Genomic DNA, 142,448 nt, shown 5'->3' on the forward strand with positions numbered 1-142,448 from the left:
CTCCCATGGTTTAAAAAAAAAAAAAGTCAGTTGGGAAGGCTTAAAATGGAAACTTTGATAGCATTAGTGCAAGCAAGTTATTTCAATGGAGATATGGAGGCAACAAAAAGAATTGTTTTTAAAAGGTTTGAGAATGGTTGCCTCCTGGCCGATGCAGGGGTGGGGTACAGGGTAGGAAGCTGGGTGTGTTGTAATAAAATAATGGTCTGTCTGTTCAGTCGTACATAGACCTCCTCCTGTTTGCCTCATTGTGTTCCCACCACAAGGCATGAACCACTACTGCTCATCCATACTGCCCAAGTGAGAAAAGAGGCCCCAGGACTCAGAAACTCCACAGCTAGGCTAGCAAAGACCTGTTCTATCATTCATCCCTCACGATCTCTACCTCCATAGACGGCTCTCACCAGCTCGTTATTTTTCTTTTCAGTTAGTTCTCAGAGGAGGAAGGTCAGGTTTCTCTCTGAAAGTCTTCCTCCAGCCCTGCTGACTCCAAGACATAAGTCTTCCAGCGATTTAATTCGATCCAGATGGAAGGCTCCACTTGGCTCTTGAACATGCATTTGGGGAGTGTTGAGATTTGCAGATAAGCCTTGGAATGAGGGAGGGAAGCAAGGGTGGCAGAGTCCATAGACCCAGGATGGGAGAGTCCCACAGGGACAAGTCTGGACCTAATGGAGCAGCCTCCTCCACCGCTGTCAGGACTGTGGCCAGGATTTGGTCCTCAGACCACCAACCCGGCAGCTTAGCATCCTTGGAAGTGTGCACACTCCACCCATTCCCTGGTCACAAACTGCCAAATGCCTGATGGATGGACGGGGCTTGGGTGACCACATGCAGACTTCTCTTTGAGGAGTTCCGTCTGGCAAGTGAGACGGTAAGTTGGATAGACAGATGGACAACTGAATACTGACAATACAGTGCCACCACAAATCAACATACATCCGAAGCAGGGACAAAGACTGGAGGGAGGATGAAGAGAGACATATAGTCTTGGAGAAGTTAACTTCAGGCTACATCATTTAAAAAAAATGGGTGGCCAGGTTAGGGAAAGGAGTTGTGAGGGACCCACTGGGCAGAGAGAATAGCAGTTGCCAATAGAATGCCCTGTGTCAGTGAGTCTCAGGAGGGGGAGAGGGGCTCGTAGGGCTGTGTGGGTCATCACCTGGTCCTTCCTACTCCAAATGTTGTGCCCTCAGTCTCCCAACCTCGGTTTCTTCGTCTGTTTAAGAGAGACAGTGATCACTAGTAAACCTAAACAACAAGACGGTGCTGTACACTGTATTTTCTTTGTTGTATATGTATGTGCTGAAGGTGTGTGGCGGTCAAAGGTTGACACCGTAGGATCTCCCAGAATCAATTTCCACATTTATATGTTGAGCCAGGATGTCTCACTTGTCTTATCAGAGCTGGATAAGTCAGCTAGTCCACCGAATCAGCTTGTTTAGGGGATTTCTCCATCTCTGCTTCCTGAGCACTGGGAATAAGGCAGGCTGCCTGGCACCTGACTGGGTGCTGGAGATCCCGACTCCAGTTCTTGTAGTCATCTCCCAGTTTCTACATTGCATTTTCTTTTAAATTTTTTATTGTATTTATTTACTTGAAAGAGGGCATCAGATCCCCTCGATGGACCTGCAGGAGATCACAAGCCACCTGATACGGGTGTTGGGAACCAAATTCAGATCCTCTGGAAGAGCAGGAAGCACTCTGAATTGCTGAGCCATCTTTTCAGTCCCCTCCCACCATTGTATTATCTGAAACCAAGAAATGGTCTATGTTTTCATGATGACAAATACATTTCTTGAGTCAAAGCTCCCTCTCCTTGGTTCACTTCTGCTGGGTGACTTATTTTGACCCTTGTATTTTTGTTTATTTGGGAAGTTAGCCTCTATAAATCTAAGTAGAATGCTTACAGATTCAGTTCATCAGGACCTGGGGTGCAGGTCCTATTTGTGAGCATGTGGAGGGCAAAAGCTGACATACAGACCTCTTCCTCAGTAGTTTCTACACCTTGTATTCCGAGGCAGGATCTCTCACTGAACTTGGAGTTGGACATTTCTTTTTTGTTTGGTTGGTTTTGTTGTTGTTGTTGTTGTTGTTGTTGTTGTTGTTTCGAGACAGGGTTTCTCTGTGTAGCTCTGGCTGTCCTGGAACTCACTCTATAGACCAGGCTGGCCTCAAACTCAGAAATCCACCTGCCTCTGCCTCCCAAGTGCTGGGATTAAAGGCGTGCGCCATCACTGTCCGGCTGGAGTTGGCCACTTCAAACATACTGGCTGGCCAAGGAGCTGAGATCACCCAGTGCTGGGAGGGCACAGACACACATCATCATGACTGGTTTCTATGGCGATGGAGAGCTGACTCAAGGTCTTGTGCCTGGGCAACAAGCACTTTACCCACGGAGCTGTCTCCTCAGCTGGATCCAGCCCTTGATTCACCAACTTCGGGAAATGAACATGAGAATTTAATTCATATAAGTGCCTTGCTTTTCTCCTCTTTGTTCAGTCTCATGTTCTGCTCATGTATCTGTCTCTTCTCCTCTATCAGCTGTATTTGGACATCTCAACAATATGCTTGTATTTCTGTTTCCTTTTTTAAAAAGTATCATCTCTTGTCAGTGTCTCAACAATCACTAATGGGAATTAGGCTATTAATGGGAACTAATGGGAATTAGGCTATTAATTCCTCTGACTTTTTTGTTTCCTTTTGTTTTTGTTTTTAAGTTTTATCTATTTAGCCAGGCAGTAATAGCAAATGCCTTTAATCCCAGCACTTGGGAGGCAAAGACAGTTTTCTGAGTTCTAGGCCAGCCTGGTCTACAGAACAATACAGAGCAAGTTCCAGGATAGCCAGGGCTACACACAGAAACATTGTCTCAAACAAACAAACAAACAAACAAAAAACAAACCGCCGGGTGGTGGTGGCGCACGCCTTTAATCCCAGCACTTGGGAGGCAGAGGCAGGAGAATTTCTGAGTTCCAGGCCAGCCTGGTCTACAGAGTGAGTTCCAGGATAGCCAGGACTACACAGAGAAACCCTGTCTCGAAAAAAAACAAAAAACAAAAGAAAACCCCCCAAAACAAAACAAAACAAAACAAAAAAAAGAAACAAAGACAACAAAACAAAGATTCGTTTGTTTATTATTTATTCACTTACTTTTGTGTGTGTATGTGTGTAGGTGTATGTGTGCATATGTGTGTAAATGTATGTGTGCTCATGTATGTGTGTGAAGAAGCCAAAAGGTAGCATGAGCTGGCCTCCTTTATCATTCATTGGCTGTTAATTTGAAACAGTCCCTTCCTGAATCTCAGGCTTGTGTGTCTCTCCCTAAACCCTGGGCTTGTGTTTCTGCTAGGCAGGAGGCCAGCAAACCCCAGCAATCCTCTGATCTTCTCCCAACTTGGAGCTGAGATTACAGGCATGAACAAGATGTTCCACTTGCGACATAAGTGCTGGGACCCAAACTCTAGTCCTCGTAGCTATACAAGTGCTTAACCATAAAGCTACATAGTCTTATATTTTTCTTATCTCTATGGATTATTTTATTTGTTATAACTATATTTTTATGTTTGAATATCCCATTAGCTATACACTTAGCTGTTACATTCATAAGGTTGTTAACATTTACATTTCATTCTTTAATCATCACTAAGAAAACTAACCATCTATACTTGTCTATATGTTGCTTCAAAATATTGAACACAGTTGGTAGCATGGTGCTGCACACTTGTAATCACGGTACTTGGAAAGCTGAAGCAGGAGGGTGGTAAGTTTGAGGTCAGCCTTTACTACACAGCAAGACTTTGTCACACACAAAATTAATGGCAATATTTGCATTCTTATTATTATGTAAATGTTGTTTGTTTATTATGTTATTGACACAAATGTTATAGTTACTTTTTTGTTTGTTTGTTTTTCGAGACAGGGTTTCTCTGTGTAGCCCTGGCTGTCCTGGAACTCACTCTGTAGACCAGGCTGGCCTTAAACTCAGAAATCCACCTGCCTCTTCCTCCTAAGTGCTGGGATTAAAGGCATGCGCCACCACTGCCGGGCTCGTTACATTTTCTTTATTACTTTTCTTGTACTTTATAAGATAAAGTTCCACTTTCTCCTTCAGCTCATCTCTTTTGGTTGTTGGTTGGTTTTTCATTTGTTTGTTTGTTTGTTTTTCAAGAACCGTTTCACACGGTTTCTCTGTGTAGTCTTGGCTATCCTGGAACTCACTCCGTATATCAGACTGGCCTCAAACTCACACAGCTCCACCTGCTTCTGCCTCCCCAGTGCTGGGGTCAAGGGGTGCGCCACCACCGCCCGGCTCATCTAGTTTCTTAAGGATAAGAAAAAAGCTCTGCATTACAGAACTCCACTTTTGTGGAAACATTTTTGTCTGTTTTCTTCAGAGCTGTATGGGCTCAGTCTCCCATCTTAAATTTGTAATCCAAATAATTTTTCATCCCCCAAGACTATTTTGAACTCAGTCATACCAAAAGATCTGACTAAATGTCAAGCACATTATACTTAAAATTATCGTTTTCATTTTAATTTAAATATGGTAACTCTCCATACTGATGACTATCCAAGTTCTGTCTTAAACACTTGTCTCCTGTAGTTAAGCATCTCTGAACCCCGAAATATCTTTTCTATGCCCTCTCCCCACTGGTTCTCTTTAAAGTCTTAGAAGGGCAAGCTGCTCGCTGCACATGGCCTTAAAGACATGAAAACGACGTCAGACTCATCTTCTGCACAGAGGGTCGTCCTCATTCTTCCCACTGTGGAGATGGCCGTCCATCACCATCCGGATGACACTGCTTGAAGGCAATGCCTACAGATGCCCAAAGGTTCCAGGCTGTCCAACCTAGAGCAGGCCATGTATGGGAGTAGCCTGAGGTTCCTCTGAGCTCTTGCAGGCACCTGCACACACACACACACACACACACACACACACACACACACACACACATACACGGGGGGGGGGGAGGAGAGAAAGAGAGAGAGGCTTTCAAAAATAAAATATCAGTCTTCATATAACACAAAATGTTTAGAGAAGTCCAGAACTAGCGATCAGCCTTGCAGTGTGGTTACGACATGGTCCTGGGTGAACCTGTACCACAGCAGGTATATACATATCCCAATCCCCAGGCCCTGGCCCAAGGCTGCAAGCTGTGTGATAAGGTTTTCACTTGCTTATGCAGATTTTTTTTAAATGATGACAATATAATAAACTTTGCATGGTTAAATTTATTAGTTTCCTTTTTTCATAATTTCTATTGCTTTTACATATTTTAATAATTAAATAAAAACGTTTGCCATTACTTTTTGTCTTGAAAATCATTTGACTCAGTGACAGATGCTCCCACTCAAAAGATCCAAGAGCCACGCTTCGGGAAACCTGGAGCACAGATGATATATTAAGGAATACATTAGCAAGCCAACGTTTTAGAATGTGGGCCAGAGGTAAGATTTTCAGGGTAAAGCACAGACCCCGTGACCTGAATTTGATTCTTGGATTTCATGGTGGAAGGAGAGAACCAACTCCCAAAAGTTGTCCTCTGACCTCCACAGAGCGTGCTCACACTCACACATACATCACATTCACACGCACGCGCACACACACACACCACACACACAATAATAGTAATAATAATAATAAAAGTGAATTTTAAAAAAAAATTTAAAATAAACTGTCAGGATCCTATCGTGCACTTCATCTGGGCCAGATGTGCAGTGTGTTTACAGGCTAACCTGGTCTATTTTCTATTTCTATAAAGGAACACCAAACAAGTTAATTTATAAAGTATAACAATTTGTTTGACTAGCATTTTGGAGGCTGGGGAGCCCCGAGTATAGTATTAGAATCTGGTGGGGGGCTTGTGAATAGCCCCAGCATGGCAGGGTGCATCATGGTGAGACAGCTCCCATGCTGGCTTCAGCTGGCTTCATTTTGACATATAAACTTGAAAGCCATCCTGAGGCCTCCCCCTCATGAGCTCAGCTAACCCTCATTACTTGCTAAATGTTCCATCTCCAAACACCATGAGCATGTGACCGAGGCTTGAGTTTCTGACACCTGAACTTTCAAAGGACACATCCTAACCCTTGGAACCATGTGCTGGCTGAGGGTTAAGTGGAAATGCAGGTAGTCCCTGACTAGCTCTAGCAGGTTTCAGTTCCCCTGCAAGTTCAAGAGTGAGCCCTGCAGTTCAACTCTTGGCCCAGGGCAGCAACAAGTAAACCTGTATTCTACTCTGCCTTAGATAGTGCCGATGGATGAAATGGGGGTGGGAGTCACCTGCTGGGGATTGAGCTACAGAGTGGGCTGGATTCTTGGGAGTTAGAATGAGCCATGTCCTTTTGCTCCCCCGAGGACCTCTTTGGAGACCTGGGGTTTTTGCTGCACAGAGAACAAAGATCCGAGAGATCAGGCCCCTTAACTGTGATGCCTGGAACTAGAACATCAAAAATCACCAAAAGTGGCATATAAAGGAAGGTTGTCTGATGCTGGAGTCCCAAGAAGACCCATGTTAGATGGGCTACTGAGGTCTGGGATGCCTTTCTGAGGGAGCTGAGGGTGCCGGAGGCTGATGATGGGGGACCCTGAGGAGATCCCTGAGGTCAGACCTAAAGGTGGTCACTAGTGTCTCTCTTCACTTCATGAGGCATAAGGTGTTAACATGATAAAATAGCGTTGCTTGTCAAATAATTTGGGCAAATGTTAGGCTTAAGTGTGTGATGCTGGCTTCTTTACTGCAAGGTTTTTAACAGGATGATGAGAGCCACAGACAGCTAGAAATCATCTGTTTTCCCAAATGACAGACCCTTTGCTTGCCGTACATATGAGAAAAGGGTGGAAAGGTACCAAGGACTGAGAGCATGGACAACCTTGAATCTGGGGTTGCCAGGCTCAGGAGACACACAAACTCTGAGTATTAAATACTCAGATACTCAGATATATTAAATACGCAGATTCCTTTGCAAGAGCCCACACCCTGGGAGGTAAGGCATTCAAATGGAACAGAAGCGGAAGCCACAGTTGCAACAGCACTTTTGGACAGGAGCCTCCTGGAAGACTGAGAGAGCTGAGCTGAGCCCAAAACCCTGCCACCCCCTGCGGCTCAAACCGACCTAGGGGAGAGAAGCCTGAAACCAGCATCTGCCTATCGAGGTAGCCCCAGCACAGTTGCTGGTCCTCCCCTACTGTTGAAAACCGGTACTGCAGACCAGTCTCACCGACCAGCTGCGACTGGAGAGCCCTCTCTCTCCTTAAGTCCCACCCTTCCTATGTGCTTCTGTGGCCCCAATTTTTTTTGGCCCACACCACATCTCTTGATATTTCCCAAATGGACCTATTCAAATTTATGGCAAGGATTTTGGTATGGACAGTTTTATATCAGAAATTAAAGAGGCTACATTTGCAAGCAGAAAAATCTGCCAAGTGACAAGAAGCAAATTGTAGTGACGTTTTAGATAGGAGTGGGGAGGGGAAACCTTCCATCCGAATCTGCCACAGATATAGCAGCTGGCTGCACACAAAACTCTTACATAAAGGCTCCATTTATATGGGGAAAAAACCCCAGAGGTATATATTGGATCAATGACAGTCAGGGAAAACCTGAAGATCAGCTAAACAAGGTAGCTGCTTTGCAGGTGTCTAGAACACAGAAGGGGAAGAACATCTGGGGATAGAGGTGGGTAAGAGATCAGGAGCTTCATAGAGAAGGTCCCAACCTCACCAGCCCATGAGGCAGTAGTATGGAAAAATTAGTGTTCTTGGCCAGAACACAGATTTCTCCTTGCCTTGCCCTGGCTGCTGACTAATGTCTCAGGGATGTGAGATGCTGCGGAAAGGATGCTGCCAAGGATTCTGGGAGGAACAGGGTGACAGGATCTGGGGTAGAAATAGAAACAACAAAAAGCACAATGAATTTGAGGAGGGTTTGCCAGGTGTGGGGAACAGTACAGACATTTTTTTACATATATAGTATCTCATTTAGTCTCCACAGCAATCTACTGGATCTCTCACTCCCACATTATAGAGGAGAGGTGAGAGCCAAGAGCTGGTAAGTAGCCTGCACATAACAATGACTATTAAGAAAGAACAGGGAGTGGGTATAACTACTTCTGACTGTAAAGCCTCATCCTAACTGGCCGCAGTGACTGTGAAGAAACTTCGGGTACCTTCCTGTAATGCACCGACCAGCCATGGCCTACAAGCTGCAGCTGACAGATGCTGCTTTCCAGGAAGATTATACTGAAATGTGCCTCCCCCACATCCTTCCCTGTTGCCCCCTTGGCTCTACAGTAGCCATTGTTGTTGTCCATGAGACATTCCCATCTGCTTCTGAGCAGTGGCAGGGTAGGGTCTGTATGTGTGTGCTCATGTTCCACATCAAGTTAGGACTTCCCTGGCTGTGGTTTTGGTAAGTGATAATGTGGTTTCGGCATGACCGGGAGGTGGTGAGCTCTTTAATGAGGCCAAGTTGAAAGTCCCCTTGGGGTCTGTGGTGGCCAGAATGAAAATGGTCCCCATATACTCATGGGGAGTGGTATTATTGGACATGTGGCATTGTTGGGGTTGGTGTGGCCTTCTTGGAGGAAGTGTGTCACTGGGGGTGGGGGGCCTTGAGATTTCAGAAGCTCAAGAGCCAGGTCCAGTGTCACTCTCTCTTCTTGCTGCCTGCCAATCCAGATGTAGAATTCACAGCTCCTTCTCCAGCACCACGTCTACCTGTGTGCTGCGATGCTTCCCACCATGATGACAATGGACTAAACTTCTGAAACTATAAGCCAGTCCCAATTAAATGTTCTCCTTTATAAGAGTGGGTGTGGTCATGGTGTCTCTTCACAGCAATGGGAACCTTAACTAAGCTAGGGTATGGCCTTGAAGAGTATCAGGACCCTGGTCCTTTCTTCCAGCTAAGAAGGGATGAATAACACGCTCCTCTCCAACATACCTCTGCCATGGCACAACCTCGACCTAGGCCCCAATGCAATGATGCTAACCAACCATAAGCCAAAATAAAACTATTCTCTAAGTTGGTTATATCGGATGTTTTTCCAGTGAATAAAAGCCGGCTAATACACGGTGTGACTTCCTTTGGCCAGTAAAAACTAGGCAGAAGTTTTAAAAGCCAATGTGCAGTTTTAGCTCTGCCAAAATTCAGGGAAGACTTCTTAGATGAAGCTTGATTTGGCCTGAATCCATAAGCTAGCAGGATGCACAGCATCCCACCCCCACCCCTACCCTACTCCCTGTGCTGACCTGTTTTGAATGAGTAGCAGTAACAGGAAACAAAGAGTTATGGGAACCAATGAGATGTGAGGATTGCTTGTTATTGCAGCAAAACCTAGCCTATCCTGGCTGAACTGGGTCACCATGCTGGTCAGTCTGTACCAGGCCAGAAACAATCCATCCTCCTCAAAGACTTCTCTAAACCAAATTGCCTCTATTTTCTCAGCTAAGCTTCCTACTTCTTAACTTCCCAACTGATCTATTCTCCCAGATCCACTGGGCAGGTCATCCAGCCACCTTTGCAAAGCCTCTTGCCTCAGCATGCCACTCCAGAGATGTACCAAAAGTTCTCAGTCAGCAAACAGGGCAACCTGCTACTGCCTTCTCATTCTTTGGATTCCAAACAGGCTTCAAGATTCAGAGGCAGACTACTTTTAACCTAGGTTTTTATCCTGACACTTCCACTGGGTTACTATAGGCAAGTTCCTTAACCCCTCTGATCCTGTCTTCTAAGTTAGGGCAAAAAATGATGGTAACCTTGAGACAATTTTCAGAATGAAGTAAAGTACACACAGTGCCCCTGTGTCTGGTGAGCTACACAAGTGTTGTTGCTCTTCCTTTCCTCCCCATCCAAGCTCCTTAAGGCTCATAAGCTAGGGGAACGTAAGGCCTTTCTGGAATGAGGCCAGACAGTTCCAGTGCCTTTGCTGGATTCTCTTAGTCCTAAGATCTAAGACACAGCTGTCTCTGCCCCCTTCGCCTCCATGGACCTGGGAGATAGGGAAGCAGACTACAGATGTCCAGGGCCCCGGGAAAGCTGCTGAGCTAATCCTGGGGCTGCTGGGGAGGCTGGACCAGAGCTCAGCAGGCTTTCTCCTGCCTGTGGCTGGGCTCAGATTTCCCAGGCCCTCAGCTCAGGAACAGCTGTTGGCTTCCCCTCCCAAAGCCCTAACCCCCCACCCAACTTTCTTCTGTGCCTCCAACAAGAGTGTCAGAGGTTGCGGGGGGGGGGGGGGGGGGGGCGACCCAGGCAGGGGTCTGGAAAGAATCCAGAGTCTGTAGCCACTCAACCCAAGTCATTGTGAAGCCTGGGGTCTCAGATACCTGGGCTTCCACAGGCCTTTCAGGCTGCAGGCTTCTCTAGATGCTAGTCACTTGGTCAAAAAACCTTGGGCCCAGCTTTACTTTGAGGCATTCTGACAACTCCATGCTCCCTGGACTGGCTGTGCCTCCCAGTAAAGCTTCTACCCAGCATGGTAGAGCAAGACCTGGCTCTGGGGTGGAAGCCTCTTGGCGTAAGCAGAACCCCACCTGTAAGCTTTCTCAGATTCGTCTGGCCCACAGACTCCAAGGGTCCCTTTGGTCTGTCTCCTAAGGGACTGGCATCTGACTGTCCTTTCCTTGTTCCTAGCAGACTCAACCCCAGAGGTGTGTGTGAGTGTGTGTGTGTGTGTGTGTGTGTGTGTGTGTGTGTGTACATACACACGTGTGTGCATGCATGTATAATGTATGTGTTTGTGTGTGTGTGTGTATGAGTGTGTGTGCATGTGTGTATGAGTGCCTGTACCCACATGTGCGTACACATATGTGCACACTACTGTGTCCTGAATGCCAGTGACAGGAAAAACTTATTTTATTCTCTTCTTAACCACCTTGTTTCCCCATTTGACAAATGAGAACCTGATAAGCCAAAAGACAAGTGGAAAAACTTGATTTATACAGGGAATTGGGACAAATTTTACTCAAAGCCAAGATGGGAACATCACCTAGGTGACTTTTGAACCTGTATTGTGTTATTTCTCCACTCACCAACTGCTCAGAAGCAGGTGGGCAGCTGTGCAATTCCCACCTGAACACTGAGCCCAGTGTGCACCAGAGCCGTAAGCCCCTTTAGGAGAGAGAGAGAGAGAGAGAGAGAGAGAGAGAGAGAGAGAGAGAGAGAGAGAGAGAGAGAATAGAGAGGGACGATGTGAATAGGATACCTAGTACCAGGACATCTACCCATTGCCCTAGCTTTCCTCTGCTTTGGATAAACAAGTTTCCACATACAACATAAAACTGTGGTTATCTGGCTTCTCTCACCAAAGAGGATGATCCCAAGGTCCACTTAGTTACATCGTGTGTCCATACCATTTTCCTTTTTAGGAGTATAAAACCATTATGCATACAGACCACATCATTCCAAAAAAGGATTTTTTTGCATTTATTTATTTATTTATTTATTTATTTACTGGGGGTGAGGTTTGCATGCCATAACCTATGTATAGAGGTCAGAAGAAAATGTGTGGGAGTTGGTTCTCTCCTTCCTCCGCGGGGGTCCCAGGAATCAAACTCAGGTTGCCAGCCTGAGTGGCAAGCAACTTTACCCTCTGAGCCATTTCACTAGTCCCAGGCCACATCTTGTTCCTGTGCTCACACTGATAAACATTAGGGTGGTCCCCATTTTGAGGTGGAAGACTACGAATCTAGAATATATTGTTGCTCAGCCCTTGAACAGAGTCCTCTAATCAAAAAGTGTCAGCCTCTGATGGGACCTGTGCAGGCAGCTGCCATGGCTGCCGTGATGTTTACTGAAGCAGCTGTTTGGCCGTAGTCTTGAAGAGTCTCTAAGCTGTCTTTTATTCTGCCTCCAAGGCTCAGGACAGAAGCAAAGGAAAGGGGAAGGTGGGGGAGGGTAAGCTCCACCAGAAGCTTCTGGAAGCTTCTGATTGATGGTAGACTCTGAGGGTGAGCAAAATCAGCTGGACAGGCTTGTCTAGATGGGGAAACTGAGTCCCAAGGAACAGCAGTGGTTCGTACAATAGGCAGCTGAGTTGGGGAATCAAACTCTGGTACTCTGGTTCCAGCATGGATTCTCTTCTTCCTGAAATCAACATGGGCCTGGGGTCAGTTCCAAGTGGCTGTATGGCTCCTTGGTGGCCTCATCAACCCTTCTACAGGAAATGGACTTCCATCAGATACATGGGGAGTGTGGGGGAAGGGCTGGTGCTGGCCCTGGGCCCTGGGTTCCACCTGGGTGCCAACAGCCGCTTCTGCAGGTCTTTCTGCCTTTTTCTCTTCACCTATAAAATGCTCACCTATGTCTCCCCCACAGACATGAGATCATGCCTGCGAACGGGGCTGCCAGGCTGTGAAACTCTAAGCTGAAGGGAAATGAGCACATCGATCCTTTTGGCTCCTTGAGCCCAATCAGATGACTCCAGCTCTTTCCCTCTCCTGAAAAGAAAGTTGTTCTGTCCCAAGGGGCGTTTACCTCCACCCGCTCTGGGCCTGGCCTAGGCCCCTTTGGCCAGCAATACACTTGAGCCAAATCCTGGCTCTCAACCTCGCCTGAGGAAAGGGCTGCACCTGATCTGCATTAATCTGTTCTGGCCTTGCCAGACTTGTACTAAACTAAGTGCATCCCTGGCCAGCAGCTCTGTCCCCACAAACTGTGCATTCTTCCATCCTGTGTCCCTCCTCCCCACAGCTGTGGCTTCCCATCAGGCAGAGGAAAGTTGACAGCACCTCCCATGCTCAGTCACCCGGTACCTTCCCTGGCTCTGGCTGATCTTTAGGCAGTAGGGAAAGACAGGGAATATGAAAGAGCCTGTGGGGAATCTGCTGGTAAGTGGCCCCTGTCCTTGCATGCAGTGTTTAGTCCCTTCTAAACGCCAATCACTCTTCTAGGCATATGGAGAAGCAGAAAAACTCCTGGAGTTTGCACTCTGGTAAGAATAGAGAAAGGTGGCATCTGCAGAGAGGTGAGTCCTACAGAATGCTAGCTGGGGGTAAGAGAGAAAAGGGAGTTAGTAAGGCGGCTCAGTGGGTAATGCCAGTGGTAGCCAAACCCGGCTATACTTGTTCTATCCCCAGATCCCACAAGGTGGCTGGGAAAAGCTGACTCCCAGGAGTTCTCTGACCTCCACATGCATGGCACTCTCCTACAAACACACACACACACACACACACACACACACACACACACGTGAATAATTTTCTAAAAACAGGCTGAGGCTATAGCTGAGTGGTGAAGGCTTTTTGAGCATGTGTGAGGCTGTGGTCTCAACGTCAGTAAAAAAAACTAATCTCTGTAGAACAGTGTGGGGCCCCAGGAGTGGGCAGAGAGGAAGCAGTGGCATTGGAACAGGAAGAGGCGGGTCCAGACAGGCATCCGTGAAAGAATGACAGCTGGGGAAATCTCCAGAGCTCCTCACCCAAGGATTCTTAGAGCATCGGTACTAAGTATTCCTTTCTGCTCCTCCAGAAGCTAGAGAGACTGCCAAGCTTGGCAGGACTCCCCAGAGGCAGGCCAAGAGATAGTGCCCTTCCTTCTTGCGTGGGAAGAGGCTTTTCTATGGGTGGAAGTTCTGTTGAGGTTCGGGGATGCTGGTGTGGCTTTGAAGGGGTCAGCAGCTAGAAACGAAGCAATGTGAAGTCCACATCCAAGCCAATCACTTGGGCCTCCTCTATAGCCAAATACCCCAGTTGGTAAATTGAAACAGGCCTCAGCCAGAAATAGAAGCAACCCAAGGGAGGGTTCATATTTGCCTCACCTGGGGAATATGATATTTGCTTCGTGGAGGAGCTCGGGCCACAAGAGTGGCTAGAGACATAGATTTCCATCCTGTCTCCCTCAATCCCAGACCTGTACACACAGACACACACACACACACAGACACACACACACACAGACACACACTCATGCAGTTCACAAACACTATCCTATACAGTCTCACTCACCTGTCACTCATCCACCACCCACACCAGAACACCCCCCTCATGACTCTGAAAGATTCCTAGGCATACAGATGAGTCACCTCTCTCTCTCTCTCTCTCTCTCTCTCTCTCTCTCACACACACACACACACACACTTACAATATATACTACACAGACTTATTGCACATCCACATCTTATTGCACATCCACATATATCTATCATGTCCCAGGAGCTTACCCATGACAAAGCAGCAGTCTACCAAATCTGGCTGAGCTCTCCAGAACCTTCTTTGTTGCCCCATTGGGTTGGGTGAGTCTTCATACAAGGTACCTTCCTGGCAGCAAGTTTGTTCTTTGTTCCTGGAGAGGAAGAAGGAAAAACATTAGGATTTTTTAAGAATTAAAGAATCTTTCTTCCTATCTATCCTGCATAACAATCAAGATACTTTCATGTTACCCTTAACAAAGAAACTGTGGTTTTGGAGTGTTTGCTACTTCTAGAAGACAAAGATCTAAAAGTGTATTATAGGATAGGCATGGTGATGGCACGGCCTTTAATCCAGCTCTCAGGAGGCAGAGACAGGCAGATCTTTGTGACTTTGAGGCCAGCCTGGTCTCCGGTCTACAGAGTGAGTTCCAGGACAACCAGGGCTACACAAAGAAACCTTGTCTCAACAACAATAAAGAATACACACACACACACACACACACACACACACACACACACACACACACACACACACACTAACAAGAACAGATTAAGCAGATAAGACATAGTTCCAACAGAGATCTTCACATAACAATGTGATCAAACAAAAGAAGTGCTTTGAGACAAGGATGAGTATTGTGCCATCCGGCCTACAGATATTTTTAATGTAGGTGGTGTTTTGCTTGCAAGTATGTGTGAGCACCCCATGCATGCAGTATCCATGGAAGCGAGAAGAGGGAGCCAGATTCCCTGGAACTGGAGTTGCAGATAGCAAAGCCCCATCCTTTGGAAGAGCAGCCCGTGCTGTTAGTGGCTGAGCTGCTTCTCTAGCCCCTTTCGACGTAAATTGTTTTTAAATCTTTCTACATAATCCACTTTCTAGAGTAGTTCAGGCTGAGGTAGTCATGCAGAGCTCAGGGGAAACCAGAACCAGAAGGTCCTTCACCTTGTGTCCAATGCCACACCAATGGGTACTCTATCCATCCACCCAGTAAAGAAACATTCTCTGCACTGTGTAAATCAAGAGACTGGTTAGGCTGCTGTAACAAAGTTGCACTGCAGGCTCAGCTGACTAGCCTACAAGCCCTAGGGATCCACGGGCTTCTGTCTCTGAAGCACTGAATTTACAAGTGTGTACTCCACACCCAGCCTTTCACACAGGTTCTGGAGACTGAAATCAGATCCTCAAGTTTAAAAAGCAAATACTTTACCTACTAAGCTATTTCTTTAGCCCCTGAAGGAGGTGTGTGTGTGTGTGTGTGTGTGTGTGTGTGTGTGTGTTTGTATGTGCAGGAGTGTGCAGCCATGCCTGTGAGTAGACTAGAGGTGTGCAGACTAAAGGTCTACCATGTGGGTGCTGAGAATGAAACCTGGAACCCCTAAGAGAGCGGCCAATGATCCTAGTCATTGATCCATCTCTCCAGTCCTTTCTTGCCTCTCCCTCTCTCTCTTCTTCTCCCTCTCCCTCTCCCATTCTTCTTCTCTCTTTCTCTTAGACAGGGTATCAGGGTACCTATGTTTCCTGGGATATCTGACAACTTCCTATGTAAGATGCCCTTGAATTGACAGAGACCTACCTGTTTCTGACTCTTAGGTTAGGTGCTTGTATTAAAGGCAAAATTTACTTATTTTTAATTATGTCTATGTCTGTGTGCATTTGAGTGCACATGCCTATGGAGGTCAGAAGAAGGCATCAGATACCCTGGAACTAGCATTATAGATAGTTGTGATCTACCTAATATGTGGTTGCTGGAGACTAAATCCCCCTGGTCCTCTAGAAGAGCAGTCAGTGTTCTTAACCTCTGAGCCCTTGTTCTAATCCCTCCACCTTATTTTCTTGAAACAGGATCTTTTCACTAAGCCTACTGCAGCCAGTTTGGTTAATCTGCCTAGCCATTGACCCCTCTGGAAGCCCCCCATTTACACATGCCCATCACCTGGCAATGTCTGGTTTTAATATGGGAGATGAGGCCATGAATCCAGGTCTTCATGCTTATGTTACAAGCATTGTTGTACTCCCTCAACCATCTCCCAGTTCTGGGATTATTTGTAAATTCAGTTCCAGATTGTTGACTGTTATGGTACAGAACCCCTTCATTTTAAATATAAATACAGGGACAGAAGGAACACCTAAGAACCAAGTTTTATGCTAAGGGAAGTATAGTTGATGGAAATAAATAAAAACACACATTCACACACACATGTACAGGCACACATATGCGCACACGCATGAGTGTGTGTGCACGCACATACACACACATGTGTGCTGTATGTATTAATGCCATTCTTGCATTGAGTTTGCTGTCAGTGAAGCAGACCTGGAAAGAAGGGTTATGAAATGCAAAGAGCCCTGCAATTGCTGAGTCATGTTGGCCTGGAAAAACTCAAGGTTAAATAACTCAGCTGCATGGCCCTGTCTCACAGGGAGGGCCCCAGCTGTCCTGGAACAGAGTTCTACTCTCCCCCTCAGAGAGCTCAGTCGAAATATCTAAGGGAAGAACTTGCTCACTGATAGTGAACATTCAAGAGAAGCACAACACCTGTCAAGAGATATTGCAGGGGCTGGAGAGACGCCTCAGCAGCCAGGGGTACACTGAGGCCAGGCACAGGAGCATGGGCAGGTCAGAGGCAGGTGGGTCTGTAGGACTTCACGGGCAGTCTGGAGTTTCAAGGCAGTCCAGAAGTGGTACCTAGGAGGGAAATTAATATGTTCTCTATTTGGAGGCCTACAATCCTAGCAGATAAAAACCACTAAATATGAGACTGGAGAGACAGCTCAGCCCTTAAAAGCACTGCTGCTCTCACAGAGTACCCAAATTTGGTTCCCAGTACTTACACAGCAGCTTACAACTGTCTGTAACCCCAAATCCAAGGGAACTCCACCCTCTTCTCACCTCTGTGGGCACTGCACCCATGTGTTACACGGATTTACATACAGGCTAAACATCCATGCACATGAAATAAAAATAAATATTTTTTAATTGCTAAGTACATATAAAGTACAGTAAATGAATAAAAAGTACACAGGAAGTTTCTCAGTTGTTCATAATTAGGAAAGTAATTATTGTCAATGTCAGACTTAGCTGTGAGTGATGTTTGGAGAGTTCCCGCAGAATGTAGATCTGAAAAACCATTAGGTATCAATATGCTGGGAGGCTCTATTGATGTTCTTGAACTTGTGGGTGGATGAGGTAGAGGGAATCCTTAATCCTCTTACTTCAGATTTGAAGAGCAGGGAGAACATGTCATTTAAAATCTTGAGTAGAGGACAAGAAGAAATACTCAAGGAGTGACCTCCAGTGAGGGGCCAATGAGATAGCTCCAAGGGTAAAGACTATTTATTTCAATGCAACTCCAATGATCTGATCAATTCCTGGATCCTATTTAGATCCACAAAAATTGTCCTCTGTTTCCACACATGTGTGGTAGCACATGCCTGTGTCCCAACTTACATACAAACATCACACACTGACAATTGCATAATAATAATACATTTTAAAATTAAAATGTTTAAGTGTATCTTAGTGTCTCTTTGCCTTTAACTTCTCTCTCTGCTGTTAAAATTGATTAAAGTCATCACTGCTATTTATTTAGATTTTTTTTTTTTTTTTTTTTTTTTTTTTTTTTTTTTTTTTTTTTTTTACTTTTCTTGGAGTGAGAAGATAGAGATGGCCTCTTCAGAAAACTCATAGATCTAACAGCCTTTTCAAGATTGCTTGTGGTGGTCTGAATGAGATGTTTCCCCACAGTCCCCGGCATTTGAACACTTGGTCCCCAGTTGGTGCTGTTGGGACAGGTTTAGGAGGTGTGGCCTTGCTGGAAGAAGTGAGTCCCCTGGAGCAGGCTTTGAGAGTTTTAAGATGCACACCATCTTAGTTTGCTCTCTTTGCTTTATGCTTGTAATTCAGGATGTGAACTTCAGCTTCCAGCCTCCAAGCCTGCCTTTGCTGCCATGCTCCTGCCCTACCTTATGGACTCTGATCCCTCTGGAGCAGTACCCCCCCCCCCCAAAAAAAAAAAACCATTTCTTCTATAAAGTGCCTTGGTCATGGTGTTTCATCCCAGCAGGAGAAAAGTAACTAGTATACTCTTGAACCTGGATAAAGACAAAACAAAGCATTGACTAAATTCAAAAGGATTCTGCTTCAACCATAATAAAGTAACAGGAGGCAGAATGACCCTGTGGCGTTGGCAAAATGTATGATACACATAGGTAAGAGGTGGCACAGGACCATGTTCCCTGAGAGGATGCTGGTTGAGGTATCTCAGAAGCTTCCCTGCTCCTTTATTGAGAGGCCACTCTGGACCATGATGAGAGCAAGGATCTGGGCAGAACACAGTGATCCTGCAAAGGGAATGACCAAAGAGTTGAAAAATAAATTAAGATCATACTGGGATTCATAACTATGTTGTCTTCTTGGAACATTTGTGAAATTTCAGCCCTGGACATACAGTTTAAACAACAAATATTTAATTTGGCCTTAGAGAATGAGCCTTGGGGGGAGGAAATTAAAATTAATCCATCATTACCAGAGCCGTGAGCACTGAAAAAAGTTATCAGTGAGAAAGGCTGGGGATGTAGGGGTATGGCTCAGATGGTCGAGCACTTGTCTATCATTCTTGAAGCCCTGTACTACATAAACTGGGTATGGTAGTGCATCCTGTTATAACAACACTCAGGAGGTAGATGCAGGAGGATCAGCAGTTCAAGGACATCTTCAGCTACACAGAGAGCTTGAGACCAGCCTGGGCTATATGAGACTCTGAATCAAAAATGAGAGAAGGGGGGTGGGCAGGAAGATCCTGGGGCTGAGAGCTGGAACTTAGTGGTAGGATAGTGAAGCATTCTGAAATTCTGCATGCATGTCCTCCTGAAGCATTTGCTATACCAGCTGTGTTCACACAGGAGGGGGAGAATAAAAAATTAAAGTGTGAGCATTGAAAGGCTGAACAAAAAAACTATCCTGGCAGTCAGAGCTCAGAGTCCACCTGTGTTAGTCGCCTTTCGTTGCTGTGACAAAAAGCCATCACCAAAAACAAGTTAAGAAAGTTTATTTTGGCTTATGGTTCCAAGGGCTGTGTGTCCATTTGGTAGAGGGGAACAGGAAGTGGATAGATCACATCCTAACACACACAGGAAGCAGAGAGATTGAGAACTGGGAGTGGGGTGGGACTATCAGTGAGGGACTTCCTCCAGCAAGGCTCTGTGTCCTAAAGGCTCCATAACCTTCAAACAGAGTCACCAACCAGGGATGAAGTACTCAAATACATGAGCCTATGGGGAGCCATTTCTCAGTTAGCAGGCTACCACCTAAGAAGAGAATTCCTGAAAACTACTTCAGACATATATCTGAAAATATAAAATGGTTTCATGGTGTGAGACGCTAAACAGTGATAGCAAGGTTGGAGGCAGAGACAGACAGATCCCTGGAAGCTCGGATCAGCCAGTCTAGCTGACCCACATGGTAAATTTCCAGGACAATGAAAAACCCTGTCTCAAACAAAATTTGGAAAGTAGGCAAGGACTAATGTGCCCTTCCCCCAGGTTTGAGCAGGCCTGAAAGACCTTATTTACTGCAGTAGACCAAATAATAGGACCTAAGTGTAGCTACCTACCTTGGCTGCATGTACAGCCTGCTACAGGAACTGAGAGGAATAGACTGCCCTCTGAGCTTGCCTTGAGACTTCTCCGGCAGTGACCAAGGATGGGTTTCCTCCACTCATCTCCGGCTGAATCAAGAAGGGGGTGGGGCTTTCCCTTTAAATTGAGAGCTGAACATTAAAACTTCAAGCCTTGATCAGATACTTGTCTTGGCTACATCTTTTCTCACCCTCCATCCCTCTTTCATTCCCAGCCCTCCTTTCAGGTGAACCCAGTTATCCGTGGTTGCAGGCAGCTACAGACTAACACCAAGGCTGCCCTCTTGCTCCCACCCTCCACACATGTGATGTGCAAGCACACACCAGAACTCATGTCTGCACCATACAAACATGTGTGCACACACAAACATATTCTTAAAAGTGTGACATAGGGGCCTATAATTAAAGAGAAAATGGGCTGAAGATGTAGCTCCGTTAGTAGAGTGCTTGCCTAATATGTACAAAGCTCTGGGTCCAACCTCCAAAGGCTCACTGCCAGCTAGCCTAGTCAGCAAGTCCCAGGTCCCATAGAGAGGATCTGTCTGAAACAATAGGTGGGTAGCCTCTGAAGAATAACATTCCTGTAAAATTCTCTCTCTCTCTCTCTCTCTCTCTCTCTCTCTCTCTCTCTCTCTCTCTCAACTAAAATAACAAAAAATTTAGAAAGGTCGTGGGCTGAAAAATCAAAACAAATCCTCTCCAGGAGATGTAGCTTAGGGCAGAGTACTTGTCTAGAATGTTTGAGGTCAAAAACAAAACAAAACAAAACAAAACAAAAAAAACCTGAGCGTTTTCTTATGAAAAGAACCAGGTAAGTAAGTTACTTTACCGTCCAACTAAAATGGTATAGTATAGTAATTAAAGCCATATGGCTTAGCAATTAGATAACGATCAACAAATTAAATAATAGCACAAAATGAAGAGTTCAGAGATAATTTGTGTTAGCTTTCTGTTACTGTAACGAAATACCCCAGACAATTGACCTACATAGAGGAATTTTGTTTTGTTTTTTCTTTTCTTTTTTTCTCTTTCTTTCTTTCTTTCTTTCTTTCTTTCTTTCTTTCTTTCTTTCTTTCTTTCGTGTGTGTGTGTGTGTGTGTGTGTGTGTGTGTGTGTGTGTCAGGGTTTTTCTGTTCCCTGGCTGTCCTGGAACTCCATTTGCAGACCAGACTGGCTGGGAACTCACAGAGATCTGCCTGTCTCTGTCTCCTGAGTGCTGGGATTAAAGGTGTGCACCACCCCAGTCAGCTGGAAATGGTTCTTTTGGCTCACAATTTTAAGTTTCAGTCTACAGTTTGTTGGTCTGTTTTCTTTGGATCTATGATAAGGTAAAACACCACAACAACACATGCATATGATGGAGCAACTTGTTCACCTCATGACAACCAGGAATCAGAGAGAAAAGAAGAGGTTGGGGTCTGGGTATCCCCTTTAGGAACATGTTCCTATGATCCAACTTCTTCTGGTAGGTTCTATAGGTTAAAAATTCCCTTGCCTCCCAAGAGTGCAAAGTTCTTCACAAACCTTCCACAAATGGGCCTTTGAGGGCTTTTCAGTATTCAAATGATAGCTCAGGTCCTCCTTACTATGAAAATTTCATGCATGACTGAACTGGAATCACCAACCTTCAAGGAAATGATGGGCTAGTCGAAAGATACCAAGGAAGGGGCAGGAGTGTGGCTCAGAGGTAGAGCACTTACCCAGCATGCACAGGGCCCTGCAGTAGAAGCCGTACTTCCAGTTTTGAGTCTCAGCCTTTCCCAGAGCTTGTGGTACCTCCTGTAAGACTGGGCAACAGCAAGCCTCAGGTCCAGGTCTCACACAAACACAAAGAGAAACACAGATACTGTATTGTGCAATGAGTTGCAGTATTTTCTGAATACGAGCATTCTAAGCATTGCACAAGATGTCCAATACATTACCATAAGTTAGGTTTTGTGTTCAATGGTTAAACAAAATAGCCTTCCTAGTTGCAGGCTGATGTGAGTGCTATGAGAATGTCTGAGGTCACCTGTGCTTGGTGTTCAGTGCAAGGGCATTCAATAAGTCCCATGTCTTACATTTTTTTTTTTTAAATATAAATTTGTTAACCAGGCAGTGATCGTGCATGCCTTTAATCCCAGGACACAGGAGACAGAGGCAGGTGGACTTCTGAGTTTAAGGCCAGGCTGGTCTACAGGGTGAGTTCCAGGATTACATAGGTTATATGCAGGGTTATATACAGAAAACCTGTCTCAAAAATAAACAAGTAGATAGATATTTGTTTTATTTTGAAATATGTTTTATTTTAATTGTGTGTGCGCGCATGCACACATGCATGTAGAAATTGGATACTCTATCTGGAACTGGAGCAGTGGTCTGTTGTGAACTGACTGACATGATTGTTGGGATCAAACTCAAATTCAGGTCCTTTGCAAAAGCATTACATACTCTTAACTGATGAGCCAACTCTCCAGCCCTAGATTTGTCTTATTTTAAGTACATGAGCACTTTGTCTGCATGTCTATAAGTGCATCACATGCCTGCAGTTTCTGGGACGGTCAAAGGAACCCTGAGACTGGAGGTGCAGATGCTCTTAGGCAATGAGCTGTGTCCCCCTCCCTCACAGATGCACTTTTACTCAGATAGCATTAGACCCCACTTAACTCTTCTGGTGTGATGCAACCCCGTCATACATGGAGGAACAGCTGTTTGAGAAATTGAAAAGGCAAGCTACAGAAAGAAAAAATTTTAATACACACACAGAAATGATAGAAGGTGTGTGTGGAATATATATTTTAATGTCTTCTGCATTAGTGGGAAAGACAAAACAATAGAAAACAGACCAAATATAAACAAAATTTTCCAGACGGAATTCAAAATACTAAGAAAGGAATAAAAACATGTTGGCGAATTTGTTAAAAATAAATGCTTCCCAACCCGGGTGACGGTGGTGCATGCTTTTAATCCTGGCACTCTGGAGGCAGAGGAAGATGGATCTCTGAGTTTAAGGCCAGCCTGGTCTACAGAGTGAGTCTCAGAACAGCCCCAAAATGATAGAGAGAGAGAGAGAGAGAGAGAGAGAGAGAGAGAGAGAGAGAGAGAGAGACGCAGACAGAGACAAGAGGGAGAGGGAGAGACAGACAAGAGGGAAAGATAAGAGGAAGAGGAAGAGACAAGAGGGAGAGGGAAAGACAAAGACAAGAGGGAGAGAGACAGAGATGAGACAGGGAGGGGAGGAAAAGAGAGAGAGGAGAACTGGGACAAGCGATGCTGGTCAGCTGGAGCAGAGAAATTACCTAAATTTAAACAAGACATGAACAGTGCAAATGCCGCTTCATGGAAAGTGACCAGAAGAGGGCAGCATTTAGCTTTCCCGGCTCCCAACTCCTCCCCATTGCAGGCTTCAGAGAAGTGCCTGCTTCAGGTTGTTGTGACTTCTGGAGCTTCACAGAGCGCTCTGTTCCTCTGCCGCTGCTGAAAACACTAAATAAACGTGTGAAGATGCCCCAGTTCTAGACAGAGGGTCTTAGTGTTGCAGAACATGGGGGTCAGCCTGTGCCCTAAGCCAGGTTCTGCCACCTGCTCTTAATAATAAACCAATTAAAAGAGCCCAATTAGGGGATGGCAAGACTGAGGTAGTTAAAACATGCACCTCCCTTGCAGAGGGTCAGAGTTCGTCCTCAGCACCTATATCAGACAACTCATAGCCGCCTGGCCTGTATCTCCGGTTCCAAGGGGATCCAGTGCCTCTGACCTCTGTGGATATTAGCCACACTGTAAATATACACACAGGCAGTAATAAAGATTTTAAAATCCAAACTAATAGTGAGAAGCAGAAAAATGCTTAATGAGTACCAAGAGAAGAGGGACACAGAGATCCAGCACCATCCCTAACCCAGTCCATCTTCCACCCTGGAGATGTGCATAACTCGTTAGTCCAGCCAAGGCGTGGTTCAGGCCACCCTTGTCCCATCATTGGTCAGGATTCAGTCTCATCCTGTAAGGTGGTCTAACAAATTACAATTCCTTTCCAACACAAGTATGGGATTCCTGTGAAAACTGCCATTTGTTTGCATCCACAGTTTCAATGGTCTGATAGATTGAGTTTGGATTATCTTCATTCCTGGAGAGCCCATTACACTAGAAAATGTGGAGTCTCTCAGGAGCTCTGTGATACAGTGAGCAGAAACCCTCAGTTCATGGACCCGAGACGGAACAGCAAGAAGACAAAGGCATGCTGAAAGAGCAAGGTCAGGTTTTCTGATCAAAATGTAGTGTACTCTCTCAGTCGTGGTGGTGTCTTTAGTGTCAGCACTCCAGGGGCAGAGGTAGTGAAGACCCCCATACTCAAGAGACCCTTCCTCAAGTCTCAGGAAATCATGACCACCCAAAGATCACAAGAAACCATACCTGGATGCAATCAGCAGAGGCTTTATTAGGGAAGTTGGCCAGCCAAGGTCAAACCATGAGCTCTCTCAAGAGCAGAGTTTGACCTCGAGTGGAGTGCTAAGGGGTCTTTTAAAGAGGAAAACCACAAACCAGGGGAGTGAGGAGGGGGTGAGGGGTTACCATGGATACATAACATAAGAATAGTGAAACATTCCAGAGAAACCCACCCTGAAAGCCATGGAAATTACTCAGTACAATCATTTTTCTCAAAAATGTGGTTTTACCATGTCATTGTGTCCCACCCTGTCATTTACCAACTATTTCAGATTAACTATCTTCACTTCTTCTGGCTATAGCCCCACCTAGGTGGCTTGCATCTTTATCTGTGGTCAGGAATGTGTCTTTCTGCCTTGGGCCTCTCCCACCCATAGGTGGGCCTACTGCCTGAGGCTTGAGGAATGTAATCCATAATGTCCTTCACTCAGAATGTGTCCTGGGGTAGTGAAGGCCTGAAATCTTAATTTCAGTTCTGGGACCTGCATTTTTCTGCCCAGGTCTAAGGGCAAAGAAAAAGTCTACATATATTTTATAAAATGGTCTTTATAATTTTTCATTCTACAGTAGTAGGCAGATCTCCAAGGTCAGCCTGGACTACAAAGCCAGTTGTAGGACAGCTGGCCTTACACAGAGAAACCAGCCTTCAAAGCAAATGAGAAAGAAAGAAAAGAAATGTAGTGTACTTTCTGCTTTACCATCAAATCTCAAAAGTTAAATCTACCTAGAAGGGATTTTCAGTTCATACACTGTCTTAGTTACTGTCCTACCGCTTTCACAATCAAGGCAACACTTACAAAAGAAAGCATTTAACTGGGGGCTTGCTTACAGTCTGTGATCGTCATGGCGTCATGGCGGGAAGCAGACAGGCCTGACATTGGGATCTTGATCTGCAGGCAGCAGGTGACAAGCAGAGAAAGAGTGTTTGGGCCTGGAATGGGCTTTTGAAACCTCAAAGCCCCTCCCCCAACCCACCCCAGTAAACCCATTTTCCAGCAGCTCCTAATCCTTTCTAAATAGTCTACTAACAAGGAACCAAACATTGAAATATGTGACCCTATAGGCATCAGTCTCGTCCAACCCACCACGTATGTAGCAAGCAGACCTAAAAGCTAAAGAAAATACAAACTGCTACAGTTAGAATAATCAGGAACAGCCTAGAAAAGGGTACCAGGGCTCCATAGGAACAGGCTGCACCATTTGCTGGGTCAGGGTGTGAAAGAAACTGTGGGGTCAGAGAAGGGTTCCTGGGAGAGAACTCCCCTCCCCCTTCCAAATAGCTTTGATGTGGAAAATACAAAGGCACCGTGGTGTAAATGGATCTGCAGCAATATAGACTGGGTGGAATTCTTTCTCACCTCTCCCTCTAGCCCCCAAGCCTATGACAGACATCATTAATCAATTGTAGAACTCTTACCCATTAGCTCAGCCTGTCTGGAATCCATCTCATTGTGCACCATGCAAAAAGGAGGCGCAGGAGGACCCTGTACCCTCTTCTCACAGTGCATTATCTCCCTGGTGGTCATAATTGCATACTTTGTGCCCAGAGCTGTGTTAAGTGTTTTCCATTCAACCCACTTTCCAGTAAGTTCCCAAATGTTGGGCATTGGTCTGGCTTCACAATTAAGATATATTGAGGCTGAGAAGGTGTTAGGATCCTCACAGTGGCAGAACAAAATCTAACAGCGAACTTGTCCACAGCCCAGGCTCCAGATAAGCTGTTTGGGGAAGGCAGGGAAGACTGGCTTAAACCTAGAGACAGTAGTAGGTCCAGTCTGCAGTGTAGTCAGAAGAGTAGAGGTCACTGAAGATCTTTTGTTTCTTTGTTTCTTTCAGGTCATGTCACCTGGTTGATAGTGGGATCACAAAAGGTAAGCCCTTCTGTTACACAGTACCTACTGAAGAAATAAAACCATTCAAGAGGTCTGAATACATCAAATTATACAGAGTTTTTATTCATCCAAGGTAGGGCAGTCCCAGGCAGAGTAGCAGGAAGCCGCCCAGCCTCCAATTGGTTCAAGTTTTAAAGGCAAACCTTCTCTTGTGATGTATCTAGAAAGACAGCTGTGGACATTTGTACCAAGCGGTCCTTGTTTTCAGAAGCAGAGAGACTGCGGGTAAGTGGCCAGGCAGTTCTTATGATCTGGAGGCCAGGGACACATTGTATAGGAATTCATGGCTAGTCTACATGACCAGTGAATTTATGGCTGGTCTAGATGACCAGAGACCAGTTTATCCATGATAGTTTTAGCACTTGAAGTATTCTTGAGAAAAGTATGGTTCAGTAACCTACCACACTTCTGTATAAACTGACAGCAAGACCACTCCATGGTAGGGTTAAAGGGGAAGGACATTTATTGTATATATGAGGGAAAGAACAGCCCAGGGCATCTAGAAGAGTCCAGAGCAAAGAAAGAGTAGACTGAACATGGCCAGCAGATTGAACCTGACCAGGAGAAAGGCAGGAGCAAAATTGGGGGAGGGGCATTGAGAGAGTAAGAGCACAGGAGAGCAAGAGAGCGAGAGGTGTGCGTAGGCAGACAGAGAGAGAGGGAGACAAAGCAAGGGAGACAAAGAGAGGGAGAAGGGACAGAAAGGGGCAATAGATGAAATAGCAGTGGTATAAGGAGAATGGGGGAGGCGGGTCCTGAACTGCAGGGAGTTGAGGGGAGGGGAAGAGGGGAGAAGAGCTGGGATGTTAGCGTAGACTTTGAAATATGTCACAGGTACTGTGATACTGAAGGAGCCTGGAGGCCAGCCCAAGCTTTGATATGCTTAATAGACACCGCAGTTAGCTATCTGTCCCTTCTGCCTTTTGGGATGTAGGGAAATGGAGTTTTCTCTGGACCTGACTTCCCAGCTTTTGTTGATGAAAACAGAGGCAACGTTATCTCTTTTCTAACTGCTTCTCAGCTGAAGTCAGGATGTGCTTGTCAGGGCTCAGGAAGGCTGGAATGCCAACTGTGGTGGCTTGACTGGGAATGACCCCCATAGCCTCATGTGTTTGAATGTTTGGCCCATAGGGAACAGCGCTATTAGAAGGTGTGGACTAGTTGGAGTAGGTGTGGCCTTGTTGGAGGAAGTGTGTTACTGTGGAAACAGGCTTTGTGGTTTCATAAGCTCAAGGTAGGCCCAGTGTGTTTCTGAACTAAGTGTGATGTTTTTCTTCTCGCAGTGACTCGACTGAGTTCAAGACAGAAAGGTATGGCGGCAAAGCGTGGGTTTGCCTGGTGTGCACCACAAAGGCCATGGGGGTTTTGAAGCAGAGGGCAGGCACTTTAGTGACCTGCCAGAAGGAAATTAGTGAGCTGGGTGGAGACGTCTCAGGGGCCCTGGGCTCGAGGGTCTATTGAGATGAGAACACCCCGCTGGGGCCATGTGGCCTGCAGGTGCTGGGCATAGCTTGGGAACTGCCGATCAATTTTTGTTTTTGTTTTTTTTTGTTGTTGTTGTTGTTTGTTTGTTTTTTTTTGTTTTGTTTTTTTTTGTTTTTCGAGACAGGGTTTCTCTGTGTAGCTCTGGTTGTCCTGGAACTCACTCTGTAGACCAGGCTGGCCTCGAACTCAGAAATCCCCCTGCCTCTGCCTCCCAAGTGCTGGGATTAAAGGCGTGCGCCACCACCACCCGGCTGCCGATCAATTTTTAATACTTCCTGCAACAGTCTCATAAACTCACGCTAGGCCCAGTGTGGCATACAGTTGCTTCTGCTGCCTGCAGATCAACTCTGTAGAACTCTTAGCTCCTTCTCCAGCACCACGTCTGCCTGCATGCCATCATGTTTCCTGCCATGACTAAATTTCTGAAACTGTAAGCCAGCCCCAATTAAATGTTTTCCTTTACAAGAGTTGCTCTGGTCATGGTGTTTTTTTCTCAACAATAAAAACCCAAACTAAGACACTGGCCAAAAGCTCTTCGTGGGGGAAGGGAGCCAGGCAATAGCAGGGGACAGCTTCAATTCCAGGTTCTGAAGGTCCACCTAAGTCCAGGGAAAGTGTGGGCTGCTTTGCAGAGTGGAGAATGCTGATCCAAAGCAGGGTTCAAGGGTAAAGGGAGAAGCAGGAGTAAGTAGGTAAGGGTAGGAGACCGAAGAAGTTTCACCAAAAGCATCTGGTTTGCCGACCATTGGGCAATTTCATCAATTCTTCCCTGAAAGGACGGAAAGAGACAGGGGACAATCGTTATTGGAGAATGTGTAAATCAGTGGGATAGGGATGTGAGAGCTAGGGACTCGGAGAAGACCAAGACGAGAATTCTGTAAAACAGTTGGCTGCTGGAGGCTATAGAGTCCTTTCAACTCTGTGAGTCTTTATACTGTCTTCCACCTGGCCAGACTGCTCTACATAGTAACTTCTTTGAGGAAGAAGCAAGCGCCTGCCCTTTCAGCAGTGAGCAAGTTGAGGACCCTTTGATTTTGTAGGCCAGAGCTGGTTTGGGGGAAATTGTAGAGTCAAGATTGATTACTGGGGGCAGTCACTGAAAAGCAAGTTATTTTAAGTAAAGCAATCCTTTTAAAAAGTGTAAATTTTTTAGTTAGTAAATAGCAGCATGATAGCTTGAGTTTGTGTTTACATTGAAACCTGTCTTGTGCGTTTAAACCTTTCTGAGTCTGCCTTTCTCAACAGGAGACCTGGCTCTAGAAACAGACTCTAGAGACAGACTCTAGAAAAGGCAAGGCCTGATTTTTATCTATGAAATGGACTGATCTGCAGCCTCGTGGGAGGAGCTGGCTAAAGTTGGCAGATTGCTGCTAAACAAATGGCCATTGTGTCAATTAAAATGGCAGAGACCTTCTGATACCTGAGTTACCCCAGGTGACTGTATGGTAATCTTGATAGCTTTGTTGGGCTCAGAGACTCCAGGGTGGCTTCAGACTTTGCCTGCAAAGCCCAGATGATCCAAGAACTTGATAGACTTTGCCTTGGAGAGGCAAAGAGGGCACTTGATTCTTCTGCAGTGTCCTGCTTATCCACAGCTCAAGCAGGGTGGTGGTGAAAGACAGTTCTTCATCCAGTGATCAGCTTTGCAACATTTTAAGCAAGTCCCCGAGGATTTAGTTTGTGCCTGGTCATTGGCTTTGGAGCAGACTTTAGGGGTGCTGCTAGGACATTTTAATTGACACAAAGGCAACTTGGTTTATACTTCCTGCTTTAATGTATCCTTCCTAGATCTCTGATGGTGTTGATAGCATTTTTGTCTAGCAGGAGTTTTTCATTAAACACTTTCAATGCCATATCCTACAAAGTCCTCTGGGGGGGGGGTATTGAGGGCCACCATCTATCTGCTCTATTAAGATTACCTGATTTTAAACAAACCTCACTTGTTTTCAGTGACTTGCTTTAGACATAACCATGACAGGATATACAGGAGGTTAAAGGGTTTCCCTGTAAATGAACTACATTTGCACTTAACATGACTACAAGCATTGTTCTGAGAACATTAAGTGAATTTATCGCTTATAAGGTGACTGACCGTTAACTTGCATGTCTTAATTAACTTTAACAATTTACTATAAGTTAGTAGCTTTTTATAAGATTTAGGATTTTAGTTTTATCCTTGTTAAGTTTGAGCCTTAAACTTTTGAACTGAAGATCTAATCAAATTCTCTAGCATCAAAATGAAATTTTAAACCATAAATAACCAGAGAACTTTACTTTTCTGATTCTTTCATAGTATAACATTACAGAATATCATCTGTTGTATGACTTCATTTATCCAAGTAGCAAAAGGTCAGCAAAGTTTAGCATACAGAGAGGCTGGACCTATATCTTTAAGTCAGTTTCTTCCACACTGAATAGGCCTTAGGAATTTACAAACCTATTTATCAAACAAACCTTATTCATCAAACATATGTTGATAATAAGTGTTGTTTTATAAAAAGGAGAGCCATGATATGTTTTGTAGAGCCAGGTATGGTGGTGGGAGGGGTTCTTCAGTGGGCCCATGCTGAGGCACCCCTTCCCCCTGAGGTACCAGCTGTAACAGTGGGTATAGTATAGAATAAAGTTTATTTAGGGTATGGGAAGGGGAGTTGAGACATGAGAGAGAGAGAGAGAGAGAGAGAGAGAGAGAGAGAGAGAGAGAGAGAGAGAGAGAAGGGGTCAGCCAGAAACACATGGATAGATATAGAGAGGGAAAGGGGGAAGGGGAGTGAGGAAAAAAAGGTCAGGGAGAAAAGAGAGAGAGGAGGGGACAAACAGGCCCTTTTATCAGAAGCTAACTGTTGGGCAGAGCCTAGAAAGAATGCTAACATAAGTCCTATTTTTATAAGCAAGAGTTGACTCCAAGTTACATACAAACATGCTTTAGCAAATTAAGATTACTATGTATAGATTTTTTTAAACTATCAACTTTTTTTGTTACAAAAGTTTTTTTAAAAAATTATTTATTCTTGTTTTTTTTTTTTTTCACATTGGTGTTTTGCTTGCATGTATGCCAAAGTGAGGGTGTTGAAAGGTATAAAAAAACTTATGAAAATAAACGAAAGGTATAGAAAACTTATGAAAAATACTAGTTCCACCAAGAAAGCAGAACTAAAAGCAAGATTTTTAGGCCTTCATTGCCCTGGGATACATTGTACATTCTGGGAGGGGTACATTATCCCTGAGTCAGAGGACACTTGCTGGATTAACATTCAGGAGAGGAAGGGAGGGCCTGATTAACATTCCTCAGACCTCAGGGAAAAGAACCCACCTGTGGGTGGGGCAGGCCCAAAGCACAGATGGTTGGACAAGGTTATATTCTTACAAAAGATGAGTGTACAAGATGTTTCCGAATGACTCTGACTAAGTTATGGTGTAGAGTGAAAAATTATAAAGACCATTTTATGAAATATGTAGACTTTTTCTTTGCCCTTAGACCTGGGCAGAAAAATGCAGGTCCCAGAACTCGGAACTGAATGTAAGATTTTCACTACCCCAGGACACATTCCAGGTGGAGGACATTATCCCCTGAATCAAGCCTCAGGCAGTAGGCCCACCTATGGGTGGGAGAGGCCCAAGGCAGGAAGGCATTCCTGACCACAGATAAAAGATGCAAGCCACCTAGGTGGGGCTATAGCAGGAAGAAGTGAAGATAGTTAATCTGAAGTAGTTGGTAAATGGCAGGATAGGACACAATGACATGATAAAAACCACATTTTTGAGAAAAATACAGGGTGATTTCCACATGACACTAACCATTCAGGGTGGGTTTCTCTGGAATGTTTCACTATTCTTATGTTATGTATTTTTGGCAATCCCTCACCCCATCCCCACTCCCCTGGTTTGTGGTTTTTCCCTTTAAAACCCTCCACGGACTGGATGTTGGGGTCGAACCCCACTCCTGCGTGAGTGCGAGTGTGTGGTGAGACCACTGGCTGCCAGGTTTCTTCCCTAATAAACCTCTGCTGATTGCATCCAGGTATGGTTTTTTGTGATCTTTGGGTGGTCGTGATCTCCTGAGACTTGAGGAAGGGTCTCCTGAGTATGGGGGTCTTCAATGGGTTGGGACTTTTTTGGGGGGACTTTTCATTATTTTTATGTTATGTTTCCTTAGTTACCCCCTCACCCCCCTTGGTTTATGGTTTTCCTCTATATAAGATCTCTTCTCACCAGGCTGAACTGTCAATTCCTCTGCTCCTGCGTGGGTTATGAATTGACCATCAGCTGGTTGATCCCAAAATATACCTCTTGCTGATTGCATCTAGATCGGTGTCTTGTGAATTATTGGGTGTCCATGACATCTGGAGACTTGAGTAAGGGATTCCTCTCTTGGGGATCTTTCAGTGTCAGAACCCCTGAAACTGGAGTTACAGACAGTTTTGAGTTGCCATGTAGGTGCTGGGAATTGAACCCAGGTCCTCTGGAAGAGCATCCAGTACTTTTAACTACTGAACCATCTCTTTGCCCACCTTGTTATGTAGAGTGAAAAATTATAAAGATCATTTTATGAAATATATACAGGCTTTTTCTTTACCCTAGACCTGAGGAAAAAAAATGCAAGTTCCAGAAAGCGGAACTGGATGTAAGATTTCAGGTCTTCACTGCCCCCGGGACACATTCCGGGTGGAGGACATTATCCCTGAATCAGAGGATGCTGGATTAACATTCCTCAAGCCTCAGGGTGGGGGAAGGCCCAAAGCAAGAAGACACATTCCTGACCACAGAAAAAGATACAAGTCATCTAGGTGAGGCTATGGCCGGATCAAGTGAGAAATAGTTAACCTGAAATAGTTGGTAATGACAGGGTAGGGCACAGTGACATGGTAAAACTACACTCTTGAGAAGAATGAATGTACAGAGTGATTTTCACATGGCTCTAAATCATTTGGGGTGGGTTCTTCTGAAATGTTCCACTATTTTTATGTTATGTATCCTTGACAACCCCTCACCCCACTTCCCACTCCCCTGGTTTATGGTCTACCCCTTTAAAAACCCTCCTCAGACTGACTGACTTTGTCAAACTCTATTCCTGCTTGAGTGTGCAGTTTGACCGCTGGCTGCCAGCTCGCTTCCCCTAATAAACCTCTGCTGATTGCATCCAGGTACGGTGTCTTGGAATTTGTGGGTGGCTGCGAATTCCCAAGACTTGAATAAAGGTCTCCCGAGTTTGGGGGTCTTCAGTTACAAGCTTTAAGCAATCTTTTTGTTAGAAATGTTACAGATTTTTAAACCACACCCAATGAATTTACACAATTCTTTTTACAAATTTGAGAAGAACTTTATACTTTGGCTGAAGTTTTAGAGACTTAAGGGTGGGGAATATTTAAAGAGTACTGAATAAGCCCCACAAGAGGAGTAAGAGATATTGGGGATAATTTACTTTGTAGCTGTTTTAAAGCACATAGTGCCTTTCCTGGGCTGTTCTGCTTTTTTCTCCTTCTCCCTGTCACAGAGTCAGGTGGCCTGCTTGTCCCAGAACAGAGATTTTGAAAGAAACTTTTAAACACACCGGTATGGGTCTGGAGAGAGAGGGTCACAAGTCAACTCCATAGTCAGCTATTTTTTATGGAGTAGAACAGCATAAAACAATTTTTAAAATATTACCCATATCCAAAAGATGTTTGAATCTCTGTAAGACTAAATCCAGTGATTAGAAGGAACTAGAACAAGCAGAGAGCAAGGAAGGCTCAGACCTAAAAAGGGGAGACAAAGGAGATTCAGACATGAGAGTGGAGAGCAGAGAAAGTCGAAAGAAAAAGATTTGGGGATCATTTATTTGTACAGTGGCAGAAGTTGTTACAATCTGTGAGAACTTGGAAATTAAGCATGTTATCTTTGGCCTTTGGAGCTGTACTGAGGCTGTAAGGCCCCCAGGAAGGGAGGACCTCACCCAAGCCTCAGGAAATTTCGGCCACCCATTAACTCACAAGACACCGAACTTGATGTAATCAGCAAGAGGTATATTTTAATCAGTGTACTGAGGTCAAGACCTGTAGCCCACGAAGGGGCAGTGGGGTCTGACCCTGGGGCTTTGGAGACAGAGAGAATTTAAAGCCAAAAACCACAACTCAGGGGGGAAACCACAACCCAGGAGGAGTAAAGGAGGGCTATTGGAGAGCACCTGTGAAAAGTCCCAGCCCATTATTCAGTTTGTGACAGGGTACAAGGAAGAGTCATCATGGGGAACATTCTGTATAGGCTATTCTCTAAGAGCCCGTACGCAATCAGCCATCTATCTTGTGGTCAGCCAAGTTCCTGAAACACAGAGCTCACGACCAAGCTGACCTGCACTCTTGCTAGCCTGCTAGGAGATTTTGAAAATTTTTAACTATTTCAAGGCCAAGCCTTTTGTTGTAAGACAATAGGATCTCAAGTCTTGGGAGGAATAGATTAGAGAAGATGGGTGAGAAGTGTGCTGACTGGGAAGGGGTTCATGGCTGTAGAGACTGGAGTCAGCTGAGAGACAGCACAAGCCGGAGAGAAGATGGGGTAAGAGAGGCTAAGAAACTTGTCACAAGCTGGAGCTCCACCAGAGGGAGGATTTCCCTATCTAAGAGCCCCTCTGTCTCTAAGATATTGGAAGCACATATTTATCTTAGAGCAGGAAGCTCCTAGTGGGAAATGAGGAGTTTAGGGAAAGGGGCACAAACAGGGACTCCATCAGAGAGAGGATTCTAGCAAGCTCCAGAAGGGAGCTGAGAGCATGTGGGGAGGGAGGGCAACGATGGAAGAGAGAAGGGTAAGTGTTTTTGTGACAAGAATTTCAATCCAGGGCATCCTCAAGCAGATAAGAGAAACTTGCCAGAGAGAAATGCCCCAAATCACAAAGGAGAGACATCTCTTTCCAGTAGGATGTCAGAAGCTGCCTGATGTACCCGTGTGATTTTGTAGCTGTAGTGGCATCTAAGAGCCAGAGCAGGTGGCTCTGAGGTGACACCTAAGTAAGAGAAGAGAGGCAGAGCATCTCCACAGGGTGGTCATGCAGGGTGTATAGAGTCATGTAAGAGGAGAGCAGTTTGTGAGTGTAACTCAGTTGAGTCAGTTTGGTGTAGTTCAGAGTGGAGTGTTGGGGGGTGGGAGGTGTGGGGTCTGGGGTTGTGTTAATAATGAGGACAGGACCACCAGAGTCAGAAACAAACCAGAAGCAACTTTATTCCCCTGGAGAAGCACTTCTAGCTAGCTAGGGAGACTGTCCGGATGGGAGTTGAAGCCTCAACCTTGAAAGGAGGAATCAGGTTCTTCTTAAAGCATAAAACCACAAGCCGATGTTCATGGGGTGGTAAAGAAGGAATTCATGAATTGAGGATTAGTCCTTGAGTAACAGCCTGTTCTGGATGTGACTTTTTATGATAGCAGGATGTTTGTACAGGCTCAAGGCTATTTTAACAAGGCAGCAGTCTTATCTCAACTTTTATGGGGCTAACACAGGCCAGGTGGTTTTACTGAAGCTTAAAAGAATGTAGGGCTAGAGGGTATGCAGTAAAATAGGGGCAGCAGACCAATGGTTGGAATTACTTTGTGCTCTTTGGGAGTACTGCTAAGTTCCATTCAGTCATTGTAGTGGAGTTGAGTTCATTTGTGAGTTTGTACAGTTCCGTATGGTCACCAGAGGCAGTTTTACAAAGATAGGTTTCAGGTGAAGATAAAATGAGCCAGAGAATGAGAAGAAGCCAGAAGATTAGAACAGATTGCTAGAGTTAGTTTGAAGCCAAGCAGAGCAACTCAGTCAGAAGCCTAAAGAAGCCATTTTGAGTCAGTCAGCTTGGAGAAGAGTTTGGGCCAAAACAGCTGAGTTGAACCAGCCAGTCAGAGTTCAGAAAGAGCTAGATAGTGTGAGCTTATTCAGCAGTAAGCCTCTGAGATGACAATCTGCAAAAGGAAAAAAAAAGCTACTTTTACAGTATTGCATCTTGGTTGAAGTTGTGGGCTATGAAGAAAAACAGAAGCTATAGAGGGAACCACACGAGGATGTAGGGAATGTAAGTCTGGGAGATAAGGGATGACAGATAGTCCTGATTTTCCTGTAATGATAGATACAAACAGGAATAAAGGTCCTAATGCCATGAGTTCTAAAATCAGTGGTGATGAGGTGGCAGCCTGGAGTCATGGCTGGGCAGTTTAGAGCCCTTGCTTCTCTTGTAGAGGATCCCAAGTTTGGATCCCAGCCATATTGGGTGTCTTGTGACCTCTTGTAATTTCAGTAACAAAGGATAGGGTACTCTCTTTTAGAGATTCCATGAGCACCCACACTCACATGTGTACATCTCTAAATCTCTCTCTCTCTCTCTCTCTCTCTCTCTCTTTCTCTCTCTCTCTCTCACACACACACACACACTACATAAATAAAATAGTTAAAAATAAGAAAGCCAGTGATGATGTGAAGGAGTGGTGTGATGGGAGGAGAGCCTTGCCAAGAACACATGACACTCCACAGGCCTCTTCTCTGTCAACCGTGATGAGACTAAGGTTGGGCCAGTCTTAGAAACACCCAGCCCCTGGGCCCCTCTCCTTATGTGATACATGTGAGATGGAGGCTGAATGTACCCTTATTCTTGAATCATTCGTTTGATGAACACTTGAGGGACTCACCAGCATTCCTCAGGAGTCTCCAAGCACTGCCAGTATCCAACCACTGTGTCCTTACCAGAGACGTGATCCTTTGCACATGACCTCGCACCTTTCCTGCGCTCATGGCCCCAGTGGCCATGACCACTTGGCTAGCGACTGCAGAACTGCTTAGTCCAGGTACCCCAGCACCTTTCTTTGCCTCTTAGGTGTTTCAGTGATGCTGTGCTCCAGCCTGGGGAAGGAGGCCCCATTTCAGGGCTCTCTTTACTGGGACGATCACCTTCAGGTGTAGGACAGTCCTATAGGGGTGTCTGTACAGAATACATGTAGACTTTTGTCGGAATCCAATCATTCGTAGGGCTCAGCAGGTAAAGGTGTCTGTTGCTAAGCCTGACAGCCTGAGCTCAATTCTGAGAATTTACATACTAGAAGGATTACTGGATTCCTGTAAGTTATAGTCTGACCTTCAGGCACAAACTGTGTTTGCCGCCTACACACACACACACACACACACACACACACACACACACACAAAATACATTAAAACGAAAGTTAGAATTTCTATGATATTGCTTCTCTCATCATTGGACCTAAACTGAAAGAAACAAAACAAAAAATCTTGTGGATCACAGATATTAAGAGCCACTTTGCCTAGTCCTGTAAGGCCCCCACGAATGGAGGACCTCACCCAAGCCTCGGGAATTCGCGGCCACCCATTAACTACAAGACACCAAACTTGATTTAATCAGCGAGAGGCATATTTTAATCAGTATACTGAGGTCAAGACCTGTAGCACACGCAGGGGCAGTGGGGTCTGACCCCGGGACTTTGGAAACAGAGAGAATTTAAAGCCCAAAACCACAACTCGGAGGGGGAACCACAACCCAGGAGAAATGGGGGGGGGGGGCTATTGGAGAGCACCTGTGGAAAGTCTCAGCCCATTATTCAGTTTGTGACAGGGCACAAGGAACAGACTATTCTCTAAGAGCCTATACATAATCAGCCAAGTTCCTGCTATCCAGGATGTACGGGCATGCTGAGAACTCCCAACTCAAACTCTCCTGGTATCCAGGGTACACAACTCAAACTCTCCTGGTATCCAGGGTGCACGGGCCTCCCAACTCAAACTCTCTTGGTATCCATAGCACTCAGTCACACTGACCTAAGCTCCCAGTTCTGAACTCTTATCTTACTTATTTTGTTAAAAGATTTTTAACTCTTTCAGTCCCAGGTAAAATATGAAACCACTCAGCTCATTGTCTAGTAAGGTAACAATTGATGACTATAAGCAGTTATGTTGCTGCTGCAGGCTGGAGATAAAGACCAAGGGGTTCTTCTGAGGTATGGCTCTGTTCATTAATAGAGCTGGGTTGACTTAGGACTATCAGAGTGGAGTGGAGCATCTTTGAGAGAGATGTTGTGTTGGCTTGAGAGGTTAGGGTCTCAGACACTCAGCAACCACTAAAGCCACCCAATACCTGTGGTTTGGGTTCTTGTCTCCGTATAAACTAAGGACATGAGCACTTCAATGTATGGTTGAGGGGAAAGATTTTATTGCAGGTATGAGAGAATGTACAGCCACAGGTATCTGGAGGAGTCCAGAGCAGGGAGAGAAAGGAGTAAATTGACCATGGCCAACAGACTGGAATAGAGCATGAGAGGTAGTGGGGGAGCGAGAGAGGAAGACAAAGGGGATGTAGGCAAAGGAGACTGAGAAAGAGAGGGGGAGGGAGGGAAGGAAAACAGAGGAGAGAGAGAGAGAGAGAGAGAGAGAGAGAGAGAGAGAGAGAGAGAGAGAGAGAATGGCTCAAATGTCAAAGGTTATATAAAGGTTATATGAGACTGAGAAGCTGGGATAGCGAAGCCTAGGAGCTGGAGAGGTTTAGGGTAGAGGCTGGTGAGAAGAGCTAAGAAGAGCAAAGCCAGGATGCCAGAGAGAACTCTGTTACAGGTATTTGTGATGCTAAGAGTGCCTGCTGGGCCAGCTTGCGCTTTGGCATGCTAATAGACAAAACAGATAGCCATTTGTTTCAGGTGTTTGTTTGTTTGTTCGTTTGTTTGTTTTAACCTGACAGTCTCTCAGATTTGAAGGACTTGGAGTCACAGACTGCAGGGGCTAATTTTTTGAAAGAAGTATTTTATTATAGAGGTTTAAGGGGAAGAGAAAACAGAATGAGTATCTCTCCAGCTACTGGAGCTCTGGGGAGTGGGGTGTCATCAAGCTGCTAGTCTGGGGTTGTTAAGGATTTATGGAAGAACGGGGGGGGGGGGGGGGATGTGAACAGGGTGATGATCTGGCCAGCTCAGTTTTCCCAGCCAGGTGTCTGGGTGCCTCCTTTCACTCTTTGGAGTGTGTGGTCTTGTACAGGGAGCCTTTAGAACAGTGGTTCTCAACCTCTGGGCTGCCACCCCTTTGGGGGTCCCATATCAGATATCCTGCATATCAGGATATTTACCTTATAACAGTAGCCAAATTACAGTTATGAAGTAGTAACAAACTTAGTTTTATGTTGGGGTGGCCAGCATACATATTAAAGGGTCACAGCATTAGCGAGGTTGAGAACAGATGTTAGACCTGTTACACAGAGGAATTTATTTCAGAGAGGAAACAGGAACCTGATCCCTTGACTGGAATTGCTGTTCTTCAGGTAATCTTTGCCTTTCGGGGACATTTTCTAGTTCCTGTTCTCATTAGCTTCAAAAAAGGTAGCAGCTAGAGATGCTATCGACACAGGTGTGTTTGAGTTCGTAGGAGCAGCTCTGTTCTGCAGATGAAGATGAAGAAGATACAAGAGTTTTGCAGCTGAATTTAAGGGAGTTAGAATCTGAGTGTAGCCAAACTCATACCTTTTTTTCTTCAATAATTTATTTACTTTTATTCACTTTACATACCGATTGCAGCAGCCCCCCTCCCAGTCCCACCCTTACAAATCTCTCCTTTCATCACCACCTCTGCTTCTCTGAGGAGAAGGGGGAACACCCCACCCTAGTTCCAGCAGGACTAGGCTCATCCTTTCTTGTTGAGGCCCAAACAGGTAGGAGAAGAGGATCTAAAGGCAGCTAACAGTCAGAGACAGTCCCCACTCCAGTAGCTAGAGGACCTGTTGGACCTAAAGATCCAAAAGCAGGGGATGCGCTCCCCCAGAAACACTCATGGATGATTCGCTGCAATAACATGAGGTTTATTAATGATAAGATGACAACCAGTATACTGGGGTTCCCCTGTATGCAGACAAGAGGAACCCAGAACTAAAGTTAAAGGCAGCTTAAATACCATTTTTACAGAGTTCACAAAGACAGTTAATTATTTTTTTAGACAGTAACCATAAAAATTTTTAAACAGCTGTTTCCAGGCCCAGTTTCTGTTCCCATGCCCCGTTTCTAAGTAAGTCAAATTTGTACCTTATCTTTTACAACAAAGAGGGTCAGCTTAAGTGGCTTCTGTTTACCCAGGTTTACTGTGTTAAAGGCCCATCTCTCTAATAAACTCCTATCTTGGGTCTTTCTTCCTGGAATGTTTGAGTCTGAAATGTGCTTCTCCCGGCGTGTGTCCCTGGGGGAAGTTAATGTTTGAGTTTAAAACAGAAATTGGAGCTTCTTTTTAATCTTAAGTTTCTACAGACCCACATGAAGCTCAAGCAGCACATCTGCTTCAAATGTGTAGAGGTCCTAGCTCCAGCCCCTGCATGCTCCTGTTTTGGTGGTTCAGTCTCTGTGAGCCCCATAGGCCCAGGTTAGATGACCTACAGACTTCTTGTGGTGTCCTTGACCCCTATCTCCCACTCCTCCTCAAGACACCCCAAGCTCTGCCTGATGTTTGGCTGTGGGTCTCGGCATCTGCACCCGTCCACTGCTGCATGAAGCCACACGGGTAACAGTTATGCTAGGCTCCTGTCTGCAAGCGTAGCTGAGCAGGTGCTCTGCCACGGGAGTCACATGCCCAGCCCTCAGAGCCAGACTCTCTGCCACCATGGTGTTTCTAGCCAGAAACCGTCGATGGTTGCAGCAATCTCTGCAGGAAGACTCTGTGGAACTGTTCTACATGAAAAGCAGTTTTTGGTTCTGTTGTACAGATAACAACTAAAATTTCACTCACAGCCACTCAGACCCAGAGTTTAACAATAGACCCTCTGACTCTAGAATCCACTTACATTTTTTTATACTTTAAGTTCCTTGACTCACATAATACTCATAAACTTTAGGGTGAGACCGTGCCTAGACCTGGGGACCAGGAGTGAAACAATTGGAAACACAGTATCTGATTCATCCCCCACCCCAGGCCCTGATGCTCCCAATGATGTGGTGGTCCATGTGTGTTAACAGGAGCAGGAACTGGTCAAAGAAAGGAACAAGGGAGAAGGCCATGCTTGTCTCCAAGACTCTGGTGTCAACCTGGTTCTGCTGCCATAACAAAATGCCTGAGGCTAGGTGCCTCACAAAGAAAAGAGGTTTATTTAGCTCACAGCTTTGGAGCTGAGAATTCAAGGAACATGTCTTTATCTCCAGCAAGAACCTCCTGCCTTCATGACTAGGTTAGGTAAATAGCATCGCTGTGGGAATACAAGAGAGAATGAGAGATTACACAATGAGACAAGAAGCCAAAGACAGAAAAGCTCCTGTCTTGTCCTTTTGTAACAATTCACGACCTCAGGAACTGACAGAGATCCCATGAGAAGGGCATCGGTTTTTTCAGATGGCAGTATCTATACCACGAGACAATACGCCACATGAGGCTCCTCCTCTTAAAGGTTCCACCTTCTGCATCATGGAGGACTGACCTTCAGTCTCCTGTGCAAGACTGGTTTGTAGGATCTGCTTGTCTCCAACTCTGACCCTCAGAGGAGATTCCCCAGATCTCTACGTCTGCAGCTAAGCCTTTAGAACAGTATTTCTCAATCTGTGGATTGTGACCCCTTTGTGGGGGGCCACATATCAGACATTTACAACATAATTCATAACAATAGCAAAATTATAGTTATGAAGTAGCAACGAGATGATTTTATGGGTGGGGTCACCACAACATAAGAAACTGTCTTAAAGGATTGCAGCATTAGGAACATTGATAACCACTGCTGTAGAGCATCTTGCCAATGACGCGTACCCAGGTCTGTACTCCCAACTGTCAAGACCTGAATGGTTAGTCTCATCATTTCCAGTTAACTCTTCTGTAGCTGATGGGGAGAAAGAAATAGGACCCATTACAGGGTGCTGCGCATTTGAAGGCTGCCTGCTCCATCTGCAGAGATGAAAAAGCGTATTCTTCTGGAGTCTTGTAGAGGGTTCTTATCCTCAGCAGCACCCCTCCAACAGAGAGGTGCTGGGTTTTTGTTGTTGTTGTTTGTTTGTTTGTTTAACGTTCCTCCACATGGGTTGAGAGCTGCCAACCAAAGCGCAAAGTGTTAAAGTAATTCCTCAAGGACTCGATAGGGGGCAGGCAAGGACAGAACTGCCTTACAGAGCTCGGCTGTTCTGACCCGCAGTGCTCTGAAGGCACTTATTCACTGAAAGTTTTTCTTAGCCGGCTTTGCAGAGGCACCGCGTGCCTGTGAGGCCGAGATTCTCTTTAGAGTGCTACTTTCCACTGCCAATTACAGGATGAGTCATACTTTAAAAATAAGCTGAGGTGAGACTTCACTTAGACCCAGGAAAACTCAAGCATCAGGGAGAGCATGTAGCTGCGAGAAGGTCAAGGACGCTCTCACAGGCAGAGCAGGGCTTCTCTGCAGGAGGAACTTTGAGAGTCCTTCAGCACAAGACTAACCGGCCATCGTTACATTAGCAATACAAATCCCCTTGGAAAATTGTGCTCCACACGCCATGGCAGATCCTCCTGGTTAAACTGGCTGGGAAAGTCATATATAAAGTAACACACAGGATGATTTATTTACTGTTTGTTATAATGTGCTTTCTGGGAGGAGTGGGGAGGGATGGCTCAGTGGTCCAGGATGATGGTTGCTCTTTCAGAGGTCCTGAGTTCAATTCCCAGCACACACATAGTGCTGGCTCACAAGTTTATAACTGTAGTCCTGTAGTCCCATGGAATCTGATGCTGTCTTTTGGTGTGCACATGTGCATGCAGACGAAACACCCATAGACATAAAGTACACACCTAAATCTTTTTTTTTTTTTTTTTTTTTTTTTTTTGGTTTTTCGAGACAGGGTTTCTCTGTGTAGCCCCGGCTGTCCTGGAACTCACTCTGTAGACCAGGCTGGCCTTGAATCCTAAATCTTTTTAAAGAATCTACTTTCTGGGCTGGAGAGGTAGCTCAGTGGTTAAGAGCACTGTCTGCTCTTCCAGAGGACCTAAGTTCAATTCCCAGCAACCACATGATGGCTCACAACCATCTGTAATGGGATCTAATGCCCTCTTCTGGTGTGTCAGAAGACAGTGATAGTGTACTTACACACATAAAAAAAATAAAATAAAAAATAACAAAAAAGAAGAAGAAGAATCTGCTCTCTATAAACCTAAAAGCTGAAGACAACCCAGAGAGAAGAGAAGAGACAGTGCTGAGAGTGAGGGATGGAGACAGGACACAGTTGAATTGGGGAGGACATGTGCTGAGGAGGCTTTTCTGACAGTGTTTAAGAGTCTTCAGTTTTCTCAGGATGCTCACATGGTTCGTTTCTTTCCCTTGTTTCTTCTTCCTCCCTCTCTTCTAATACTGGGGATTGAATCCAGAACCTTGCACATGCTGAGTTCTCTTACTGAGCTACATCCCAGCTCCTTGGTTTTATTTTGTAGATACAGGGCCTCATTATACAGGTCCAAGTTAGCCTTGGGCTTGCTTTGTAACATGGGTTGGCCTCAAATTCTCGGTCCTCCTGTCTCATCCTTTCCCGTGCTGGGATTACAGATGTGTGGTACTACATCTTGCAAACATTTTCTGTTTTAACTGAAAATACATGCTTTTTTCCCTTACATTTTAAAAAGAATCTCAACATAGCTCATGGTGGCCTCAAACTCTTGCTCTTCCTACCTCACCTTCTTAATTGTTGGTATTACAGGCATACGCCACCCATTGTGATTTTTATCATGAAGATTTTGATGATAGCTGTCAGTGTTGGTATTATTTCTATACAGTTTTATGCATCAGCTATAATATCTCAAGACATTGATGTTTTCCTTCTCAGTTTGTAATCTTGTACTTACTGCATGTTCTTACTGTTGTGTTGGGTCAAGGTCTTTGTTATCTTTGTGGATATGTTTTATACTGAGTTATTATTAAGTTTAATCTTTCTTAGTGAGTGTAGGACATCAGAAAAAGTAGGTCAGATAAACCAAGATTCACTCAAGATAGCGATACAGAATAGCTCTTTTCTCTAATTGAAACCTTTTCTCCTAAATGCCAGGTAAGACTCAGGAAGTAACTTTAATTTACAAGCTCAAAAAGTAAAAGAAACTGAGAAGTCTCAGGAAAGTCCTGAAATTACAAGATTCACACTTGCCCCCTTTCCAAGCTTCTATAACCAGTAACAATTGCAGAGGTAAAGGAGACTCTCTGGCCGGCCCTGCTCCAGCTTTTATGAGCCTTTGTGGTGATACTGCTTGTCTTTGAGTCATTTTTGGAAGTAACCCCTCACCCACACTCTGGTAGGTAACCCCATATCAACTCACTGCTTCACCAAGCTAGACTTGGATGGGATAATTTCTTTAATTTGTCATTGGTACCCCATCTGGGATGACCATTATTTATTAGTTCATATATCCCCAGGAAAAGTTACTGAACAGGAAGAAGGATAAGACTCCATTTTATACACAAGCATGCTTCTGTTCACAGTACTTTTGTTTTGTTTTGTTTTGTTTTGTTTTGTTTTGTTTTGTTTTTCGAGACAGGGTTTCTCTGTGTAGCCCTGGTTGTCCTGGAACTCACTCTGTAGACCAGGCTGGCCTCGAACTCAGAAATCCACCTGCCTCTGCCTCCCAAGTGCTGGGATTAAAGGTGTGCGCCACCACCGCCCAGCCACAGTACTTTTATAATTTGTGGCTTACCATGGAGAAATTCTAATAAGATGTATTTGCTGAAGTTGCTTTTAAAAAGTATTTATATTTACTTGGCAAAATTGTAGATACTTTTTTGCTGAGCACAATCCCTATAGGGGAGAATTTCCATTTTAAATGGTATGGACGAGACATGGTGTCTCATGCTTACGATTCTATACACAGGTTGGTGGGAAGAGTTTCTGTATTAGTTCCTGGTTCCATGTGTGTCAAACCTGTTCCTCCTCTATGCAGACACGATCCTGAGTACGGGTGCTGGAACACAGTTGCTGCTGAGATCCCATCTCTGAATCTGTGGCTGAGTCAGAAGAGCATTCCTGGGAATCAGTCCTACACAGGCGGGGATATGTAGCAGCTACCTTCGTTTCCTATCTCTGGCCAGATCTCCTATGAATACTTCAATGTGAGAGGCATGAGAAATGAGTCTCAGAGGAAGCTGGGGTGGGAGATCCAGCCACCTAAACCACTTCAACATAAGATAGTTGGTTTTTTTTGTTTGTTTGTTTGTTTGTTTGTTTTTTTAATTCTGCAGTAAAGTAAGACAAGGCTTAAATATGGCTGAGCCTTTCCCTCTATAATCTTGTAAAGTATTCATCCAGGAAGGGATCCTGCAACCTTCTAGATAAATTTATCCTTATCGATAGGTCCTGAGAAGTGATTCTGGTAAGGAAACTCCAGTTGCTATCAAATTGCTGGCTGGAATGACATGTGGGAAGTGGTATACCCCAAAGATTCAGAACCTGGGAGGAAAGGCATGTTTGTGGGGGAGAGGGCAACTTTGTTTTCTGATGTAACAAATTAGATTCTGTCAGGGTCCCATGTAGACCAGGCTAGCCTCAAAGATGTTATGTAATTAGGATGACTTTGAACTTCTGACTCTCCTTCCCAAGTGTTTTAAGTGTGTGTCACTATGCCTGGCTTATGGAGATCTGGAGATTGAACAAGGGCTTTGTACAACAGGAAAACATTCTGTCTACTGAGCTGCAGAACCAGCTCCAAGAATTTATTTATCCCTGGTTGTCCTGGAACTCACTCTGTAGACCAGGCTGGCCTCGAACTCAGAAATCCACCTGCCTCTGCCTCCCAAGTGCTGGGATTAAAGGTGTGCGCCTTTCATTTAGTCAAGATTTATTTCAGGGCCCAAGAACATCTAGACTAATCAAAACAGAAGCAGTGCAATTTCTTATTGTCAGATCCAAAGAAAACTCCAATTCCCTAAACTCCAATTATCCAGAAATAAGTGCAATCTCAACTTTAGGTGGATTTCTGGTGGTTGGACACAAGCCTCGTTGCTCGGAAACCTGTGAAACTGCTTTCCCTCTCCCAAAAGGAGTCATTTTTCCCTGCCCCTGGCAGAAAGGACATGTGGCTACCTGTGGTGCCTATTATTAGCACACCAAAGCCCATGCTGGCTCCCTCAGTATCGCTAGTATCTGTTATTCATTTCAGAGTCCACATAGCATCCCAGCCCTTCCCATCCCCTACCCTAACCCTACCCTAAACTCCCCCCTCCAGCTCACTGGCTACCTTCTTCTTATAACCCTGCTATTTTTCTATTTTTGCTATGTTTCCCATCTCTCTCCCTTCCCTCCATCTCTCCCTCCCCTCTTTCTCTGCTCTGCTCCTGTTTCTCTCAGCATGTTTTCTTCATTCTTTACCCTCTGTTAGTCTCCCCTTTCTCACAGATGGCCTGGCCATGTCTACTCTGCTCCCTATGTTTAGTCTAGACTTTCTCCCTCTGCTCCGCCCTCTTCCAGATGTCTCTAACTATTCTCTCTCTCTCTCTCTCTCTCTCTCTCTCTCTCTCTCTCTCTCTCTCTCTCAGCTATAATAAAAATCTTTGCCTTACCTATACCATAGAGTGACCACGTCACTAGTTTATACACTTATAATGCATAAACACATAATATAAACTTTTGAAAGTGCAGACAGTTGGGCAAGTGAGATTGCCCAGCAGGTGAAGGAAGGTACTTGCTACCAAAAATAATGACTTGAGTTTAAACCCTGGGACTCAAGTGGTGGAGAGAAAAAAAACTAGTAGTTCTCTGACCTGCACATGAGTGCACACATATGCTAACACACACATGATAAGCAGATAAATGTAATTTAAAAAGTTAAATACAGATCATTAAGGAAGCCTTAAACAACAGTGTATGTATTTTCCAAAAGTAATGGCTATTGAACAAAACACCAATTAAGGTAAAATATTAATGAACTTTCTGATATGGATAGCCTCATTAGTGGCTGTTTACACTAAACAAACACAATTCTGTTTTTACAAAATGTTTTTAGCCTTGCTCCATAAAGCCATTTATAATTGAGGCTTCTTTCTTTCAAATATGTGAATTCTAACATTAGCAACTATATCTTTAGGGCCAGTGAGATGGCTCAGAGGATAAAGGATACTTGTGTCTGATGCCCTGGACCCCAGCCTTGCACTGGCTCTTAGAATGCCAGATCAGAGGAAGCCTAGTGGTGGGGACAAAGGGTGGTTGAAGATTTTAGGCAAGAGCTCTCTACAGGTCAGGACGAAAAAACTCTAGCATGTGATAATTCACAGGGCTATGACTATGAGTTCTAGGTGAGCATAGGGTAGCTTTCACATAGAAGGCAAGAAATAAACCCAAATATTGTGTGCTTGTTCTTGGGTAAAGGGGGTCCTGCGGCTGCCCCGCCTGAGGTTAAATACCTTTTGCAGGCAGGAGAGTCTAGGAAGGAAAGCTTAATTGGCTAAGACCTTCTGGCCTTTAAGTACCTCATTCATATGGAGATCTGTCTGGAGCTATGTGGCCTGTGGTCACCCGTGGAAGGGCTAGGGGTGTTGCCCTACTTGACTAAAGGACACAAATCTATGGAGGGCTGCTGCCTAGTGTCAGGAGTCTAAGTGTCTGAGGGCATGGTGAAATGCCTGCCATCCCTTAGGGTCACCTGGGGTCCCTCAGGGTCACCTGGGGTCACCAGGGTTTTCAGCCTGTGCTCAACCAGAAACCAGGCTGCCTCTCAGGGGCCTACCGCTTGTTACCAATATGAACTGATTAAATGAACTACCTAAAGAACTACTGTACTCAGATGGATTCTTAAAACCTTATGAAAAGTGATGTTCTCTCCAAGAAGCAGCTGAGACAGCAGCGCTGGGAGACGAGAGGATATAATCTGGGCACACACTGCTCTTGGGTAGCAGTAGACGTGGGAAATATCAGTCTACCTTCCGAGAAATTAATGGGTGGAACAGGAAGCAAGAGAAAATAGCAGATGAAAGGCCTAAAGAGCCTGCCTAGCAGCTCAGAGAGTGATTTACAAGTGGAGCTTTGCGTGTCCTCTAAAGCTACATTCATAAAAACTGGAACAGCCAAAAATAAGGCCACCGAGGAAGACAGCCTTCTAAAGGGAGTGCATTTTCTTATCTCCACGTATTAAAGGGAGAAGTAAATGACAAGAAGAACTGATTTCTTAAAAAAAAAAAAAAAGACATAAGTTTTAAAATAAAAATTGGAAATGTTCCTGTAACCCATAGATTAAGGATAAAATTCTAACAATGTCCCCAAGTATTTATTTATAACTGAGGAGTGATAAAAGTACCTGGTATTTAAACTTGGCAAGAAGCTAAAGCAGGATTTAGAGGGAGATTTATAATGAACACATTTACTAGAAAACAGCCAAGACTGTGAAAACATCCCTTCTCTATGTTGAGCTCTACAACCCAGACCATCAGTGTGAACCTAAGGGAAGCAACCACAAAGATAAAAGCAGGAGTCACAGTGAAAAGCTACTTCAGAAAAAAAATTAACATGGTCAAAATAACTAAAAGCTGATGCATGTGCACCGTAGGCGTGTGCTTTGTGTGGAGGTCAGAGGTCAGCATCAGGAGTCATCCTCAGTCACTTCCTACCTCATTGCTGGAGACAAGGTCTCTCTCACTGAGCCTGGAGCTCACTGACTGGCCAACTGGCCAGTGAGCCTCAGGAATCCTGTCTGTCCTCAGCTTCTCTGTGGACACAACTGTGATGCTTTGTCCAACTTTTTTCACCCCCAAGACAGGGTCTCTCTGTGTAGCCCTGGCTGTCCTGGAACTCATTCTGTAGACCAGGCTGGTCTTGAACTCAGAGATCGACCTGCCTCTGCCTCCTGAGTGCTGGGATTAAAGACTTGTACTCCCACCCACCCTCCCCCACCACCTCTGGTGTTGTGTCCAACTTGATGTGGGTGCTGGTGAGGAGGCTCAGAAGGCTTTCTGGATACATATCACCTTCTCTTTGGGGTTTTTCTTGAAGATCTTGATTACAAGTGGCATCTTATGATGTATCTATTTCTCCGTTAGACAGACTAGTCCTAAAGATGTAGGAGTTCCCCTCCTCTCCACTGACAATTCCTGTGCAGTCTAGACTGTTTCCTCACTGAAATCACCAGTTTGCTCAGGTCACTTTGCAGAGTGCAGGGAGAGTAGCCAAGAGCCAACATACCCAGCCATGGGAACTCTTGGGTGATAGCCTTGGGTCATGAGGATTGAGTCAGGGTGTACTGGGCAATAGCACCTAGCTATAAAGAACAACTTAGCTACAGCCTGACTGTTTCAATCCACCTGAAAAAAATATCTATATCTATATCTATATCTATATCTATATCTATATCTATATCTATATCTCCAGGTATCAAGAACAACACACCCTGCTTCTAGTCAAACCTTAAAAGAATAGCTGTGATTTCCTGTCAGCTACCTTTGTGTGTGTGTGTGTGTGTGTGTGTGTGTGTGTGTGTGTACAGAAAGGTTGAGGCCGCTCATTGTTCTAATACAGTGGTCTTAGCCTGTTGAAATCAAATCTGTCTTCTTCTCTGCCTTGTCTGTCTTTGTTTCTTTCTTTTTCTTTCCTTTTCTTTCTTTGTTTTGTTTTGTTATTCCAGACAGGGTTTTTCTGTGCAACAGCCCTAGCTGTCCTGGAGCTCACTCTGTAGACTAGGCTAACCTTGAACTCACAGAGACCCACCTGCTCTGCCTCCCAAGTGCTGAGTTTAAAGAGGTGTGCCAGCTCTACCTCGTTTTTCTTACAGGAACTTGCAATGTTACCTGGGTCCTGGGCCCCCAAACCCTGGGAAAGTCTCCTCAACTGTACTCAACTATTATGTATCGAATAGCTTGGTGTAAGAAAGCAAATAGATAATACCAGGCTATTCCTGAGCGCTATGGCAGGACCTTTATAAGACATTTTACTTTCTCGTGTGCCTGTACCATCCCTGAGCACAGGGAAGCTGAATCATCCTATAAAAGAAGTCTTTGTAGGCAAGAAAGTCAAAGCCAGCAGTATGCATCTGTAGGGGTTTGAATAAAAATGTATCCCCCATAGACTCACATTTGAATGCTTAGGGAGTGACATTAGGAGACATGGTCTTATTAAAGGCAGTGTGTCACTGGGGGTGGCATTTGGGGTTTCAAATGCCCAAGTTAAGCCCAAAGGTACTCTCTCTCTTCCTGCTGCCTTGGATCCAGTTGTAGAACTCTCAAATTTCCTCTCTACCATGTCTGCCTACATGCCACCATCTTTGTGCCAAGACAATATTGGACTAAACCCTTAAAACAGTAAGGCAGCCCCAATTACATGTTTTTCTTTATTAAGAGTTGGCATAGGCCAGGCGGTGGTGGCGCACGCCTTTAATCCCAGCACTTGGGAGGCAGAGGCAGGCAGATTTCTAAGTTCGAGGCCAGCTACACAGAGAAACCCTGTCTTGAAAAAACAAACAAACAAACAAACAAACAAAACCAACAACAACAAAAAAAAGAGTTGCCATAGATATGGTGTCTCTTCACAGCAATAAAACCTCAACTAAGACACCATTACTAGTAAATGTCAGAATGAAATTCAAACACCAACTTTCAGAACTTTCCCTTCATCCAGTGTTGCCTGCGTGGCTCCTGCCACTACCCTTGGGGGTGGGCTCTGTGAGCTCTTTGTAGCACCAGCTTAGCCCTTAGCACCTCAGTGACTGTTGGGATCCAACACATTTGTTGAAATAAAAGGTTGAGGCTGGAAATACAGCTTAGTTTGTAGAGTGCTCAACTCAGCGTGCGAGAAGACCCAGGTATGGTGCTCACACCCTTAACTTCAGCACTTGGGAGACAGAGAAAGGAGATTGGGGAATTTGAGGTCTTCCTCACCTGTGTTGATGGAAAGGCCATGGCTCTCTTCTAAGAAATAAGAAATAGTTTATTCTGAAGCCATTTTGAGTGACCGTAATTTAGGAACAGAGATTAGGGTACCCCGAGTTCCATGTTCCAACACGGAGGCAATTTCATGAAGCTTGTATAGGTTTACAGAACCAAGAAAGTCATAGATCAAGACAAGTTTAAAATACACCAGAGAGGCACTGATATACCAGCTAGCCTCCATCTTAAGCTTGAAAGCAATCTTATAGTAAAGAGAAACTAGGCTTGTTCCTGTTTATAGTTAAATCTCTGTTTCTCAAGGACTTGGCTATGCCCTGCCTGTAACCTTAACTACAAATGGTTCCATACTGCCTGCTCCTGGAAACAGCAACCATGCCTTCTTTTCAAAGTTATGACCACATGTTGTTACGATTATCTTGCTATCATGTCTTTGTTTCAGGAGGTTGTTGTGACCAACTTGTTATGTTTATGCTCTTCTTCTGCAACCCTGCCTCTTTGCCTGCCAAATCCCCCATTGGGACCCCCCACCCCTGAGCTATAAAAGTCCTTATCTTCCCCATATCCAAGGCTGACCTCTTGAACCCCAACTTAGAGGGAGGTGGCAGTGTACAAGAATAATAATTTTAAAAACCCCTTGCTTTAATTAATTGCTTGTTTTAATTAATTTGGCCATAATGACCTGGATAGGTGGTCTTTCCTACATCTTTGAGATTAACAGAAGGACAACAAATAGTGAGTTAGTCCATAGGCCCAAGATGTTTTCTGATGACATTCTTAGCTCTTGCAATGGTGGAAGCTAGCTAGTGTCCTGAGAAGGTGAGTCTCTAAGGTTTTTATTATTATCACAAGATGTTAGCTCTACATTAATAGCTTCTAAGAGGTTTTTATTTATTAGCATCAAGTGTTAGTTCACATCCAGAGTGGGGCAAGGAATGACCGTTCTGAAAGTCTGAGATAAAGTAATTAGGTTCTGGACCCTAAATTTTCCACAGTACTGAAACATTAGTCTCTGCAGACACAAAAACTCCTTCTAGGCATGTATTTGTTTGTTTTTATTGTTGTTACTGTTCTTTACAACCAGTTTCTTTTCAGGAATTTCTGTTCACATCTGCCTAAATAGTTCCATGCCAGTCATTGATACCTGAGACTCTCGTCTTTAAAAAAAAAAAAAAAGATTAATATTATAAAGGACTGCTTATTTCTCATTCTTCTGTTAAATAGCTCTGAGGCAGAAAGGCTTGTGTCACAGTGAGGAGTCTCACCCTAAACTAGTGGTCCTCATCCTTTCTAATGCTGTGACCCTTTAATACAGTTCCTCATGTGGTGGTGACCTCAACCATAAAATTATTTTTGTTGCTATGTCACAACAGTAATTTTGCTTCTGTTATGAATCGTAATGCAAATATCTGATATGCAGATCATCCTAAGCTACCTCTGTGAAAGTCATTTGACCCTGAGGAGTTTCCACACACAGGTTGAGAAACACGCCCCTAAATGATTTATTTTTACATGCCATGTTCCAAGAAATATTGGCTCCACTTCAGAGATAAGTGGGCCATCAGAAGTCTGCACTATTATGCTGTCTTAGGAGGACCAGCTCTGTGCAGGAATGGGACAGAGGAGTTGGGTCCCAGCCAGATGACCTTCCTTGGAGAATCCCCCTGTCCCAGAGACAGTGCTGGCTGACAGTATCTCCCTGGAGTCCAGAAAGGCTTGGAGCTGGTTTGGTGGCAGACTTCACGTGAGTCCCACGTTTCCACAAATGCCTGTTTTTTTCTGCCCACCCCCCCCCCTTTTTTTTTTTTTTTGTTCAGGGGAAGTTTTCAAGGTGATGTTTTGTGTTAAGTTTCAAACCCTGGACAAATAGCACAGGTGCCTACTTAACATATCAAAGCTGTGTGGCCGGCATACCTTGTCCTCTACCCTGAACTCTCCAGGCCACTGTGCTGGGCTGCTTTTCTCTACATAGTATAACGATGTTAGTTACCTCTCCCCCCTCCCCTTTTTTGTATCTTTAGCTTCCTAGCTGCTGCACCTGGTTATCCTCTCCCCTTTCCCCTCCCCACTCTCCTCACAAGGCTCTGAGTCATGACTGCTCTGGAGTCTCTCAGATGTGTCTATCTCTATGTCTTCTCTTTCTCTACAGTAAATCTTCTCCTCCACCATACTTAGGAGTAATCATGACCCTTTCCTTATCATTTATTTACATTCACTTTGAAATCTTAAGTTTCCCGCTTGTGATGACAGTCCTAGAGAGTCACCCATCTGCATGGCAGTAGCCAGGCAGTCCTGCTCACTCCTACTGGCATGTAGACCTCTTGGTGCAAGACAGACCACACCTGCCAACCCCTGCCAACCAGGCTCCTTTGGGCTCTTCCGGTTCACTGGGCTCCTGAAATGCAAATGGCTCATTTGCAAATCAAAAGTGGGCCATGAAAAAAGTGTACACCAGGTGGGAGCTAGGTAGTAAGAACAGGGATCCCTAAGGGGCAAGGGGGGTGGGGGGGAGATCCTATGCAGTCCTTAGGAAGAACCTGGTTGATTCTGGGTTGCCAATTGAAAGAATATTCCGAGATAAAGTCAGGAAGCAAAAACAAAAACAAACAATAAACAAACAAAAAATCTACAATCCTATTTTATAAACAAACATGTTTGCTTAAGTATACTAATCAATGCGCATGTAGAAGTGTGTTGGACATTGGGAAGGAGGCGCCTAAACGTGAGTTGAGGAGAGTAAGAATCTTACTTTTTACTTTTCAATGCTATGCAATCATATTTACTATACTACCTTTTTAAAACAAATAAACAACATGGGTTTTCTCCTGTTATTAACATATTAGTATTTTTGCTACAATGAATGAACCAATATTGATGCAGTGCTATTAAAATCTATATACGGTTCAGTTGTCATTGTTTTTTAACTTAGTGTTCTTTTTCTAGGATCCCATCCGAGATGTCACATTACTTAGTTTTCATTATCTCTATGTGACAGTTTCTCAGGCTTCCCTTGTTTTGACGACCTTCAGAGTTTTGGACAGTCCTGAATTCCTCAATTGGGGCTTGTCTGATATTTTTTGCACGATTACTATGGAGTCATGTGACATCGGGAGGAAGACACAACACGACAGGAGATCAATATAAATCACCACTGCTGGTGTTGGCCCTGATCACCGGCTGAGGTGGTAATTTTTTCCATTGTGAAGTTTCCTCCTTCCGTACTCAGTAACCGTTTTAAGTTTTCTTCGCTGTCAGACTCCTGAAAAAAAAAAACAACAACAACAACAAAAAAAAACACCCGAGAGAATTTCCCCTCATCCTGTAATCTAGAGCAGCTCTGCTCCACTGGGAAAGCTCCGTGCTTCTTACAGAGTCACCACAGGAGCGCAGCACTCACCTGTGGGCGTGGTCCCAGACACCCCGCCCCCAGAGAGGCACCGCCCCCTTCGTGTGGCTCCGCCCCGGGGCGACTAAGGCAGCCGCGCCCGGAGAGTTTTCCGCCCTGCGGGCTCCTCCTCCGACGGTGCGCAGACTCTCGCCAGTCGGGATCCCGGAAAGCGGGAGTGGAAAGGAGCTGCTATCCGAGCTCAGTGTCCTGGTCCCTGGTGCCAGGTGCGTGAGGGTCCCGGCGGGCGGCCAGCGCATGTGGGGTATTTGCGCGTGGCGAGGGGTGCAATGTTCCCCTGAGAACAAGGCCCGGATTTGATCGGGGTCAGGGCTGGTGAGCCTGGGGTCCCAGGGTGTGCGAACTTGGGGGGTGGCTGAAGTCTCCTTATCTCAGTGCGCTTCCGGGAGAAGCTTGAGTGGAGCCCAGCCGGGCGAGAAGGTTGTCTTTGGGAACTTTGATCCGGAACTGCAGGGCGCGGGTTCCTGGACCTGCCACCTTGGGTTTATATAAGGCAGGCTCCCAAGCGGTCCAGAGAATGTGCGATTGTGCCAGATGCCGTGTTGCCTGCTTTCTTTACGGCTTATCCAGCTCCGATCCCTCTGCCCCTGTCCCCGATTCTGGTTCCAGAATCCTAAAGAACTCTTGCTTGAGGTTGGTTCCCCGACGTTCCGTGGGCTCAGGCCAGGCTCCCAAAAGTGTACAAGGTGGCAAACAAATCTGGGGGAGAATAGCTAAACTCAAGCTGGACACATTCTCTCTGGAGATTTCTCTCCCCGCCCTCTAATCAGTAGTTGTCCAGGGAGATTGGGTTTCTCGGACCCTACACCTAGTGTGTCAGCCTACCCGTCCCATCCGTTCCCGTTCCCAGGACACAACTAACTTACTCCCTGCTCTCCCCCGCTGACACCATAAGGCTTGCCCAGAGGCTGCCTTATTGGGGAAAGAAAGCTACAAATGCGGCCTTGGATTGGGCTGTTCTCAAGTGTAAACTTTGTAGATGGCAGTGTGTGTGTGTCATTGTCGAAAGGATGACTCTTCCTGGAGCTGGAGCCTTTCAGGGAAGGGCCAGGTGTCTTGCTCACCCTCAGCTTGCTCCCATTACACTCCTTCATTATTTCCTTGCTTCAATCAGTTGTTGGGAATTCCAGGAGGATTAGCCAGGGCTGTTCCCTCAAGGCTTTGTCTGTGCTTGGTATTCTCTAGCTGGGGAAGCCAGGTGAGCTCACCCCGCCTCTGTTGCTCTAACACAGGTGCCCATTTTGGATTTCTCCATCCCTTCCTGATACCTCTTTAATTTCTGCACCTTGATTTTTCGCCTTCATTAAATGAGAATAGTTATAATGCCTATTTCATAGACTCATTGTGAGGATTCTGTGAGCTGATCTTTTGTTTTTGTTTTTTGTTGTTGTTGTTAGTTAATTTTGGGGGTTTTGTTTGTTTTTAAAACAAGGTCTACCTATTTAGCATTGGCTGGCCTGGAACTTGCTTTGTAGACCAGTCTAGTCTCAAACTCTGATCTCAGACCCATAAGACCCTCCTGAGTGCTGGCATTAAAAGTTAGTGTCACTCTCCCAGCAAGTTAATATATTTAAAAAAGCATTTATATTATTTTTTAAATTAAGTGTATATGTATTCAGATCCCCTGGAGCTGGAGTTACAAGTTGTGAGCTTCCTGAGTCGGAACCCTGGTCCTCAGCAAGAGCCGTATTCACTCTTATCCACTGAGATATCTTTCCAGTCCTATGAGTTAATTTATTTTCACTTTTTTGTTTGTTTGGTTTGTGTGTTTGTGTAGTCCTGGCTGTGGAACTCACTCTATGTAGATAGACTCTATTGGCCTCAAACTCTAAGATCTGACTGCTTATGCCTCCTGAGCGCTGAGATCAAAGGTGTACCCCACTACACCTGGCTTATTTTCACAATTTTTAAACAAATTTCATTTTGTATTTATAAGTGTATTTTTTAGCAGCTCTGCCATGCTCAGGTCCTGAGCAGTTTGAACCAGTGGCAACTGATGCATGCCATACCTGTGCATCCTGGGTGGATGGAAGATGTTCAGGTTAGGTAGAAACGCACGAGGCAAGGCCTGGCATACGAGTAATCAAATGCAACAGCTGGTGGATAATACAGTGTTAGCAAGAGCACAGGGGGCAGCCGGCTTGAACTGCCCTGTCCCAGCACACACCTCTCTGCTCTCTTTCCTGTTTTGTCCATTGCTTACCTACAAGCCATCCTGGTGTTCTGCTCCCTGGTAGGAGGGCAGACATGCCGTCCTTAACCTCTTTGTCATTGGCCCAGTTCTCCAGACAGGAGAAGGATTTGTATGATCATGTATCTAGTCTTTATGCCTTTGGAGGGTGGAGACTTTCTCAATCTTTCTAAGTGCCCATGTGGGTCCTTTTTTTTTTTCTTTCTTTGTAGCTCTGTTGACCTAGAACTCTCTCTATAGACCAGGCTGGCCTTGAACTCAAAACGATGAGTGGGATTGCATGCTTTGTTTCCTGAAGGCCTGAGATGATCTCTTCTCCCCTCCCTAGATGCTTTTTTCCCTCTTGAGCCCCAAACAGTTTCTAGCATTTGGTCCTGTGGGGTTGGGAGGGTCTGGGTGTGGCTATTCTTCCCAGGCACAGCCAAGAGAACACACTGCAGCTTCTATTGCTCTGCTCGATACCCACTGAGCCGATTCCTTCCAGAGCATCAGGAATTTGTGTGGTGCCTATAAAGGACAGCTCTAAGAATAACGGAATCTGGTTTTCTTTGTGGGAGTTAGTATTTGTAAGAACAGTTGTTGAACTCTGTTTGGAATGGAACCATCTAAGAAGAACTTCTAAAACTGGTTGGCCTACTTCTAAAACTGGTTGGCCTACATCGGGCATGTTGACCACAACTCATGAAAGGTCCCAGGGTCACTTGGCTGGTTGTCATAGGGGACAAGAGCAGCTATGCAGTGAAATGGTCAGTCCACACTGATAGGAGAAAGAATGGAGTTCCAAGGGGCTGGAGAGATGGCTCAGTGGTTAGGAGTACTCACTGTTCTTCTGAAGGTCCTGAGTTCAATTCCCAGCACCCACATGGCAACTCACACCTGTCTGGTGCCACTTTCTGGTGTACAAATGTACATGCAGACAAAGTACTTACACATAAAATACATAAATAAATAACCCTTAAAAAAAGAATAGAGTGACCGCAGCTGAACAGTTAGGGGACAGGGGCTGGAGAGTTGGTTCAGTGGTTAAGAGCAGGTATCAGTTACTTTTCTGCTGCTGTGACAAAACACCATGGCCAAGGTGACTTATAAAAGAAAGCGTTTGAAAGGGCTTATGCTTTCAGAGGATTAGAGTCCATAATGGTGGAGCAAAGTCACACAGCAGCAAAAACAGCTGAGAGCTCACATCTTGACTCAAGTAGGAGGCAGAGAAAACTAACTATGGGTCTTTGAACCCTCAAAGCCTGCCTCTTGTGACACTTCACCAGCAAGGCCACACACCAAATCCGTCCCAGTAGCCACCAACTAGGAGCCAGCTGTTCAAACTTATGAGCTTGTGAGGACTTGGTCTCTGCTCAAACCACCACAGAGCAGCACTTGTTGCTCGTGCAGAGTATCCAGGTTTGATTCCAGCACCTACATGGTCCCTCACAACCATCTATAGCATCCAGGGGAGCTGATGTCTCTTCTGGTCTTGGAGGGCAACGGTCATGTGAGTGTGTACATAGGTAAATGTAGGCAGAGTACCCATAAAGTAATAAAAAAAAAAAACTAGAAGATTAGAGGACAGTTTTCATCTTCCGGCTAATCTGAGACAAGCCGTGTTGCCATACAGTCCCAGTTTTCTGGATGATAAGTGGTTGTCTTTGACAGAGAACCAGATGACTATGTTTGTGGAAGGGTTTTGAGATTTTCAAGGGAACAGTGACGATCTTGATGTTGTGGGTGTGTTACTAAGGAAGCCGGAAGCTTAAGGTGGAGCATACCATGGTGGAGGCTGGCTCTGTGATTATTAGTGTTAGCCTTTTGGGGATTGTGCTCCTGAAGTTTCCACTGTCTTAGTAAAGAAGACAGTTGAAGGACTCGGGGACCAGAGCCCTTCAGTGGAGGCAGGCTTGCAAGAGGGTGAAAATTCCAAGTGAGGGAGAGAAGAAACTGGACATTGCTTACAGGGAGAGCATGAAGCCTGGTGTTCAAACCATCTTTGGGGGAAGAGGGTGTGTAACAGGGCAGAGCCAGTGTTAGTGAAGGAGAGCTTCCACCACAAAGGGCACAGGTATTTTTAGTAGTTAGGTGATGGGGCATGTTTCTGTTGAAATCTTTAGTGACTGCCCACTGCTTGTCCAGCCAGTTCTGTATGGACGAAAGGAGCCCTCATGTTCCCGGGGATGATATCACGGGTTGTCCCCTCTTTGAATTCTTAGTCTTGTCAGTAAGAGAATTTAGGGAAGAACTTGGAAGGATGGTCAAGGACAGTTTTGTTAGAGTTGGAAAGAAGAACGCAGGCAAACAGTGAATCACAGTAGTTGCCAAGAGGAAGGAGATGGAGAAGAGGAAGAGAGAAGGCATGCATGCCTTTAAGCAGGCGGGTTCAAGCCTTGTGGTGGCCATATCCTTAATCCCACACTCCAGAGGCTGAGGCAGGTGATCACTGTGAGTTCAAGGTGAGCCTGGTCTACAGAGTGAGTTCCAGGACAGCCAGGGCTACACAGGAAAACCCTGTCTGGAAACAAATGAAACAAAAAGAAAGAGAGAAGAGGAGAAGGGAGAGGAAAGGGTGAGGCAGCCAGAGTATCTGGAAGAGCATGCCCAGGCTTTGTTAGTGTCTGAAAGGAATGGAGATGGGGAGAACAGGGAAGGCAGTGTTTTCCTAAGTGATGCAGAAGCGTAGGCAGTCCCAGTGCTTGCTGCATGATGGAGCTCATGGGACTGCACAGGGGTAAGGGTATCACTCCACTAAGGGGACTCCTCCTGTCTCCTAGTCATGACTTTAGGTGAGTTAACCTTCTGGAGGCATGGTCTCTTGGTCAGGTGACTGACAGGCCTGGCTCATGTAAGTCTCAGAGAAGAGCCTGTAGTATGCAGGGATCTAATCTCTGGAGCAGATCAAAATGTCATGTGTCTGTCTAGAGCGAGAAGTAGCTTCCATGTTTTGACCTGGGCGAGAGAGCTTTTCCCTGACAGGCTTCCCCCAGAGCCCCGAGAGCCATCTGCAGTGGCCTCCAGCCTACCAGAACCTACCATGAGACTGAATGAGGACCCAGTTTGGAAGATAGAGAAGGTCATGAACTTTGTTTACCCTCATGTTCATTTCAGGAGTCATTGGAGACTAAGTGGGAGTGGAGGCCGGTAGGACTGAGGAATTGTCTGGGCTAGACAGGCAATTTTGTCTAGGTTGTATTTATATTTGAAGTCGGGGGCATGGTGATGGTAAAGAACTCCCTGGAATCGCTGAGTAAAGGAAAGTGAGCAGCAGAAGAGATGATAGGTAGATGGGTAGACAGACAGATAGATGATAGGTAGATGATAGATAAATGATAGACAGATGATAGATAAATAGATAGATGATAGATAGGTAGATAGATAGATAGATAGATAGATAGATAGATAGATAGATGATAGATAATAGATGACAAACTGACAGGAGATAGTCACAGAGGCCAGGGTCGTCTTGCTACAATAGACTGGAGGAGTCTGCACAGCATTGTTGCAACAGCCAGAGAGGGGAAGAAACAACTAGAACAAACCTCAGGAGAGCAACTGAAAGGAGGAGAGACTGAGAGAGAGCACCGGCTCCCGCACCCCCTCCCCACCTGAGGAGAGTAGGTGCTGGACGGCCACAGCCCCTGTACCTCATCCTGCAGCTTCTATGTATGGCCTGTTTATTGCGACAGTAACCAACTGGGTTACTGTTGCTCCAGGTCAGCAGCTGTGGAATGTTCTCAGTGCATAATTACCATAATTTATTCAGTCTTTTTCTCACTTGCGGGTAATGAGTTCTTTTCCTGTTTTTATTGACTTAAAGCAGTGTTGGAGCAAAGAAACTATCTCCTTGGAATGCTCCAGAATGTATTTACTTAGGAGGTGTTGACATTTTTAATGCTTTTAAGTTTTCTAGATCAAGAAATAGGATTCTAGTTGCTTTCAGTAGTGTGTGTGTGTGTGTGCGTGTGTATTCAGGGGGCATTATTTTTTAACTTTTATCCATTCCTTCTCACTTCTAGTTCATTTTGTTGCTCTCCATAGCCAGCCCCATCCTTTGGATATAATGGTAGAGAATGGGTTTCCATACTGTCTTAGTTACTGTTTATTGCTATGAATGTTTAATTGGAACTGCCTTACAGTATAGAGGTTTAACCCATTATTATCATGGCAGGAAGCACCTCGGCAGGCAGGCAGACATGGTGCTGGAGAAGGAGCCCTGAGTTCTGGATCCACGGGCATCAGGAAGAGGACATACTGGGGCTTGGCTTGAGTTTATGAAACTTCAAAGCCCACCCCCAGTGACTCACTTCTTCCAGCATGGCCACACCTCCTAATAGGCCTAATAGGCCACAACTCCCTGTGGGCCTATGGGGACCATTTTTATTTAAATGAACACACACCCACGTTTCCACCTTACAGTTCTGGTTACTGTAAATCAGCTCTGATCTAGGGACTATTTATGTTAGACGTCCTTAAAACAGACCACACCAGACCAAACAGTTCCAAGTGGGGTTTATTTAGGAGATAGGGGGAAAGATGGGGTGGGGAGAGAAGAAGAAGAAGATGGAAGAAGAGAAGGAAGAAGAGAGAAGAAGAGAGAGAGGTCAGGGGGTTCTGCTTGTTTTATATGAGCGGTGACGTAGCCTCTCCCAGGTAAAGGTGAGGTAGCCAGGTGGATTCTGGGAATATATGGTGGTTGCCTTGGCAATAATGTGTGGGTCGCCTAGATGTGATGTCACTGGGTTCGGAGCCTGATACCAACAATTTAGGAAAGCCGTCCTGAATTTCCAAGTTGGTAGCATCATGGAGAGGCTGACTGCTTCAGGTTGGGGCCTGGGTTTAGAGAACTGTGATTGCAAAAGACAGCAAATGTCTCTTCTCAGACTGCATAAAGTCCATGTGGCTGACCACATAGTGTTAAAGTGTACCTTCAAATTCAACGGGACCTTTTCTTGTCACTGAGAGACGTATCAGCTTACTGATAAAATGTGAAATGGATTGTGGTGGCATGGAGCAGTAATCGTAGTGTTCTGGAGGCTGAGGCAGGAGGTTCATGAGTTCAGGACTAACATGGACTGTATATGAAGTTTAAGACATGGACTGTATATGAAGTTTAAGGCCAGCCTAGGTTTTATAGTAAGTCCTTACTAAAAAAAAAAAAAAAAAGAAGCACCAGACCAAATAATTCTCATTGTAATTTTATCTAAGTCAAGTTCCATTCGTCCTTGGCGATGGTTCTGGCTTTTACAAACTTGGCTTTAATGTTTCGAGTTAACAGGTTTTTCAGGCCTACTTTGTGAATTGTATTGTGTGATCTTTGGTGTTCAAGTCTGTATTATTTATGTTTTAGAAATAACTAAGAGGTGGGATAATATCTTTTCTTACAGTCCTAAAATTAATAAAAATACATTTTACAAAGCAGCAGGACCCAGACATTTAGAGGTAATGTCCTCTGACAGACTTTAAGCTATGCCCCTGTGCCATTCAATCTAGACACAGGTGGAACAGTTTGTAATAGGGTCTTGCTTCTCAGCCTGATGACCGTGAGCGTCCCTCCCCCAGTGTCCCAGTGTTCCTTGTCTTTATGACAGCCTGCTTTTGGAAAGAGTAGATAAAATGAGACTTACCTGGAAACTCTAGGGACTTAGGGCTCTTAGTCTGTTTCTGATGGTATAACAAAATATCTGAAGCTAGGTAGCAAAAAAGAGAAGTTGATTCAGCTCAGTGTTCTGGCAGCTTTTGCTATATTACAGTATAGCAGACTAGGAGGAGAAGGAAGAAAGGATGAGGCCACTGGTGTTATAATAACCAGTTTCCACATCTCAGCCCGCTTCCTAGGGTCCTGTCATTTCTCAGTGCCATTGCACAAAGCGTCAGTCTTCCACCAAGTGGGCCTTTAGGGGACAAACCACAGCAGACCTGTACCAGCACCACAGCAGGAAATCCTCCCCACCCCCAACACACACACACACACACATACTCACACACACACACACACACACACTCATATACTCATACTTACACACACACACACACACACACACACACACACACACACAGCTTGGGCCCCCTTCCTATGTGTCCAGGGATGTGTGGCCAGCTCTGACTTTCCTGGGCACGTTTCCTTTCTCATTTGAGGCAACAAGATGGGTTTCCTCTGTCCTTCCAGAAATGCCAGTGCAGTTAATATATGAGTTTAGAGGCACCAATGGGCAAACGTCTGCTGTGGAGTCTGTGTTCTTTTCCTTCCCTGGACTGCACTGGACTGGAGCCTGGTTTACTTGCCCTTACTGAGCTTAGACATTTTCTGAGGCCTGTGTTGTCAGATAGAGACAAATAACTGAACAGACAGCTAGAAAAGTTCTTGGTTTCCTGGGCTAGGATTATGAAAAAGTCCTCAATGTGTGTGTGTGTGTGTGTGTGTGTGTGTGTGTGTGTGTGTGTGTGTGTGTGGTGTATCTGTGCCATGCACATGTAGAGATTTAAAGGATGACATCAGATAATTGTTCTCTGTCACTCTACTTTGTCTTTTGAGACAGTGTCTCTCACCGCCTCTAGAACTTGCCCGTGTGGTTCGATTGAGTGGCCAGCAAGCCCGAGTGATCCTACAGTCTCCACAACTCTCCCAAGTGCTGGGTAGTTGGCATGTCCCACCACACCTGGCATTTTACATGGGTGCTGAGGATTTGAACTCAGGTCCTCATGCTTGCAAAGCAAAGCACGTTATCTGTTGAAATATTTCAACCATCAGCAACACATTTTTAATATTAATATTCTATGTCTCATGTTTACTTACTTTGTATGTCTTTGTCTTACTGTGAATTCTAAATGATTTATGCTTAGAAAATTCTTCTAATCATCTTGTGTTCTGGATTTGGAGAGAAAGGGAGTGGCCGGAGGCTGTGCCCGCTACAGTCCTCTCTGGAGGCTTCTGTCTTTGATAGAGGGAGTCACACTCTTCCTGCTGGGGCTGGTTGTAATTTGATTCTATGTTGTCCTTGCTCTCTGTTACTCTTGGAGGTTGTTTTCTTTCCCTTCTTGTTTCTTGCTAGATCTGTTCAGTGTCTCATCACTCCTCTGCCCCTGCTGTTTTGATTCAGGCCTATTCCATTATCAAGGAGGACTTATCTCTGCCTCTCCCTTCAGACATCAGAGGCTAGATTTTTACCACGGGGTAGTCCAGGCACCAGGCTCCTAACATTAATCACTTCAGGCATTTTCCAAGGCTGTGGTTTTTACACTTGGACATGTGTAAGGCTTGCTGAAACACAGTTCTAGACCCCAGGTGCTGACCAGGGCATGTGCCTGTGTGTCTGTATATCTGTGTATGCCTATATGTCTGAGGGTTTTAATTCTGGCAGATGGCCGGATGTGCTAATGTATCCAGTCACAAGGTCACATTTAGGTGATGCTGTCTCTGTGCTTCCTTCACCCTTGTGGTCCAGATCAGCCTAGTGCAGTCCTCACTGGCAGGCACTGCTGAGCTGATGGAAAAGCTGGAAACACGGCTTTGGGGCTTGCTGGGTATAGTGAGTGTTCTGTTTCTAAAAGCAAGGCAGGACAGATGGTTCAGGGGTAACAGTCAGAAGGTGTGGGAACACTACCCACTTCTCTCCTTAGTTCAAAATTAAGATGTTTCTCCTCTTGCCATTGGCTGAGCTGGCACTACACAGGTTAGGGAGTGGGAACTGAGCCATATGTTGCAGCAGCCAGAAGCCATCAGGTCATATAGCAGGGCAGCTCTGTCCCTGGGGTTTGGGGAACATGCTGGCAGGCCTTTACTCCTTCGTCCTCTTCTTAGAGGCCTAGCTTGTTAGCTCATACTGTGATCTGCACCCTCAGGTCTTCTTCCAGCCCCCATGTGACCGGGTGGCTTCCAAGACCCAACTTTGGGATGGAGAATCCTTGCTGTGTCACCTTTTCTGAGATTGCTTTCTTTAACCCTAAATATGATGTGTAGGACACTTGTCATGGCAACAGCCCTGTAGAGGGGTGAGCTGAGGCTGATGGTCACTGGGGGTCCTCACATTCACGAGGGATGAGATTTTCGGTTGCTTACTCTACTCCTCTACTGTCACTCTTAGCTCCCTGGAACAGATGACACTCTGCATATGACTCAGTTTGCGTGGGAGTTGTTGGGAAGGTCGCCATCAGCACCTCAGTTTGGTTTCCTCAGGTTGACCTTGACATCTCTCAACTTTACCTCCAGCCTGGTTTGAATGTGATAGAGCCCAGATTTCACAGTTCCAGCTCGGGCTGAGATACACTGAACAAGAAGTCAGGAGATACGGTTTCAGGCCTTGTCCTGTCTGCAGCTAGCCTTGAGAACTCAGACCGGTCTCGCCTGCTCTCTGGGCTGTGGCGCCTACCAAATAAAATAAGCCACTGACTCAAATGGTCTCAGTGATGCATATTCTGGAGCAACCCAAATGCCACTGGGGATTGGCTTTTTATTTCTAAGAAGGTTCTTTCAGGTTTGTTCCCTCAGGCTCGACTCCTTGGTGAGGCCCTAGTGATTGCCGTGTCTACTCTCCTGCCAGCTTTGCCCAGAATTTCTCTAGGTTGGGCTGCCCGGAGACAGTCTTGGATGGTAGCGTCTGCCACACAGCCTCGAGAATGATTGATGTCAGCTCTGCTATTTTTAATTCCTGGTATGTGGGTGGGGAGCCAAATGAGGGACGCCTCCACCTTCAGTGGGCTTTTTGTGTAGTGCCTGAGAAAATGGAGTCAGGGTTGGTGAATGCTGCCCCAGGGCTCCCTGGCTTGTGTCAATGGCACCCATGACCCACAGAGGGGAGGTTAGTCCCCCATGATCACAGGGTATGGGACTGTAGACCTGGGAGAGTCAGGATGTTCGTACATCTTCTTACATCATTTAGAGCCCTGTTTGGGATGGGAGAAAGGAGGGAATCTTCTAGATGGGTACTGCTTGTCCCCCAAATTCCTGGAGTCTACCTCCTGACAGGCTATCAGGGCAGGAGTCAGCCAGGGTGAGGACAGATGAGTCAGGAACTTGTGGTCCTAGCAGGATGCAGTTGTGTTGACTATCCCAGTGCCAACTCTGCTTGCTGGGCTGTGGGAAGCAGCAAGGAGGAGAGGCTATCTGATGGTCTGTAGCACCCATCATCTTCCTGGGAGGCCCAGTGCAAGCGATCCTGGCACAGCCCCTTGACCTCTGAGCATTGTTCCCTGGTGTACAAAATGGGAGTGGTAGCGTGGTATGCACCCGTGAGACTGTTGGGGAAGTTGATGAACTGTTTAGTGAGGAAATGCCTATCCTAGGAACTAGAAGAAAGGTGTGGACACAGAGAGAGCATGCTAGGTTGAGTGCTGGGAAAGTTCCAGAAAAAGCTATTTTTGTGAGTGGGAAGGATATCCATGAAAGGGGTAGGACCTCATGTGTGGCCTCAGGGAAGTTGTCTGACCAGTTGTCTAAGATGGAAATTGCCAAACTTGGTTGAATGAGGGACATAACATTTCTGGCTTCTTCCTGTTGCATGCATTCCTGAGAGGGGTCCTTTGGACCTCGTCTTTTTGCTGTTTCTCAGTGGTTCACTGTAACCCCAAGTCCAGAATGCCAGCCATAGAGGGCCAGGACCTGACCGAAAATCTTATTCCTGGTTGATCTGTGTATTCTTCAGGGATTTCCTTTCAGTTTCTGGCAGGGTGACTGGCCTTTGCACTACAAAAAAAACCCAACTGCTAAGGGATATTTCAGCCCCAAGGCTTCTAGGCAGGGCTGAACATTGGTGTTTTCCACATGTGAAGGCACTGAACTTCCAGAGCGGATGAATGGCTGATGAGTACTGGACTGTGATATTGGATCAGGGGCCCTGCAGCCTGTAGGCCTTGATCTGAGCTTCCTGCCCTCTGTCCCTTGCTGGGGTAAGAGGGTGTAGAGGTGCCTTCCAGAGGAGAGAGAGGGCTTCTGAGAGCTTAAGAGAGGGCCCAGCCCTCCTGTTCTATTTCTGAAAAGGTTTAAGTCCTAGATTTCCTCTGCACCCCCTCTGTTTCTCCGAGGAAGTAACTTTGCGCCCAGAACCTTCCTGATGGTTGCTACAATACTTTAACAAAGCCCGTGCTTCCTGGAGAGGTGGGGGTTGAGGAACCCCAGGGAGTCTGGGTCTACCTGGGTAGACTGGAGAGTTTCCTCACACTCTGGTGTAGCCCCAAGAATTGCACTCCACTCTCTCAGGCTTTACCCCACCCCAACAAGGGAAGTATTGCTCTGAAGTATTGCTGTGTGTGTTTTCTGGACACAAGTGCCCTTGTGTCCAGCCCCCTGTTATGGGGAGTCTAGCCCTAATGGGCCATCCTCTTCCAGTGCAGTAGGGCAGAAGCAGGTGTTACTAATCCCTGCTTTCACCTCCATGGGCCCTAGTGGGCTCTGGGCAAGTTCTGGAAGCCGTATCGCTTGATAACATTGGCATAAAGTAAGGTGTTTTATGTTCTTTCCTTAAGCAGGCTTCTACAATCCTGTAGGCTTTATGCTCCACAAACTTCTGTCTATACCTGTAGAAACTCAGGGACTGGAGAGAGAGATGGTGTGTGTGTGTGTGTGTGTGTGTGTGTGTGTGTGTGTGTGTGTGTGTGTGTGTTACAAATGGTGTTTGAGCTTTTAGCTAAGAATTGTGTTTATCTTTCAGAGAGTAGTTGAATACTGTAGCTCGACTGTGTTGATAACATTTCATCTTTAGTTAGGTATCAGGGTTCCTGCCCTATCCCTATGTTGCACTTTATGTAGCTGTGTTATAAAACACATAGTTTACTGAATGAGAAAACTCAACCCTGTTGGTCTGAAGGGCTTATAATGAAACCAGACGTCACACCTCCTCTTTGTCTGTCTCCGTACGGGCAGCTGTCTGTTCTTAATATCTCTATTTAAGTGATAGGTTTGCAGTTCTGTTTGTTAATTTATCAATTGGGACATTGTTTGCTGACATGCTGCTTGGGTAGATATGGAATCAATACATGTCAGTATTTAATTCTTGCAAAACAGTGACTGTAGTAAGTACTGCTCACTCCTGCCCCAGGCGACCCCGGTGGTTACACACAGGGCTACCAGGCGACTTCCTGTTCTGTGGTGAGTCATCCCTCCCTTGGCCTTGAGTTCTTCCGTACAGATTGCTCTGAGCTGGACAAGTTGTTCCCCAAGTCTGTCACTCAGTTGTCATCTTGGGACTTCCTTTTACAGATCTGTGTTAGATTCTCATTGCTTTTGGGGAAGGATGCTTTGTGGCCTTTTTAAAGTCGTTGTGGAAAAGTCCGTGGTATCTGCTTGATGGGTGGGTGATTTACCGGCCTTAGGAATGAAAAGCTGAAAACAGTTTCTTCTGAGAAAGTTGAAGGGAGGAGCTATTGTCTTCTTGTTTCCAGCAGGAGTCAAGGAGTCCAGTGTCCTGCCATTTTCCCCTGAAAAACCTTGGTTCCTTTCTTTTTCTCAAAGCTTATAGTATTGTCTCTCTGCCTCTGAGTTGGCAAGTATTGGGTGGGTGAACTTTGCTTATGGTGTCTTTTCAGGCATCGGCTTGCCAGTAGGTGGTCCTTTCAGCTTATGCTCTCTGCTCAGGTGTTAGTGTTATATCATCATCATCATCATCGAGTGTGTACTGTGGGTGTGTGTGGTATATTACCATGTATGTGTCTATGTGTGTGTACAGAAGCCAGAAGAGGATACTGAGTGTCCTTCTCCATCACTCTTTTCCTGTTCCCTTGAGGAATCCCCAGGGATCTGCCTGCTTCCGCCTCCCAGTACTCAAATTCTAAGCATATTCCACCATGTCTGGCTTTCAGTGTTAGTGCTGGGCATTAAACCCTGGTCTGCATGTTTATGCATAAGCACTCTGTTGACTAAACGTCCCTCTAGCTGCTGTTTGTTTGCTTGCTTATATTTTCACATAAGATCTCTTGTAGCAAAGGTTGGCCTCAGCCTCATTACTGACCTAGGTCCTTGACCTCCAGATCCCCTCACCTCTGCTACTGAGTGCTGGGATTGCAGGCATGGCTCACAACCCCAACTTTTTATGGCTCTCTTTTTTTTCCTCTGGATTTTTTTTTTTTCTTGGCTCAGTTCTCTAACCTTTGTGTTGTCTGGTTTTGTATTTTTGTTGTTGTTGTTGTTTTTTTGGGGTCTCTTTACACACACATTTCATTTGCAACTGATCTATTGAACTTTGATATTTTTCTTTTTTTGTTTTGTTTTTTGTTTGTTTGTTTGTTTTTCGAGACAGGGTTTCTCTGTGTAGCTCTGGCTGTCCTGGAACTCACTCTGTAGACCAGGCTGGCCTCGAACTCAGAAATCCACCTGCCTCTGCCTCTGCCTCCCAAGTGTTGGGATTAAAGGCGTTCACCACCACTCCCTGGCCAATATTTTTCTTTAATATCATCCCTTTTCAGTTTCTAAGACAATTCACTGCTTCCTAATGGCTCCATGTGTACAGTGTTTTCTGTTTTGCTTTATGAATAGATTTCCTCTGTGTCTCTGAGCTTATTAATTGTATTTCCTCCGATACTTCTCATGGATGGCTCTCTCCCTTCGGAGTCTTCTCTTGGTCTCTTTTGTTCTTATTGGAGATCTTGTTCAGTGTGTTGTGATCCTGGGTTGTCTGTTTACACAAACAGTGGTGGGTCCTTGGGCGTGACTCAAGATGTCAGGCCAGGCTCTGTACCACTTCTCAGTCATCCTTTTGTCTTGCTGGTCTTCTGTACCACATCTACCTTTGGCTTAGGCATTGGGCCTACCTAGAACCCTTACTGTTTTAGAGGCTTTGATAAAGGAAGCATCCCTCATGAGCCAGGAACCTGTACTGATGCCACGCCCTTTTCTTCATAGTACTTGGTAAGGAGGCAAGAGGTCCAGGGCTGGTCCCTTGCTGTGTCATGGTGGCAAGCCACTTCCTCCTCCCTGGTTGTCAGTTTCTCCATACTGAGTGGAAAGAAGAGGAGGTGTGTTGTGGGGGGGGGGGGGGGAGTAAACCGACTCACCTCCTAGGGCTACCCTTGGCTTGCCAGCTGGGCAGCATGCTCTGTTATCTGCATGCATAAATCAGGTGTTTAGCTTCCCTCCCCATTGGTGACTGCATGTGTTGCCTGGCTACAGAGAACCCAGCTCTTATTGTGGTGACTCACAGTGACCATGGTGACTGTGTTGCCCTATAATACAAGTGAGCAAGCCTTATCTGAACTCCTTCTTCAGGGCAGGAGGAGCGCCCTTTGGTTTTTATTGTAGAAATGATTTGTTGTGGTGTCAGGAATTTGGTGCTTCTCTTGTCAAAGAGGCTGGGTGGGCTGTATGGACTGGTGGCAGACCTCAGCCAAGAAGGGGTCTGGGGGAGGGGAGAGGTGGCTACTGTATAGGTTAGTCTGCTATTCCTGTTCTTGCAGACAGACTTAGTCTATGTTTTGTGGTAGTCTACATGACATGGCGTTTACTATATTTACTAATTTTAGTGTGAAGTTCAGTAGCACTGAACATTCGCTTTGTGTGCAGCTGTCACCACGATCCATTTCCAGAACTTTCTCAGAAGCCCAAGCTTACTATCCCCATTTAACACATCTCCCTTTCTCTCTTGCCCCAGCCGCTGAGCCAGCTAAGTCTTTCTGTCTTAGAGTAAATCAGGCGGCACTTACCTTTCTGTGACTGCCTTGTTTCACTTAGCGTGTCGGGTTCATCTGTGCCCTAGTGCATGTCAGAATGTCCTGTTTTCAGAGTGCCTGGCTGATTTTCTTTATCTGTTCCCCTACAACACTCGAGTTGTCCCCTCCTTTGGACTTGTGGGTAGTGATGCAGGCTGAGAGAGGTCTTGCTTTTGTCTGCCGGATTCTGTGGCAGCTCTATGTTCGGTTGGTTTTGAGGAGCCTTTACTGTGTTTACAGTAGCTGGCCCTATTACCTTGTGCCTTGTTTGGCAGTTTGATCTCACAGTCCAGGGTTGTGCCTTAACTGGGGGTGATCTGTTTGCTTGGTGTCTCTGGTGCTGGTGGCCATCCTGTTCTTTGTGGCCCATTCCTCTGCGGGTGGGCCATTGTTTGCTTCACTCGTGTTCCATTGTTGGGGGCCGACTTTTAGCAGAAAGCGGCTATCAGCTTTGCAGCCATCTTGAGCCATATACCCTGACATGAGACTTGGATTACAATAGCCTACAACAGCTGAGCACATGCTGATAATCTTGTTTTAGATACCTTGGGTGCATGAGATTAAAGGTGTGTGAGATTAAAGGTGTGTGACTTAAGAGAGTGACTTAGAAGTGTAGAGATCAGATTTAGAGACAAGACCTAAGGGCATGATTATAGGTGTGACTTAGAGGCATGGCTTAGAAGTGAGACATATAAAAGGCAGAGGCAGACGGGAGAATCAGACACTTTAGAGAGAACAACTTGGAGTTAGTTATTACACATTAGGCACTTGGCACTTGGAAGAAGAAACTTGGAACTTGGAGGCACTAGGGACTAGGAACTCAAGACTTGGGACTTGGACTAAGAAGAGAGACTGAAGAATAAATGGGATTGAAACATACTCTGTCTGGTCTCCATTCTTCGAGTTCGTCCTCTCTCTCTTACTGAACCCCGACCCTCGGACCGGAGCAGCAGCTTGGGCTGGGATACAGTGGCCGCCAAACTCGGGGCAGCCAGGGCCTCAACATTTTGCTCGGGCCGCGACATTTTTTTGGCCGCCCAAACGTGGGGCTAGTGAGGTTCTCAACATTTTTTGAGACATTTTTTTTTTTTTTGAGAGGGGAAGAGTCTTTACTTGTAAGGGTGCCTGCCTGCGGTTGGATTGGTTTTACCTGGGTAATCCAGAATTGTACCGTGCTCATCTAGTGTGTAATCTCAATCGCATTGGACTGGCTCGTTTGCCATTTTCAGGTTCTGGAGCATTGGGGCTGAAGACTGTATCTAGGATAGCTTTGGATAACGGCTTTGTGTCAGGCTTTGGAGTGCTCTTTCCTCCCACTCCTTTGATTGACCAGTGGTGTCCTACTGTCCTTTGATCCCCGATGGCCAATCAGCCCTCCCAGCAGCCTATGGGTCAGCTCCTGGTAGTCAGGTGCACACAGCAGTTTGATGAGCTGGAGAGTTTTAATCCTCTGTTCCTAGTCTGTCTGTCATAGCCTGTCTTCTGTGGCCATGGGACTGAGTTGGCCTCAGCCTACAGCTTGACTCCTACTGGAGCGAGGGATCAAGCGGAGTTTCCCATGGTCCTATCCCTCTTGAGTTATTGGAAGGATGGCGTGGCACAGAGGCAGTAAAGGGGGCATGGCAGGACTTAGTGTATAGAGCATCTCAAGCCCAAGGGGATTTGGGAGAAACCTAGTTGGGCTTTTCCAGGGCTGGAGAGATCAGACACCTTGCGGGGCCCTCAGATATTGCTGTTGGTCTACAATGCTGAGCCCATGACTAGCTGGTCCCTTTGACTGTGCTCTGTAGATAGTCCTAGTAGATACTGTTTCAGACCTGAGGTAACCGAAAGTAGGGAATGGTGACACCAAAGAACAGACCTGCACTCCCATAATCCAAACTGTACTCAAACACAACCTAATCTCTCCTCCCCTCCCCCCAGTAAGGCCAGAAACAAGTGTCGATCTGCCCACTGGAGTTCAAAGTAGTTGAGGCTGCGATGCTGGGGTCAGAACTCTGGTCCTGATGCTCTTAACTACTTGAGCCGTCCTTCCAGCTTTGCACATGTGTTTCTTTACGATTGCCTCTGTCTGGACTGCTGTAGTGGAGTACTGTGACCGAGAGAGGCTTAGACAGCAGATGTGTGTTGCTCACAGTTCTAGAAGTTGGAAAGCTCACATCAAGTGTCAGTGTCTGCTAAGGGACCGCTCTCTCTGTTTCTGAGAGCTCTACTATTGTGATCTAGCCACCACAGTGCCCTGCTTTCTAATTGCTTCTCCCTGGGGCTCGGGATTATAATGGGGTTCATCTGAAAGACAGGTGCCTTCTGCTGCTGCCTGGGGCAATCAGCTAAAGAGACCGGAAGGACAGCTTCAGAGGTTCCTGCCTGGGCTGCCGCTTTGTGCTTGTGGTGAGGTTGCACTGCGGTGGTGTGGGGTTGCAGCAGGCTTACACCTGTCCTAAGACCTGCCAGCAGTCTCCCATCCCCCCATAGGTTCCACTGACTATCAGTAATGGCCCAGGAGCTTGGGACTCAGCTTCCTACACGTGGGCCTTTGGGGGCCTTTCTAGACCCATGTGATAGCATTGCCCTTGCTAGCCTCTGCCTTTCAAAGTGTCCCAACCTCATCCCCCCTCCTTTGCCCTGCCAAGTCACTCACCACCCACCCCCACCCCCACAGTTCTCACTTATCAAGTGCCCCGGGAGCCTCTAGGACCTCCCTAACTCAGTTTGCTGTTTTATATTGGGATAACCCGATGGATCAAAGGTAAAATGAGAACATGAGAGCATACTTGGTAGGAGACTATTACTAATCCTGTTTAATAGAGGTGTCGAACTGAGGCACAAAAAGGTTAGATCACCTGCCCAGGGCCACCCAGCTATTGGGAACCCAGCTTGGATTTGAACTTGAGCAGTCTGCCTTCAAAGTTGTGTTCATCCAACTGTCCTACATTGCCATTGAGAACATGGGGCTTAGCTGGGTGTGGTGGCACACGCCTGTAGTCCCAGCACTTGGGAGGCAGAGGCGGATGGATCTCTGTGAGTTTGAGACCAGCCTGGCTGGTCTACAAAGTGAGTTTCAGGGCAGCTAGAACTACACAGAGAAGCCCTTTATTTAAAAAAAAAAAAAAAAATACAACAAACAAACAAGACAAAAAAGAAAAAAGGAGCTTGCTTGGTGGTCACTGGATATAGAAACCAGAGGTGTGTACCGATTCCTAACTCCATGCTATTCTGTCACCTGAGCGTAAAGCTCAGACTCTGAGATGCTGTTCCCGGGGTCAGTAGCTTCTGCCAACAAGTACAGTGTAGTGGTGAAAGTCCTGGGATTCAAAGCCAGAAGGCCAGGGTTTGAGTCCTGCCTCCACCATTCACTGGCTGTGCCTACCCCGTGTCTCATGCTGTTCAAAGGCTATTGGTTCTAGGATTGTGTTAGGGTTGTTGTTGATAAATGGTGACAATTGGCTTGGCCTAATAATAGAGGTGATTTGAGGACAGAGAGAAAGAAAGAGGAATACATACACTTAAAAGTTGATGGTACTTAGAGACATGAAAAATTACCCAGGAAATAGTTTATAGTGCCTGGAGTTTTCTTAAACAAGCAAGCAGGTCAGTGGATAGGCCTAGAGCAACAGTTCTCAGCCTTCCTAATGCTGTGATCCTTTGATATAGTTCTTCAAATTGTAGTGATCTCTCAACTATAAAATTATTTTTGTTGCTACTTAATAACTATAATTTTGCTACTGTTATGAATCATAATCTAAACATCTGACATGCAGGATGTATTTTCATTATTATGAAATGACCCAAAGGGGTCATGACCTACAGGTTGAGAACCGCTGGTCTAGATGACTCAAGATATTGGTCTTGAAGCAATGTTCATGTTTTTTTAACTTTTGTTCTTTTAATATATCATTTATTTTTATCTTATATACATTGGTGTTTTGCCTGTATATCTATTTGTATAAGGATGTCAGAGCTCTGGGACTGGAGTTACTTACAGACAGTTGTAAGTGCATGTAGATGCTGGGAATTGAACCCAGGACCTCTGGAAGAACAGTTGTCCTTCTTAACCACTGAGCCACCACTGAGCAATCCCTTCAGCTCCTTGAAGCAGTGCTTTCCTGAAGCTGAGGGTTGAAGATCTATTATTGCCCTATTCTGCTTATAGATAGTCTGCGTGTCAACCGTTGCTCATCAGAGCCTCTATCATATGAGTCATTCTGTGAAACTGCAAGCCACTACTGCTTATGTGGTGTGTGAGGCCAGCTCTGATGACTGAGTGTGCGCATGGTAGGGACTGGGCGTGTCTAGCTGCCCTCTTCCCTGGAAGCCAGGAGCCTTGATCTTAGCTGGAATCTGAAGAGGGAAGGAAGTTCTGTGGGCTGAGGCACTAAAAGTTCCAGGAACCTCCAGTTCAAAACCTGCTCCCTGTACCATCTCTCCTGTCCTTGGAAAGAGGGTCTTAAAGCAGGTCGCTGATGGCAAAGCCTCCTGGGGTCGTCAGACAAATGAGTCCAGTGGTTACCAGTGTGGGGACTCAGTCCTGTTTGGGAAGAGGGCAGCTTTTCTGACTGCTACTTCAGATCATGTTCTACCACATCCTGCCTCCTTGATCTGATGAGCTCTAGTGACCTGGGACAGTTAAATAAGTTCCAGGGTAGACACACACACATAAATTAGTAAATAAATAAATACACACACATAAGTAATTTAAAAAGAAAGGGCAAGAGTTTGAGGCCAATCTGGGCTTCATAGCAACACCCTGTGTGTGTGTGTGTGTGTGTGTGTGTGTGTGTGTGTGTGTGTGTGAGACAGAGAGAGAGAGAGAGAGAGAGAGAGAGAGAGAGAGAGAGAGAGAGAGAATGTGTGTGTGTGTGTGTGTGTGTGTGAGAGAGAGAGAGAGAGAGAGAGAGAGAGAGAGAGAGGCAGAGACAGAAAGTCAGACAGAGAGAGACTATGGAAGAAAAAACTGACCTGTTTTCAAACAAGTGAACCAAATACATATGTGTGTGTATTTTTATATATGGAGATGCTTTGTAAATATATGCATACATGTATGTGTGTGTTAAATTATAGGTTTGAAGGCTTAATGGTTGCCTCTTGGAGAGGGGATAGTGTCCTTTTGTTGGTCTATCTGCTTTGAGTTTCTATGGATTGCTTATATTCTTTTATATTTTTGAAGTAAAATTTACAGAATTTTGTCTTTTTGGGACAGCTTCTTCCTGTTTAGCCCAGGTTGGCCTTGAACTCATGACCCTTCTCTCACAACGTCCCTCCTTCTGCCAAGTGGTGGGATTACTGACGTGTACCAGCATGCCCAGTTTGTGCAGGGCTAGGGATCAAGCCCAGGGCCTCACTGAGACAGAAGTAAGTGCAGGACCAGGTGAGCCATAGCTGCAGCCCGGCTCACTGCTGGGATGATGTCAAGTAATATTTAGTTTTCTAGATGCAACTGCAGTGTATCCATTCATCTGTTGTTGGGCAGTTGTAACACTGCTACATTGGGATCTGAGCTACAACCCCAAAGGCTTGTTTGTAGGGGGCGGGGGGGTCTATATTGAGGGTGCCCTTGAGGAGTGAATTGGAATTCAAACCCTTCCTTTTCTCCCTTCCCACCTCTCTCAATTGAAACTTCTGAAACCATGTCTTAAAATGAACCTTTCTTCCTTCTAAGTTGTTTATCTCCCGAGTTTTGTTACAGTGACAAAAGGCAGGCTCACACAGTCATCCTATAAGTTAATCTCACTTGGCCCAATACCAAGATCATGCTGGTTGCTGGCTTCATAAAATATGTTTAGTTTTGTAAGAAAGTGCAAAAAAAAAAAAAAAAAAATCTCTTCCAAAGGTGGTGTACCATTTAGCATTCCCCACAGCGGTGTGTAGGCTGCTGTCCGCATCTCCAGTATTCGCTGGCTCTCTGTTCTGGGCACGGCCACTCTAGCAGCTGTGCAGTCTGTTGTATCCACCCACATCTGTGCCTCTCCATGTCACCCTCTGGTGAGCGGCCTTCTCGGACCTCTTTCCTATATTTTTGTGAGTCTCTTTATCACTTTATCAGATCTATCTTTAGGAATGCATTCAGCCATTGTGTAGGTGTGTGTGTGTGTTTGTTTTGAAACAAGCTCTTGTTATTTTGAATAGGGTGGCCGCAAATTCTTTATCATAAGGGATGCATCCTCCTGCCTCAGCTTCCTGAGCAGTTGAAATTACAGGGTGTATCACCATGTCTGGCTTTCTTTCATTTACTTAGAAAAAAAAAATGTCAGCAAGGATTATCAGTTCTGTGTGGTTTGAACTGTTTATTTATGTGTTGGGTGAGAGCAAATGACTCTTCATAGCCAACAGCCCAGGAAAGCAGAGTGGTAGACCTTCCCATGAAAAAACATAAGGCCCGATTTATCTGCTTCCAGTGTCAAGGAGCTTCGGGCCCTGGAGCCTCTCAGCATGGCCAGGTGAGGTTTATGTTCTGTGCGAGAGACTTTCTCTCTGTGAGGCTCCTTTTGGACCTGTACCTCAGCCACCCATCTAGCCCCTCCCCTTCCCTTCCCTGCTCTTGTTCGGCTACCATCCCTTTGTAGAAAGGCCAGGTGCTTCCTCCCCAGCGCCTGTGCCAGCTCTTCAGTTATCAAAAGCCACAATCCTTTCTTGTACAAAAAAGCTATTAGCGTTGTGGGAGAGCTCTAAGTTGACTCACTCTGAGCCAATCAGCAGCAGGAATGACAGCTTGCTTATTAACATGATAATCGCTGAGAATCCTCTCTTTGGGCAGGTAAGGAAGTGCCAAACATTTACTGCCAGCATCTGGAGATGCCCTCGTAGCAATCAAACAATTAAGAAAACTGGGACTAGGCAGGGTGTGGTGCTACACACCTTTAGTCCCAGCACTTGGGAGGCAGAGGTTACTCTGGTCTACAGAGTTCCGGGACAGCCAGGGCTACACAGGGAAACTCTGTCTCAAAAAAAAAAAAAAAAGTCTGCTGAGTACAGATACAATTGAGAATAGCGGGACACACTTTCATAGCCAGTTGATACAGCATGTGTGGGGTAGGTTACCCCAACAGGCTTATTCCCTAAAGCCAGTAAGCCTTAAATTTCAAGGGTCCCTACCACATAGGCAGAAATTTAGAGATAGAACAAGAGGCAAAAGCTTCCCGAATCCAAGTCTGAGTCCTCTCCCCCGGACTTAGCCATCTTTCCTCCCCGTCGAAAGCCTTGTGCTTCCCACACTAGTATGACGAGATGGAGATCTGGAGCAAAATTAGCCTAGTCACATCCTCTCATTTAGGACCTCCCATTAGGGACCCGAAGGCTAAGAGACTGCCCCAGCAAACAGGCTAACAGTCTTAATACTATACAGAGTCTGTGTCTTTATTATTGAATCCCCGAGACTCCCCAAAGCCCCTGACAGCACAAACCCTCTCATACTCCAAAAGAAGTCCCCCAGGTGGGTTCTGTATTGACTGGATACCCTGAGGCTTAGTTCTAAAGGATGTTGGGATGCCAGGGTACAAGGTTTTCATGTGGTGCTCTTGATGTGTGGGCCACACATCAAGGCCCAGCAGTCTGGGTTTTAACGTTCTCCACAAGGGACTTTTATGGAAGCGCGGTGTCCTGGCTAGTTTTACTTCAGTTTGACACAAACTAGAATCATCAGAGAGAAGGGAACCCCACTTGAGAAAATGCCTCCATAAGACTAGGCTGAGCCAAGCCTGTGGGGCATTTTCTTAATCAGTGACTGATGTGGGAAGGCCCAGCCTATCGTGTGTGGTGCCATTCCTGGGATGGTGGTCCTGGGTTCTCTAAGAAAGCAGGCTGAGTAAGCCACGGGAATCAAGACAGTAAGCAGCACCCCTCCATGGCCTCTGCGTCAGCTCCTGCCTCCAGGTACCCTCCCTGCTTGAGTTCCTGTCCTGACTTTTTTGATGATGAACAGTGATATGGAAGTGTAAGCTGAAATAACCCCCTTTCCTCCCCAAGTTGCTTTTGGTCATGCTTTTATTACAGCAATAGAAACCCTAAGACATATGTAGTTGAGCTGGAGAGGGCCACAGCTGTTTGAATCTGCACAGTTGCATTTACATAGTCCCAGTGAGGAAGGAAGGGCAGCATTTGTGCTATAGTGTTCCTGAGAGAGTCAGAGTCAGAAGGTAGAAGGTCTCTAGAGGCAGGGTTATCAGAATTAGGGCCAGATGTCTGTCCTATGTAAGTGGGCTCTCCCAGGAGGTCCCATGTTTGAATGCCAGAAGGAAGCATGTAGGACAGGGTATGCCCGGCTGTCCGAATCACGTTAGCCTTGGGGAGTATCACTCACCCATGTACCTTTCTTCTCTGTTGAAGGATAAAGTAGAAGGAAGGCTTTGGTCAGGTGGAAGGTGACAAGCCTGTCTATTGTGTAGTAGCTCACCGAGTTGTCCCATTTGTCACAGAGTGCGAGAACTGGGAAGGGTGACGTCCCTAGATGTTCTCATTCAGCCCCCTTGGGAGGTGCCGAGTGCCTGAAGGTCTTGCTGCTCAGCTGGTGTTTCTTGCCCTGGGAGTTGTAGGTGGTTAGCTGGAGGGTATTGCACATGTGGATTTATTACCTCTGGGTCCCAGTGATATCTGACAGAGAATGTAAGAGAGGGGATGCACAGGCTGTCATGGTGGAGAAGGCACGGCAGTATTGGCATTGGATGCCAAGGCTCTTCACATCCCTATGGACTAGGAAGTGGAAAAAAAGCAGGACGGGGACCTTTGTGGAGCTGACCTTCTAAGGGCCACCCCTGTTGGCTTACTGCCTTTAGCCTGCTCCATCTCCTGAGTCACTATGGCCTTCTAAAATATCACACAGTCTTGAGAACAGGTGTTCAGATTATGAAGGAGACACTTCTGATTCCTACCAGTTACTTGAAAGAATGTGATGCCGTGCACACCAAATCGGTGGTTATGGAACAGCTGAGAGAGCTAAGAGGGTCACAGTGAGTCACCATAGCCAGAGACTGAGGAGGGATGGAAAACTGGGCAGACCCACCCACAAGAGGAGTCCCTATAATGGCCTATCACTCAGAAAACCAAGTTCTGGTGCAGTGGAGCAGAGGAAGCTCAATCTGAGGGAGGAGGGAAGTGACCCTCCTGCCTTGTGATCTCTGGGCTAGCCTGTGCTTTGGGTCCTGTCAGGCCTCAAGAAGGAAAGAGAAGAGGGAACAGACTCCAACAATTCCAGGTGGAAATTAGTGCGAAAATGAACGAGTGGGTGAGGCTGGAAGCTGAGTCTAGTGGGAGGAAGGACCCAAGGTCACCACAGGATGAGTCCACAGTGGCATGGCCTTGGCAGGGCTCTTTCCAGGAGCTGGGTGCTACTTTAGCCAGGAAACTCCACCACAGCTCTCCCAGAAGGGAGGGCTATCCTCCCGGTGTCCTGGCTATCTGAGCTGAATGAGCCCTGTGTGTGTTATTTTTATTTTGGAAGGCTCACCAAGGCCATGTGGGGTGGAAAGGGGTTGCTTCGTGTGTGGTTAGAAGTGCCTGTCTGAATTGGACCTTTTCTTAAAGTTGCTTTTACTAGGCAATCGCGAACGTCGCGTCTATACATGGAAAGCGAGTTTCACAGCCAGCCTGTTTTCCTTCCAGAGGAGACTGGTGTTACCTAGTAACTTGTGTACAGTGCCAAGAGTGGTCTATGCATGTGTACACCCCCACACCTCCTTTGTATGTTTCTGCCTTCTTTTTAAAACCAAAAAAGATTTATTTTTATTTGTGTGTGTGTGCGCACACACACTGGTGTCCATGGAGGCCAAAAGGTGTCAGGATCCCCCTGGAGCTGGAGTTACAGGCAGTCGTGAGTGGACATACATGTTAGAAACTGCACATGTACAGGAGTGATAGATGTGTAAAGGGCGAGGGTCCGTAGGCTACCAGATCTCACTTCCTCTAATGCTGTTTCCCGTTGTATTGCCCACTGTCCTCTCTGGACTCAGAGACCAAAGCAAGTGGGGTGAAAGTCAGGTTCCCTTTGTGGGACCACTAATACCTTAAAGGAAATTCTGTAGCTTCCTAAGACAGCATTCTCAGTTCTTCAAGGTAGACACGATGGGCAACTAGAATATTTTAGATGAATACCGTCTAGACAGTAGTTATTAAAATGAGGACCCCCAGATCCAATACCGTTACCTGAGAACTTGTTCAGAATATGAACCCAACAAAGATGAAGCCCTACATTTTAACATTTATCCCCTGGCATAAATAATGCCCATGTGTGAAACAGTGGCTGTCCTAGAACCTGTGGGCATGACTGTTGAGACCATGCATTTCTCATCATGGCCTGGGCCTGCACCTTTGTGCTTATTACAGAAGCAGCAGCAGCAGTAGCTGTTATGTGTAAGAGCAGGCAGGTTGCAGGGCAGTGGCTGACCTTTGTCCCTCTGGGACATTTTAGTTGACATGGGACATTGCTGAAGACTCGTGTACAGAGGACGGTGAGAGCAGGTATTTTCTCTGTTTCCCTGGGCTCATTCTCTCCCTTGCAGCCTTGTTTCCGCGTAACTCTTACTTTCTTCGGGCTTTGGTACTTGCCCCGATTCAGGGCTCTGTAGCAGCCAGGCCCTTTCTTTTGAGGGCATCTCGTATTTCTAAGAATGATAACTCCCACAATAATCAGGTTATTTTATGTTAGTAGAATGCCCAGGAGAGACACAGACCAGCCATTCAAGACTGTGACAGCCAGTCTATGCTTGCAGCTTGTGTCTAACCCACGAGGGGGTGGGGTGGTGTACTCTTGTTGGTGGAGACAGAAGCCAGGCATGCCTGGGGAGCAGCTGTCAAGGAATGGGGCAGCTGGTGTATGGTGTTGCACCCTTCTGTCGTCTTGGAGTGGGCCTGACCTACCTGGATGTCCAGCAGGGAGGTGTGGACTGAGCCATGGGAAGCTAATCCCTTCAGTAGGGGCCTGGTTGGACTCTGTTCCCAAGAAGCAGATCTCAGCAGGCCTGGTCAGGAGCTCCCTCAACATAATCGAAATGCACTCTCTCTTCTTTTCCAGCTCTACCCATGAGCTACCCAGGCTACCCACCACCTGCTGGTGGCTACCCTCCAGGTGCACCAGGTAAGAGGACTCAGGGGGGGACCCTTTGTGTTAAAAGGACTGGGGGCTGGACAGGCCTGGATAGGCCTGCTATACTTTGAGACTCTTTCTCCTTGGCAAAATAACTTCAAGGTTCTTTCCCTCCCCTGGGTGTCCCCCAGTCGGTGGGTCGGTGTCCTTTTCTGTATCCCCTTCCCTGTGGTTTTTAGGATTCCCTGGTGATGGGGTGAGACCACCCAACTGGGGCAGTGGCTTCCTTCTGAAGACTCACCTGCCCTGCCCTACTCCGCCCTGCCCTGAAATGTTTCCTGAAAACATTTGGTTTCCACAGTAGTGAGGGAACTGAGAGGGCTTTTGGGTAAGGGGACAAGGGCTGCCGCAAGGATAGTTGCCATTGAGGGAATCCAGCAGAGCTGAACAAACGGAACAGGGGAGTACCTTAGCCCCTGTCACAGGGCACATCGAACCAAGCCGGGCCTCTCTCTGACCTGGCAGCAGTGACCTTAGTCCCTGCTCCAGCCAAAACTGCCATCTGTGACATTATGTGTCCATTCCTCAGCCCTTACCTCAGCAACTTGAGGTCACACTACTACAGACATGAATGAGAGTAGTTAAGAGCCGTGCCCCAGGACACGCAGCCAGCCATGTGGCCTCCCAACCAGCTCCTTAGTCTGCCCTTTACAGTGTCCCTGCCCTCTGACACGCCTCCATTTCTCTCCATCCGAGAATCCTTAGCATTCTCGGAGCTCATGGCTGTCACATGCTTAGCTCAGCACAGAGCCTAAGGATGGATCTGTTCTCTCACCCAGTGATGCTGGGTTTGTGAGGACAAAGCATGCCGGAATCCCATAGGGGCTGAACCTGCTTTCTTCCCCAGAAAAAGGGAAAGCCTCCTCTGCTTTCCCTGACCCTCTTGTCCAGTTTTTCTGGGTCTTTATAACATTGGCTTGATGCTCTGCTTACTTATCACAGCAGTCCCTCTGCAGCCCTCTTTTCTGCCCTGTCACTGGGCCAGGGATACAGAGCTGATGGCTTGGTGTTGCTTTCAGGTGGCGGTCCCTGGGGAGGTGCTGGCTACCCTCCTCCCAGCATGCCCCCTATTGGGCTGGATAACGTGTCCAACTATGCAGGGCAGTTCAACCAGGACTACCTCTCAGGCATGGTGAGTCAGGCCCCTGCCGTGGTACCCCTGGGCTAGTAGCTGCAGGGCTATAGGGATCAAGGCTGCTTACCTCAAGTCCCCAGCAAGACCTCACGCCTGTTTTCTGTGAGCATAGAACGCTGAGCAGCAACTTAGAGTATGAGGGTCATCTACTTAACACCCACCCTGTTCTGGGCCCCCATTTTCCCATCTATATTAGGGAAAGACATTCTTGGCACTGATGGTCTCTCAGATCCTTGTAGCCCAAGGGGATTGGGTTAGGCTGGTGCCTGCAGGGAATTTTCTTGAGAATTTCTCATGAGCTGAGCTTGAAGCCTGCAGGGAGGTGAGCGTATGTGTGGAGAGCTGTTGGGGTGAACACATACAAGGCTATTCTGATGGGTACTTGGTGGCCATGTAGCAGGTAGGTTAGGATGTACTTGTTCTTACTTGTTGTTTTGCTTTTTAAAGGATGCTATTTTATAATCTGAAAACAAATGTGTGCTTAAGAGGAACACTGCAACTAGTAGGTGCCCAAATTTATGCCAAGGTCTCTAGTTCTAGGCACTGGGAATATGTGAATGCAGCAAACAAAACCCCTGGCTGGAGAGGTAGCCCAGGTCTAAAGTGCTTATTGTACCCGCATTAGGCCCAGGGTGCAGTTCCCAGGACCCATGTGTACAAAGGCAGGTGTGGTCCTTGTAATCCCAGTACTAGGGAGGCGGAGACTGGCAGATCCACGGGGCTGCCGACTAGCCAGTCTAGCTTACATGGGGATCCCATGGCCAGTGATAAATGCTGTGCCAACAAAGTTGGCTTCTGCTTCCACGTGCACCTGCACACATACAAATCTCAGTCTAGGCACACTTAGCATCTGTGTCGAGGAGACAGGACATAAAGTAAGTTGCTGGATGATAATTTTGAACAGGGGCAGGCATTTCTGGGCATTTGGCAAACGGTTAGCGTTTGGCAGGTGACTTCATGAGGACTGAAGATTTCTAGCTCAGTCTGGGCAACATGGAGAGACCCCCGTCTTCAAAGGAAGGGCAGAGGGCGGGTGAGAGAGGGAGAGAAGAGCAAGAACATAGGAAAGTAGATACATGGCCCTGGTGGTATAGGCCTCAGACCTTAACTTCCTGGAAAGCTGAAGCAGGAGGATCCCAAGTTCATGACCTGTTTGGGCTACGAAGTTGGTTCAAGGCCTGCCTGGTCAAATAGACATTGTCTTAAAGTAAAAAGTAGAAAAGAAAAGAAAGAAAGAAAGAAAGAAAGAAGCAGAGAGCAGGGATGTGCTGGTCAGTGGTAGAATGCTTGCCTAGAATGTGTGAGGCTGTAAACTCGAGCCCCAGCACAGGGCAGAAGGGATAAACTGGATAGTAATGATGCAGGAAAGAGTCAGAGGTGCTGATGCAGTAACGGAGACTCAGAACCTTGAGGTGGCGATTGGAAAGGGGCCCTGAGCCGGGTGGTAGTGGTGCACACCTTTAATTAATCCCAGCACTTGGGAGTTCAAGGGCAGCCTGGTCTACAGAGCAATTTCCAGAACAGCCAGGGCTACACAGAGAAACCCTGAACCCTCCAACAAAGATCTGACATGGGAGAGAAACATGCTATGCAAATTTCTAGAGATGGCCAGTTCTTGAGGTGCCCATGAGCCTGATGACCTTAGGGACACTGAGGAGGTCTTGGTGGTTGAAGAGGGGATGTGAGGGATAGGTAGGGTGAGGGATGAAGATATTGGGACCCATTTCTCATTAGGCATAAGAGGCTGAGGTGAGGCTTGTTTTTGTTCTGGGCATGTGTAAACCCAGCCAAGCTTCACCTACCTCACCTCGAATGACTGTTAGCAGACTAGTGAGACAGGGCTACCTCATGCCTGTAGAAGGAACCCCTGTACTTTCTGGGTCTTTGAGTGGTTAGCTCTACCTAGTTAGTGGGTCTTGGTTGGAAGAAATAGCCTCTTCTTCCAGGTTTTTATGCTTCTTGCAGAAGGGACAGATAGAGGTTCTGGTTTGCGTATAGAGCCCATGTCAGAGCCCAGCTGCCTTGCTCACACTGAACAAATAATACTATCATCCCTGGGCAGGTTGTTCTTCTTGTCCCATAGTGGGGTGGAGGCAATTCTGAGCCTAGCATTATGGTGCCTGCATCCATTGCTAGGCATACATAGTACTAGGTGGGAGGTGGGGTTCTGTAGGAGGCTTCTTGCCTGGAGCCATTGCAGAACTCCATAAGGGGAGGGTAGACAGACAGGGTGCTGGTCTTTCTCGGCCTGTGTGTCTCAGGCTCTGCTTTGTGTACTTGGCAGGCAGCCAACATGTCTGGGACATTTGGAGGAGCCAACATGCCAAATCTGTATCCTGGGGCTCCTGGGGGTGGCTATCCTCCAGTCCCCCCTGGTGGCTTTGGGCAGCCCCCTCCTGCTCAGCAGCCTGTCCCTCCTTATGGAATGTATCCACCCCCAGGAGGAAACCCGCCTCCTGGGATGCCCTCATATCCAGCATACCCAGGGGCCCCTGTGCCAGGCCAGCCCATGCCACCCCCTGGGCAGCAGCCCCCAGGGGCCTATCCTGGACAGCCTCCAATGACCTATCCTGGGCAGTCACCAATGCCACCCCCTGGGCAGCAGCCAGTACCAAGTTACCCAGGATACTCAGGATCCAGTACCATCACCCCTGCTGTGCCTCCAGTCCAGGTGAGTGCTGTTCACACTAAGTTCAAAAACAGGTCTCTGGCCCAGCCAACAAGGCCTCAGGGGACTGAAGGAACAGCAAGCTCAGGCCTCCAGCTACAATGAACTGTTGTGGCAGAAAAGCTCTGATTTCTCTTGTGTGCCCCAGCCTAGGGCGTGCTCCGTAAGGCCTGGAAGCGCGGCCCTGGGCTGCTCTTCACATGAGATTACTCCCGAGGCCTCCAGCCATGTGGCCTCGTGCCCAGTGGGCCCCTTATGTGCCTTCCTAGACAAATGGGAAGGATTCTCAGATTCCTCTCTGGTAGGGAAGACTGGCAGCTCCTCCAGGGCTTGTTTTGGCTCATTCTGAAGATCGGTTCAAGTTTGCAATGCCTAGAATTCATTGTCATGGTTACACAGCCAAACCAGCCAAGCACAGGGCTAGTGGTATGCGCTGGCTGGCTATTTTTGGACTATTTTAGAGGGTCCATCACCTTTTTGCTTTCATTCCGCTGCAGTGCTGCCCACTCTTCCTCACCCTGAGTGGCTGCCCACTGTTGCGCTTCTCTAAGTACACCCCTTATAACCTTGATAACCAGCATGTACTAGCCACTAGAAAGGCCACTCACTAGGCTACAGTAAGCCTGCTTGTGAACACCTGAGGGGGCCACACCTTAGAAAGGGGGACGTTGATTGGGATTCATGGTTTCCATCAATGGGCTTCTGGGCCTTGTGCCTGTGGGCCTGTGGTGGGGCAGAACATTGTGACAGGGAGCTTAGGTGAATCAAAGCTGTCTACCGCATAGCACACAGGAAGCAAATAATGGGAGGGGCATGGGCCCAAATAGTCCCCTTCAAGAACCTGCTCTGCTTCTAGTGACCTAATATTCTTCCAGCGGCTACTTCCTAAACACCACCATTTACACATGAGCTTTGGGACCATTTATGTCCAGTGCTCTTGGTTTCCAACTCCGTTAGGTACCTTACCACTTAGAGAAAGGGAGTGTTTGGGTGGAGGAGGTGGAAGAGTCTTACACCGTGGAGTGACATGGGAGGGTCATCTTACCTGTGGCTATTTGTCTGATTAGTATGGAAACCGAGGTACCATCACTGATGCTTCTGGATTTGACCCCTTGCGAGATGCTGAGGTCCTTCGGAAGGCTATGAAGGGCTTTGGTAAGAGACCGATCTGGCCGGGCAGTGGTGGCGCTTTAATCCCAGCACTTGGGAGGCAGAGGCAGGTGGATTTCTGAGTTCGAGGCTAGCCTGGTCTACAGAGTGAGTTCCAGGACGGCCAGGGCTACACAGAGAAACCCTGTCTCAAAACACGAGAGAGAGAGAGAGAGAGAGAGAGAGAGAGAGAGAGAGAGAGAGAGAGAGAAAGAGAGAGAAAGAAAGAGAGAGAAAGAAAGAGAGAGAGAGAGAGGCAGGCAAGCCTGGCCCCCAGGAGATGGAGGAGGAGCTGTGTTAGATGCCCAGGAGAATGAATGGGAGGCCCTAGGCCAGGAGAGTCCATGGCCACAGAGCATCCTCAGAACCCATAGAGTGCTTACCCCTTCCTCTTTCCTAGGGACGGATGAACAGGCCATCATCGACTGCCTAGGAAGCCGGTCCAACAAGCAGCGGCAGCAGATCCTCCTGTCCTTCAAGACGGCCTATGGCAAGGTGAGGTACTGAGAGGGAAGGCAGGAAGACCAGTGAGCTCTGGTTCTCCCAGAGTGAGCTCCAGGGTCTACACCAGCATAGCTACAGGCCACTGACTCTGCTTTTCTATAAACTGGGGCCTCGTAAGGCTGGATCTCCAGGATGGACAATGAGCTTAGTTAGGGTTGGTTCACCTTTTAGCATTGGTCCTGCCGAGATAAGCCTGTGGAATCATCACTTCTTCCCTACCGGGCCTCACTTTCCCCTCCTCTGCTTTCGGGGCATCCTGGGAGGTTTAGTTGATGTAAATGCTTTGGAGGAAAAGGCTTAAGGAGACTATGTTTTGAGCCTCCAGTACATAAATACTGAATATGTTAGTGGTCTGGCTCAGGCTCCTCCCCATGGCTGGTCTTGCTACCATCAGCTCCATCATCTGCATCTCTGTTCATCTGTGGATTTCAAAACAAGCTTTTGTTTGTTTATCCAATCAGGATTTGATCAAAGACCTAAAATCAGAACTGTCGGGAAACTTTGAGAAGACTATCCTGGCCCTGATGAAGACCCCGGTCCTGTTTGATGTCTATGAGATAAAGGAAGCTATCAAGGTGTGTCACTGTGCTTGTGTGAGCCTGCCTTTATGTGTGTGCAAAGCCACAGCCCAAGCGGAGGAGGGCTGAGCGTTGTGTTACCCTGGCTACAGCCCATGAGTGTTATAAGGAACAACTGGTCATTTTTCCAAGATGCAAGAAACATTTTTTCACAGGAAATACCTATGTCTCTATTTCAAGAAATGACCAGGCTAGGGCTGTGGAGGACATTGGTGATAACAAGAAGGGGTCCCAGGCTGTTCCAGGACTCTTATTAGCAAATAGCAGCATTATGTCTGAGGAGCCCAAGCAGGAGAGGCGGGACCCAGGTGAGGGTGTAGGAGACAGGGCTAGAACAAAGACAGTGAAAGACAGAAGTCTTACCAGTTCCTGAGCTTCCTGAGTACCCACCTCACTCCTGTCTTCCATGTCTGTCCTCCGCTGTATCTAGAGATGTCTGTCCCCACTTCTGAGTACACCCCAGACATCCAGCTCTAAAAGAACTGAATTCCACACAGGGCCAATTCCTGCAGCTTAGCTTGGGCTCTCTCTCTTCCTAGTTCTAATTTGATTTTGACCATGAAGCAAGTCCTGTCTGGGCTCTATAGCCATGTGGCTGTGTATGACCTATGAATAGAGGGTCCCTCTCTAGTCAGGTACTCCAAAACAACTACTCATTCAGAGGCATGCTGGGTACAGATTCTACCTCCACTGGAGGCTGAGAGTTGTGCATGGTCTGGAAGGGAAAGGAGACTGGCTGCAACCCAGCTGCCTGTTAGAGTCTAGAGGATGGTAAGAGGGGACAGGATGCCAATGGCCTGAGCCCAGGAGTGGCTAGTACCCACCTCCAGTGTGAGAAGTTGGTGGAATGCTCAAACACAACAGGCTAGCTGTGCTGAATTGCTGTTGCCTATGGGAATATGCTTGAGTGGAGACCGTGTTCTTTGAGGACACACAAGGAATTTTGGGTAAGGTGCTAACCTGTGCATCCTTTGGAAGCCCCAGTAAGCTGCTGGTAGCATGCAGGCAGTGGTAAGCATAAAAACACCATGTCAGCTAGACATTCTGCACAAATTAGCCAATTTAGTCCCGTTAAGGACTCCCTAGGAGGTAGGTGCACATACATTTCCTTTATAGCCAAGAAAACTTGGCACAAAAAGTCAAGCACCTTGTCTGAGGTCACATAGTAAGGTGCAGAGCCAAGATTCAGCCTGATATAAAAGCCAGGCCTCTGATCCTACTTTCTAACCTTCTGCTATCCTGGGCACAGCCATTCTGTTCCTCTCTCCTGGCTTCTTTTCCTAGATATCTCTCTAGACAGTTTTTTTTTTCCCCCTCAGGACTCTAGCTTCTTTACATCTGCTATGATGGTGGTTTTGGACTTTCCCCACTCCCCATGTCTTTGTTATCTCACTTAGAACTTGAACTTGGAAGAAACAGACGTTGATCTGTATCTCAGCGTGGCCATTGGACAGTCACTGCACACATACACATGTACACACACCATTCAGTTTCCTGGTCTGTGGTGACCCTCATGTGATACCTTATTGTCTGGGGCTAGGAGGGGAGCTGACTTTTGAGGCATGTGTGGTGTGAGCATGTGGCACCTGCTGTCCTTCCTGGGTGCGAATGAGAGCCTGGTCACCAGCATGAGCTATGTTCTTTCTCTGCCTTTGTAGGGGGCTGGTACTGATGAGGCCTGCCTGATTGAGATTCTTGCTTCCCGAAGTAACGAACACATCCGGGAGCTAAACAGGGCCTACAAAACAGGTCTGAAGCTCCCTGGCCACACCCTCTTGTCCTTGGCCTTCTTGTCCCCTGTTTCCTGTCACACCCAACTCCCAGGGCTTTGACCCAAGGCCCAGCCCTACCTGCTGTTTACACACAGGGCAGGTGCCTGTGGTTGGAAGGGGCTGAGAAAATCTTGAGTGGATTTGGGCCAGGTCTGACCACAGGTCAGGTCACCCTGGAGTCACAGCTTGTATGAGCCTGGAAAGTTACATGGGTTACCTGTCACCTCTAGCCTGAGCCCCCAGACCCTTGTCATGCCAATGCCCCCTACTAATTATGTCTTTAGAGGTAACAGGCCTGTAGGATAGACCCTGGTGTCTGTCTTTTCAGAGTTCAAAAAGACTCTGGAGGAGGCCATTCGGAGTGACACATCAGGACACTTCCAGAGGCTCCTCATCTCTCTCTCTCAGGTACCCTCCTCACCACAGGATATTAGAGAGGGTATTGGACGGGGAGGGTTGGGAGGCAGGGAGCAGGGCTGGGGGATCAAAGCACTGGCAAATGAGTGAGGAGGGGAGGGTCTTCCAAAGAGTGGCTTGGCCTTATGCCCTCTTTTTTCAGGGAAACCGTGATGAGAGCACAAATGTGGACATGTCCCTTGTCCAGAGAGATGTCCAGGTGAGTCTGGTGGCTGTCGAGGTGCCAGTGTGGGCTAGCTGAGCCAGTGCGGGGTCACGCTTCCTGCTTTGTGACTAGGTGCCCAGAAATGGAGAGAGCCGTGGATATCGGTGGGTTCCGGGTGCTGCGGGTTTCTGAGGGGCTCCCAGGTTTCTGGGTTTCCTACCTGTGGGTAATAAATGCTGCGCTGTTCAAGATCACAAGGACATGGGACTTAATGGGATGTGGTGCTTTCCCACGCAGGTACCATTAGGTGTGCAAAGGTACCTGTCTATCCATCTTCTGAGTTTGTGGGCCTAGGAATGAGCCATCCTTAACCCTGCATCCTTAAATCTCTGCCCTTGTCACCCTATGAATTGCAGACAGAGGGAGGAAATTCAGGCATCTGAACTCCTAGCTATGTAAGTTTGTATGGCCTGCTTGCTAGTTGAGACTGTCCTGCCTTCTTAGTGTGATGGCCGGACCTCCCCAAGCCTTCCAGGAAAAAGCTGACTTTGGTTCTGCCTCCTCCTCCCTCCTGATCTGCTCAGTCTCACCTTGACCTGAGGAATCTCAACCTGAGTGTCCTAGGGTATCAGTGTCCTTAATTGCCATGACTGTCTGAGGCCCGGGAGGCATCTTAGAGGTCTGGAGCAAGGTTGCAGACTGGCAGATATTTGGGGCTCAAACCTTCATAGGTTTTAACAAGCTATTTTGCTGTTCAGCAGGCATAATGATGCACATATGACTGACGAGGCCCCACATCTGGGGATTAGTTTTCAGGATTTATCTTTATTTTATGTGTATGAGTGTTTTGCCTGCATGCGAGTCTGTGAGCCGTGTCTGTGCCGTGTGGGAGTCAAAGAGGGTATTGGGTTCACTGCCGAGTCACTGCTTCATCCCTATAACTGATTGAGGGTGATAGTCATTGTCACGCGTGTTTCCTGTAGACGTTGACGCTGCTTTCCATGGTTAGGAATTTTCACATAGAAATCTGGCAGCTGCCAGGCGGTGGTGGCGCATGCCTTTAATCCCAGCACTTGGGAGGCAGAGGCAGGCGGATTTCTGAGTTCGAGGCCAGCCTGGTCTACAGAGTGAGTTCCAGGACAGCCAGAGCTATACAGAGAAACCCTGTCTCGAAAAACCAAAAAAAAAAAAAAAAAAAAAAAAAAAAAAAAAAAAAAAAAAAAAAAAAAAGAAAGAAAGAAAAAAGAAAAAAAAAGAAATCTGGCAGCTGGCTTTAGTCAGGCAACTGAAATGTGGGTCTATTAGCCAAGGACCTGTGTTCCACTGAGAAGTGCTGCCCCTGAGGAGTGAGCCAGGATCCTGCTTAGCTTTCCTGCTCATCCTACTCTCTCCATTACGTGTCCAGGTGGCCCCTCGGGCTTTAAGCTCATGATATTAAGTCAGATCTAATCCTTACTTTTTTTTTCTTTTTTTTTTCTTTTTTTTTTTTTTTTTTTTTTTTTGGTATGAGGAGATTGAGGCTGAGGAGCTAAGCTTTGCCTAGCGTCCCACCACAAGCTGCTTCAGATCCAGGGCCTGAGTCCAGACCTCGCTTTCCTCCTCTGTGGTGCTGGATGCGGGCTGCATCCTCTGTGTTGTGCACCGACAGATGAAGGGATGTGAATTGCTGGGGTCTGGGTTTGCAGTGCGCGAGCCGCCAGGGTTCAGCAAACTGGTCCCACTGCCAGGACTCTGCTCCTCCCCCTGTGGGCTTTCCAGATGCTACCTGGGTAATCTGAGCCTGGGACCTGGATGATGCTTGCTGTACACATGCATCTTCCTTCTCATCCAGGAGCTGTATGCAGCTGGGGAGAACCGCCTGGGGACAGACGAGTCCAAGTTCAACGCGATCCTGTGCTCCCGGAGCCGGGCCCACCTGGTGGCAGGTAAGACAGACCTGGGTCAGTTACAGGAAAGCAGACAGGGCATTGTGTTGAGAAAAAGCCGGCAGGATATTTGACAGATGTCCTCTTCATGGACCTTCACGTCCTCAAGAGCCCCCTAGTGGTGTCTTCAAGGAAAAGGCAAGGAAATGGAGTGCCATGCACTGAAATAAGGGGTGTCAGAGTGGGGAACCTTGGTCCAGCAGGCAAAAACAGTCAGCCCCTGATCTCTCCATACGTGGCATGTACCCAATAACAACAAATACAAACAAAAAGAAAAGAGAAAACATTCCAGCAGTGCTGGGGAACATTTGCTTAGCTTATTCGAATACATGAAAGTGGGTTTCTGTCCATCAGGTTGTGGAGAGGTGTGGTCTGTTTTCATGGGACTTCAGCTTCCTGTCAGGTGACAGCTGGGCAGTGCCATCTGGAGCTGGTGGTTGCATGTATGGAAAATGGGTAGAAGGTGATGGAATAGAGTTAGGGGAGGGCCTGGGCCAGTCCTGTGGTAGAAGGCTGTGTGATCAGAAGCCCTGAAAGGACAGGTGCAAAGGCCCTGCTGGCCATGGCCCAGGCATAGCCAAGGGTCTGCAGGTATCTGGAGCAGATAGAGTTGCAGCAGCAAGAGGTAGGGTCAGAGGTCGTGGACAGCTCTGCTGACAATGTAGGGTTCGGTGTTCATCCTGAGAGACATCAGAAGCAACAGGAGAGCCCTAAGTGGAGTGTGTCTCCTTCCTTCAACTGGCAGAGCGGCTTGCCGCCTAGATTCCCCAGGGTACCTGGGCCCCCAGTGTGCTGCAGGGAGGGTGAAGGGTCTACAGTTGAGTTGATCGGTGGAAAGCCATGCAGTGACCTTGGGGGGGGGGGGGTTGGTGAAAACCTGGATGGGGAGTTGAGGAGAAGGGACCAGAATTCAGCCTGCTCGCTGAGAAGCTGGACATGGTGTGTTGGAGAGAGAGGGTCTAGGAAGACAGGGGAGTTCTGTTAGCTGAGGGAGTGGAAAAATAGCAGCTCTCAACTGAGGTTAGGAGCTATGGACGTACTAGACATGAGGAGCAGAGGCATCAGAAAGGTAATTGTGCTGACGAGTCCGGATGTCAGGAGAGGTTTTGGGCTTGGAAGGTGAGGGATCAGGTGTCTGAGGCCTTGGGGCTGTAAGAGATCTTCTTGGGGGAACCAGAGAGAAAGCAGCAGTTTGAAGGTGGGGCCCTGAACTATTGTAGGAATGTACAGAGTAGCCGTTTAGCTGGGAGACCCTGGAGAAAGGGAAGCCATGGCCACCTGTGTCCGAAGGCCCCTATGGGCAGACAGGTGAGGATCAGAACAGAGTGAAGACCACTGGGAAAGGCTGTCGGCCCTGCAGGGTAGAAGGGAGGCGAGGATCGTAGCTAGGCTGCTCGTGACCCAGGCACTCAGGAGGGAGACGGTATTGCCTCCGTCTCAGGAATGGCATGAGGCTGACATAGCTACTATGAACCTGGCTGAGTTTGGGCTTGAGCTTTTTAACCTCTTGACTGCTACAGTGGAATGTGCATAAACATGTCCTCATCGTGTTTGCTGTTTGAGAATTTCACGTGTTCATATAATGTGTTTTGATCGAGTTGACCCCATCCCCTCCCCATACTCTGCGTTTTCCCCAACTGGCTGTGTAGAACAGGCTAGCCTCAAACTCAGTGATCTGCCTGCCTCTGCTTCCTGAGGACTGAGATTAAAGGCATGCGCCACCATATCCAGCTGTTATGCATTCTCGCTCCCTCTCCCTTTTCCTCCCCCCCCCACGTCTCTCCCCCTTTTCTATACCACTGAATTATTACCAGTATATATGCTGACATAGTGCCAGCTACTGGTTTAAGTAGCTTCTCAGGGACCACATTCTTGAAGAGAACTGGCTCTAGCATCCATCTATCACTTGCTAATGGCTCCTCTGTGCTAGGGTTGGGGCTTCATGAGCCCCGCTCTGTCCTCTCTGTCTGTGCTAGGCTTTTTGGCTTGATCTTGTACAGGTCTTGTGTATGTCAGCACAGCCACTGTGAGTTCATCTGTCCAGTGGCCCTGTCATGCCTGGTAAATAGTCGCTGCAGTCTTCCTCCACATTGGCTCTTCTGCCTTCTCTCCTGCAGTGATCCCAGAGCCTGAGGGTGTGATGCAGGTTTCCCCATGAGGGCTGAGCACTCTAGTCTCATATTCAACACACGCTGAACACTTGTGACAGGGATTTATCCTCATTTGTTTTAATGAGTATAGAACGTTTGGGTCACTGTCGGGTTTCAAAGCGTTATGACATGGGAGAAAAATGAAGAAATGTTCAGAAAATATCAGATAAGTAGAAGCCACAGCTCTGGTATGCAGAGGACACAAATCAGGAAGTAGTTGGTTGAAACTGAAGCAGGGGTAGGAGGAGAGATTGATGCTGATGTTAGCACTAGACTCGGGTTCCTGGGCTCGCTAGCATGGTTCCTTCCCCTAGGAGCCACCAGCTTGTTCCGTGGCACTCAGCAGTTCCTGGGTTTATAATTAAAGGCTTTCAGCACAACAGAACAACGTGGGTTGTGTCTGAGTCGGGTAGAGCTCACGTGGCTCACAGTGGGGCAGAACAAGGTGAGCCTGCTGCATGAAATAGGGGCCAGGGCCGCGGATGGGGAGACTTAAGGAGGACATTGTGAGTGTGGGCTGAGATCGATTAGCAGACCGACTGCACTGGTAAAGGGATCTGACTGCAGGCCGTGCAGGGCGGAGTGGGAAAGAGGCGGGACTCTTCAGGGTGTGTCTCCTCGTGGGCTGAGCTTAAGCAACAGGAATGTATTTTCTTAAGAGTTTTAGACACTCATAAGCTTGTCAGGATTAGTTTCTTGTGAAGCCTCTCTTTCTCTCTGTGGATGAGCCTCCTCATTCCTGTCTTTGTGTAGTCTCTTCCTAGATAGATGACCCTCAGTTTTATGATGAGATGTTATCCAGCAAACCCATTTGAAGATGTTGTAAGTCAAAAATACACTTAAAGCTAGGTAATGTCCCAAATCTGTAGTCCTGGCCACATGAGAGGCTGAGATCCATGGAAGCCAGAGGGTTATAGGATGTGACTCCATTACATGAAAAAAAAAAAAAAAACCCAAAAAACAAAGATGAATTTATTATGCCTAATGTCGTGAAAGTATAGTTCAGCCCAGCGTGACATACAGTAGAGCCTTGTTGATATAAAGTGACGAATATTCAATGAGGCTTGGAAAGAGCTGTGCTTCGGTGTGAAAAGCAAGACAAAAGACCCTACGGCAACCCATTGCAGGCCAAGATTTGTCAGTTCACACATGTGTGTCCTGACCTCCTGTTTGTAGATGACACTGGTTAGCTCATTGGCTCAGGGCCCACTATCACGCCATTATTTTAACACATATTCCAAGTTGCTGAGGGTCGGGACTACAACATGGAGATTTGAGAGAACTCAAATTAAGTTCTATTAAGATTAAGGCTATGACGTGCCCCTTCTGTTTTCTTGCTAGTTTTCAACGAGTATCAGAGGATGACGGGCCGAGACATTGAGAAGAGCATCTGCCGGGAGATGTCTGGGGACCTGGAGCAGGGCATGCTGGCTGTGGGTAGGCATCTGGCTGGGCTTGCCTGCCTGCCTGCCCACTCACTGGGCAGTGTGGGTTGCAAGCCTGGGTGCTCAATGTCCTGCGGTTGAAGGTGGTGTAGTGAGAGAAGCACAGGGTCTGAGCTTGCTAATCTGAGCCATCTGGCTGGTGGGCTCCGTGGCGCTTGTTGTCTGTCCGCAGTGCAGCTCTGCAGAAAGGAGCTAGGATCCAGGCACTAGTGGGAGCCCATCCAGCTGCTCTCCTAGAAGAAGGTGACTCACATCCTGCCAAGTTTCCTCTAAAAATATATCCCTGTAGGCAATTGTCAGCTGTCTGTGATGGAAACACATGGAAGAATTTTTACTTGCAACAGCAAAACAGGCCCATTCTAGAGAGAACTGGCTGAGCTTCCAGCACGGGGTGTGCCTCTTACAGCAGTGTGCCCTCCACAGCAAATCTTGGCAGCTCTCGGAACCTCCTCCTAATATGGAGCTGGGTTCTTGCTCTGCATCCCCGCCACCTCCCTGTATACTCGCTGAGGGACATCACTTTGCCCATTTCTTTTAGTTTTTTATAGATTTTTTCTGGCTAGAACAGGAAATAAATAGATCCTCATTTCTCTGCATGGCCCAAGAATAACATCATGTCCTCTTGGCCTCCCTTTCTCCATGAGGGTTTTTTTGTTTGATCCCTCATGCCTAGGGACCCATGAAGTTGAAGCCTCTTCACACCCCCAGGTTATGTACAGCCTTTCTGTTTTTTGCTCAGTGATGGTTGGGCTGATGGTCCTACTGTGTGTGGAGCCACCACATTCATGGGATCACAGTCAGCAGGAAAGGAAGGAGATGGTTGGTGGCAGATTTGATGTCCAGGCTTCATAGGAGGACACTTAGGTAGCGTGTGCCCTCCTGTGTCCTACAGACCTTGTACTGTGTTTCTCTTGCAGTGAAATGCCTCAAGAACACCCCGGCATTCTTTGCTGAAAGGCTGAACAAGGCTATGAGGGTATGGAGCTCTTGTGTGCAGGGGGGCCCAATTCAGGACGTCTTAAAGACTCCTGGGTCTAAGGGATCCACTGTGGGCTGAATGTAGAACGTGCGGGAGGGTTGGGGCCAGTGCGAAGCCCCATGCACATACTGTGGGTGACTTTTTAGGGAGCAGGAACAAAAGACCGGACCCTCATTCGCATCATGGTGTCTCGCAGCGAGCTTGACCTGCTGGATATCCGAGCGGAGTATAAGCGGATGTACGGCAAGTCACTGTACCACGATATCACGGTAAGGGATTAGGGGCCCACGAGGCCTTCTCTAACATCTCAATACCTCCAGGCCCTTCCCGTCTCCTTTCCCTCTCTAGAACAGCTTCTTCATCTACTCGCCTCCAAACTGATCACAAGATCCTGAGGACAGGGCAGGTCACAACCCTGTGACCCTATGTTCCTACCCTCCAGGATCCTGGTGTTTAGTAACTTAACTGAAATGTCTGCCAACGGTATAAAGAAATCTCAGGCCTTCCCTAACTCTGGAGGCAATGTGATCCACCAAGGAGAGCTCATGTCCCAAGGTTCTGTGGGGCTCAGCTCTTGCTTCCTGAGTTCTAGCTTTTTCCACACTCACTTTGTAGTGGAGACCACATCTATAGCTCACTATAGCTCAGCCTTGGGGCTACAGCCTGGGAGTGTGATCCTGGTTCTTCTGCTTAGTACCCTTGTGACCTCGAGCAGTGTCCACAAACCTCCCAAGCACTGGTAACCTGAAGCATCTCTGAGGGTAATAGGAGCTCTACCACCGGTGTGGTAGCAGGTCTACACAATGCTGGAGGAAACACCGTGTGCCAGAGCTAGGGTGGCAGGAGTTGACACTAAGTCACCAGCAAGCACTGCAGGGCCTGATTTCAGACTTGTCGGGCTCATCTTTGAAGAGAAGATTCCCCACTCCTGAGCTATGAGATGAGGCTCTGTGGAGCAGAGACTCTTGTCTTGACTGTCAGAGCTTGGCCTGCATCGCTAGGATTCTGTGACAGCTAAAGAAGCCACAGAGCTTGTCTTCAGAGAGCTTCAAAAGGCTTAGGGTGTCAGAAAATGATCTGAAGTTAGCTAAGCCCGAGCAGTCCTCCTGGAGAAAGCACAGTGATGTCAGACAGAGATTGATCTGTGGAGAAGCGGAGGCTGTGGTGGCAACGGTGTCCTCTGTGGGTGGCCACAAAGATGCCGCTTTCAAGGAAGAGCACAGCATTCATTGCTTTACAGTAGAGCCAGTGTAACTGCTTTAGGCAAAGAGCAGCGATAATCAGCCTGGGGGGGGGGGGGGTCCTTATACTGTATGCATGTATGTATGCATGCATGTATGCATGCGTATGCACATATGCATACATATGCCTGTGGAGGCCAGTGTCACCATTGAGTATCATTCTTCAGAAGCTATCCATGTTGATTTTTAAGAGTCTTTCACTGGGACCCAAGGCTTACTGATTAGACTAGAATGGCCTACCAACCCCAGGGATCTGCCTGGCTTCACCTTCTCAGTGCTGGATTACAACCATGCCATGCTTGCCTGGCTTTTTGGCTTTCATTTTACATAGAATCTGGGGGCTGCTGGACAGCGCTTGTACAGGGAAGGTCTACATTGCATGCTCTGAGTAGAAACTCTCGCCTCTGACAGACCTGCCTCCCCACAAGGACACTTGGGGCCTTGCCTCCCTTAACCCTTGCTCTTGTTTCTGCAACCAGGGAGACACTTCTGGGGACTATCGGAAGATTCTACTGAAGATCTGTGGTGGCAATGACTGAGTGGTGGCAGTGGCTCACCTCTGCCCCCTGCTGGCACTGTCCAGGAAAAGGCCCAAAGAGCACACTTCAGTTTTCCCTAGCTATCTAATACCCCCAGTTGCAATTCCCCTTCTTCCTCTCCGCAAAGCCATGGCCTTTTCCTTCTGGTCCCCCCTCATCCATGTATTGTGCCGAAAGGGCCCAGGTGGGCTGGGGTTCTCAGGCGGCCATCTTCCTGGCCCTCACAGCCTCTTGCTGCGCAGAATAGATGTTTATCTCTTGGTTCCTGCACCCATTCCTCACTGCTTGTGGCTAAGACTCTTAGCTTCGTGGTAGACATGTGATTTTTGTATTTTTATTTGAAAACTTTTTTTTAAGCCATCATTGCCAGACAGATGCATACAAATGTGCTTACTGTAAACATGTTTCTGGGGAAGAGTGGGGTACCCCGTCCTTGCCTAGGATAAAAGTGAGGTCTTGTAAGAGTACTGTGGTGTCTGGTGAGAATGTGTCATGAGTTTTGTTTTTGCCAAACTCACTCCTTTTTAGAAAAAGGCCAGAAAATCATTTGTTCCACTTTCCATACAAAACCATGCAAGAATTAAAGCCAGTCCCCTGCAGGGGGCTCCTTGTAGTTTGGAATGTGCCTTAAACCTGAATGTCTGTAGCCAAAAGCTGTTTCCAAATTAAAGTCAGCCAGTTCTGGAACATTCTGGAAATGTCTTTCTGGTGCCAGCGTGTTTTCTTCTGCTTTATGACTCACAGATCTCGGCCCTGTTAGCCAGTGGAAAATGGATATACTGAACTAGGAACATCCATCATACGCTGTGGAAATCCCAAGCACAAGCTACCTGCCAGGGATTGTGTTTTGAGGATATACAAAAGATGCCCTCCAGATTCACGCAGGGCCCAGGACTGGAGCCAGATGCAAAGGTGGTAGGATAGGACTCCCTGAGTGCACTCACCTAGGTCCTGGGAAAGGGCAGAGGGGTGTTCATGTGGTTTCTGGGGTGACCTCTCAGGGAGACTAGTGAGGAGGACAGGAACAACTCAGGAAGGTGCTACCTTGGGACTTCCCATCAGAAGGACACTCTTGGCTCTGGCCCTGCAGGTTCCCTGCCCCTTGGTGTCTAGAGAGGGAAACTGGAAGGGACAGTTTCTAGGATTCATTGTCATGTCCAGGAGCATAGAGCTCGGCTTACAGGCCAGAGGCCTCCCATCACTCCTGCTGTGTTAGAAAGCTTAGGACAATGACACGCTAGAGAGACAAGTGCCTCTCTAGCCTCCTGGGCGCTGTCCAGAACCCCAGAGAGGCCTCAAGTAAGCTGCCAATCCTCACATCTCCCCAACAGTGGGAGGATGGATGACACTCGGGAGTAATAAAGCAACTGTGAGCTCAGCACTGCTGTTGTGGCTTACACTAACAGCCATATTGTACAGATAGGCATGGTCCATTGTTACACTGGAACATCATTTTGCATATATAGAGGAGTGATGTGCTGTAATGGGGATGAACTTTGAGACTTGACCAGTGAAAGCCTAATACAAAAGGACTCATGGTTCCATTCACAGAAGCTGCCACCATAGGCAAGTCCAGGAAGACACACGGTTGCTAGAGTGCTGGTGTGGGAAGAGGTGGAAGGGAAGTGGCTTCTGTATAGGCCCAGAGTTCTTTCTGGGGTGTTGAAAATGTCCTAGAATGATAGATAGATGATAGATAGATAGATAGATAGATAGATAGATAGATAGATATAAATAATTTTTTTAAAAAAGAAGCTGGAAGTATGTCTCTGGATTCACAACCAGGCAACAGGATTCTTCATGCACACACAACTTCTCACCACCAGTGGTGGTGATCAGGGTGGCAGGGCGGGGGATCGCATGAAGGCGGAGATTCTGATGGGGTGAGTTGGATCTTGTGTTTCTGACAGTCTCCTGGGTGGCAGTAGCTGCTGTTTTGTGGCCTGGGCAGCAAGGCTGGATAAAGGGGCTTCTGTGCACAGTTACCACTCATGGCCTCTGCTGTCAGTGAGTCTGAGTCAGTTTCCAGGGTCTGTCTCTATGAATAAGAAAGTTGGAAGTCCCCTTGCACAGGTTACCCAGGTCTGAGTACTAGAACAGCAGTGTGGGGTTCAGGGTGTAAGACAGAAGGAGCTGGAGCTGGGATAACCGAGGTCATGGCTAGCAAACAGGTCCAAATAGTAGCTTTTATTTCACACCAAAGCAGGGCAGGAAGGCAGGAAGAGCTGGCTTGGTTCTCAGAGGGATGACTTCAGCTGACAGGCTCCATCATCCCTGGTAGTCAGAAGCCATCTGCAAGAAAAGGGGGTTCCCTAAGTGAGCAGCGGAGGATGATGACGGAGTCCCTTGCCCTTGCTGTGCTCAGCGATTGCTTCTTCCCAGCTTTCTGCTCCCTTGGGACAGCGGGACATAAGGAGCTGGGGATGAACTGAGCATCAATAGGGTGCCTGGACCCTGGCTGCCAGACGATGGGGAGAATAGATGGGGAGGAGCACAGAAGCCAGAATACACTTGAAGACTGAGGCACTCTACCCCTAGGACTGCATAACGTACCCTGTGCATTCTGTTGCCAGGGACCCAAGATGACAGGACCAACAAACGTCCCTCTGCCATCTGAGCCACTCACCATCTCCAAGCAGGTCAGGTTTGGAGCTGAAGGGCCCTGGGGGTAAGTTTGGAGCCAGTTCCTCCAGCAGGCCCAGCAGGCTAGTCACTTCTGCCTCCAGGTGCTCCACCGTCTTCTCCACGGTCTGGAGTGGGAAGGTAGGGGCAAAGTCAAGCACAGAAGTTGGGCCAACTTCAGCTTAGCTTAGTGATGTCCTAAAGAAAGTCCACTGTGCCCCAAGTCCCAGTGTCCAGTGGAGAGGGAGCTGGGTGCTGTCCTGTTGGGGGCCGACTTTTAGCAGAAAGCGGCTATCAGCTTTGCAGCCATCTTGAGCCATATACCCTGACATGAGACTTGGATTACAATAGCCTACAACAGCTGAGCACACTCTGATAATCTTGGTTTAGATACCTTGAGATTAAAGGTGCGTGAGATTAAAGGTGCATGAGATTAAAGGTGTGTGAGATTAAAGGTGTGTGACTTAAGAGTATGACTTAGAAGTATAGAGATCAGAGTTAGAGACAAGACCTAAGAGCATGATTAAAGGTGTAACTTAGAGGCGTGGCTTAGAAGTGAGACATATAAAAGGCAGAGACAGAACAGATCAGAAATGAGACTATAGAGAGAGAATCAGACACATCAGACATTAGGTAGAAGACACTTGGCTCCAGACAGAATCAGACACAGCAGACAGAGGAGACAGAGAAGGAGACACTTAGAGGAAGAGAGACTGAAGAATAAACGGGATTGAATCACACCCTGTCTGGTCTCCATTCTTCGAGTCTGCCCTCACCCTTGCTCTTGCTGAACCTCGACCGGCGGACCGGAGCGGCAGCTTGGGCCGGGATACAGTGGCCGCCCAAACGTGGGTCGGCCCGGGCCTCAACATTTTGCCTGGGCTGTGACGTTTTTTGGCCGCCCCAACGTGGGGCTAGTGTGGACCCCAACATTATTTTGGCCGCCCCAACGTGGGGCTAGTGTGGACCCCAACACTGTCCAATCCTGGTCTCACCCGATCTCTGCTCAGTTTCCCCAGGTAAGAACATCACAGGCTGCTTGCTTTCTTTGCCCTTTTAAGGATGCTCCTGTCTGGCACTCAAATGGTGCCAGGCTTGGCACAGGGACTCACTCCTAAGCACCTTTTTGTTTGGGAGTAGGCTATAAGAGTACACATTCCTTTTGTTGCACCGCCCCCTTGTGGCACCTTTGTGACAGATTTGGGATTTTAAAGTTTTTTCCTATGGGTTGCTTAAAGGGGTGTGTCAGAGTCTGCTGGCAACCTAATAAAGCCTAGAGGCCTCATGTCAGAACAGTGTGTTCATGCTTAAAATAGAAAAATAAGGATATCAACTACATTGCAATAGCATTCAAATATTAAAACTATGTATCACTTTAGTGGCTGATGTCTATAAGCTCAAAATCTTGAGACGGGAGAATCACCACAAATTTCAGACCAGCTTGGGATACAGAGAAAGACTGTATCAAACATTATTATTATTGTCTTGGGAGTAGGGGGCACAAAACCCAAAAGTCAACCTTAGGAGCTGTCCATTTGTGTGTGTCAGAGGTAGAGGGCACACTCACACCACTGGGAATGTGTGGAGAGGTCAGAGAACAATCTGCAGGAGTCAGTTCTCTCTTTCCACATTGAAAGTTCTGGAGGCTTGGCAGTGGTGGCACACACCTTAATCCCAGCACGGGGAGGCTGACGGAAGAAGATCTCTGAGTTTAAGGCCAGCCTGGTCTACAGATCAAGTTTTAGGACAGCTGAGTACACAGAGAAACCCTGTCTAAGGGGAACAAAGAAAGAAGGAAAGGAAGGAAGGAAGGAAGGAAGGAAGGAAGGAAGGAAGGAAGGAAGGAAGGAAGGAAGGAAGGTAGGTAGGTCAGCCTGGTCTACAGAGTGAGTTCCAGAACATCCCTGTCTCAAAAAGCAAAACAAAACCGAAGCAAAACAAACTGTTTTCAGCAATGGAGATAAAACTTTGCCCATCACAAAGGTATGGACCCTAAGTTATGATTCACTACAAACTTTGATGGTCGAATTTCCCTCTTCCCCAATGACTTAGGGTTTCTGTTGCTGCAGTGAAACACCATGGCCAAAAAAGCAAGTTGGGGAGGAAAAGGATTATTCTGTTTACACTTCTACATTGCTGTTCATCATCAAAAGGAAGTCAGAACAGGAACTCAAGCAGGGCAGGAACCCAGAGGCAGGAGCTGATGCAGAGGCCATGGAGGAGTGCTGCTTACTGGCTTGCTCCCCATGGCTTGCTTAGCCTGCTTTCTTATAGAACCCAGGTTCATCAGCCCAAGAATGCCACCACCCACAATGGGCTGGGCCATTCCCTGTTAATCACTAATTGAGAAAAAAAATGCCTTATAGCTGGATCTCATAGGGACATTTTCTCAACTGAAGCTCCTTTGTCTCTGATGACTCTAGCTCATGTCAAGTTGGATGTACTAAACCAAACAGTACACCCAACTAGGGAAAAATCTCACACTGTGCGCAAGCAACGCCTCCTAGGAGGTAGGGTGTATAAGACATTACCCAACTGTACATCCCAGTTAGAGCATGGTGTCGTTAACTTGGCAGCTGGGGGACAGGACTGGCCTGGGTTTTCTGACATTTGTACTCCACAAAGCTTTCAGCCTAGCAGATGGCCATGAAGCTTCATGACCTCTTCCTCCCATGCTCTCCTTACCTCTTCCATAATGTCTAACCGGCTTTGCACAGCCATGTGTCTGTCACAGCCTGGGCTCCAAGCTAGGTCTTCTCCAGGGGAACTGGGGAACTCAGCAGCTGTAGGGAAAACGAGTCTTGTCACTGTGGAGCTAGTGGTTCCCTTGTGGTACCAGAGGGTTCTGCAAAACACTCTTAGGGGACATGGGGATTCTGAAATGAGACACGGACATGCAGGGGATGAGGACATGAGCACCACCCTAACCCCCTGTCTCCAGACCTAGGAGGGCTTTCTCAAGGAGGCAGTGTCTAGGCTGTGTAGCGGCAAGACAGGGAAGGTTTTGGCTGCTTGCAAAGACATGGAGAGAAGCATGTCATCCTTGGACAAACCATTCAGGGTGTTGGAATGCCTGCAGAGAAACAGGGTGGGAGATTCAACCAGGAAGGGGGCTCAGGATCAAAGCCAAGGGGAGCGCTTTGACCCAGGGACCTGGAGAGTGTGGAGGAATGCTACTTGGGAGGGAGGCAGTGGTGGTAGTAATCTGCACTAGAAGTGGTGGGCCAGACAGTAGCAGACAGAATCCAGGGAGGAAACTGAGCAGCCTCGGTCACTGAGAAACAGCTAGTCTGAGCTGCTGCTCACCATGTCCAAAGCCACATTGCTAGTGAGAGGGTCAGAGGTTTAATCTACTGTGCTGACTGTCCTTGGTGGTCCACTTGACTATATCTGGAATTATCTAAAACCCAAGCCACTGGGCCCACCTGTAAGAGTTTTATCTTAATTATTTGGACTAATTATTAATCCAGATTTCAAGGTGAGAGATCCGTCTTTAGTATGAGCTCTACCCTCTGTTGGCAGACTGTATGAAGGACATGGAAGGCCAGGCAGTGTTGGCACATGCCTTAAATTCCAGTGCTTAGGAGGCAGAGGCAGGTGGATTTCTGAGTTCGGGGACAGCCTGGTCTACAGAGAGTTCCAGGACAACCAGAGCTACACAGCAAAACCCTGTCTCAAAAACCAAACAAAAGGACAAAAGAAGGCAAGTCCATCCCATCACTGGATTAGAGCCTACTTTTCTGGGATTCCAGAATAACTGAAGACCAGCTGAGACGTCCAGACTCACGGACTAAACAGCTACTGCGTTTTGGGCCTTTTGTTGGTAGACGTCTGTTGTTGGATTAGCTGGACTACAGACTGGGTCAAATGAATCCATTTTCTAGATATCAATAGATCCATTCTTAGTCACATGTTCCCTAGAGGGACAGAACTGATAACCTTCTGATAACCTGACCAATATACCTTCTTAACTCTTGACTCATGATTTTCCTCCTCATTCACGGAGATTATACCTGGCACCACCAACTCTGACACAGAAGTATCAGCATCCTGGTTCTGAACTTGGACTGCAGTGGGTCGATCTGAGGCATTAGATGTGACTGAGCCCTTAGGAAATGCCTGTCCCCGGGAAGCAGGTACTGTACTGGAGTGGAAAGAAGAGAGAGTTTTTCAGATTTGTAGAGAGGGAAGGAGCCTAAAGTGGCAGGAAAGGTTAGCACTGTGAAAACGAGCCAGGAATGTCCCTGCCGGGTGCTAGCCCATTCCCCTGTGGGATGTGCATAGTATTGCAGATGGGAAGGGAAGGCAAGGTCAGAAGTTGGAAACTCAGGTCCTGGGAAATTTCTTCAGGAAGCTTGGAAAGAAGGGAGGGAGGGAGGAAGGGAGTGAAGGAAGGAGGGAAGGAAGGAGGGAGGGAGATCAACTCTCCATGGCCAGAGAATTGTGTACTATTGTCCTGGGTGTGTTCTTAGGCTTCAGAAAATACAGCCATGCTTATAGGGACAGAAGGGAACAGAAGTGAAAGAATGAACTTTCTGCAGGGACAGGAAGCCCTGGAATCCAGGATCGGGGAAATGGAAGAATGCAAGAGAGAGGATGTGTGGGGACTGAGTCAGAGGCAATGCTCACTGCTACGGTTCAGATCTTCAGTGTCTTCTGAAGGCCCATGTTAGAGGCCTGGTTCCTAGAGTAGGGAGTGGGGGAGGGGATGTGTGTCTGTAGGTGGTGTGTACCGCTGGGAGGTAGGGCCTAGAGGAAGGTTGTTAAGGTATTGGGGTGTGCCCTCTGACAGTATTGTGGAACCCCATTCTCTTACTCCTTTCCTTCTGCTTCCTGCCTGACAAGGTGAGTGGTTTTGCACCTACCATGATGTTCTGCCTCAACAGCAGCAGCCACCCAAAAGCAATGGGGCCAGTTGACCATCGACTGAACCTTTTCATTCATGAGCCAAAGTAAACCTTCTCTTGTCGACAGATTGCCTCAGGTATTTTCTTATAGTGGTGACAAGCTAATAAACAACCTTCTGTGAAGAGCAACATGACTCCCCTTCACTGAACTTTAGAAACCTGTTCAGAAGACTATGGTGCTGCTTCTGATTTGAAGACGGGAAGAGAATGTAAGAGTGGTGTTGTGACTTAAACATGAAATGTCCCCCAAAGCATACAAGTTTGAATACTAGCCCAGCTCCATGTCCTCTTCTCCCCCTCTGCCTCTGGACTGCCCATCATGTGCTCTGATGGTCTAGCCTCATGATCCTACCACCACACATGATCCTATCACCTTCTCTACCACAGCAGACTGTAAGCCCTGGAACCACGAGCCAGAATAAACCTTTCTCCCAAAGTTGTTTTGTTGGAGCGTTTTATCATAGCAACAGGAGAGCAACCAGGCTGAGTCACGGTGTGCGGGCTGCATTTGTAGAAGTGGGTCTGTGGGAGATCCATATTGGAATATTCACTGCTGAAATGTTAGTCTTAGATTTACTTCAGAATCACCCGGGGCTGGTAGAAGGACAGCCAGAAGCATAAATGGGCAGAGCAAAGATTTCCCCGGGAGTGCATTCCACCATCCCTCTGCTTTTGTGTATATAGTTTTTTAAAAACATATATTTTTATGTGAGTGTTCTTGCCTGCATGTATGTGCATGTGGTATTTGAGAAGGTCAGAACAGAGCATCAAATCCTCTGGATCTGGAGTTACAGACAAGATGGTTGTGAGCTTCCTTGTGGGAGCTGGGACTTGAACCCAGGACCTCTTCAAGAGCAAGTGCTCTTTGCTGCTGAGCCATCTCTTCAACCCAGACACTTATTTTAAACTATATGTATGTGTCTGCGTTTGTGCCTGTGAATGCAGGTGCCCATAGAGGCCAGAAGAGGGCGCCAGATCCTCTGCAGCTGGAGTTATAGGCAGTTGTGAGCCACCCAATATAGGAACTGGGAACTGAGATCCTTCCTTCATACACACTGCTAACTACTGCCTGGTGGAACTGTTAGCTAAAAGCAGAAGCTGTGGTGGGTTTAATGAGAAGATTCCAATGCTGAGGATGAGGGAGAGACCTTCAGCCCAGGCTTCCTGCTAACTCAGTGAGGGGACGCCACATTTGCTTCAGCTTAAGCTGGGCGCTTGGCCAGGAGAGGGTTATAGGAGGCAGGAAGAACTCTTCTTACTCCAGGGCAGGCTGTTTGGGGGAAGATGAACCTGTCCTGTTGGAAATCTGCAAACACAGCCTCCCTATTTGTGGACTGGAGGCCTTCAGCCAGGTCACTCTAGGACAGTGGTTCTCAACCTGTGGGCTCTTAGGGTGTTACATCAGATACCATGCATATTAGCTACTTACATTAACTTGTAACAGTAACAAAGTTCCAGTTATGAAGTAGCAATGAAATCATTTCATGGCTGGGGGTCACCACAGCATGAGGAACTGTATTAAAGGGTCACAGCACTAGGAAGGGTGAGAGCCACTGCACTGGAAGTATCACCTGCCCTTGCAAGGTCCCCTCACCCAGGAGAAGCGGGAAGCTGTGGGTATCTTGAGCAACATGCCTCTGCTTCTCTTCCACTGTTCTCCAGAGTCTGTGATGAGGTCTAACTTGGCTCCAGAAGCCCTCCAGGGAAGAGGCTGGGGTGATCTCACTCCCCTCACTCAAGCACTAATCCCTCACATCTGGATGGAGCTGTGCTCTGAGCTCATCCAGGCCTCCTGAGTACTCATCTGATAGAAGGCTTGGAGCACAATCCTAACAACTATTCTCCAAACCCAGCTCCCCCCCTCCTAGAAAACACCCAGAAGATGCTTCTCAGCCTACACCCTCAGCTGTAGTTAACTTTTGCCCAAACTATCAAACTGGGTGGGGCTAGCCTGAGGCTCTGCTTTCCAGATGGATAGCTCGTAGGAGTACAAATGTCTCTCAGAATTGTCTTCAGGCCTCAGAGGGCAAAGCTGGGATGTGTAATGGATAAGTCTCTTTTAATGAAAATAAACTAATAAATCCTCAGGCAAGTAAAAAACTGAGCTGTCTCTGTCTCTGCCTCTCTCTGTCTCTCTGTCTCTCTGTCTCTCTGTCTCTCTGTCTCTCTCTCTCTCTCTCTCTCTCTCTCTCTCTCACACACACACACACACACACACACACACACACACACACTCCCCACTCTCTAGCTGTAGAGCAGTTCATCAATCAAGTATGGGTGGAAAGGCTGAAGAATTGCTGTGTTATCTCACAGGACCTTGAGCCTAGGCTGTGGGCACCCCCCAACCACTGGTCTTCCTACTCTTCCAGTTTGAAATGGATTTCCTAGGACATGGGGTTGTTTTCTCTGGCCTGGCTCCTGCTTGAAGCCTTGTTTGTACCCTGGATGGTGGCCATGGGTGAAGCAGCATCCTGTGACAGGATGGCCCAGAGACCAGGAGAGGTGCTGGGCTGGCTGACCTAACTAAGAGGTTTGGTCACCAATCTGTCCTCTATATGGCCCGCCCAACCCTATGTATCTGGGACTCACACAGTGAGAAAGTACCCGCAGTAATCCTCAAAGCTGTATTCTATTTTTACCCCAGCCACTTGGGGTTAATGATATCTGACCACATTCAATGTAATAGAATAATAAACTTTACCACATCTAGTACTTGTATAAATATTTGTGATGCGTTCAAAACCATCATTGGGTTTTGAGTCTTTTTAAAGAGATGCAGAATCATATTTTAAAGGATTGTATGAATAACTGTGTGCACTGAGCTGCTCTAACTGAAACCAGCCAAGGGCCCTGGTGGCCTTTAAGAGAGAGAGAGAGAGAGAGAGAGAGAGAGAGAGAGAGAGAGAGAGAGAGCTACATTCCAAGAAACCTTTGTTTTGTTGGTTTTTGCTGGGAGGGGGCATGTTCTATCTCCCTGCTCTTGTTCTCAGTCTTTCTCCAACAGGGGATTTTTGAGACGCATGGCTCACTGAGAAACTTATCAGCGGATGCAAGTCAAGCTGCTACAAGGAAGAGCCTCTGTCAATCACCACACCCTGTCTATTTCCCTCTCATGAGTCCATTCAAGGTAGACTGGCCGATGGTCAGGCTGGCAGGCAGCTCTGAGACGAGACCTAATCCCTGATCCTGTCTTGCTACCCCATATTTTTTTAAACCACTAACTCTGGTTTCAGTCAGAGCAGCTCCATGCACACACAGTTACTCATACAATCCTTTAAAATATGATTCTGCGTCTCTTTAAGAAGACTCAAGCTTCCAGTCTGGGCCAGAGCACTGAGCAGATCTTGGGTGGCAGCTCTGTCCCCAACCTCCAAGAACCCAGAGGAAGCAGGGATCCCAGGCGCTCTAACTTGGACAGTGTCTTAGAAACTAGTTCCCAGATCTGAGGCCTGGATCAGACCTCTGCCAGGTCTGCTGTTGTGTGGACCCCGGATTCCACCTGAGACATACTGGAAGGTCCACTCAATCCAGAGCCACAGAGGAACAAATGAACTCAGAGCTTCAGACAACATATCCTGAGATATTCTAGAGGAGACACTGCACCCAGAACAGCAGACACCTAGCTGGACTACTACCTTGGAGGCACCATATCCTGAGGCATCCTAGAGGTACCACTATAATCAGTACAGCTGGAAAAGATCACAGAGACATCTGGACCCTAGGAGATCAGACACAAGCTAGATAACTAGAAAGACAGGCTTCAGTCAGAGACAGCAAGTACAGGCAGCACTAGAGTTAAGCAGATGGCAAAAGGCAAGAGCAAGAACATAAGCAACAGAAACCAAAGTTACATGGCATCATCAGAACCCAGCTCCCCCATCAGAGCAAGCCCTGAACACCCCATCACTCCAGAAAAGCAGGAATCAGAATTAAAATCACTTCTCATGATGATGATAGAAGGCTTTAAGAAAGACATAAATAACACTCTCAAAGAACTTAAGGAGAGCACTGGTAGACAGATAGAAACCCTTAAAGAGGAAACACAAAAATCCCTTAAGGAATTGCAAGAAAGTGCAACCAAACAGGAAAAGGAATTAAACAGAACCATGCAAGATCTAAAAATGGAAGTAGAAACAATAAAGAAATCACAAAGGGACAATACCCTGGAGATAGAAAACCTAAAAAAAAGATCAGGAGTCATAGACACAAGTATCACCAACAGAATACAAGAGATGGAAGAGAGAATCTCATGTACAGAAGATACCATGGAAAACATTGACACAACTGTCAAAGAAAATGCAAAATACAAAAAGCTACTAACCCAAAATATACAAGAAATCCAAGACACAATGAGAAGGCCAAACCTAAGGATAATAGGTATAGATGAGGGGGAAGACTCCCAACTAAAAGGACCAGTAAATATCCTCAACAAAATTATAGAGGAAAACTTCCCTAACCTAAAGAAAGAGATGTCCATAAATATACAAGAAGCTTATAGAACTCCAAATAGTTTAGACCAGAAAAGAAATACTTCCCGCCATATAATAGTTAAAACATCAAATGTACAAAACAAAGAAAAAATACTAAAAGCAGTAAGGGAAAAAGGCAAAGTAACGTATAAAGGCAGACCTATAAGAATTACAACAGACTTCTCACCAGAGACCATAAAAGCCAGAAGATCTTGGACCGATATCATACAGACCCTAAGAGAACACAAATGCCAGCCCAGACTACTATACCCAGCAAAACTGTCAATCATTATTGATGGAGAAACCAAAATATTCCATGACAAATCCAAATTTACACAGTATCTCAACACAAATCCAGCACTTCAAAGAATAATTGGTGGAAAACTCCAACACAAGGAGGGAAACTATAACCTAGAAAAAGCAAGAAAGTAATCTTCCAAAAACCCCAAAAGAAGATAGTTACACAAACATATCTCCATGGATGTTAGCCCAAAAGCTTGGATTAGTGAAGACTCAACCCACAGACCACATGAAGCTCATGAAGAAGGAAGACCAAGAGGGGATGCCTCAGTTCTACTTAGAACGAGAAACAAAAATGCTCAAGGGAGCAAATAGGGAAACAAAACATGGAACAGAAACTGAAGGAGGGGCCATCAGGAGACCATTCCACCTGGGTATTCACCCCATGTACAGTCACCTAATCTAAACACTGTTGTGGATGGCTGGAAGTGCATAATGTGAGGAATATGATATAGCTGTCCCCTTAGAGGTCAGCCAAAGACTAACACACTCAGAGGACAATGTTCACAATTAACCACTGATATGATCAGGGGTTTCCCAATGGAGAACTTAGTGAGAGGACTGAAGGAGCAGAAAGGGTTATTGACCCCAGGTGGAAAGCAACAATACCAAACAACCAGAGCCCCCCAGGGTCTAAACCACCAGCCTGGGAACACATAGGGAGGGACCCAAGACTCCAGAGGTATATGTAGGGGAGGATGGCCTTGTCAGACATAGGTGGGAGAGGAGTTTCTTGGTCCCATAAAAAAAAAAAATGAACACACAGTGGGGGGGGGAATGATGTGAGGGTGGGGAGGGGATAGTGAGGGGGGTAGGTGTGGTCACTGCCTCATAGAAGCATGAGGAGGGGGATGGGGTAGGAGGTTTCTGGGTGGTGGGAGGAAGTAGGCTAAGAGGATAAAATCTGAAATGTAAATACTACAACCAATTTTAACAAGCAGGGAAAAAAAAAAGTCTTCGGAACCAACATCTTTAAAAAAAAAAAAAAGCCAGCCCCCTGGGGGTGGGAATTTTTTTTTTTCTTGATACTAAAACTTGTTCTGAGAATTGTATATTGCAGAATACACAGCCTTGGTGTATCTACTCATCAAGCATACTGAGCAGACCTGCCCAAACCTCCGTCCTGGAATTCCATCTGGATTCAGTGAAGACACAGCATCAGAGGCTTATCAACTTACTCTTCCCCCCAACCCCTCTTCTAAAATCTCAACGCCCTTAATCAGCTTGAAGAAGTTAAAGAAGAGTCAGCGCCCCTATTCCCTGAGCTTGGGGACTAATGTGGTTAATAATGGTCTGTTTTTCTAGGAACAAGTAGTGGTTTTGTTGGAACAGGGGGGATTAGCTAGGACTTATTGCATAGCCATAACCTATTGGTAGAAATCTGTATAATTATTATCAAGATGAAGTTATAATTTCTTAAATGGTACAAAATTTACTTTGATCTCAAATTTAAGGTTTTCATTGGTACGAGCCTCTTATTAATATAAAAATGAGATGAATATTGATACGCTCATGGGCATTGTGCCTGTATAACACATTTAGGAATACAATGCCTAGACCCAACCCTTTTTTAACCTTTTTAACTGATTTGGGACGCTTAACCTATGAGTTAAGGGACTATAGAAAATTCATATTTTTTAGTTTATTGTTAGGGTGTTTCCCATATTTTATTTAGAAATAGCTGAGAGGAGTGAACAGACAACAGTCCGGGTTACCTTACATGGATAGTTGGTTTTCAAAACATCAGAAGTCCATAGAACTGACGCTACAAATATTTATATATTAATGTTCATATTGAACCTGTCTGCTCCTGACAGCTTCCTGTCGTGGATTCTAAGAAGAAATTGAGCATCCTTGGAGTTACTCCAGTTGTGTGGTAACAGCCACTAGGCAAGAATTGCCTCTCTCCATCTACAGACAAATTACTGTCCAGAAAAGGACACACATGCAGAATAGTCGACTGATTATATCTGCCTAGACAGAGTAATCAGTCCTTAATAATCCTGCATCACCAAGGTCTGTCAGATGATTCTGGGCCAGAAGGCTGAAGATTTGATGCTCCAACGTTCGGTAGTATAGGGGCTTTTCAGGTGTTCAGAGGTCTCTATAAATTGGCTAAGTTTTAGAAGCTATGCTTTGTGCTTCCCACAATTATAGTTAACTCAGTCATTCTGGATTTCTGATGGGGTTGAAAACTTACAGCTATTTACCATAAGAGAAAAGATTTGAGTGGATGGTCGTCAGCTGACATTCATCCTAAAGCCAGGTTCAGAACTAAATGTTTTAGTTAGGATAAATGACAGAGGTGCTGGTTAGTCAACAAAAGGATGGACGGGGTATTAGGACTATCTTGTACCTCACTGGTACAAATTGGCATAATTATGCTCTAATTGTATTTTGAGAGAAAAGTTTCATTTTAACAGGAAGGGTGATGTGTAGGAGGAGCTAAGGTAGGAGGAGTACTGAGAGGAAGAAAAGGAGTAAGAAGAGGAGAAGGAGGAGAGGAGAAGCTAGGTGATGAAAGAGAGAAAGAGGGGGGAGACAGGGAGGCAGATATTCATGTATCTCCACCAGTCAAAGACAGTTGTTATATCTAGGTTGGTCAGTGGGTTACACCTCTGATTGAACAATTCCAAACTTATAACACTTATGATTAACATTATTTTAAAAAAATGTATAAATGCAAAAAGGAAAAGGGGGCATGGGATAGGGGTTTTCTAAGAGGGGCGGAATGGGGAAAGGGGATGGCATCTGAAGTGTAAATAAAATATCTAATTAAAAAAAAAAGAAAAAAAAAAGAAGACTCAAAACCTGATGTTGGTTTTGAACGCATCACAAATATTTATACAAGTACTAGATGTGGTAAAATTTATAAAATCAACGAATCCTTCCTAAACCCCAGGATGTTGAGGCCTCAAACCCACCGAGATAAACCTCACCAGCATACAATTGGAAGTCAGAGGCACAGTCCATGGGAAGCTCTTTGCAGAGGCTTCCTCATGTTGACTGAGAGATCTGTCTGCCTTGCCCTGTCTCCGTTGCCATGATCCTGCACGCAAAGATGTCTATGTACTGCAGGGTGGATGCCACAAAGCAGCTAGGATGGTTAGTCTTTGTCCACTTGATACAAACTAGAGTCACCTGGAGAGAAGGAACTTCTATTGAGGAACTAAGCCTTTCAGAGTAGCCTGTGAGCAAGTCCGGCTGACATTTTCTTGACTAATGACTCAATATGGGAGGGTTTGACTCTCTATGGGCACTGCCACCCCCAGGCAGGTGGTCCTGGGTTGTATAAGAATGCATTCTAGGGGCTGGAGAGATAGCTCAGCGGTTAAGAGTACTGACTCCTCTTCAAGAGGTCCTGAGTTCAGTTCCCAGCAAACACATGGTGGCTCACAACCATCTGTGATGGGATCTGATGCCCTCTTCTGGTGTGTCTGAAGACAGCTACAGTGTATCCACATACATCAAATAAATAAATAAATAAATAAATAAATAAATAAATAAAATCTTTAAAAAGGAAGAAAGAAAGCACATTCTAAGTAAGCCATGGAGAACAAGCCAGTAAGCAACAGTCCTTTACAGCGTCTGCTTAAGTCACGCCCCCAGGTACCTGCCTTGAATTCCCGTCCTGGCTTCCTTTAATGGACTATAAAATGAAGTAAGCCTTTTTCTTTCAAATTGTTTTTTGTCACAGTACTCATTACAGTAACAGAAACAAATTGGACGGGGCACTGAGCAGATACAGGCTCGGAATGATAGAGCCGACAGGTCAGGGAGCCCCTTGCTCTGCCTGTCTCGTGGGGTCTAGAGCTCAGTGTAGATTGTTTGAATCAGGTCTCAGGATAGAAGGACATCTCTCTAGGACCAAATCTATGCAGGGAATCAGAAGGTGGCACGTGACAGAAGAGCTTCTTCAGCAAGGATGTAGGGGCAGCCCTGACCTGACTGGATGATCTTCTACAAGCCAGTTCCATTTGTTGGATCCTGGCTCTTGTTACTTCTGTCTTCTAGGTTCTATTGCTTTGTGGTCCTTTATCATGGCGATGCTGAACTTGTATGTGTCAATCATTTAACTCCAGCCTGTTTTATTTTCTCCCTCTTCCCTCCAAACCTTCTCATAAACTCTTTGATCTCTTTTAAATTCATAGCCTTTTCATATTAATTTTTAATTTTTTTAAAGATTTATTTATTTTATATATGTGAGTACACTGTTGCTGTCTTCAGACACACCAGAAGAGGGCATCGGAACCCATTACAAATGGTTGTGAGCCACCATGTGGTTGCTAGGAATTGAACTCAGGACCTTTGGAAGAGCAGTCAGTGCTCTTAACCGCTGAGCTATCTCCCCAGCCCCACATTAATTTTTATTACATGCATATATGCATATACTTATATACTCCTAAATATAACCTGCTCAATCTGTATAACGTTATTTTTATGTATGTTGTCAGCGCTGACCATTTAAATAAATAAACAAAATCACTTCTTTCCTTTCCTTTCCTTTCCTTTCCTTTCCTTTCCTTTCCTTATCCTCTGACACCTCAGCTTTCCAAGTGCTAGATTACATACTCCTCTACTTTAAAGAAGATTTTTTTTTTTAACACTGAGTATGAGGCAGTCCTGTAATCCCAGCACCAGAGGGGCTGAGGCAGGAGAATTGCAAGTGCAAGGCCAGCCTGGGATACACAGCAAGACTCAGCCAGGAGATGGTGGCGCACACCTTTAATCCCAGTACTTGGGAGGCAGAGACAGGCAGATCTCTGAGAGTTTGTGACCAGCCTGGTCTACATAATGAGTTCCAGGATAGCTAGGGCTACACAGAGAAGCCTCGGTTGGATGGATAATTAATTAATTAATTAATTTAAAAAATTGTCTCAAAAACAAAACAAAAGCCCAAATTATTATTGTTGTTTTACAAAATCAAAAGTTTAAGTGACGTACATAAGATTATACAGCTAGAAGGTGGTGGTGACAGGATTGGAATCAACTGTCTGACATTGTCCTTTTTGATGGTGTGGCTGTATAAAATAAGTTCTTCTGTCTTGGGGGTCTCCACTCTCTCCCCTTGTCAGAAATAAATCATTATGTTTCATTTTCAGGGCATTTAGAATTCAATGCTGATGGAGCACACACACACACACACACACACACACACACACACACACACCAGCATTTGAGAGGCAGAGGCATGTGAGCTCTGAGAGTTCAAAGCCAGCCTACTCTACTTAGTGAATTTCAGACCAGCCAAGGCTACACAGTGAGACCCTCTCTGCCTCCCCTCTTCTCTCCTTCTCTCTCTCTATCTCTCCCTGTCTTTCTTTCCTTCTCTTTCTCTCTCTCTCCCTCACTTTCTGATGTCTGTCTCTCTCTCTTACACACACACACACACACACACACACACATACACACACCCTGTCTTCCCTAGTTAGCATTCAGTGCCTGATTCCTGGGTATATTTTAGTTTATTTTAGACTTGAAAAGTTACAGAGAGTAGGCTATGTGACTGAGCCCCTGCAAAGGAGGGCATCTTGCACTCCAGGTTTATCTTGAACATCAGATAGGACTAGGCTTTGCATTCGGAAAGAATAGGATGGGGAATTTGGAGGGGAGCGATGCTAGACACCAGGAAGACTGTCTGTCCCTAAAGAACTTAGCTGATGAGGAATTCATGGGGCAGGAAACGTGGTTAGGAATATACAAAAACACAATTCTGTGCCAAATTGGCAGGCCAGCCATTTTGATGTTTTTTGTAGCCTGACACCTGACTTTACAAGGTCAAAAATAATCTACCTTGATATTGCTTCTCTGCATCCCTAGTACTCTTACTATAACGTGAGGGCCAATTTTTCTTATATCATTTGTAAAATGGTATAGGCCCCAAGATAACTTTCTGTTTCTGTTTTTATTTTCCATGTTGGTTTGGTCTGCAATATATGTGTGTGTGTGTGTGTGTGTGTGTATGTATACACACATATACACATACTATGTGTGTGTGTGTGTGTGTGTGTGTGTGTGTGTGTGTGTGTGTGTGATGCATGTAGTAAAAAGTGCTGTAATCCAGAGGTGTTGGTGAGGATAATTATACTTGCTTACAAGAAGAGGCACAGCTTTTGTGAGAGAGATAACTCAGTGGTTAAGAGCACTGGATCTTCCAGAAGACCTGAGTTCAATTCCCAGCACCCACATGGTGGCTCACAACCATCTGTGACTTCAATTCTAAGGTATCTTCTTCTGAGTACCAGGCACATATGTGGTACACAGTCATACATGCAGGTAAAACACCCATGTAGAGCAAATAAAGTTAAAAAATGAAAGAGAAGACTCACGGGGCTGCAGAGAAGTTTCATCTGTTAAGTTTATTGCTCTTCTGGAGGACCCAACAATGTATCTCCCATTCCAGGAGATACTATGCCCTCTGGCTTCTGAGGGGGCTTGCCTATGTATGAGATTGCCAAACAATAAGAACTTAAAAAATAGAGTGTTTGGAACTTCCTTTAAAATAATCCAGGGATGACAACAGAGTAGAAATTATAAATGAAATGAGACTGCTTATGAATTAATTATTATTCTTAATTATAGTATAATTACATTATACAATAGTATATCTATTCATGGTACACATGAACTTACACAGGCATACATACATACGTACATACATACATACATACATACATGCATACAATTTTTTAATTATAAAAAGAGCCAGGCAGTAATGGTGCGTGCATTTGGTCACAGCACTGGAGAGGCAGAGGCAGGTGGATCCTTGTGAGTTCTAAGCCAGCCTGGTCTACAGAGCCAGTTCCAGGACAGCCAGGGCTACACAAAGAAACCCTGTCTCAAAAAACATAAGTAAGTAAACAAACAAATAAATACATAAGACACAAGGATTCTTCTGACAATGGAATCAGGAACTGAGCTGAGGTTGGCCTCTGAACAGGTCTCTATAAGGGGGCTGCTAAGACCACTCATTGGATTACAACTATCCACCCCCACAAGCCCGGAGACCAGAATTCTATCCTCAGAACACACATAAAGGTGGAAAAGAGATCCAACTCCACAGAGCTGTCCTCTGATTTTCTCGCTCACACTGATATGCAGCCCAACCCACAATAATAAATGAATTACTGACTTACTTAACAGTTTACAAGAATCACACAAATGACCACTACACCTTTGAAGAAAAAAAGTCTATCCTTAGCAGGAATCAAAGACATTCAGTTAGAATAATAAAGATGGCCTGGAGATGTAGCTCAGTTGGCAGAGTGGTTGCTTTGAAAATTTGAGGCCCCAGGTTTGCCCCTCAGCACAACCTAAAAACAGAAATGGTAGTATACATCACTTGGAAGGTAGAGGCAGGAAGACCAGAAGTTCAAAATCACCCATGTCTATGTGGTAAATTCAGCATTAGCTTGAGCTACAAGAGACCTTGTTCTTTAAAAAATATATTAATAATAGCCAAGCATAGTCCCGACATTTGGGAGGCAGAGTGAGGCTGAGCTCAGTGAGTTCTAGGACAGCCAAGGCTACACTGACAGACTGTTTAAAAAAAACAAATATGTAAATATTATGCAGAAAGACATTTCTTTGCAAAGAAAAATCTAACTGGAATTAGACCAAGCTTCTATAAATAGCCATCAATTTTATAGACAGCAGAGAGAGAACAGTTGAATGACACCCAAGAATTTAATCAGCACAATCTCTCTCTCTCTCCCTCTCTCCCCACCCCATGGTGTGTGTGTGTGTGTGTGTGTGTGTGTGTGTGTGTGTGTGTGTGTTGGCTTTTCAAGACAGAGTTTCTCTATGTAGCCCTGGCTGTCCTGGAACTCACTGTATAGACCAGGCTGGCCTCAAACTCAGAGATCTGCCTGCTTCTGTCTCCCAAATGCTGATATTAAAGGCAAGCACCACCACCCACGGGCAAAACTTTTCTCAACAACTGATTTCAAGAGAAAAAAATATGAAAGGAAGAACGAAGAAAGATTACACATTTAAAGAGACAGCAAACCTGTCAGCCATATTTAACCAGCCATTTAACCTTGCTTGACTCAAACAAATTAAACATCAGAGGGGCAGGAAAGTGACTTGTGGGGTGGGGGGTGCAGGGAGGGTGTGACTACTTGACAGCTCCTTCCTCAGGGAGGCTCCAGCTTAGCTCTGGTCGCCACCTCTGCAGCCCAAGCAGAATTTAGAGGAGGATCTCAAAGGGAAAGAAAAGGGAGGTCGGCACCTTGTGAGCTGACTTTGGGCTAGACAGAATGCCAGTCACTCTTTAACAGATAGGGAAACTGAGGCTAGACGGTCTGAGAGAAGCAGTGTGTTCACTAGTGGGCACGTCCTTCCTTAACATTCCCTGAAGCCAGCCTGTTAGATGAAAAGCGATTCACCCCACAGGGACTCCTTTAATGGTCTGGGTTAGTCTCCCTTCTCTCTATGGGCCCTGAAAAGCAACCAGAGCTTTAGTCTCGGTGCCAGGCATTTCTGTCTGTCTGGAACAAGAACCCGAGGTGGCCTGGGGTTTGGTGCTGGGTTTGCCCTGACATTGCCTGAACTCACTGCTCACCTAGACAGCTAGGATGAGCCATAGTTCTTGGACCGTTCTGGGCACCTGGAGGATGGCCCCCTCAGCTCACTACAGACCCCTCAGGCCTCCAGGCAGGTGAGACTGTACCTTGTTTCTGTCTGTCTCCCAATGGTGGTGCTGGCCCTGCCTGGGCCGTTGACCCTTTCAGGCTCCCCTTCCAACACGATGCCCTTTGGAACCTTCCCCTGGATGCTCTGGCCGGAGGGCGGCCACACCCTGCAGCTGAACCTCCGCCCATGCCTGTTGGTCCTCTCCAACTCACTAGACATCCGGTTGCCACATTCCTTTCCCCAAATCTTTCTTTCCCGTTTGTTCCTGCCATTCCTTATTTTTTTCCTTCTTATTTGCGCTTTTCTCAAACTCCCTTCGCTTGCTGTCCTCACCCACATGCATTTATCTCGAAAGCCTCTTTCACTCCCAGCCTCTCCTCTCACTCATCTTTCTCCTTGATCCCCTCCCTTTTCTGTCCTTCGGTATCTCTGATTCTTTCACCTTCTCCGTTCCCTCCCTCCACTTTTCCCGGTGTCTCTGTCTCCCGCTCCTCTCTCATTCCTACCTCGACGTCCCGGGGTGTCCCTGGAACCCTGGCTCCATTCGCCCGCCCCGGCGCGGAGCAGGGCAAGCCCGGCCAGCGCGCAGAGCAGCGGCTGCATGTTACGGAGCCACCGAGTGCAACCGTTTGTCCGTAGTTGCCTCCCGGGGATCACGCCCGCCCGGCCCGAGGAAATGCAGTGCGAGCCAAAATTCCTGGGCGGCTCCGGGTTTCTGGCTCCAGAGAACCCGCCCGCCCCTCTTAGAAACCCCACCGTACCCTGCAAGAAGGCGCAGCCCGGGATCCCATCCCAAAGACAACCTCTCCATCAGGGCCTCTCGTCCAGCTTCCCACCCTACCTCTGCCCTTGGGGACCAGGCACCGAAGTGGGGAAGGAGGCTCCAGGCTCTACTTCTGAGTCCATTTCACGGACAGCCAGATTGAGCTCAGGAATGAGGACCTTCCTCTGTGTCCCTCCCAGGTTGGCACAAGTTCTGAATCCCAGACTCATAGGAACTTGGGAATGTTCTCTGCCTACCTCTGAAGGCTAATGGGACCGGATGGAGGGAATTGTGAAAGCTTAGTGTCTGCCCACTGATAAAGCCTATTTAACTTCTCCCTAAGAAGTGAAGGCATGAGATGCTACAAGCCGTCCAAACAGCTGCCCAAGCCTAAGGATATTGACCTGTCTGTGTGTTTGAGGGTGCCTTGCTTCGGAGGCACCTGGCTTTCCCCACATAGTGAGCAATGAATCCAGCAGAAAGTGAACTTATCACCAGCAGAATTTACAAATCTAGAGAGAAGAGTTATTTTGCACGTTTATCAGTTACTTACAAGTTACAACTTCAAAGCAGTTTAAAAGCAAGGGACAGTAGCCCCATGGTGGCAGAGCAGGCCTTTAATTCCAGCACTTGGGAGGCAAGGCAGGAGGATCTCTATGAATTTGAGGCCAGCTTGGTCTACACAGCGAGTTCCAGGACAGCCAAGGCTACATAGTGAGACCCTATCTTAAAACAAAATGAAACAAACAAAACAATTAAAAAAAAAAAAAAAAAAAAAAAAAGCAAGGAATGGCCCAGAGACCCAGTAAACTGAAGTCAGAGCAGATAGCAAATGTGGTAGCCCTGCACTAGCCAGTGTTTGGTAAGTGAAAAAAAATTAATTAATTAAAAGGAAGGACATGACTACTCCTAGGTATGGTGGAGGTGAGAGTCTACCGTAGCTAGAAGAGAGAACACTGCCAGAAGCAGAGGCATCTGGAAGAGTCCAGAGCCGACATGACCCTGAACCATGTGAGGAGCATGGGAAGAAGCAAGATGAGGGGAAAGAGGGAAGCCAGTTACAGCAGCCAGAAGGGTAAAAGGCAAAGAGGGAAAGGTAACCAACATGGCTGAATTATATAGGGAAGAGGCTCTGGGGGGTGGGGGGGGGGGGGAAGGGCAGTCCAGAAGCTGGGCTGGAGATTAGGGGTGGGGGGTAGGGAATAGGGTAGGCTGGCCACACGGTGTAATAGGTAGGGACTGAAGGATGCTGGGAGAACCTGGGGGGCAGGTCCTCTTTGATATTAAATAGGCACTTCAGCCATTTGTCCCAGGGTTTGAGACTTAACATTTGGTCTCTAGGAGAGGTGAAAATTGGAAATAAACCACATGCTTGCATAGGTACCTATAGTCCCAGACATCGTTATGCTATAAACCAGAGCTAAGCCATGAGGAGCTGTATCTACCATACTATTTCTGAACCCCAGGGTTAATCCCACGAGGGGCCTATCATCATACCCATTCCAAAGATCAAGAAGTTGAGAGTCAGAGAATCAGAGAGGTTAAAGAAACTGGCTGATGGCCACACATTCGGATGATGTGGAGTCAGGCTTCAAATCCTGCTGCCTCTGCGAGCAAACGTTTAGATAACAACATACCTCATGCTTAGTTCTGTTTCTGTGCTAAGCAAGCTGCAGGGGGAAGGTGGGATGGAGGTAGAGAGGGTTTGTGTCTTCTACCTAAGATTGAGGTGTGTTTGTTTATTTGTTTGTTTGTTTTGTTTTATTTTTTCCCAGTGAACTTCAAACCATCCCAAACCTCCTGCAGTTTGGACCGCTGCTGATGCTTCACTTGGGAGACACACCCATCCCACAAGTGTAAAAACAAACCGCAACCAAACCAGGAAGCAAGGTGATGCTGAGTCTTCAGAGCCCACTCGCAGTGGTCCTAGCTGCGGGCTGAACACCTCTGTGGCCTGTGGGGAGCCGACAGAAGGTGGCTATCATCCTTGCAGCCATCTTGAGCCATATACCCTGACAAGAGATTTGATTACAATAGCCTACAACAGCTGAGCACACTCTGATAACATCTTGTTTTAGATACCCAGTATCTTTCCTTGGGTGTGTGAGACTTAAAGCTGTGATTTAGAGCCGAGACTTAAGGGCATGACTTAGAGATCAGATTTACAGACAAGGCCTAAGGGCATGACTTAAAGGCGTGACTTAAAGGCATGGCTTAGAAGTGAGACATATAAAAGGAGAGAGGCAGACAGAAGAGTTCAGTACAACTTGGAGTAGGAATTAGGCATTGAGGAAGAAGACACTTGGACTAGAGAACTCAGAAGAAATTATTATTAGTAGGCATTAGGCACTTAGCACTTGGAACTTGGAACTTGGAGGCACTAGGGACTAGGAACTAGGGACTTGGAGAAGAAGAGAGCCTGAAGAATAAATGGGATTGAATCACACTCTGTCTGGTCTCCATTCCTTGAGTCTGTCCTCACTCTCTCTTGCTGAACCCCGACCCGCAGACCGGAGCAGCTTGGGGCAGTGCAGGCTCTAACAACTTAGCCCCCAAGGCTTTGGCAGTACGGGTTCCAACACTGACAGAGTGGTCTATGACATTTTGGCCCCCAAATGTGGGCAGCTCAGGCCACAACAGTGGCCAAGCACAGGAGAACGGTTTCATCAAGTGTCAACCTAGGCTCAAGAGACTGTCTGAGGGTCACGGCTGTTAAATTACATGTTTGTGTCTGAATGGGTACAGATGCCCACAGAGGGTGTTAGATACCCTGGACCTGGAGTTACAGGCAGTTGTGATCACCCTTGATGTGGGCGCTCTGCAAGAACAGTGAGTGCCCTCACTTGCTAATCTGTCTCTCCAGTCTCCACAGCATCAGAATGTTATATCAAATGTGCAGCTATTATACTCCACGGTCTTTGCATTAATCAGTAGCCTTTTCTCCTTGCCTCCCTCTCTCCTATAGGGCATGGGCTCTGCCACCAAGACTTGGATCTAACTCTTAAAAAGCATCCCCACCCCTTGAGGATTAGAATGCCCAGATCAGCTGGTTTAGGAGGAAGGATTTACCTCGGTAACGCCAAGAATTGGCTACACTTGATAAGGCGTTCTGATTCAGCCTGGCCAGGCATGAGATTGTAGAACAAAACAAAACCTAAACCCACAAGGATTTTTTGCAGCTTAGAACCAGTGAGCTACTTAATTATTTGGATTTAAAAGAAGAAAACACAAGACTTGGCATTGGTGGTACATATCTGTAGCTCAGAACTCCAAAGGTGTAAGCAGGAAGACATGAGGAGAAGGCCAGACCTAATGACATAAGGCGATCCAGAATCTAAATAAATGAATAAGTGAATAAATGAGTAACATATGCAATAATAACATAATGCAATTATTGTGAAATCACAATGTCTGGGCCCATGCTGAGTGGGTAAAGATGCCTGCTGCCCTGCGTTTGCATAGCTCTGACCTTCATAAGACCATGTAGTACACACACACACACACACACACACAGAGAGAGAGAGAGAGAGAGAGAGAGAGAGAGAGAGAGAGAGAGAGGTAATTAAATTACAGGAATAAAAGTAATTAAATTAAAAAAAATAAATCAATTTTCTGAGTGAGGCGGCATACTCCCATAATCTTAGCACTGAGAAGGCAGAGGCAGGTGGATTTCTGTGAGTTTGACATGAGCCTGGTCCATATAACAAGTTCCAGGCCAGCCAGAGCTACATAATGAGACCCAGCCTCAAAAAAATTAATTATAAAAAGCAAAATGATGAAGTATATAATGGAAAACATTAATACCCTCTGTCACTCGTTGTCCCTTCTCAACCACAATAGTCCAGTCCCTGCAGCTTGGTGTCTTCTTCCTAGTCTCTGTCCACAAATTCTGTATCTATTTAATATATTTTCAGACATATCTAGCTGGCAGTGGTGGCACAGGCCTTTAATCCCAGCACTTGGGAGGCAGAGCAGGTGGATATCTGAGTTTGAGGCCAGCCTGCTCTACAGAGTGAGTTCCAGGATAGCCAGAAAGACCCCATCTTGAAAAACAAACAAACAAACAAACAAACAAACACCAAAACCCCAGACATATCTAAAATGATAGATGTTTTGTTTTTACTTTTATATTTAGCTCAGTTATATCATTAGCTCTTGGATGAAGGCCATTAACAACTTGAAAAGTCCATAGAAATGAGTACAAGGACATCCATTTGATTCCTCTTAAGAGCAGAAGAGGAAGCGATGGATTAGTTGCTTAGCGCAGAGGACCTGGATTCCCAGCATACATGGCAGCTCACTACGGTCTGTAACTCCAGTTCCAAGGAATGCTCTCTTCTGGCTTCTGGGAGTACTGTGCACACGTGATACTCATATATGCAGGCAAAACACCCACGCACAGAAAATAAGATTAAACTAACAATAATTAATTAGTTAATGAATTAAACAAACAAATAAAGCTTAAAAGAAAGCAGCAAAAGCACCCGGGAATGGACGCATCACTGTTTATCTGGGGTGTCCTTTATTATTAGTCCCAAACTAATCGACATGTAGTGATTGGCTTCCCATACTACGAAATCCTATATTTAAAAGAATATGCGTATTTTTATTTCTATGTAGAAATCTTGTGAGTGTATGCTGCGTTTGTGAGGTTGATGGCAGACATCAGAAGAGAGAGTGGGATTCACCAGCTCACCAAGCTGGAGTCGGAGTCAGCTGGGAATCACCTTACATAGGTGCTGGGAACAGAACTCAGGTCCTCTGGGAGAGCAGCAGGTGCTCTTACACACTGAGCCACCTCTCCAGCCGAGGACACATGTTGGATTACTATCCAATTTCTAGTGCCAGAGACTGAAGGGGAATTTGCCAATCAATATTTTAATGTTTCATTTCTCAGAGACACCACTGTACCAGGCCAATAGCGAGGAGGGTTTTCGCCCTCCACTAGAGGGCGCACTCTTTCCAGCGGTTTTGTGGGCATTTGCTTCTCATGGTTGGATGTGCAGGTTTTGTCTGAGCCCTGGCTTCCATACATTTTCCTTCTTACCCACTTCTTGCCCCTTTGTTCTATTGGAGCCTCACAAGACAGAAGTGGCATTGGATAGAGAGCCAGGGAAGCCTCAAATCTTCATGGTGTGTGTGTGTGTGTGTGTGTGTGTGTGCGCGCGCGCGCGCGCGCGGTTCCTGTGCATGCAAGGGTCAGGAAGGTCAGAAAAAGGCATTATATTCCCTGGAACTAGATGTGGACGCTAGGAACTGAACCCAGGTCCTCTGAAAGAGCAGCCAGTGCTCTTAACCACTGAGCCATCCTCTCTCCTGGCCCCAAGAAGAGGTGAGAGACAAAATATTGGTAGTAGTAGAAGATTTGCTTGTTTTCTTACAAAATCCAGCTGAACTAGAATGACAGGAATCACTCCATTAAGCTGGCAGAACAGCAGTGTTTACGATCCGTCACACGCAGAAGTCACCCCAAACATTCCAAGGAACGCTTACAGGACAATAGTTACTACCCCACTTCAAGGGCCTCCTGCAGCATTCTCCAGAAAGGAGCCCTGACATTGAAATCAGAGGTGGGCATCAATGGACGGAACTAGAGAGATGGGTACACCGGGCAGCTGCTAGGCGTCAAGCGCATGGGCAAGCTGGCTGGGCGCAATGGGAGTAAGTGCCACCGTTCATTCTTATTCTGTCATTTTCGAAATGTCTTCTCTGAACCCAGTGCTCAGCTAAGGCTGTATACACAGGTCTTAGCACAGCGAGGCAGCCAGGGAGGAGCTGTAGCCCTGGTTTTGCTATTTGATAAAATATATTATTAAATGGTCTAGGTACTCATGGCCACCCACAGAGGGAAGTGTTCTTTCTAGGGGAGCTACCCCGTCCTGGGATGTTCCCATTTCCCTGCTGCAAAAAGCCACAGAGAGCGGAATGTGAGGCTCAGAGGACCTCAGGGCTGACCAAGGTTTGTCATTCTAGGGACCCCAGCAGTTTGCTCCAATGTCACCTCAGGACGTGGATGCTAGAGCCTGTTTTTGGGTCTCCTCAGCCTGAGCTGCTGGAGAACACATGTCTGGGAATCTGGCAGGGGCTTGCTCTCCCTGCTCATGGCCAAAGGCAAGGGGCCAAGGGAAGCAGGAAATAGAAGCTGGCTGGACTTCTGGGCATAGAGGCTGGGTGAGAGGGTCTGTCCAACTGGAAGAGCTTGAGTGGCTGTTGGGGGAGTGTGTGTCTGGAATGCACAAAGCTGCCTTGTCCTCAACTTTTGGTACTAAACAAAGATTTCCAAAGCTGGGGATGCCTGGGATAGAGGAGCCTCCTTGGTGGAATGAACATGGCCAGCTTCTCTATGCACAAAGGATGGCAGTTGGCTGACCAAGGCATACAGAATTAACACTCAGAAGAGATGTCCCTAGGCCGGCATGGACTTCTGCAGTTGATTGGGAAATGAAGCAGACGACTTGAAATGTTGCGATTTAGTGCTGCTATTATTATTTTGTTAATAGCTATGTTGTTTTTGTTTTTTGAGACAAGGTTTCTTTGTCTAGTGAGAGGCCAAATCTTTTTTTTTTTTTTTTAGATTTATTTATTTATTTTATGTATATGAGTATACCACCATTGTTCTCTTCAGACATATCAGAAGAGGGCATCAGACCCCATCACAGATGGTTGTGAGCCACCATGTGGTTGTTGGGAATTGAACTCAGGTCCTCTGGAAGAGCAGCCGGTGCTCTTAACTGCTGAGCCATCTCTCCAGTTGGAGGCCAAATCTTTTAAGTTCAGTCTCCATTTTAGAGAACCTGACCTAAGTTTGAACTCAGGTAAATTAAGAGGCTGGTACCTAGCATTAGTTTCCGAGTTGCTCCCCAAATAAAACCCAAGCCTAGCTCCAGTCTCTAGGCTAATACCCAACAAGACCAGCGTCTCCAGGTTACACCCTCAACAAGACCAGCATTTCCAGGTTATTTCTCCAACAGACCTGCACCCCCAGGTTACAAGCCCACCTCCTGCCTAACGACCACCAATGCAGAGGGGAGCAGAAGTTAAGTTTCTGATGTGACACCCAGCACCAGCCAATTACGTTAATGGCCACAGTAGTTTTCCAATTAGATATCTGCACATGGACTCCCTGCTTGCTGCTTACTATAAAGCCTTGCCCGATAGATATTCAGGGCTCCCCCCGCCCCCCCCACCACACACCAAAACCATCCTACATGATAGTGGTGCATTGAAGGGGCTCTGAGCTGAGCTAGCTCGAATAGAATAAAGACCCTGCTGTGAGCTGCATCAGATCAGCTCCTGTTTGCTTGTTGGGGGATCACTAACATTTCCCTGCCACTACAGTAGCCCTGGCTGTCCTGGAACTAGCTCTGTAGACCAAGCTGGCCTCAAACTCACAGAGATCTGCCTGTCTCTGCCTCTCAAGAACTGGCATTAAAGGTGTGTGCCACCATACCTGGCTGAGACTTAGTGCTTTTAAAAAGACAAATATTTATTTATTATTTTATTTTATTGAGACAGAGTCTCACATAGCCCAGGCTGGCCTTGAACTCATGTAGCCGAGAATGATCCGGAACTTCTGACCCTCCTGCACTCAGTTCTGGAATTATGGAAGTGCTCCACATGCCTCGTTTATAAGGTGCTGGGGGTTGAATCCACGTTTTATAAATGCACTCTGCTTACTGAGCTACAGTCCCAGCTGTTTCTGGGTCCCCAACACTCCCCTCCCCAGTGGGAAGAGGCATAGGAAGATGTGATGTGGTGTATGTTCATCTTGGGACACAAGAAGTGTACAGTGAACAGCCAGGGCTACACAGAGGAACCCCCCGTCTCTCTCTCTCTCTCTCTCTCTCTCTCTCTCTCTCTCTCTCTCTCTTTTGAGACAGGGTTTCTCTGTGTAGTCCTGGCTGTCCTGGAACTCACTCTGTAGACCAGGCTGACCTCAAACTCAGAAATCTACCTGCCTCTGCCTCCCAAGTGTTGGGATTAAAGGCGTGCGCCACCACTGCCTAGCAGAGAAACCCTGTATCGAAAAACAAACAACCAACAACAACAAGTGTACAGTGAGGGGAAGGCTGAATTAGAAGAGTGGTATAGAACCTGCCTGCTCAGCTCTGGGGTGTTCACAAGGGATGCTCACAGTGTGTCACAGAGCTGAGTTCAGCTAATCAATACAAACCTGGAGTTTCCAGATGCTCTAGGATCCCCTGTAGAGATGGGAGGCAGCTGGCATTCCTACTCCCAGCCCTTAGAGAATGTTCTCGGCTTCACTCTCTAGAAAGATTACCTCATCTTGACTCCTGGAGGTGGGTGTTGTCATAAAAATGCTAGCTGTCTGCAGACAATGCTAGGATGACCATTTGAAGAATCTCAGAGTTAGTCTCTGTTAGTAATGGGGGCAGGTAGTGGGTTCGAATCCCGATGGTCTTCACTGGCTGCACACCCTTAGGCAGCCCCTCTGCCCCCACTCTGCATCTTCAATGTCCACCCTAGAAAAATGAGGTGATAATAACATCTCAAGTAAAGCAGGCTGTGGTTGGTGGTTTGTGCCGGTATTCCCAGGCCTCTAGGGAGAGGCAGGAGGGTTGACAGTTCAAGGCCAGCCTGGGCTACATAATTAACACCCTGTCAAAAACAAAACACAGCAGAATTCCTTTGCTTGCCTCTAAGCTTTTTTCCAGGCTTTCCAGAGCCTGCAGCTATTCAGTCAGGCCCTTGGGGATTTCAACTTTCCTCCAGTGCTCACACAAAGGTGTGAGCAGTGCCAGATCTCCTGGACATTCAAAGTCCCCCTTGACCAGAGACACAGCAAAGGCTTTCATTGTTTTCCTCCTGGAACCATGACTTTATGTAGTCTGATCACCAAGTCAGGACACAACTGCATGGTTTCAGGCTGTGAATTCAGGCTTTGTGTAAATCCAGGCAAGCTACGCAGACGTTTATCATTTCTTTCCCACAAGAACTTTCAAAATCCTTTGTTTTCTGTTGGTTTTGTTTGTTTTGAGATAGGATCTCTTCCAGTCCAGGCTAGCCTTGAACTTGCTCTGAAACCAGTATGACCCTGAACTCCTGGTCTTCACCTCCCAGTCCTGGGACTACAGGTGTTTGCCATCTATGACCAGTGCAAACTCCGTGGTCTGCGTTTTGTTTGAGATGAGGACTCACTGTGTTGTCCAAACTGGCCTCAAAACACTGGACTCACTGGGCGAAGTCTCTAATCTCTGCGCTTAGGAAGAGGTCAAGGTTATCTTTATCTACAAATGGAGTTTAAGAACACACACACACACACACACACACACACACACACAGAGTCTCAAGAGAACACTCTGCCCCAGCCTTCCTTATAGCTGGGGCTATAGAGGTCACCACACCAGGCTCTTCCAGGTTTTTATGTTAACTTTTTAGAAAGTTTTGAAGGGGTGTGTGTGTGTGCGTAGTACATGTAGGTGAGGGTACTGGGCTTCCAAGAACCTGATTATTAGAGGAGAGAGTGTGCATAACCCAAAACCAAATGGAGTCCAAGATTATTCAACGGTCTCCTGTGTGTGTCTGTCTCACCAGCAACCAGGAGAAGCAGAAGGGACAGAACCACAAGTTCATGGCCAGCCTGGGCTATCTAGCAAAACTCTCAAATAAAAAAACAAACAAGCAGGGTTTGGTGGGGTACACCTTTAATCCCAGTACTTGGGAGGCAGAGGCAGGCATATCTCTGTGAGTTCAAGGCCAGCTTAGTCTACAAAGGGAGTTCCAGGATAGCCAGGGCTGTTACACAGAGAAACTCTCTCAGAAAACCAACCAACTATCGAGCCAGCCAACCAAACCAAACCAAACCAAACCAAACCAAAAGTCTTTTTTATCAGTGCATGGGATGGCAGATGATAGTTTACAAATAAAGGGACCCTCGGTCAGGTAAATTTAATTTTCTGCCTTAAGTGGTTGACAATCCCAGCAAGGCAGTAACTCAATGATCACTAGGTGATGTTAACTTCCAATAGCTCTGGTCTACTTTCTCTCCAGGACAGTGGAGCCCAAGTCATGCCTCTCTTTTGCATCCTCTCACTAGGGAGAGACTGAAAGAATTCATCCTCCCCAGGGTGGGTTGAAGAGTCCTGAACCTGGAAGGTCAACATCAAATGTATACAAGGTTTAACTCTAGAGGAGGGAGGATGGGGTGAGGCCAGTCAGAGGTCAGAGGTTAGGGGTTACCCTTTCTCTCCTCTGGGGTGAGGCCAGTCAGAGGTCAGAGGTTAGGGGTTACCCTTTCTCTCCTCTGGGGTGAGGTTAGTCAGAGGTCAGAGGTTAGGGGTTACCCTTTCTCTCCTCTGGGGTGAGGCTAGTCAAAGGTCAGAGGTTAGGGGTTACCCTTTCTCTCCTCTGGGGTGAGGCTAGTCAGAGGTCAGAGGTTAGGGGTTAGCTTTTCTCTACTCTGCTGATGTTGCAACAACTGAGTTAAAATAACAAGTCAGGAAATTTGTTTTGTTTGTTTGCTTGCATTTTTTTAAAGTTGGAAATACAGTGTGCGTACATTTTAGGAACTGAATGCTACAGGTAAACAGACCCAATGACAGACCATAGAAATTGAACAACACATCATTCCTGTGAAAGTTTGTCTTTTCATCTACAATGTTGCTTATATAGATAGATGATCCGTTATCTGTTCTGATGCCAGTGGGAATCTGGGCACTTTATATACATTACGTAACATAAATATATTGCATAAACCATCCTATGATTAAAACATTTGCAACATAAAACAGAACAAAATGTTAATATGTTATATTTAAAATGTTCCAAACACAAGTATTATAAACAAAAGCAAGTGAAATTATTTAATTTAATTAATTTAACTTTTGCCAGCACTGTGGTTTGAGCTGCCAGATACTTCCCTCTGAGCTACCTCCTCAACTCTGAATTTTAAGTCTTTTATAATCTAAAACAAACTGACCTTTGGTTTTAATGCTAATTTCAAAGACCTTTGATGTCAGAATTAATTTCATAATACTGTGGGAGATGCTTTTGTTCCAGTTTATTGGCTGTTGCTACTTTCAAGTGAGTCATTAATAAATATATATATCACCTAAAAGTTCCATTTTGTTTTCTTTCTTCCTTTTTTTTTTTTTTTTTTTTTTTTAATTAGACAGGGCTTTTTCTCTGTGTAGCCCTGGCTGTCCTGGAACTCTCTCTCTCTCTCTGTAGACCAGGCTGGCCTCAAACTCAGAAATCCGCCTGCCTCTGCCTTCCAAGTGCTGGGATTAAAGGCGTGCGCCACCACTGCCCAGCTAGTTGAGTAGTTTTTTACAGTTTCCTCTCAGGAAGACTGTGTGACCTGCAACTTCTGTCAAACAAACTCATCTTCTGCTGGAACTTACCTGCTGCAGCAACAGTTCCCAGCCTTGTTCAGAGGCTTCTGGCTAAGGTCCGACTGATTCCGGAACTAGACTCAGAGTCACATTGTGCCTTAGCCTTAGAATTTGTGGGATAGGGGGATGGAGGGGGAGGGGAGGGAGAATCCCTGCAAATGTCATGGCTGGTAGCAAAATTACCAGGAAGAGATGAGAATGGAGCTGGGGTTAAGGGTGCTGGTAACCAAACTTGGGCCTTATACATGACTGCTGAGCTATTTCTCTCTAGCCAGCTATCCCCTAGCCTGCTAAGTGGACTCTCGATGATGTCCACCTTGACCCTGATTGAGGATGGGTGGTCTCTGGTTGACAGTCCCTGGAGGGCAATGTGCAGTTACTGGTCTGTTCCTTTTAGTATGGATACCTTTGCAGCAGAAGGTTCTTGGTGGCTAGTTACAGATGAATTGTTTGGGGCCATCCTCACAGTGAGGTTTGGGAGTTAGGAACATTGTATGTACACGCAGGGGAGAGACCTGGGCATCCTTACTTCCACCCCAGAAGTCTCAGAGCTACTAACATAAACTTAGACTGGTGTCTGAGACTCAGTCACTTCAACCTAGTCACCCTAAACTGCATGTCTGACCTAGTCTCCTTTCTTCATTCTGAAGATTTAACTCCTAATATGAGAAAACAGAAGCATCACTGGAGTCACCTACAAGGTCCTAGGGAACACTGCACAGTGGCTACTCAGTACTTAAGTCAAGTTACTTCCCTGCTAGATGTTATTTCAAAGAGGCATCTCAAAAGGCTCGTTGTTGTGGGAAAACTGCTAATTAAGGTCAAAACCTACCATTGATCAGATGTCTTCTTCTACCAGAGAGGTAGTTGAGAGTTTTACAATTGGATTGGTAGGCAGTAGGAAGAGAATAAGACACTGGGCCTGGCCTGAGCATCTGAAACCTTTTAGGCCCACCCCTCAGTGACATACTTCCTCCAAAAGACCACAGCTCTTAACAGTGCTGCTTCCCATGGGACTTTGGAGGGCATTTTCATTCGGACCACCACGGATCTCATGATCCTCTTATTTCTTAATTCCCCAATGCTGGAGTGTTTCAAGTTGGAAAAACTGGGCTAGCAGTAATGTTCCTTGTCTAATATTTGCAAAATATTCATCATTTCTCACAGGTAGCTTGGTGAAATATAAAGACATCAGGGATCTGGGTGTGACTAGGGTTAAATTAGTATTATATGAGAGGCAGGCACAGCTGCTGGCACAAGACCTGACACACAGTGAGTGTCCAATTGTATTTGCTTTTATTAACATAGAAACCATTCTGTGGGATTCTGCTGACTCCAAGGACAAGGTGGGATTGCATAAGAAGCCCTCCTCTGGGAAAGGTATGTCTCAATGCAGACCTGACAAGATGCCAGGGTAACAGTGATGACACATAAATCACAGAAATTTCATGATGTATTTATTTCCAGTTTCCTAGGAAATAGGCTAATACTTGGAGCATAAACCTGTGAGCTCTGGCTGTGCAGATGTCATAGCTTCCTAAACGCTGTAAACATCCTGGGCTGGTAAGAAACCCTGGGGCCTGCAGGGGGCTAATACTATTTATGTATTGCTATGGATACACACAAAGGCAAGTGCCAGTGACATGGACAGGATGCAGGGATTTAAGGCAGCTAAGGACAGGGACTGTTCTCCACGAGTGTATTTTTCTTGGAAAAATTTTTGCAACATATTTGGGACGTGAGGCAGACTGCTGAGAACATGACTTTGGATGGTTCACTCCATATTCATGATAGGCAGCTGGGGAAATGTTGAAAGGTGCATGTGTTACGGCTTGTGTGGGGGTGGGATGGGGAGTCGGGGATGGAGTGTCATTGGACAACCTGCAGAAGTTGGTTCTCTTCTTCCACCAAGTGGATACTGGGCTCAAATTTATGTCATTAGGCTTGGTGGCAAGTGCCTTTCCATGCTGAGCTGTCTCACCAACGCCCTATACTATGTAGTTTAATGTCATTTTAGCTAAATTGATCAAAATAAAATAAACTTTGGAGGTGTCCATGATTCCATGATGAACTGCATTAGCCAGCTTGGGCCCTCCCCCCCCAACCCCCATTCCCCACAAAAGTTTCTCTGTGTAACCCTGGCTGTCTTGGACCCTTTGTAGATCAGGCTGACCTCACAGAGTTCCACCTGCCTCTGCCTCTGCCTCTTGAGTGCTGGGACCAAAGGTGTGTGTCAGCATACCCTGCTCTGGGCTTCCTTTTTCTTACTTGCTCTTCACAGGTCGCTCTTGGTTGGCTCATGTACTGTCTTCAAGACAGATTGTCCTATCTCTAAGGGAGCAGCAGGAGACATGAACAGCTCAGCTCTTCTTGGCAAACTGTCAAGAATTAAATGAAAGTCAGACAAGTACTCAGAGCCCTTCCTGAGATGGCGAAGTTAATAGCATCTGACATGTCATAACACAACAGGGCCTTTCCATTGCAAACACACTGCTATTTATTTAAATTGAATTAGAAACACACACAAAATAACAATGCCTGGTCTACATGACAGGCAGCTCTAACACATAAGAACTGTAGCCCAGGATTGAAGACAGCAGGGAATGGGGATAAAAGAAAAAACAAAGAAAAGAAAGACACAAAGAGATGATGTAAGTTTCCCTAGGTGACACAATGCTTAAGTGGAGAGTAATTGGACAGAGCTGTCACTCAAAGGTGTAAACCCTGCTCACTGTCTTCTGCTCACAGGAGAGAACAACAGAGGCAATAAAAGACTGAGCTGGCTTTTGTGGAGTAACTACATGTATGTATGAAGTGCCATTACATTGCATGCTAACCTGAAGATTGAATGAAACAGAAAGGGTTGCTGTGTGCTGCCTTTTCCTTGGGAAGATTCATGCATAGCTGTCTTCCCTTCGGGGGTGGGGGAAGTCTGCCTTTTTTTGATTGGCTCATCTTATTCCCAATAGCATCAAAAGGAAAGGAAATGAATTATGATGGTCTTGGCACAGATGATCCCAGCTCAATGAAACAGTATTGGACTCTCAGGAGTTCGAGCAGAGAGTTCTTGAAGATATAGTTGTTTTGGTTTTTGTTTGTTTGTTTGTTTTTTAAATATTGTCAGAGCCAGGCAGTGGTGGCACATGCCTTTAATCGCAGCACTAGGTGTTAGCAGTCTGTCTAAGCTCTGTCAGGTAGGCCTGACCCACTATAAAAGAGGCTGCTTGCCCCTCCTCCCTCTCTTGCTCTTTCTTTCACTGCTTCCCTTTCCCCTTCCTTCTCCACATGCTCATGGCCAGCCTCTACTCTCTACTCCTCTCTTCTCTCTCTCTCTCTCTCTCTCTCTCTCTCTCTCTCTCTCTCTCTCTGTCTACTATCCTCTTAACTCCCCTTCCCATGCCCTGAATAAACTCTATTCTATACTATACCTTCATGTGGCTGGTCCCTCAGGGTAAAGGGATGCATCAGCCTGGGCCCGAGAAGGCATCTCCTTCCCTCATACCTCACCACACCCCCATAGACCATATCCCCCTTTCTCTTTTTATAAATACAACACTGAGGAGTAAGGAGGATCTCTGAGTTGGAGGCCAGTCTGGTCTACAGAGTGAGTTCTAGGACAGCCAGGGCTACACAGAGAAACCCCGTTTTTGTTTTTTTGTTTTTTGGTTTTTTTGTTGTTGTTGTTGTTATTTTTGAGACAGGGTTTCTCTGTGTAGCCCTGGCTGTTCTGGAACTCACTCTGTAGACCAGGCTGGCCTCAAACTCAGAAATCTGCCTGCCTCTGCCTCCCAAGTGGTAGGATTAAAGGTGCCTGCCACCACTGCCCGGTGAGAAACCCTGTCTTAAACAAAACAATTTAAAAATATTCATTGAGACCTCTTAAATGGTCAACAAAGAGTAAGAGACTATGGGGTGTTCATCTCTAAACTGGATGTTCATCTCTCTTACACACACACACACACACACACAGACACACAGACACACACACACACACACACACACACACACACACACACACACACACTCTCATACCTTCCCCAGGCTCAGGGATCTTCTAGAAGAGGGGTGGAAGAGACTGTCAGAGCTTGAGGTGTTGGAAAACAAGGAGACAGTATTTTCTGGATTCAGAAGGGCATCTCCACATATGAAGTCACAGCGACTGTGACAGCGACTGTGACAGCATGCACAACACCTGTACACGCTCAAGTCCGACAGAACCCCAGCACAGAGGGGCTTAGGCGGGCACACAATCCCACCACCAGTTGAGGAGCTAGTGGGATTTGATAGCTGTGAGCCGAGGCTGTTTCCTTTACTGATATGATGACCCCGGGAGGGTAGACCACACATCAGGGCGAGCCCAGCCACACTGCACAAAACAAAGGAGGCTTGATGGGAGTTGGAGGAGAAGAAAACTCAAAGTCGGGTGGAGAGGACTGGAAGGGTGAAGGTGGTAGTTATGACATCTCAAAGAATTAGCAACAATAGTAAAATATTTGACAATTCCACACATGTACATAACGGGTTTTTGGTTGTGTTCAAATTCTATTAGGCTTCTCCCTCCTCTCACTGAAAGCTGTTTTCTAAGCAATCTCCTATTTCCACCTCTTTGTATGTGTGGGTGGGTGAGACCCACAGAGTATTATTATGGCAGCTCTAATTGAGGAGCATCAGTGGGGATGTATTTACTTCAATATGGGTATTATCAGTGGCCACATCACTGAAGAACATGCCACTCCCTCTAGTGGCCACATCACTGAAGAACATGCCACTCCCTCTAGTGGCCACATCACTGAAGAACATGCCACTCCCTCTAGCACATTCATTAGCTTTCCATTGATATGGAGAGTGTAGGACATCATTTGTCCCTCCCATGTGCATGGTGAACTAGGCAATGGATCCAATCTTGTGTAGGTCACTACAATTGCAATGAAGTTACAGAGGAACTGCCACACCATGTCCTGGGCACACTGCTGCACAACACTCCTCTCCATCTTCTGGATGTTCCATTTGTGATGGCTTGTTTAGAGGTTCTAGAAGGGGAACATAGCTACTCACACACCTTTGACTGAAGACTGATCTTTGTTTCTCTCCTATTGCTGTGAAGAGACACCATGACTAAGGCAACTTATAGAAGAGAGTACTTAATCTGGGAGCTTGTCATTCCAGGTTAGGTGATGACATAGACAGTGTTGAAATAGACAGCTGAATAAGCCCTGGCAATCGATGGGGTGTCAGATGTCAAAGCCAGATTGCCCTCACATCCACAGCTCCTTCATTCTCTCTGTTCCCTCTGCCTAATTTCCCCCAGCTTTGGAGGGGTCATAAAGATGTCTTGTTCAAGGACAGGTACTCCACAGTCATTTATTCTAGTACACTGACCAGCTGTCTCTACAGAAAACCTTGTGTACGGGATTCTGTATTCTCCCAGGGAGGGACACCCACACCACCACCTAGGGTATTTTATGACAGAGCCTCTCTCCATTTTTGTCTATAAAAGGTGACATTCCTTTTGTCTTTCCCATCTCCTTAGGTAGTGTCTGTTACACACATTTTGACCTCCCCCTTAACTATGGGGAAGGGGTTGGGGTGGGAATGAGCTGAGAGGGTAGTGAGGGAAGTCGGACTTCTCTGAGTGCACCTTCTGGTATAGTTTCACCTTTGGGGCTTTATCAGCAGTATGGATATTAAGGTTACACTACAGAGAGAGGAAGGTGAGAGAAGAGAAAACCTAACAGGTAATTCTAGTTAATAAGCAAACTTACCCTGCCCTCAATACCAATAGCACTTTCAGGAGAAACCAAAAGAACTCAGAGGCAATCGTGAAGCCTACAAAGGCAGCTGCTGCTTGCAGTGGTGCTGTCTGGACATAGTGCACTTCTAAAGTTGTATGGAGTGAGGGGGTGCGTGGGGTGACGTGGGAACCAGGGTTCTCCACCAGGAGCAGGAGACACAAGGGGAAGAAGAACCCCATGGCAGTGCTCTGGAATTACAGGTCTCTATCGATTCAGGAGTTGTAAAGAAGCTTTTCCTGGCTGGGCATGATGTCTTGCACCTTTAATTCCAGCACTAGGGAGGTAGAGGCAGGAGGATTTCTGTGAGTTCAAGGTCAGGTTGTTTTATATATAGAATCCCAGGACAGCTGGGGCTACATCATCTCAAAAGATTAAATAGATAAACAAACAAAACAAAGGGAAAAAAACCACTTTTCTCCTCAGTTCTGTTGGCTAAATGATTTTGACAGACAGTATGTTACATGCTACTGTACTTTGTTTAAAGGGTGACACTGGCAACTGTCATATCCTAAGGCAACTTGAAGGAAAAAGACTGCAAAGTACTATGTAAGTTTTTCTGCTTATGTTCCCCATGCACTAGTGTTCTGCCCCCAGTTCTAGAAGTCTTCAGTGTAGGGAGGTGGTGAGGATTCTAATTTCTGCCTATCCTGGAACTCGCCATGTAGACCACCCTAGAGACTTAGATTTTTTTAAAACCTACTTTTAATAAGGGTTCTCAAAACATAGAGCTGACAGGGCCATTTGGCCAGGGTTAGGGGAGAGAGCAGTTAGGAAGCCTTCCGAATCTCTGAGTACTAATCAGGTACACACAGTAAATGAGGAGAAACCAGCAGTAGGCTGGATAACCTCTGGGTTAGTATCACCAGATCAGGAGTGGTGGTGTGACTAAGCCAAAGCTGGGCAGAGAATGACCGAGCAGAAATGTGTGAGGGAGCAGTTTTTTTCTCAGGGAGAACCCACGAAGCAGGGAGTGGGTGGGGGTGGACACTGCCGATGGAAGATGGAAGCGGTCTTGCGCTTTTCTGTTTCGAGGGCAGGAAATGGGCTCAACGGTTTCCCCATGGAGCAGGACAAAGTTACAGATGGAACATGGTGAAATGGGTTTTCAGCTTCAGTCGGCACCTCTGAAAGGTTACCACTATGGGGTACAGCTGGAGCCGGTGCACCAAGATGAAATGGAAGCTAAAAAATGAACTGAAGGAGCAACCCAGTAGAAGCATTGGCTCCCCAAATACTTGACCACAGCTGGGTGGGTCCACCTCCTCTGGCCTGCAGCATCAGGGAGGGCATCCCTCATGTTACCCTCTTGGGCTCAGGAGGTCCCCAGGTTCTTATGTCAAGCTCTTGGGTACTTTTATTCTCTTTCTCTGTAGCTGGAGATGTGAAAGTTGGGGTTAGGTGTGGATGAATAAGCTCTTGCCTCATGGTACCTAATAAGTGCATATGGAACTGATGTTATGTGAAAGCTTTACTTTATTTTGGTCCAGAACCAGAAAAGGTTTGGGGGTAGAAGCTAAGATATCTGTGAGGAGGAGGGAAGGGGGCACTCGTCAGAACAGGGAGTGTCTTAATTAGGGATTTCATTGTTGTAAAGACACATCAAGACCAAGGCAACTCTTAGAAAGGAGAACATTTAATTGGGGCTGGTTTACAGTTTCAGAGGCTCAGTCCATTATCATGGCAGGAAGCATGGCAGCGTGCAGGCAGACATGGTGCTGGAGAAGGAGCCGAGAGTTCTACATCTTTCTTTCTTTCAGATTTTTCGAGACAGGGTTTCTGTGTACCCCTGGCTGTCCTGGAACTCACTCTGTAGACCAGGCTGGCCTCAAACTTCAGAAATCCGCCTGTCTCTGCCTCCCAAGAGCTAGGATTAAAGGTGTGCACCACCATTGCCTGGTGAGAGTTCTACATCTTGATCTGAAGGCAGCAGAAGGAGACTGGCCAGACTTGAGCAAATATATGAGACCTCAAAGTCTGGCCTCCACAGTGACACATTTCCTCCAATAAAGCCACACCTCCTAATAGTGCCACTTCCCATGGACCAAGCATATTCAAACCACCACAAAGAGCAAAGGTGGACCCACAAACAAATCTAGTTTGTGTGTCTCAGCTAAAAGGCAAGGAAATGGCTCAGCTAAGAACTGCAGGAAAGTGGTTCAAGGCCTTCTTCAGGCAGGAGGTCTGTAGAACTGGAAAGGCAGGGTCTTTCTTATTTCTTTCTTAAACAACAATAGGTCTAACCAAGGTTGGTCAGAGCACTCCAGCCCCCCCCCCCCCCCAAAAAAAAAAGAAAGAAAGAAAGAAAGAAAATAGTAACCAGAGGGTCTCAGATAGGTTTCTACGGACAGACACTGCCTAGAAGACAGAGAGGTCATCATGGAAACTAGGACCCACTGAAAGTAGGGCTTGCAGCAGTGGAGAGGAAACTCCACTCTCTCCTTTAATTGTGTTTTTGGTGCTTTGGTTTGTAAGCAAGCAGGACACAGAGAGAGGCCATACCAAACACAGAAGTCTGTAGGAACCAGAGGAGCCTAGCCTGGATGTCTGTGATTCCTTTACGCCTAAAAGAGCAAATTTAAACAACAGAATTTTAATGTCAGTTCTTGGGGACAATTTACTTTTTTAATACTTTTAGTTTTATGTATAATTCTGAGGTACAATCTATAAGGATCTTGTTTGGCAGCTTTTAATTTACATTGACACACAGAACTTTTTGAGGAGCTTTAAGAAAGAACATACACTGGTATCTGAAGCAGGGCCTATCAGATCACAATCTCTAGGTCTGGAAACCAGGCATGCGTATTTTTGAAACAACTCCTCATGTGATTCCATTGTGAAATTGGATTGAAAAAAATCACCAGCCTAGAGGAGTAACTCAGCTCTTTTGCAGACTAGAAGACAGACTCCTAGTCTGTTAAGCAGAACTTTTGAAACACAGCCAAAGTATCCCAGTTAACTAAATCATTAACTAGCAACATAAGAAACTGCATTCAGTCATCAAACATTTACTGAATACGTCTGATCCAGGCTCAGTATTAGGTATAGGGATTCAGGCTGCAATGGAGCATGCGCTCAGCCTGAAAGTGTATGAATTATTTAGACATGGCTACCCATGTCTTACATCAGATACCAAGATAAAAGTGGTAAGTTCCTATTACAAAGACTTACTTGCATAATACCAAGGCATACAGGGACTCTCCAATATGAATTAGCCAAGTAAGCCAATACCTAAAACCAGAAAAGGGAAAAAAAAGTTTTTCTTTCTTTTTTTTTAGTTTAAGGTGACAGTTATTTGCTAATCAATTCTAATACAGAAACTTTAAAAAGAAAGGCATCTGATGGCAAACTAGCATCATTGTTATCTATCTAAAGGGATCTGCAGGCCTTCCTGGTACCAAGACCTTGGAGCTGCAGTGTCTGCCCAGAACCTAGCTTTGCTTACCCATTCCTTAGAAAGATGGGATGGTGGTCCACCAAGTACTGTGTGAAGAGACCCAGGGGCCCAAGGCTCTGATAAGGGATACTCTGAGGCCAGAAGACAACCCACTGCAAGAGAACCAAAGGCACAGAATATTTCCAGCAAATGGTTATTTTTTAAAGCATCTGTAAAATAGTAATGATTGTACAAAAACTACACACCAAAGAAATTCAGCAAGTCACCCAGTCCTCCCTTCCCCAACACTCATGTTCTCAAAACAACTTAACTGTGAGACTTATGCAGAAGAAATACGCTTACCAGAGTCAGTGTCCGGGGTGACTGTTTTTCTTAATGGTTATCAGCAAAACATTATTTTATAGAGGTTATTAACTATTTTTTTTAAAAGAATTTATATGCCTCGGCTAGACTGCAGAAATTACAGCTTGAGCCAATCTCCTATTTAATTTAGAACTGCTTCTCTTTCACTTTCTGTACCCCAAACTGGGGATGCCTTCAGCATAGGCACGGGAAGCGAGTAGAAGCAGCTTTCTGAAGTTTTGGTTGCAGCTGCTTGTTTGCGCACCGTTTCCATAGCTGGATCACCGTCTTCTCTGTCTGTCTCGTAGTGTCTGCGAGCCTGGCATGGCTTGAGACTTATTTCAACACTTTCAACATTTTTCTAGTCCTGTCCATTCTTGTCAAGAACAGCAGTACCTGTCACCTGATGTTTCATAAAGTTCTGATGAACCTTACATTGTAATGGCTTCTTTCCAACCAGTGGAACTAAAGGGTTTCACCTGCCACCTCCTCAGTATCTCTGTCCGAACTAGCAAAAACTTCCTCCCTTCTATATGCTACCAATCAGAGACACGGGACCTTAGAACAAAAATGCAGTCTTGAAATGTCTCAATTCATGCCTCTGTTTATGGTGACACTAGGATAGGGGTGATGACCCTTGACCCCAATAACACTGGGGACATGACAATCCCAGGGTCTCCTGGAATATCTAAATAGCATTTCTTCATAATTATACCAGTTGAGTCCAAAGTATTTCCCAGCATCTTTCCCATTATTCTTTAAGCAAAATCTTCCTCAGATGAACAAGAGCTACTCTTCCTCTGTGCACCTGTCTTCTTCCACACCTATATCCACTTATATTCTTTTCCTTCCTTTTTAGCAATATAAACTCCACCCCTCCATTAGATTTATCCCAATTTTTCAAGCAATTCAAACTTATTCAAGCACTCTGCTTCGAATCTTATCCTGAGTTGTTAGGTGTACTGTTATATACTAATTTCACTTCTCTCTTCCCCAAAGGATAAAACTTGGTTTTACTTCAATGACCATGGATGCCAGGACCAGAACACCATCAACTAGAAATCCCTCAGAGCCCACCGAACTTCCGTGTACATCAGTAACCCAGGCAACCTCCATGCGCCTGTGCAGAACTGTCCACCCCCCACCCTTTGCTCAAACAAGGGCCAGAGCGGCCAGCACGCTCCAGCACTCCCCACGCCTACCGCGTAGTAGCCCAGCCCCAGGGCGGTGATCAGCGAGGGCCAGGGTCTGGCCGCACGGAAGTAAGCAGTGGGGTCCCTACGGGCCTCCGACTTCGCCACCACCATCTCGAGAGACCTAAACACTGAGTCGTAGGGACAGAATCGCTTCCCGCCCCCGTCCACGCAGGGAGAGCCTGTCGAGCCGGTTCCCCAGGCTTAGCCATGGATGGCCAGTGCGCTTGCGCGGAGCCGGCCTGCGGCTCGCGGGAGTTACCGTGTAGTAGCTGAAGGAGAAAATGATGACTATGAACCAGGGCAAGTTGCCCCTCTGGAAGTAACCGGTGCCTGTGGCCGTCCCCATCGCTGCAGCGATCCCACCGGACAGTCTCTGGGACCCGGAGGAAGGTGGCCGGGGCGGGGCGAGCGGCTTCCTGTGCAGCAGACCCGGAAGGTTTTGGCTTCGGTGACCTGGGGACCGAATATCGGTCCTTCCCAGTGCAGGAGGCACCTCTCAATTTCAGTTAAGAGTAGCTGCTGTTTTGCCTCCTTGATAACGGCGAGCCAAGTTTCCGAGCCATTTCAATGAGTCGCGCGTGTGAATTGCGCCTCCTCATTTGCTCACCTCATTTGGGTGGAGCCATTCACAGCGCTGGCCTAGGGAATGAGGCTATACCTACCTCTCATTTGGGAGGAGCCATACACGGGGGGGGGGGGGGGGGGGGGGGGGGGGACGGGGGGGGGCCTACCGAGTCTGGCTATCCCTACCTGTCTACTGCTTTTTGTAAACTTAGTGTGGTTTCTTAGCCCACGTGTGTTTCACTCTATCCGTAAAAAACTGCCATGTATTATCCCAGGTCGAGCTTTTGGATTTATCTAAAAATAAAGCATTAAGTTTCTAATCCATATTGCTTACTAAATATCAGTGATTTAACTTTACTTTCTGGTTAAAAAGTTATTACTTAGCTGGGCAGTGGTGGCCCGCGCCTTTAATCCCAGCGCTTGGGAGGCAGAGGCAGGCAGATTTCTGAGTTCGAGGCCAGCCTGGTCTACATAATGAGTTCCAGGACAGCCAGGACTACACAGAGAGGAGAGCAGAAAGAAGCCTTCTGTAACACGGGAAGTATGGGAACCTGTAATCAGAACTCCTGGGCACCATTCTCCCCTTCTGAGCAGCTTTTCACACAGGTAGGTTATCTACGTGTGCTCTAAGCTTTTGGGAGTCTCTTTCCTAAATGATTCCCGGGGGCTCTTCTGGCTTGTTCCTGCTAGGTGCATGGGAACAAACCCCTCGTGCTGTAATAAGTTTAAGAGATTGGTTAGTGAGAAGCGGTTTTAAGCAGGCTGACCTGCAGAGAGGGATGCTAACATAGAAACAAGGCAAAAATGGCTGGTCTGCTGATTTGGCTAAAGATAG

At 46.5% G+C, this 142,448-nt stretch overlaps 3 protein-coding genes across 8 annotated transcripts; 1 reads left to right on the forward strand and 2 right to left on the reverse strand.

Annotated features, from left to right (window-relative positions):
* Positions 1–53,782: 53,782 nt before the first annotated feature.
* Positions 53,783–97,978, forward strand: Anxa11 (annexin A11). The gene is made up of 15 exons (XM_034497732.2): positions 53,783–53,953; positions 80,558–80,620; positions 81,649–81,761; positions 84,049–84,435; positions 85,500–85,587; positions 85,982–86,076; positions 86,547–86,660; positions 88,322–88,412; positions 88,764–88,843; positions 88,995–89,051; positions 90,829–90,922; positions 94,414–94,509; positions 95,435–95,493; positions 95,643–95,765; positions 97,217–97,978. Exons 2-15 carry the CDS (start codon positions 80,566–80,568, stop codon positions 97,274–97,276), a joined length of 1,512 nt encoding a protein of 503 aa, XP_034353623.1. The 5' UTR covers positions 53,783–53,953; positions 80,558–80,565; the 3' UTR covers positions 97,277–97,978.
* A 1,470-nt stretch (positions 97,979–99,448) lies between these two features.
* On the reverse strand, positions 99,449–119,186 carry Plac9 (placenta associated 9). 5 transcript variants are annotated; one of them, XM_034497733.2, is made up of 5 exons: positions 119,050–119,186; positions 103,912–104,042; positions 102,584–102,681; positions 99,903–100,026; positions 99,449–99,568 (listed from the first exon to the last, which is right to left on the reverse strand). In XM_034497733.2, exons 1-5 carry the CDS (start codon positions 119,112–119,114, stop codon positions 99,558–99,560), a joined length of 429 nt encoding a protein of 142 aa, XP_034353624.1. In that variant the 5' UTR covers positions 119,115–119,186; the 3' UTR covers positions 99,449–99,557. The 5 variants fall into 5 exon arrangements, with proteins under 5 accessions (XP_034353624.1, XP_076787384.1, XP_076787382.1 ...); XM_076931269.1 differs by lacking the exon at positions 119,050–119,186 and adding an exon at positions 118,715–118,886; XM_076931267.1 differs by lacking the exon at positions 119,050–119,186 and adding an exon at positions 118,246–118,442.
* Positions 119,187–137,732: 18,546 nt separating this feature from the next.
* On the reverse strand, positions 137,733–141,649 carry Tmem254 (transmembrane protein 254). 2 transcript variants are annotated; one of them, XM_034497055.2, is made up of 4 exons: positions 141,309–141,649; positions 139,560–139,663; positions 139,286–139,345; positions 137,733–138,678 (listed from the first exon to the last, which is right to left on the reverse strand). In XM_034497055.2, exons 1-4 carry the CDS (start codon positions 141,393–141,395, stop codon positions 138,558–138,560), a joined length of 372 nt encoding a protein of 123 aa, XP_034352946.1. In that variant the 5' UTR covers positions 141,396–141,649; the 3' UTR covers positions 137,733–138,557. The 2 variants fall into 2 exon arrangements, with proteins under 2 accessions (XP_034352946.1, XP_034352945.1); XM_034497054.2 differs by lacking the exon at positions 141,309–141,649 and adding an exon at positions 141,056–141,258.
* Positions 141,650–142,448: the final 799 nt, after the last annotated feature.

The sequence above is a fragment of the Arvicanthis niloticus genome, chromosome 3, assembly GCF_011762505.2.
Source record: "Arvicanthis niloticus isolate mArvNil1 chromosome 3, mArvNil1.pat.X, whole genome shotgun sequence".
NCBI lineage: Eukaryota > Metazoa > Chordata > Mammalia > Rodentia > Muridae > Arvicanthis > Arvicanthis niloticus.

Coding starts and splice junctions, on each gene's coding strand:
- Plac9 (XM_076931267.1), bottom strand. CDS start 118,427: ATGTCTAGTGAGTTGGAGAGGACCAACAGGCATGGGCGGAGGTTCAGC. Junction 104,043..118,245: donor GGGAGACAGACAGAAACAAG/GTACAGTCTCAC, acceptor TTTCCACTCCAG/TACAGTACCTGCTTCCCGGG. Junction 102,682..103,911: donor GTCAGAGTTGGTGGTGCCAG/GTATAATCTCCG, acceptor TTTTCCCTACAG/CTGCTGAGTTCCCCAGTTCC.
- Tmem254 (XM_034497054.2), bottom strand. CDS start 141,160: ATGGTGGTGGCGAAGTCGGAGGCCCGTAGGGACCCCACTGCTTACTTC. Junction 139,664..141,055: donor TGGGGCTGGGCTACTACGCG/GTAGGCGTGGGG, acceptor GTTCTCTTGCAG/TGGGTTGTCTTCTGGCCTCA. Junction 139,346..139,559: donor CCCATCTTTCTAAGGAATGG/GTAAGCAAAGCT, acceptor TTCTGGTTTTAG/GTATTGGCTTACTTGGCTAA.
- Anxa11 (XM_034497732.2), top strand. CDS start 80,566: ATGAGCTACCCAGGCTACCCACCACCTGCTGGTGGCTACCCTCCAGGT. Junction 84,436..85,499: donor CTGCTGTGCCTCCAGTCCAG/GTGAGTGCTGTT, acceptor TTGTCTGATTAG/TATGGAAACCGAGGTACCAT. Junction 95,766..97,216: donor CACTGTACCACGATATCACG/GTAAGGGATTAG, acceptor TTCTGCAACCAG/GGAGACACTTCTGGGGACTA.